A 144,179-nucleotide genomic window follows, 5' to 3' on the forward strand; every position below is an offset into this window, starting at 1 on the left:
GACCTCATGGCAGCTGGCCCATGACTCCAAGAGGAGAAGGGAGAATAAGCAGTCCTCCACTGGAATGCTTTAACTCTTGGAGTTGTCTCTCAACCCACACTGAGGTGGCTAAGCAATTGCAGAGGCATCCCTACCAAGCCAAGCAGCCCAGGTGGGCAGACAGCGAGTACAGAGTGAGAGCATGCCAGGTAGTGCATGCAAAAGAAAGCACCCCTCCCCCTCACCTGGCAAATCAGCTCAGCCAGTCAGCCAGAGCAGGGACTCCCTGCCAGAGCACCTGCATTCACATATGTAAAGCAGTGGTGGCCAGCGGGCAAATGCAGATGGCCCCTGTCGGCGCAGCTTCCAACAGACAGGCACAGCTGCCAGGGGTCTCAGTGGGCAGCAGGTGGAATCTGCGACCGTATGCTATGCAATGGCAAAAGTCCACCCCATAAAATAGCATGAAATATATTAACACTCCAGACCAGAAGAAAAATGACAAGTATCCAGAAATCAACCCCGAAGTCACAGAAATTTGCAATCTAAATGACAGAGAATTCAAAATATTTATCATAAAGAAACTCAATGAGTTCAAGAAAATTCAGAATGACGGTTCAATGAACTCAGGAATAAAATTAATGAACAGAAGGAATTCTTCATAAAAGAAATAGAAACTATTAAAAAAATCAGAAATTTTGGACATGAAGAACACAATGAATGAGATAAAGAAAAATCTGAAATCCTTAAAAAACAGCTGATATTGTGGAGGACAGAATTAGTAATTTAGAAGACAGAAATATAGAAATGTTTCAGGTGGAGGAGGAGAGAGAACTAAGATTAAAAAGAAATGAAGAAATTCTCTGAGAAATATACAACTCAATTAGGAAAAGCAACATAAGGATTATATGTATTCCAGAGGGAGAACAGACGGAGAAATGAGCAGAGAGCTTGTTCAAAGAAATAATAGCTGAGAACGTCCCAAACCTGGGGAAGGAGCTGGAATTACATGTAAATTAAGCTAATAGAACTCCTAATTACATCAATGCAAAAAGACCTTCTCCAAGGTATATAGTAGTATAACTGGCAAAAGTCAATGACAAAGAAAAAATATTAAGGGCAGCCAGGCAGGTGAAAATAACCCACAAAGGAACCTCTATCAGGCTTTTAGCAGAATTCTCAACAGAAACGTTACAGGCTAGGAGAGAGTGGAATGATATATTCAAAATTCTGAAAGACAAAACTTGCAGCCAAGAATACTCTATCCAGGGAAAATAACCTTCGGATATGATGGAGAAATAAAAACTCTCCCAGGTAAAAAAAAGCTGAGGGAGTTCATTGCCACAAGACCCTCCCCCCACCCCACAAGAAATGATCAAGAAGGCCCTCATACCTGACAAAAAAGAGAAAAGATTTACAAAGGCTTGAGCAAGGAAATAAACAGACAGAGAAAATCAGAAAGATAGCAGCTCTCTATCAGAACAGGTTAGCAAACACTTAATTATAACATTAAATATAAAGAGAAGGAAAGAATCAAAAATAATTGTAATCACTTCATTTTAATCACAAATTCACACCACAAAATGGAATAAGTTGTGACAACAGTAACTTAGATGGGGAAGAGGAAAGGGATAGAAACTGCTTAGACTAAGGAAATAGAAAGCTATCAGAAAATGGACTCTCTCATCTATGTGATCTTTTATAAAAACCTTACAGTAACCACTAAACAAAAATTCAGAACAGAGACACAAATGATAAATAAGAGAAAACTGAGTAAACCATTATAGAGAATCACCAAACTGAATTGGCAGTCGGAAATACACAGGACAAGAAACAAGGGAAATACAGAACAACCAGAAAACAAATAATAAAATGGCAGTACTAAGCCCTCATATATCAATAATCACTCTAAATGTAAATGGATTGAATTCTCCAATCAAAAGACAAAGGGTGGCTGGATGGATTAAAAAACAAGACCCAGCAATATGCTGCCTCTAGGAAACACATCTCCACTCTAAAGAAAAACACAGATTCAGAGTGAAGGGATGGAAGATGATAATCCATGCTAATGGCAAACAAACGAAAGCAGGTGTTGCCATACTTATGTCAGACAAAGCAGACTTGAAGATAAAAAAGGCAATGAGAGACAAACAGGGCATTCCACACAGAGGACATAATACGTATAAATGCACCTAACACAGGAGTACCAAAGTACATAAAGCAACTAGTAACAGACCTAAAAGGAGAAATTAACAGCAACACAATGATAGATGGGACCTCAACACCCTACTTACATCAATGGATAGATCATCCAGACAGAAAGTCAACAAGGAAATGGTGGAATTAAACGGAACACTAGAACAGATGGACTTAACATATATATCTATATATAACACTCCATCCAAAAACAGCAGAATACACACTCTTCTCAAGTGCACATGGAACATTCTCAAAGATAGATCATATGTTGGGAAACAAAGCAGGCCTCAATAAATTTAAGAAAATTGAAATCATATCAAGCCTATTTTCCTATCATAGTGCTATGAAACTAGAAATCAACTACAAGAAAAAAGCTGGGAGAGTGACAAATACGTGGAGACCAAACAACATGCTACTGAAGAACCAATGGGTCAATGAAGAAATTAAAGGAGAAATCAAAGAAAGGAAAACACTTTATCTAACTTCCAAACCACAAATCAGTAGAGGAACAAAATGAAATAACACACAAAAAAGAAAGAAATAAAAGTTTATCTTAAACAGCAAGAAAAATTTAAAATATGTCTAGTAAAGCATAGCTTCAGATTTATTACTAAACATGATAAATGTAATTGATCTAAGAGAAAGAGGCTGTCAAAATCGATTTTTGAAAGATTAGTTTTAGGTGTTTATAAGAGACAAATCCCAAAACATGTATATAGAATTAAAAACTAATGAAAAGGAAAAATATAATTAAGTGAATACTAGCTAAAATTTGAAGTATTTATATAAAATTTTCAGTAACGAAAGAGTTATAAAATTATAACACGTGAAGCTAATAAAATAGCCTGAAAATGTATGAATCTAAAATTGATAAAACCTCACGGAGAAATTGTTAAATACATTATTAACATAATGAAAGATTCCAACTTATCTCTTTCAAACATATAAAAATAATTGTATGCACATAAAAGATTTGAAAAACACAATAGCAAGTTGGTTTATGAGATAGTTATATAACCCTGAGCCAACAATTAGTGATATAAGCTCTTTTTAAGAACATACGGTATTTACCGTATGATTTCCTTCATTAAGTAGTAGATAATAACAACAATAAACAAACACATAGGGACAGAGATTGGATTGGTGGTTACCAGAGGGGAAGGGGGGAGGGAGGAGGGTGAAAGGGCTAATTCAGTACATGTGTGTGGTAATGGGTTGTAATTAGTATTTTGGTGGTGAACATGATGTAATCTATGCAGAAATAGAAGTACAATGATGTACACCTGAAATTTTTACAATGTCATAAACCAATGTTACTGCAATAAACAAAAAATTAAAAAATAAATAAATAAATAAAAAGAACATATGGGGCTGGCCCTGTGGCTTAGCGGTTAAGTGCGCGCAATCCGCTACTGGAGGCCCGGGTTCAGATCTGGGCACACACCGCCGCACTGCTTCTCCCGCCATGCTGAGGCCATGTCCCATATACAGCAACTAGAATGATGTGCAACTATGACACACAACTATCTACTGGGGCTGTGGGGAAGAAAAGGAGGAGGATTGGCAATAGATGTTAGCTCAGAGCCGGTCTTCCTCAGCAAAAAGAGGAGGATTAGCACGGATGTTAGCTCAGGGCTGATCTTCCTCACAAAAAAAAAAAAAAAAAAGAACTTACGGAACATTTATAAGAACTGAATATATTTTAGGCTCTAAAAACAAGTTTCAATAAATTATCAATATCAATAGAATGTAAGTTCCATGAAGGCAAGGACTTTTATTTGTTTATTCACTGGCATATGTGTAGATGAAGATAAATACCTGCAAAGTAGTAGACACTCAAAGAATATTTGTTGCTTGAGCAGACACAGTAATATTTTCTGAGCCAAATTAATTAAATCAGGTGTCAGTAACTAAAGATAAGAAGATTAGATATCAAAGAAATAATTCTGGATAGCCCATGTCAAAGAAGAAATAATGATAAAATTTGAAATTAAACTATTGAAAATGGAACAATTTTGTAAATGTTACACAGTAAAATAGAAAGAAAGCAGCTAAGGAATACCTAGAAGAAAATATATAATCTTAAATATTAATATGAGAAAAAAAGGCTGATGGTGTACTAAATGTCTGAAATTAAGAAATAAGAGGAGAAAGTAAATGCAAATTAAATAGAACAAAATTAAAGTTAAATCAAATGTTGATCCTTTGAAATGACCAAAATATCGGCAGTTTCAAATAATCAATAGAACTGATCAAAGAGAGAAGGGAAAATAAATTATAAATAATTGATATTTGGAATAAAAATTGTACATATGTACATATCTAACAAATATTAAAATTTAATGAAAATAAAAACCCGAAAATGATCAAATTTCAAAAAAATTAACTTACAAAACCAGTGTTAAGAAGAATTGCAAAAAGTAAATAATCCTAGAACCATTAAAGAAATATATTCAACAGTGTGATATTGTGACTTACAACAAGAAACATATATTTAGTTTTCGTCCTTGTTTCTGGCACACAGCTCCTAAAACCATTGGAATTTCCTAAGTGATGAGAGGGATAAAGGTGTCTTTTGTTACCTAAGGAAGGTGAGTGTTGGACTGCACTTAAGGATGAGGGCTAGTTGTCAGGAGAACCAACCCTGTGACTGGAAAGTTGGAATTTTCAGTCCCACCCCTCTGATCTCCGGGAAGGGGAGAGTTGCTGGAGGTTGAATCAGGCGGTGGAACTGAAAGTTCCAACCCTCTATTCTGGTTCCCCTGGCAACCAGCCCCACCTTTAGGTGCTTTCCAAAAGTCACATCATTAACATAAACCCAGTTGTGGTGGAAAGGGTCTTATTATGAATAACAAGACACTCATTTCACCTTTATGGCTCTGCAGCGATTTCAGGAACTGAGGACAAGAGACCAAATATTCTAATAAAGGATGCTCCCTTTGCTCTTATCGCTCAGGAAAGTCCAAGAGTTACAGGAGCTGTGAGCCAGGAACCATGGACAAGGACCAAATATATATTTGGTCATCTGAATGACCAAATATGTATTTCTCATAAATCACAGAATTGCATGTCTTCAGATTAACTGCCCCATGGCTAATGTAGTCTGGGCTCTCTGAGCAACTGTCCTTCAAGCTTTGTGCTCACTGTCTGGTCATGACCCTAAGTTCAGGTGGTTTAGTCTAGGGCGGCTGCACATCTCTGGTTCTGGGATCCAGGCTGAAAGAGAAACAACTTCCTGGGCATGTTCTTCTCATAGTGGATCATTAGAGCCCAGGAGCTAAGGCAAACCATACTAGCATATTTAAGTTCCCTGCTTGATTTGAATTCATTAACATTCCCTTGTTCAAAATTAAGTCACATGACCAAGCTTCAAATCAGTGGGCTAGAGAAATATATTCCACCATAGATCTTTGGAGAGTAAATCTTAGCTTACCAATAATCCAATCTATAGCAAAAGATAATATTTATGATGACAAAATTTTTATAAATCTACCAAAAAACATAACTAAGCAGTAACTTGCTTAATGATATTTACACACGTGATTGAAGCTTCTTAAGGCTTTTTTTGAAAAGCAGTGGAATGAAAACCAGTGAATATAGCATAGTAGTTTACTTCGTGTGTGAGGTGGGGAAAATGGACTGGATCAAGAAGCTGTTTACAGTTAAGAGTAAAGTTATTAGTAATATTCTTGTTCTTTGAATGATGGATTCAAAATATTTATTTTATTATCATGCATCATACTTTTCAAACATTATACATATTCTTTGACGTATAATAAATATTATTGGATAATTTAAAAAGCAATACAAACAGCATGAGTTTTGGAAACTTAGAAAAGGGAGTCCAGGCTCTGCTTACCACGGGACATGAAAGAACTTTCTGATCTGTGTGAGCCTTGTTTCTTAAAGACATTTATATAATAGAAGTAATAATACAAACACCAAAGATGTTATGATAATTAACTGATACAACATATATAAATTGCTTAGCACAGACTAGATGCTCGCTAAATAACTCCTCTATATTAGAAATGTATTCTACATCTGTTCTTCTCTTTTTCCCATCATGAGTGTTTAATGCTGTCACTATAACTAACAAAAATCATTTAGGTAGTTCTAAGAGAATAGCGCTACTACTGGCGATTCTCTCCGGGAACCTTAAGTATGATGCAAAACATGCAACTCTGACAAACAAAAAAAATTCTAGATGTGGCCAATAAATGAACAGAGTATAAATAAAATTCACAATGTAATACGAAGAAATTGTACGTTTACACAGCTGTGATGTGTTGAAGTGCATCAGTGGAGCAGTAAATGGGAGAAATTGAGGACAGCATAGCATCATCTAGAGGACAGAATAACGGATGTGGCGTGGGAGCCTACGTATGAAACTCAGCTCTGCCACTCACCAGCTGTGTGAATTTGGCTTTAAACTCTCTAAATCTGCTTGCATATCTGTAAAATAAAGTTAATAATAAGAATTTTCTCATAGAACTACTGTGGTTAATATACTAAAAAAGTAGATGACAGTTAAAACTTGATATGTAAATATCTTCTCAACATTAGAGGGAAACATCATCCTTCTGAGGCAGATACCAAGTAGATAGAAATTCTGGGTGAACTTATACATCCTCTGTCTACAGCTGCTGAAGAGCACAGCCCCAGACAGCCAATTTCATTCTTAAATCTTACTTCAAAAACTGTTTAGGGAGTAATGATAATTTAATACAATTGAACCTCTTATTTCAAGCTTTTCATTAAAATACAATAAAATATAAAACAATATGGTAATGTAGATATATTCTTGAATGTGCATCAAAATATTGTATCCTTTTAGGAAGTATTTCCAAATGTCCAACATATGCATGGAAATGTACTAAATACCTATGGGTTTTATTTTAGATGTTTAATTGCTCATGGAGTTGAGACCAATACAGATCTCAGGACCTGCCATAAAGTGGCACATAGTATTTGTTGAAAATCTAAATAAACCAAAATAAGACAATATCTTGGAGTAACTTTCTCAGCATTGTCTTCTGTTTTAAAAATTCTGTATATCAAAATACATTGTCAACAATAGCAGAGGGACATGCATAAGTAAAGCCAGATCAATAGAGGGTAAGTATACGAGAATTTCATAGAGTTAGTGTGAGAGCCAGCGTTTGAACCTGCATGTGCTAGCTCTAAACCCCATGCCCTTAGGCACCGAGTTATACTCCCTTCCATTTGGGAAAAGAACTTATACTGTGAAGGCTTTTCACACCTTTATCCTAGTCCAAGGGAATGATATTTATAGAAGTCACAAAATACATGTGTGATAGAGTTGGGTTTAGAATTCAGCCTTTCTAATAAAATCCAGCTCTCATCCTCATAACACAGTCTACGAACAGTTGGAGTTTCTGAAATGTATTATGCCAATACATAAAGTATAAATTTAGGTGTAAGAATAATTCCTTATGTTCAGCAGAACTATAGTCTCCTGGTAGTTTCCTAGATTTGTGAAAGCCTTAGTCATCTATTCTATAAGCTGTATCCCTATCTCTAAACATCTCTCAAAAACTTCCAGCGTGATGTCATACAGAGCATAAAGGGTAGAATCTGGTTAATTATTTCTAATTCCAGTTTTATTATTTTTCATGTAATTGCTTAGAAAATAACTACATACATGATGGCATCTCTACTCACCAGATTTGACGTGAGAGCTCCACAAATCCTTACTGGGTCACCATATTGATATTCTCAGTGGTTCCAGAAACATGTGCAGTATTTGGAAATTTTTTTGAAGTACACTTGAGAACAGCATATGGAAAAGAAGAGGACAGAGAATAGGAGGAAAGAGAGGATGAACGATTGGGTCAAAGCTTTATAATGTTGTCTTTATGAGACTTTTCAACAATCTAAGCCTATACTAGTCGAAAAGCACGTTGTAATCTTGCCCTTGAAATGTAAAGCAAACAATTTTGCCACCAGTCATTTTTTTTCTTGTCAAACATTTCAAGGATTAGGGTCCTATTGGCAGCTTAAAAGCCTTGGCCAAAGTTAACAGAAATTATTTTTTTTTCTTTCACATTTGTTAAGGCAAAAGATATAGATCCTTGATAAGTGTCTTTATCTAATTGCTGCTTGTCTTATCATTATTGACTCTACTTTGTGCAGGAGAAAATAGATTTCTTGAAGACTTTAAATATCCTGTACAAAAAATATATTATTGTTTTCTATTTTTGATCAATATTACATAAAAGTTTGGCAAATTAGTTGCGGGGAGCAGGCTTAATGATTATTTCTCAGATCCTATGCATGCAGAACATTCTGTCTGAGCACAGCATTCCACAGAATTGGAGAGGATGAGAGAAAAGTGTTGATTAAGGTAAGTTCTGAAGAAGCTACAGAGACTGGAACCTGAAGGGAGCAATGCAAACCTATTTAAGGAGGCTGAGTGCTGCAGTAGAAAGATTACACAGTTTGGAATAAGAGAAATTTCAGTTCAATTCCCAACTCTGTCACTTATTAGCTCTGTGAACTTTGACAAATTACTCAGCGCTTGTGAAGCTCAATTTTCTCATATATAAAATGTGATTAATAATGGCAACCTCCTAGGAATTTTATAAGGATTACATGAGAAATTCTTATAAATCCCACAGTTGGGTGCTGGACACATAGTAGGTCTATTAATTAGGGCACAGGCTAAGCTGTCATGACAAAGATTTAAAAAAATGCAGTACCTCAAACAGATGACAACATATTTCTATTTCATATGACAGTCTGGTGAGCAAGGGTCCAGGGAGGGTGGGCGGCTCTGCAGACCCACGTTCCTTTTATCTTGTCGCTTTGCTTCCACCTCAGGTGTTGTGCTGTCTGCATGTTCAAAGCTGGCTCTCACAGTATATCAATCAGAGTCCCAGCACAAAACACGGGACGTAATCCACTGGCATATTTGAAGTGAGTTTAATAAAGGGGCAATTTACAACAGCAAGTCAAGGTTAAAGGAAAACGAAAAGATTTGGTGAAACATGTAAGGGGAGACCATAGCACAGAGCCTCTGACAACTTGCCTGAAGGGACAAGAAGAGGGAGCATTTACCAGAATCTGTAGGAGAAAGCCATCCAACAGGACCTACGATATTTAGTGGAGTGAGGCAGCAGCACACAGCCGTTCTGGTATGGAAAGAACTAGGGGAATAAATACCAGGCCTCATTCTCCTCCCACCGTCTGATCAGTGTCTTCTAGTGGGGACACATTCCACATCTTGATCCTGAAGAGGAGTGTTCATATGATTCAGCTTCCCAGAGCACAGAATGTAACAAAGGAACAAAGAGAAAAAAATCTCATGTACAATTCATTACTTTTTATCAGAAGCCATTTTTGTCATTTATCCTGAAGAAAAAATAGGTCCCCCAAACAGACCGCATATGAAGTCTGACCAATTATTGTATAATCACAGAGCGAAGTCCATTCGGTCACACTCTGATCTGACAACTAACTTCATTTACTATCAGCACTCGTCACATAAGGTAACAGGGAAAAGAGGGGAAAATGAACAATGAACTAATATAAATCATAGCTGCTACTGGCCCCGCTCCTCTTTCCATCTTCTCCTTAGCTTCTGCCACTCCCTTGGCTGGACTGGATTCTTTATAGGATTGATTAACCCACAGCTTTATTCCTCTGTACCCATTGGTCTTGTCTTGATTGGTTTGCTTATCAATTTCATTTCTAAGAACTTTGGGATAAATTAGCTGTCACAAAGATCTTGTCAACCAAACACTCTGAATACCATGCTGCCCTCTTACTAATTGCTACCACTGTATGTCTGGACCACCTTGTCTCTAATATTAATTGCCATAAGATGGCCTCTACCTACTATCTCATTCTTTTCATTTAGATCAAGAACCTAAACCGGTTGTGGTATTCCGTCTCTTCTTCTCCAGCCTAGAAAGAAGAGCCATCCCTGAATTTTTCAGATATTGGTGCCCCTGTCACTAAGGCATTTTCTTACTGCTATGGTGAAGAGAATGCCTTTCTGGATTCAAGCATTCCAGTGGATATGGCTTGAGACCAACTTAACAGCTTACTCATAATTGATCCACTTCAATATTCTCATACTTGAGCCTGTGTATTTCTTCCTCTAGAGCATGCCAGAGCAATGCTGATATTTCACCCTTATTGACTTTAGGGGAAGCAATTAGCCCCCTCACAGAATATAAATGCCACTCCCCAGAGTTCAAGCCAACATTTTAAATTCAGAACACTGAGTAAGCGTGCCCATGTCGAAAATTCAGGATGATAAGGTCTTATGTTTTGTATGCCTTCTCTATCTACCTTCAATCTCATGATCATCAGGTTCCTGTTGATCCGATTTGACAATGTCATGCAACTCATTCAGTACATAGGCTATTTTCCGCCAGGTCTTGTATTTTATATTGGCAACAGGCTGGGAACTATTATTATGAGATGGGGGAAAATGAGGGATTGTCAGTGTTGGTTCTGGGGAGAATCCCTTTAGAAGGCAGCTGCTCAAGACAGTAATTTAAAGATTTTTCAGGTAGGGAAAATCTGGTTCCCTCAGATAAAGGGGAGACAGACTGCTTCCACCAGAAAGGGAGAGTCTACCTAATTTGAGAGTTCAGTTGCTCAGCTTCAACAGGCCCGTACTCAATATCAAGGTTTCAGTTTTGCCCATCACCTTTCTTACTTTAGCATTACCTTACCTGATGGAGATGAGCATTTAATTGGTGCTATAATTCTGCAACCTGTGAAATCAGACTCTGAGCCTGACCCTCAGTCTTATCTTCCACACAGAGATTTTCTCGCTTTGCATCCATAATTTGAGTTAGACTTCCAAAGTCGTTATTTTGATACTTTTTCTATGTAACATTTCTAGGGCCAACAGAAGGAACCAGCTTACCCTACAATCCTTATATTTAATATGATCTCCTGAGCAACTAAGTGCCACAGCCACTTTATCTCTAGATGCTTTTATCTGTGTCCCTTTTTCTCCCAGCAAGAAAGACATCAGATATGTCAGCAAACCCATCCCATAAACATATTTGAAGGTCTGTTTCCTGGTGCAACGCTTGTTACTATTCACTGTATCAAGCAGGGTCTCAGAAAGTGGTGGTGGTTGGGGGACAGATGTCACACTCAAGCTAAAAATGGCAAGAGTTTAATAAAGGAGCTAATTACGAAAGTATACCTAGGGTTAAAGGAACCCAATAATAAAGGAGCTATTATCACACCTAGACCTGAAAAGGAAATAGGAGAGAAAAATGTCTGGAACCCAGAAAGAATAACCACAGATGAAGGGCTGAACTACCTCATAGGAGTAGTCTTGAGGAAAAGAACATAGTATCTGGACAGAGAGAGAGCCAGATGAATAAATTCCTCCTCCCACGAACCAGTCTCCCATTGACTGAACTCAATTGAGATTTGGAGCACCTAGGAGTCCATAAAGGCTGGTTTCTCAGGGCACAGAACAAGTGAATGGTGGATAGTGGATCTAGAGAGGCAAACAGAAAGTATCCAGCCCCTACAATTAATTCTAGGATCTAGTCCATGAGAAGAGGAGAAGGAGTTCCAGAGGATAAGCAATGGCTTTTAAAAAATCATCCAGAATGTGAACACATTGATTGCTCTTGCATCTCTTTGGTCAAAATTTAGGCACATAGTCATATCATCTGCAAGAAAGACTGAGAAATGTAAATTCAAACTCAGGGGCCACATGTACAGCTAAAACTTGGGGGTTTAATTACTAAAATAAAGGAGAAAATGGATATTGAGGGAAATTTAGTGAATTCTGTCATAGTTGATTGTCAGGAAAGGTCAATACTAATTATCATCAGTAGTAGTATTAGTGGCAAAGATAAAGTAAGATAATACGACTGGAATGTGATTGAATCAATCATTTAACACATATTCATTTATCGTCTACTTTGTGTCCAGAACTATGCATTTGACAGAGGCCTACAGAGAGATCTCATGAATGATTCTCCCTTGCTGAAGTTGGTTGACAGATGAATTATTTCTCTTGACAGATATGATTTCCTAAGTCATATTTATGTTTCAAAGAGGTGAATGGTTCAAGAAAGGTCATGGGGGTGAGCTCATGTCTTCCACTGTTTCATTTTAGTTTATGTTTTCCACAAAAGACAATGTTCATATATTTGAAAAAAGGAGGGTAATTTGACTGATTTGGGTAACAGAACTGACATCAGCTTAAATTCTTTGGTGCTCAGTGATTTTATATCCCATATTTTGGTTTTACAATAGTATGAATTAATTCAATTTGTAAGGTGCTGTAATAGAACAAAGGTAATTATGAAGGATGTGTCAGCTTGAGTTAAAATATTACTGTTTTAATGTGCCTCTTGAAAAATATTTCTTACCTTAACTGTGGTGAAAGAAATTATATTCGTTATAAATCTCTTTTTGGGAGTAAAGCATATCTAACGTGCATGTTGTTACACAATAATATGCCAGTAATAAATAAAAACATGCAAAATAATTTTCTACCTTGCCTTATATGCAATCAAAGGGAGTAGGCAGAGCTGTAGATTAGTCTCACTGGAAATAGCAGATAGAAGTGAAAAAATATATATGTAAACTTATTTATACATGTTAGAAGGTACAGCTAACTGCAGAAGCACTATGTAGAAATAAATTTTAGTTTAAGTGCTTAAAGAAGTATAGAAAATACCCAATGAAGAAACCTCAACACAAATCACTAACTAAAGGAGTTTAATTTCAAACATGTGCTCTTCTTAAAGAACTCATCTTCAAATTTTACTACATATTCATGAAACACACACACATATTTTTTCCTCTATACTGATTCTCTATTTCCAGCCTCCATTGGCTATATCATGTTTGTGATTTTGCCTAAACAAAATCATAAACAAAAAAGATATAAAGTAAAACCAAATCATGTCCATTGTTAGTGGTATATATTTAAGGCTGTGAAAATGAAATGCTGGGTATTTACTTATGATATGATAAATATATTCCTCTGTGATTCTATTATTTATGGTTTTGTTTTCTAGTTTCATTAGCATAACTCCTATCAATCGTGAGGTTTCAGGGCAGAATGTGTCATCTGTTCACACTTCTGTAAAGTGACTCTTGCAGGAGTTAATCTCTTCTTCCTCACACTTTGCTGGAGTCCCGGAAGTTAGTGATTCTGGATATGTGTATCTGCTATGCTAACCCAAACTTGACCGTGGGCTGTTCCAAACTCTAGACATTGGTGGTGGTGGGGGGGGGAGGGTGTGATTAAGAAATCCATGTCCACAGAGCCAAACCACATTCCATAATGCAGCTTTAACAGAAGTCAGGATTTTATTTTGATTTCAATTTATTCTTTTTCTAGTTATCTATTGCTGTGTAACAAATTGCTTCAAGATTTAGTGTCTTAAAACTAAAGCAGCAAATGTTTTTCCTACTCCTGAATCTGTACTTTGGGCAGGACTCAGGGAAATGGCTCATCTCAACTCCACAGAGCATCAAGTAGGGCATCTCAGAGGACCTGCGGATCTACTACCAGGATGGCTCCCTCAAATCTTTGGTAATGTGGTGTTGGCTGTCAACTGGGAACTCAGTTGGGACTTTTGGATAGTTTGTCTCTATGTGGGCTTTTTTTTAATGGGATTCTACATACTGTGGTGCTTGCAATTCCTCATAGCATGGTGACTGGTTTCCAAGATAATGTGCTCCAAGAGACTGGAAGTGAAAGTGTACTAGTCAGGGTTCCGCAGAGAAACAGAACTAATAGGACTGATATATATTGGAAGGGATTTATTATAAGGAATTGTCTCATGCAATTATGGAGGCAGAGTAGGCCCACGATTTGCCATTTGAAGCTGGAGAACCAGGAAAGTTGGTGGTATAATTGACTCTGAGTCTGAAGGCCTGAGAACCAGGGGAGCTAAGGGCAGGAGAAGATCAACGTCCCAGCTCAGCAGTCAGGCAGGAAGGGCTGAATTCTTCCTTCCTCAGCCTTTTTGTTATATTCAGGCCCACAATGGATTAGATGAGGCCTACTCACATTGAAGAGGGAAAACCACTTTACTGAGTTCCTTGGTTCACATGCTAATTTCATCCAGAAACACTCTCACAGATACACCCAGAAATAATGTTTAACCAAATATCTGGTCACCCCTTGATCCAGTCAAGTTGAAGCATAAATTAACCATCATAAGAAGCTACCTGTTTCTTAAGGCCTGGACCCAGAAAATGGCAAAGCATAACTTCCACCATATTCTGTTCATCAAGTAGTCCCAGAAGCCCATACAGATACCCTGGGAGGGGACACAGACCTCTATCCTCAATAAGAAGGTACAACATTTGCAGCCTTCTTTAATCTGCCACAGTTCTCAACTCACAAGGGAATAAAAGAAGTGTTCTTTTTCAGGTGCCTGACAATATCATCCATTATTAACTCTGGTATTCTTGTAATATAAATTGGTCAATAATAAAATTAATGTTTTGCTTATGCTTTTCTTTATCAATGGTCAAACTGGGGCATAAACGATTAATTTACTCTATCTAGTTCTCCCAATGAATCCGTGGCTCAAAAGCAATTAACATATTAGATTGTGCTCTAGAAGATTTCAGAAATAAATTAAAAGTACGTGTTTCCTTAATTCAATTAAAAAAGGCATATATTGAAGCTTTATCATAGATTTTATGACATGCACAGCCAGAAAGACATGTGACTTCAAGAAGCTGATGATATGGGGGAATGACTCGTGAAAATACCCATAATAAGGCCTAAAAGAAATAAGCACTACATTCAGCTGTATTACATGATCAGGGGTATTATATATTTGTATTTTCAAACAGAACACATGATAAAATTTATTTTTATAGTTTTCATGATGATGATGGAGCTCCTCAAAGACCTTTTCTCTTCTCACTTTTTTTATTTGAAAATCTCATTCATGATGCTGCTTCAACAAACCAATGACTCTTCAATTTTTAACTCCCGCCCTGACTCCCTGCCTTAGCTCCAGACAATTTATAACCAACCACCTACTTAATGTTTCCACTTTGAAGCCTTAAACACCCCTCAAATATTCCCAAACTCATTCACGTTGTTTGCCCCCAAACCTGGTTTCCCTCCACTGTTCCTTATCCTAGTTCCCATGGGATTGCATAAAACAAAATTAGGAATTATCTGTGTCAATCCTCTATCCCTCAATCTCCATACTATATTTATTTGTCTCTCACATTGTAAACCCCACAAAGCAAACTCCATGAAGACAAGGATTATACCACTTTTTGTTTATCATTGTATCCCCTGTGCTTCGCACAGTGTCAGTGTTCAGCATATTTTGCTGAATGAAATAATTGTCCCCGATTCTGTCTTTATTTTAGAAACATTTTTGATGAATTCATAAAAGAAATGGAGTTCTGAAGTGCATATGGCAAGAAGCATGTAAGAATCTATTTTCTTAAGTTTGAACATTTTTAGATATGAATCAGAGTGTAGTAGGAATTGTTAAGGACAGAAATATATATATATATATTTGTGGAAAGAATTACATCTTATAGATATTGTGGGTAGTTTTAGGATTCTTTAGGGACTGTACAGGCTTTTTCCCAAAGGAAGTACTAAATTTAGGACATCTCTGAATTCACATCACAAAATAGTCAGAAGATTTTATAGTTCAGTCACCAGCAGAGAGAAATGGCAAAATAGCACAAAAGACTGTTTCTCACACAGTGTAAATCATGTAGCAAGAATAAGATTTTCTGTTTTCTATATTATCAATAGAGCTGATAGAATTTCCTCTGAGACAGGTAACGCAGAAGTAGATAGGCCATTCAGATGCCATTTAAACTTTAAATACTGATGGGCCAGGTACTATTATTGCTTCTTTTCCCATGTTTCAAGTTTCAAGTAACCTCATAATGTTTTTATCCATTTTCGTCAGAGAATCATTTCTCTAGTCTCTTGATAAAATTTCTTTACTCCTAAATTCCTTTAAAAAGTGGGCTTCTGTCAATTCTTTTTCATTGTCCTCAGCTTCAATGAGTTCTAATGATGCCTCTAGTTGAGAAATAATTTTCTATTTACTCTTCTATTTTCCCCAATAAATTATCAGGTTTTTAACAGTGAATATTGTATTTTATATATATCCTTGTATCTCCAGTGCTTAACACAGATCCTGACACACTTAAGAGGACTAACATATGTCTACTTAACAACAACAACAACAAAAAAGGAATGTGGCATCCAGATAAAATTTAGGAGGTGAAAACAGAAAGCTACTCCTCCGAAGGAAAAAACAGAGAATGCCTCCATAAGAGGAAAACGATAGGGAGAATGTGGGGTCCAAAAGCTCGTTAATGATTTTGCAAACTTCCATTTATTTATTTTTCTACTCTAGTTTTAAGAAAATAAGCTCATCAGATATATTTTCATTTCATTTAGAGTAGTGTTTTTCAAGCATTTTGACCACAACTTATAATGCATACAAACTCAGTATTCAAATACACACAGAGACACACACACACACACAACTGAAAAAACATACATAAGCCTATGTCTGTTTTGTGAATTGATTTCACAGGTCATTAGTAGGTTGTGACCTGCAGGTTGTAAATATGGTAGAGGAGCAGTGTTCTGGAGGCACACATTCAAGGCAGCATGATGGTGTGCAGAGCATCTATAAATAACAATTGGCAGCGGCAGTTAACCCTGCACCGTGGTTCTTCATAGCATCGGAGGTGATACAATAGCTACGGAGGCGAAATGATGAGCCGAAGGTTTCTAAGTATCCAGGCTTTTGTGGAATTCCGCCTCTAGCAAAACCACAAGAGTCATATAAAAGGACTTCTTGACTCATTTAGTCATTTATGTTTAAGGTTAATAATTTAGGTAAATGACTTGAAGTCAACCTGTCTTGAATCAGTTCAAAATATTTTAGAGGGGAAAAAGGACATATTTGACTAATGGCTGATTTATGAAGATTAAAAAAATATTTTTCTTTTCTCATCAAAAGGATCCTTTTTAAACCTAATCTATTTATCGTGGTTAAATTCTACCTTACTAAATTTCACAAATTGATTTTATATCACAAAGAAAGATTTTATGCATTTATAGTATAATAGAATTTTTAACTGAAACCACTGTCAGACATTGTACTTTTTTTCAGATAATATTATTGATGTAAGAAAAAGTCAAAATTTTTTAGAGAATGTTTTATTTATTTATTTATTTTTAATTTTTTGTTTATGGCAGTAACATTGGTTTATAACATTGTATAACTTTCAGGTGTACATCATTATACATCTATTTCTGCATAGATTATACCATGTTCACCACCCAAATACTAATTACAACCCATCACCACACACATGTGCTGAATTATCTCTTTCACCCTCCTCCCTCCCCCCTTCCCCTCTGGTAACCACAAATCCAATCTCTGTCTCTGTGTGTTTGTTTATTGTTGTTATTATCTACTACTTAATGAAGGAAATCATACGGTATTTGACCTTCTCCCTCTGACTTATTTCACTTTGCATAATACCCTCAATGTCCATCCATGTTGTCACAAATGGCTGGATTTCATCTTTTCTTACGGCTGAGTAGTATTCCATTGTGTATATATACCATATCTTCTTTTCTCCATTGTATGTTCTTGGCTCCTTTGTCAAAGATTAGCTGCCCATAGATGTGTGAGTTTATTTCTGGGCTTTTGATTCTATTCCATTGATCTGTGTGTCTTTTTTTCTGCCAGTACCATGCTGTTTTGCTTACTATAGCTTTGTAGTATATTTTGAAATCAGGGAGTGTGATACCTCCAGCTTTGTTCTTTTTTCTCAGGATTCCTTTAGCTATTCGGGGTCTTTTGTTGTTCCATATAAATTTTAGGATTCTTTGTTCTATTTGTGTGAAAAATGTTGTTGGAACTTTGATAGGGATTGCATTGAATCTATAGATGGCTTTAGGAAGTATGGACATCTTAACTATGTTAATTCTTTCAATCCAAGAGCACGGAATATCTTTCCATTTCTTTGTGTCTTCTTCAATTTCTTTTAGCAATGTTTTACAGTTTCCCGTGTACAGCTCTTTCACCTCTTTGGTTAAGATTATTCTTAGGTATTTTATTATTTTTGTTGAAATTGTAAATGGGATGGTATTCTTAATTTCTCTTTCTGCTACTTCGTTGTTAGTGTATAGAAATGCAGCTGATTTGTGTATGTTGATTTTGTATCCTGCAACTTTACCATATTCGTTTATTACTTCTAAAAGTTTTCTGGTGGATTCTTTAGGATTTTCTATATATAAAATCATGTCATCTGCAAATAGTGACAGTTTCACTTCTTTCTTTCCAATTTGGAACCCTTTTATTTCTTTCTCTTGCCTGATTGCTCTGGCTAGGACTTCCAGTACTATGTTAAATAGGAGTGGTGACAGTGGGCATCCTTGTCTGGTTCCTGTTCTTAGAGGGATAGCTTTCAGTTTTTCACCATTGAGGATGATATTAGCTGTGGGTTTGTCATATATGGTCTTTATTATGTTGAGGTACTTTCCTTCTATCCCCATTTTATTCAGAGTTTTTATCATAAATGGATGCTGGATCTTGTCAAATGCTTTCTCTGCATCTATTGAGATGATCGTGTGATTTTTATTCTTCATTTTATTAATGTGGTGTATCACGTTGATTGTTAAACCATCCCTGCATACCTGGAATAAATCCCACTTGATCATGGTGTATAATCTTTTTAACGTATTGTTGTATGCGATTTGCTAGTATTTTGTTGAGGATTTTTGCATCGGTGTTCATCAGTGATATTGGCCTGTAATTTTCTTTATTTGTGTTGTCCTTGTCTGGTTTTGATATCAGGGCAATGTCAACTTCGTAGAATGAGTTAGGGAGCTCCCCCCCCCCCAATTTGTTGGAATAGTTTGAGAAGGATAGGTATTAACTTTTCTTTGAATGTTTGGTAGAATTCACCAGGGAAGCCGTCTGGTCCTGGACTTTTATTTTTGGGGAGGTTTTTGATTACTGTTTTGGTCTCCTTACTGGTGATTGGTCTATTCAAATTCTCTACTTCTTCTTGATCCAGTTTTGGAAGGTTGTATGATTCCAAGAATTTATCCATTTCTTCCAGATTGTCGAATTTGTTGGCATATAGCTTTTCATAGTATTCTCTTATAATCTTTTGTATTTCTGAGGTGTCTGTTGTAATTTCTCCTCTTTCATTTCTGATTTTACTTATTTGTGCCTTCTCTCTTTTATTCTTGGTGAGTCTAGCTAAAGGTTTGTCTATTTTGTTGATCTTTTCAAAGAACCAGCTCTTGGTTTTATTAATTTTTTCTATGGTTTTTTGGTCTCTATTTCATTTATTTCTGCTCTAATTTTTATTATTTGCCTTCTTCTACTGATTTTGGGCTTGGTTTGTTCTTTTTGTTCCAGTTCCTTTAGGTGCATTGTTAGATTGTTTATTTGAGATTTTTCTTGTTTGTTGAGATAGGCTTGTATCGCTATAAACTTCCCTCTTAGAACCGCTTTTGTTGTATCCCATAAATTCTGCCATGTCGTATTTTCATTTTCATTTGTCTCCAGGTATTTTTTAATTTCTTATTTGATTTCTTCTTTAACCCAGTCATTGTTCAGTAGCATTTTGTTTAATCTCCACGTATTTGTGCCTTTTCTGATTTTCTTCCTATAGTTGATTTCTAGTTTCACACCATTGTGGTCAGAAAAGATGCTTGGTATTATTTCAATCTTCTTAAATTTATGGAGACTTGTTTTGTGGCCTTATATGTGATCAATCCTGGAGAATGTTCCATGTGCACTTGAAAAGAACGGGTATTCTTCGGTTTTTGGATGGAATGCTCTGTACATATCTACTAGGTCCATCTGTTCTAGTGTGTCGTTTAAGGCCAATGTTTCCTTATTGATCTTCTGTTTGGTTGATCTATCCGTTGGTGTAAGTGGAGTGTTAAAGTCCCCTACTATTATTGTGTTACTGTCTATTTCTGTTTTTATGTCTGTTAATAATTACTTTATATATTTAGGTGCACCTACATTGGGTGCGTAGATATTTAGAAGTATTATATCCTCTTGTTGGATTGTTCCCTTGATCATGATGTAATGGCCTTCTTTGTCTCTTTTTACAGTTTTTGTTTTAAATTCTATTTTGTCTGATATGAGTACTGCTACCCCCACTGTCTTTTCATTGCCATTTGTGTGGAGTATCTTTTTCCATCCCTTCACTTTCAGTTTGTGAGTGTCTTTAGGTTTGAAGTGCGTCTCTTGTATGCAGCATATATATGGGTCTTGTTTTTTAATCCAGTCAGCCACCCTATGCCTTTTAATTGGAGCATTTAGTCCATTGACGTTTAAAGTAGCTATTGATAAGTATGTACTTACTGCCATTTTTTAACTTTTTTTTTTCTCAGTGTTTTGGTAGTCCTTCTCTTTTCCTTTCTTCTTCTATACAGAATTGATGGTCTCTTTAGTTTGACCTCTGTCTGAAAGCTCTACCCTTTAACTCCCCTCCTCCCTCCTTTTATGTTTTTGATATCATATCTAACCTCTTTTTTGTGCATTTGTATCCATTACCCTCTTATCATGGAAATAGATAATTTTTCCTATTTGTGGTCTTCTCTTTTCCCCTTAAATCAGTCCCTTTAACATTTCTTGTAACACTGGTTTCTTGGTGACAAACTCCTTTAATTTTTGCTTGTCTGGGAAATTTTTGACCTCTTCTTCCATTTTGAATGATAACCTTGCTGGGTAGAGTATTCTTGGCTGTAAGTTTTTTCCTTTTAGCACTTTAAATATATCGTGCCATTCTCTTCTAGCCCGTACGGTTTCCATTGAGAAGTCAGCTGATAGCCTTATGGGGTTTCCTTTGTATGTAACGTGACTTTCTCTTGCGGCTTTTAGGATTCTCTCTTTATCTTTAATTCTGGACATTTTGATTATGATGTGTCTTGGTGTGGGCCTCTTTGGGTTTATCTTGTTTGGGGCTCTCTGTGCTTCCTGTACCTGGATGTCTGTTTCCTTCCTTAGGTTAGGGAAGTTTTCATCTATTATTTCTTGAAATAGATTCTCTGCCCCTTTGTCTTGCTCTTCTCCTTCCGGGACACCTATACCACGGATGTTAGTGCGCTTGATGTTGTCCCAGAGGTCCCTTAGACTGTCCTCACTCTTTTTAATTCTTTTCTCTTTTACCTGCTCACCTTGGGTAATTTCTTCTAGTCTTTCATCCAGCTCACAGATCCGTTCTTCTGTATCCTCTACTCTGCTTTTGAGTCCCTCTAGTGAATTTTTCATTTCCAGTATTGTATTCTTCATTTCTGATTGGTTCTTTTTTATATCTTCCATTTCTTTGTTGACATTCTCACTGAGTTCATCTATTCTTCTCCCCACATCAGTGAGCATCCTTAACACTCTTTGTTTGAACTCTCTGTCGGGTAGGTTGCTCATTTCTGTTTCACTTAGTTCCTTTTCTGAGGTTTTGTCCTGTTCCCTTACTTGGAATGTAATCCTTTGCCTCCTCATTTTGCCTCTTTCTCTGTGCTTGTGTCTACGTATTAGGTAGGTCAGCTATGTCTCCTGCTCTTGGATAGGTGACCTTATGTAAGTGATGGCTTAGGAGGCTTCCAGTGTGCTTCCCTCAGTTCTCAATGTTCCAGGGGTGACCCCTATGTGGGCTACATGTGTGCTTCTGTTGTGGCCTGTTTGCTCTCCCTGCAGGCGCCCAAGGAGGCCGAGTTATGCTCCTGGCCAGCTGTTGTAATGCTCAGCTGTTTGTAGCTGTTGTGGGCCCTTCAGTCTCTTTATCAGGTGGGGGGGGGCAGCACAGTTGGCTGCAAGTTCCAATAGCACATTTGTGTTGCAGTATTTCTTTTAAGTGAGTAGGCCCCCAGTGTGGCAGGTTGTTAGGCTCAGGTCCTCACAATTGCTATAAGCCTCCAGCCTTTATGTCTCTTGTCAGCTCTCTGAGGATTGGAGCTGGGTGGCGCTGGCCTCAGGCATAGGAGCATCCAATCGTTTCAGGCTTTGGAAAGTGGGGCAGACCCCCTATGTGGGTCTTTGAGAAGCACAAGTCTTCTGCAGCTGACAAGCCCTGCCACCCACAGGTCCACACACACAGTTAACACAGTCCTGCCCCGTGTGAGTGCCCCGACCTCCCCAAGTGGACCCAGTCTCTCCACGGCGGGAGCCCCAGACACTCCACCACCGCCCCACACTCTCCACCCGCTCCTTGTGCACGCCCTGCCCCGCTCAAGTCGGCTCAGTTGCCAGGCTACAGAGAATCCAATCACCAATCTATGCAGGCCCACAAGTTGCCTGAGGGCTTGTTGTTGGGTGGGGCCAGTCTCTAGGGTGGGCTGCCTGCCCTGGCTGAGCTGGATTAAATCGGTGCTCTAGCGGGTGGAGCAGACCCTGGGCTAGCAGGCCTCAGGGAGAACTCCAATGGCGTGTGTGTCAGCACGCTCACACCAGGCCACAACAGTGGCCGCCGCCAATGTCCCAGTCCCTGGAGAGGTCTCACCCCTCACCGAGATGCACTCAGGGCCTATTAGGTGAGTCTCTTTTCACCACAGCACTGTGCACCTTTCTTTCTGGTGATTTTAGGGTGCTTTCTGAAACGGGTGAGTTTGCGTGTGGGCCCTTTAAGGGCCAGTTTTAATTTCTTTGTGAAGCAGCTTTTCTGGGGGTGCTCCCCAATGTTTTAGTGGCAGGCCTAGTCAGATATACTGCCACTCGTCTGGATTGTGCTGGGTCCACACAATGCCCCCAGCGGGGGCGCTCCCCGGCTCAGGGCCCCGCGCCTCCAGGGAGGCTGCGGACCTGTGAGCTGCTCCCGGCGGCCGTGACGCTGGCGGCTCGTGAAGGCGGTGTTTTTCTCTCCGGAAGGGAGTCTCTGCCTCTTCCACCCCAGTTAGGATTGTCCGTTGTTGCAGGAGTTCCTCTCATCCAGTTTTCAGTTCAGTCGCAGGGGTAATTTTTCCACGAGTAGTTGTAAATTGGCTGTGTCTGCGGGAGGAGGTGAGTTCAGAGTCTGCCTACGCTGCCATCTTCGAGAATGTTTTAAATTTAATACAAGATTTTTCATTTTTAGCTTAAGTTCAATTTGCATTTTCTAAGATAAAAACTGAAATAACTTTAAAGAAGCTAGGACACTTAGAAGCTTATAGATTTCTTTTTTGAAGTTTTAAATAAATGTTGAGGAGTTCACAGAAATAAATGTAAGGTGGCCAGTGAAAAATGAAGAATAAATATAATTACTCAAGCTGCAGTAGGTGAAGTTTTGGGCAGCACATTCAGACGCATACACTGCAGTAGTCTAATTTCCAATACGTAATTCTTGAGATGCTCCTTATATTTTCAGTTCAGATCTAGAATGCAAGAGCATATCCAAAAGTCAGAATTGAAAATGTAGTCTCAATATACCTCATTATGGCATGTTATGTTTCTGATGGTGTACTCACTTTAGATGTTTTTTTAAAGGAGTAAAGCAATATGTTGTAATACAATATAACTATTACTATAAGAAGAATTGCTGAAAAATGTAGGTCCCTCAAAGAGCTGTGAAATTTATTAGAAATCAATAGATCAAAATGTAATGGTCTAGAAGTAGAGGTGACAATTTCACTAACAGCCGAATTATGTACTAATATTTAGAAAAGGTAAGGCCTTTCTCCACCCAAGTTCTCATCAGATTTCCACTTTGCCCTTGACATATTATATACTGAATATTGACAACACCAGTTAAAAATAGACTGTATTCCTTCCTTCCTTCCTTCCCTCCTTCCTTGCTCTTTCTTTCTTTCTTTCTTTCTCTCTCTTTCTTTCTCTCTTTCTTTTTTTCTTTCTCTCTCTCTCTCTCCCTCTCTCCTCCCTCCCTCTCTCTCTCTCTCTCTCTTTCTTTCTTTGCTGAGGAAGATTAGTCCTGAGCTAACATCTGTGCCAATCTTCTATTTTGTACTTGTGTCGCTGCCAGAGCATGGCTAATGAGTGGCGTAGGTCAATGCCCAGCATCCAAACCTGTGAACCCGGCCTGCCAAAGCAAAGCATGCAGAACTTAACCACTATGCCATGGAGCCAGCCCAATAGGCTGTATTTTTGAGGCAGAAATTAAACATAAATATGTTGCAGAAAATAAGTTAAATATATAAACATAAAAAGAGTTCATAGTTACTTTCACCACATTTTAAAATATTGTTAAGAAGAATATCAAATATTAGAAAAATTATGGGAAAACTTTTTAAATAACAAAATATGTAAATTTATGAGGATTGTCTGTATATTTGAGAGGTTTTGTCTACCTGGTGTTACATGTGTACATGTTAGAAAACTTTTGATTAATTCAAAATGCAAACAAAACATAAAAATGATCAAATAGTAAAAAATATAACAAAACTATGAATAATAGTTTTATTTCACTTTTTTGTCCATCACTTTGATATTATGTAACCAAATAAATTGACAAAGGCTTAAATATCATAAAAATTTTTGCATATGTTTAATTAAGTTTCTAGTTCAGTCATTGAAATAATTGAGGCTGGTGGTTAAGGGCATAATCCCTGAGTCCAAATCTTGGTTCCAAGCAGGATTCCTGGAATTTGAGTGTGAATCTGAGTAATGTATGAGTTAATCTCTCCATGCCTTCGTTTCACAAAATGCAAAATGTGGACATGCATTTGCTGGGTCAGTTCATAAAAGATATTAAAGTGCTTAGAACAATGACTAGCACATATTTAGCACCAAATGTCTCTGCTTTTATTGTCTATTACAGCATTAGGACAAAGATGAAATAGATGTCTGTCAATCACTTTATATGCTTCATCAATCTACAAATATATAGTAAATGCACTTTAGATTTTTTTAAAGGAGTAATACATTATATCATAATATAGTGTAACTGTTAGTATAAGAATTCTTGAAAAACGTAAGCCCCTCAAAGAGCTGTGCAATTCGGTAACTGGATATTTGTGGATGATGAAGCATACAAAATTATAACAGAAGGAGGTACATTTACAGTTTGGGTGAGTGTGAAATTACACTTATGTAAATTACAGAGAAACTAAGCTAGAAATATTTCTATGTTAATATTTTGTCATTGTATGATTAACTTCATAATAAATTCTTAAAATAATAATTGATTTTAAAATTAAGATTATTTTCCCTTTCTTCAGTAAATGTGGCCCAACAACGTTTGTCACATATTTCTACCCTGAAACTTCAGTACACAGATATGGTCCTGTAACAGTATAAGAAGTAATGGATATTTAGGTAGCAGCCTATCTCATGTCTTGGAACAAAAAGTAAAATCAGCGTGGTTTGGATATCTTGATAAAGCGAATACTCTTGGCAGTTTCAAGAACAACCCTAAAAGGATGAAGGAGCCAGGGATTCCCAGTGCCAAATTAAAAAGAAATCAAAATTGAAATAATAATTATAGCTAAGAGAAATAAGTTGTGATTGTGAAATCACAATTTCATAATGACAAAATGCAGTTGAAATGAATAAGAAGGTAACCTGTAATATGATTGTTTTTACTACTGTTTATTCGCTGTCTTAGAAAATGGAAAGGAAAGGCTAACAAAAAGTATGATTAAACCAAATTGTCCTGAAATAGAAGACAGAAGAGGAGAGAGGACAGAATAGTATCTGTAGCCTCGAATAATAACTACATAGAAAGTTTTTCAATAATTGATCAGTTCATGTGGATATTCACAGATGTAACTACAGAGGTCTTACTCCTCATCTCTCAGGAGACATACACGGATGAGAGCAAAATACATATAGACAGTACAACAGCTTATGTTGGCCAACTAGACAGAAACTGTATTCCTATCTTTCATTCTGCAAGAAGATTGTAACTCTATAAATGTACTTGAGCAAATATGTTCCTAGCCATAGAAAAGTATCAAAAATAACTAGGAAGTCAAATCTAGGAAGTATAAAATAATAATAGTAAGAATAAGAATAAGAATGGAAGTACATAGTAGTAATAATAGTAGTGATTTGAAAAATGCAGGTATAAAAAAGTAAATATTAAATTTGTGATATTAATACTTTTGTAACTAGTTTCTTTTTGCTTTGTAATCATTGAAAAATTTTACAAGGTTAGACTACTGTTAAATGCATCTAAAGTAAATTTATAATTTTAGTAAAATTAAAGTTTTAAAATTAAATTACTTAAATTAACATTAAGAAAAATCTTACTAAATAATTTTTAAACAATGTTTACACATCTGGGAAATTTAAATGTTAACTATAATTTTTTTGCTTTATCACTTATGTTACTTGTAGTTAAATTTTAAAGGAATACTGGTCAAACAATTTTGTAAAATGAATCAACTGCAAAAAAATGTCTTAGGTTAAAGAATCTGTTTAATGATACACAATTTTCCTATAACTTAACAATCCTAGGAACGAGTTCATAGTATCAGTATATGAATAGCCCAGTGGTTTCCTGTCTTTTTTTTTTAACCTAATAAAAGATTATATAAACAGTTTTGAGATGGAGAGAAGTAATCAACCTTACAACGTTGTGATGATGATGTCTAATAGATTTTTATTGGTGATGGTAATTATGGTACAAAGAGAGTAAGATTCCTAGCCAAATTATAGCTGATTTGAAAATTTTTCACTTTTGAAAGTGAAATTCTGGACTAAGTTTTTTAAAGTTCTCCTGCAATCTCTTTCTCTTTTTTTTAAATTCAAGAGCAAAATTGAGTGACTACCATTAAAATGAATACACTGTATAGCAATGAGAATTCAAAGTCTGTTGGATTTAGTCGGTTCTTTGATATGTACATCTCGTAATCATATTATACATTTGTTTTCCAAGAGGAATAATTGATACATCCCTTTGCATTTTATAACACTTAAAATATAAGTAACAATAGTGATAAAAACATTAATACCTGCCTTCTCTCTTGAAGGATGCAACATGATTTTTAAGGTGTTGAAAGGAAATCTTTTGCTTTTAATCTGACCTTCACCTTGGCATCTAATAATTGTAGTATTTAAGAATAATCCACCAAATCATGGTTATGGTATTACAGGCCGATCATTCCACTCCATTTAGAATGTGTGAGGAAAAAGTAAAATAAAAGATTAGGCTTTCTGGAAAGTACTTCTAGAGCCTTCTAGAAAGTTTTTACAGAATTGTGGCTATCATTTGAAAGCACTTGGGAAGCCAATTCGCCTTCTTAAAATAATATGGCTTTCTGCTTTCTATGACATGTGCACAGCATATCACCCTGAGATGTCTAGTACCACGCAGACAGTATTTCTTCCAGCCTGCAAGAAAACGCCATTTGAATAAAGGAGAGTAGACGAAAGGACAATTTGAATTTATTTGCCTCGTACCCTCACATCTACTTGATGTGGATTATATTTAGCTACAACCTGCAGCAGATCCTCTTTTGGAAGGACCTAAGTGGTAGTCAATGCAGTTGAGAGCTAGAGTCAAGAGACTCAGCTTCTGGACCTGGCTCCGCCTCACATCAAGCCACCAGCTTTGGTAAATACATGAATCATTGTGATACTCAGTTTTGCCATCTGGAAAATGACAGCAAGGTTAGATCAGCGGTTTTCAATCTGTGCTCTGCAGAGTTCTGAAGGTTTCAGAGTGGCGATCTAGGGGCCCCACGTAGGGAGGAGAAACTGTGCTTTGATCTGATTTTTATATTGGAGTTTGCCCAAAGATTTTTGAAGTATGAAAAGAGCACAAACTGGTAAAAATAATGGATTAGATGGTATCTAAGGTTTCTTCTGACTTTCTTAGTCTATGAAATGTATTTCCATTCTCACTATAGTTGTTCCATAATATTAAAAGGCTTCAACTTGAATTTGATTTACTTTATCTGCTTTAGCAGCATGATATTCTATTTTTTTAGGTGCAAGTTTCCTAGTAAGGTCTTCCAAAGACCTCCTGAGACTTATTACATAAGGGATATTCATCTGAGAGTTGAATACATTTCACAATGTCCATTTTTTAAAATTTAACTTTAAATAAAATGATATCATTCTCCATATGTCCTATAATTATCCCCAAAGAAAACATGTTATAACATATGCCACTTCAATTCACCACTTCTGTTAGTCTTCAAAATTTCTCCAGAATTGCTTTGTTTTAAAAAGATGAATTTTTATACTTGAAATATCCCATTGGGAAATCAATCCAAAGCATGAGGACAATTTAAACTTTTTACAACTGTCTAAATATAAAGTTACAAATCTAAAAGCCTTTATACATCTAAAGTAGAGTAGCAGAGTTCCTAGAAAAATAAGTTAGACAATATTTATATTTCCTACTCAGTGAAGTTACTGAAATATTTTTCTGTGGTGTTTGACATATAATATATAGCATGTTTAGAGTATCAGTTATTTGTACCAACAGGTGTATCTTTTGAATAACTTAACATATTTTCAAGTATACAAACTTACTGAGATTTTGCCCCCTAAAATTAAAAAGTAAAAAAGAAAAAAGGAAACTATAGAGGCAAGTTAATGTTCATTGAAATTAGCATGACTAGTTTAATGTTTTAGAAATAAAAAATAAAATTTAAAGTGAAAAATTCAGTCTTTCTGATATATTAATAAGAATTCCTGGAAACTCTAAAAGTTCCTAGTTCAGTTTTTGTAAGAATAGCCCCTGTGATTTCTAACTTTGAGTATTTAGAAGAAATACTAAAGAATATTAAGGGGGGATAAACCACTTTGTATAAATTCTTCATTATATTCATATAAACATTATTTATATATAAACATTATAAAAGTATATATACATATATACTTTATAAAAATGAAAATATAAAAATATTTATAAAATATATATTAATATATAACATATAATTTATATAATATTAATATAAATATATATAGATATATATAAAGGTATATATATGCAAGTATATACTTTGTACATTTGAATTGAATTAAGCTCTAATTTTTACCACTTTCTCAGCTAAATTCGAGCAAGTACAATCTGATGTGGCACCCCTGTCGTTGGCCCTCTCGTGCACAGACCCACCTCAGGCCTGAAGCTGGACGGATAACCCTCATTCACCCTGATAGCTTTTCACCTTAAGGGCCTGTTTCTCTCTGTGTCTTTGCCTGAGGGCTTTCTCCAGCCCCGCTGACAGTTTTCTCAATCTTCCCTCAAGACAGCTGAGAGAAGTGCCTGGGATTTAATCTTCCCTGGGAGCAGCCTTGGACCAATGAAGGACAGGAAATTTTAAGGCATTGTTGAACTTGGTTTCTCAGAGTGTCCCATGAGACAGCCCTTGTTGCCCACAGTGGTAACCTGATCACTAACACCCTTTCTTGGCTTTTATCCTCTCCCTATTCCCTCGCTTATGCTTCCTGGGATTATGTACCAAATGAACTACCTCCATTCAGATCCTGTTGTAGGATCCTGACCTAAAAAACCAGTTTTACTAAGTTACCAATATACTTCCAAATTTGTGTAATGGGCCATTGCCTATGCAAATATTACTTTAAATGGAATCTAGGGCTATTCCTTTGATTGAATTTTGTAGAAATGCTAGAGGAACCTATAGCTGGAAACACATCAGCAATTATCAAATACAATTTACTTTCTATGTGAAGAAACTGAGAGCCAGAAAATTGAAATTTACATGGTACTCAAGGGCAAATACTAATTAGTAATTGAACAAGAATCTACAATTTTCCTGTCCAGAAGAATTTTGTCCATTCTCGTGAATCTGTTTTAACTATAGATATCCTATTTTTACAGAGGGATAAATAAATATAAAGTATAGAAATACTGTTTAGTTTCCAAAAAAAGACACTTATTATCTTAATTTCCTTTTCTCTTTGGTACATAGTGCTATCCATAATTTTAAGTGGCCTTTTTCAAAAGTCATTATTTAATGTTTGGAAACACAGATCCATTTGAATGAAAGAGTCTGTGTAAGTACACATCGCTGTAAACCAAATCTAAAGCACGTGACAGCAGAGAACTATTAAAAATAACATTCTTTATTTATTGACTGTCCTTTTAGCTGTTTTCTTCTTCCTATTATTTCTCAGTGTCTTGAATGACAGTCTTTCTAACATTCCAAACCTATCTTTGATAAACCCAACCTCTCTCTTTAAGATATACATGAAGATAAACATACTTCAGGGCATGTTTTCCAATCACCTCTGGGAGAATATAACTCCAGAGGCCTGGCAACTGGACCTAAAGACCTGAGGCTCTATCTTTTCTGCAGTGAAACAGCAGAAATTTCTATTCACTTCCTTTAGCCTCAGTTGGGCTCCTTGGACTGTGCTCCACCATGAAATATTTTGGGGTTGTCCCAAGATTGAGTAGAATTTATTTTCAGAATTTGAGGACATCCCTCTCTAGCTTTATCCTTTCTCAGATTTTTATTGTCACATTCTAGCTACCAAGTTCACCCTAAAATGCCCAGTATGGTTTCTTGAGATAGTGTGAGGTTCTATCTTATTTGGGTCTACCATCAAACAGGAATTCACAAAAATTGGAAAATGACCTCCTCTTCTTGTTTTCAGTAACAACTCTCCTCAAGTTTCTTCCTGTTTTTTTTTTTTTTTTTTTCTTCACTGTCCTATGCCTTTAGATAGTTGATTTTTCAAAACATTTTTTCAAAGTTGTTATTTCTGGAAGGGTTGGTTTGGTAGCACTATCCCTTTATTACTAGAAGTGGAATACCAATTCTGTTTTGATTGTCATTTTTAGCCCATAATGAAATCTTTTTCAACTAGCTGATTTGGATTTGATACCACTAAAGCTTTGTTAACTCCATAGGGCAGATGTTAATAAAACATTCTAATAAGTTTTAGCCCTTCCCTGCTTTTCTTCTATCCAATTCATTTAACTCATAATAACCCACTGAGCATGTTCCTCATCAGTTGCTTCTTTGCTCAATCAGGTGATTTAGCTCTTTCCAGGGGTCCTCCATCGCCAAATGTTTAACACCACACATTTTTTCCTGGTTCTACTAACCCTTATAAGGAATTCTATCAGTAAGAAATCTCTTTTCCAATAGCTTTCCTTGCAATTACATGGCCTCTGGGATGTCATTTTTCTAGTTATTTATAAGACCAGAATATCCTCTCCATTAATGATTTAATTAATTAACTAATTACTAACTAATTTTATCTAATACCTCTTCAATCCTCCACCTACTCTTATGCAGATATTTCATTCCAGAAAAGAGTTTAGGTGAAACTTTTATTTAATAGTCTTCTAAATTTTCAAAACTAATTAAAAATCCAACCTATCCAAGTATCTATATTTATCTCTCAGCCAAGAAAACTCTTTTATATCAATGATCCTGAAAATTCCAACAATATATTTAAGATAATAATTCATTTTCATCGGAGTTTTTAGGTCTTTTAAATTTAAGAATACTTACAAAGCGTGTAAGCTGTGAAATGCCAACTCAATAGCTGACACCCTGTAAGATGTTCAACAAATAATAATAAAATTCACAAAATAAATTAATGACTTTGTAGTTTACGAAAACAAATAAAAAGTAATAGCCGTTGTAATCTAACTTGGAAAACTGATTATTATATAAGTTCTTACGCTTTCTGCAACATGTTCTTGCAATTGTCAGGTATCACAGTAAAAACTGATCACAAACACGAAAATGAAACAATTACACATTTTGATAGCTGCCACAAAAGACACTAGGATGCAGAATAAAAGAGGATGGTGTGTTTTAGGCAGGAGGGGCAGAGAAGACCTACCGAGCTATCACTTCAACAAGGGATAATTTGTGTTACCAATTCAGCCGTGCACAGAAGGATCAGTAAGTGAGGACAGGGAAGAGGGTTAATGGAGTCAACGCACTGAAAACCACATGTGGCTCAGCATTTTACAAGAATTTTTTTTAAATGCCAGAGTGTCTATATTCCAGATAAGTAGGAAGAAAAGAAGGAGGGTAATAGGAATGAATTGCAGGAGCTGATTTTGAGGGCGGGTAGGAGCCAGATCATGACAGGACTTGTAGGCTAACATAAGGAATACAGATTTCATTTTAAATACAGTGATATCCCGTTAAATAATTTTAAGGTGGGAATGATATGATGTGATCCCCATTTATATCGAAACTTCCTGGCTTCTGAACGGAGAATGGACAGGAGAAGAATCCGATGTAAAGTGGGAGATGATCAAGTTCTTGAAATTTCAGTTATGTGCTTCTTCCCTCTGTGGATATCAGACATGCCCACCCTTGTAGCCTGTTCCTCAGAGAGTCACACTTATTCATCCATATCCTTAGCCATCGGGTCCAAATTTGTTAAATTAAGCTTTTATCTCAGAGGATTTGGTAACCACAGTAACATAGCATACACAGTATCAGTTATAGTGCTTCTCTCCAAATGCCCCACTTTGTTAGAATTAAGCCTGGATAAAACTATTGGTTGAGAAAGAAAAGTCATGCTCTCTAGTAGATTATTCTTTAAAATATGCTATTTTCTACACAATGAATGTCAAGCAGGACGGGAGAACTGCATTTAGTTTCAAATATATGTAATAGTTACCCATGCTTTACAAGTATAATGTATCACATCAATAATGTAACCCTGGTTTAGGTTGGACCTGCCTTATCTTTCCCACACAGTGATGACAAACAATGTAGGGCTGCCTCTCGTAGTCTCTGAAGGTCCTGTTATAGCCCTAAAAACTACTCCTGAGTGGTGGTGTTAAGGAAAAAGAATTTTTTATTCTGGACTGTGATATCCTTTGCATTTTCTACAAATGAGTGAAAGGAAGATACTGTGTGAAGGGATTTGATTTGTAACACAATAGCTGCTTTTCCTCAGCTGAAGTAGAGAGCATGGAACAAATTTACATTAAGTATGTGCTCTTATGAAGGAAGAAATAAGCATTTGGATTTGAAATATGTTGAACACTATTTTTATGAAGGGGAAATCGTTTTGTTCAGCTGTGATTTTAGTTCTAAATACAAAGGCTCACTCCAAGCATTCATTTTCCACTTCTGGATGTCTTGTTGGTTAAGCTTTAAATCTTTCACATTGTCCCTTTCTTCCCTAAGAGGTAGATTTCAGACAATGTTGGCTCTGCTGTTAAATTTTACAGCTCGGTGGTAATAAAATATCAAGGAAGCTATTTCATGGCCTTTTAGCAATGTAGATGGATGGATTCAGAACAGAGAAATGTTATCTGGTCATGCAACTCATCTAACATATGCTCTCATTTAATTGATGATAGATCTAGTAGTTGCACAGCACAGGTCTCAATATGGATTTTGTGAGTTCTTCCCAGTTAACAGTTGTTTTGTTTGGTTTCTTTCTGTCAATGAAACATTTGAAAGATACTGAAAGGTTAAACCACTGGTGGTCATGGTTAATAGGAAACATTTGAATAGCAGATGGTAGGATAAACCACAAATGCACAGCTTGAGTAGCTTCTTGGGCCCCAGGAGACGGAATAATGGACTCAAGCATAGCTGTGTCTCATTTACTAAAACACATGTTACCTTTCTCACTCTCAATAAAAACAGATTCTTAGTAGTATGACTATATCAACAGCAATTTATTCCTATAAATATGAAGATGATACTATGGTCTTATTCTCATTGTCTTTCTACTTGTGTTGTTGATTATCAGCGACCCTGAACTCCTTTTATAATATTTGTGTCAGACCAGGCGATATGGTTACCAATGTAGCTTCTGGCAATAAAAGAAATTGCTTGATATTCAAGTTCAGCTACATAGGTCAGTGTGCATGTCGCCATACTCTAATAGTTCCCTCACACTGTGGAGAAATTAGGTTGCTTTTGGCTGTAGTAAAATGAAAAATCCAACTCAAATTGCTTTTAGAAAGGAAGGAAATATAGTATTGATTCCTATAAATGGAAGTCTAGAGATAAGAGTCACCTTTACAGTTGACTTAATTATTGAAGGTTTCAAGCTCCATTTAATCACGTTTCTCTTATCTCAACCCTCATTGTTCTTGGTCTTTCTTAACCTCAGTGTGCCTGGCTTTAACCACAGACCCTCAAAACGGGCTACAGAAATTCCAGGTGGCACATCTGAATGACAGGGACTATCTCTTGCTGTTAATCTCAATTCCAAGTGAAGAAATATTGCAGAAGCCCAGTAGAAAACTTCTCACATATCATTGCCCCAAATTATGTCAAACACTAATTCCAAAAGGATGCTCTTGGTGTGGGGAACACCACACACGGATTGGCTTAAACCTGATTCCTGAGCAAATCAGTGGCGAAGATCAGGACATTTTCATAATTGACTTTAAAGCACACACAGATTGGAAATATCTAATAGAGTGTCGATGTGGCTACATCCTTGCCTTTAAAATGAGGATTTCTGATGTGGGTGAACAACACTCCACCATTAGGATATAAAGCTTTCATTGAGCATTGGGGAAGGCAGAGAAAATAAAGTTCCCTCCTCTGTATAATACTCCCTTTGATCTGGTCTACCTTTTATTCCATGTAGCAGCATAATAAGTTCTGTTGTCTTCTGTTTTTGAGAGTCCTCCTGCCACCGAAAGGCCTAGATGGGCCTGGATGTTGTAAAAGCAGGCATATAAATATGCCATCTTCTTTCCAGACCCATGGGCTAGCAGTCTCTTTCCTTGCTTTATCTAACAGACGTAGTAGGAAAATCTAGAGGAACAAAAACAGATTACACCCTAAAAGACACTTGCTAAAAAGCAGAAAAATTAGCCCATTTCCTGTGTAGGTCAAAGGAGAACATGCATCTTTTATGCTATCAACCACATATTGAGAGAATACAGCACTACACAGAATTTGGATCATCATCCATAACTAACAATAAGGGTGAAATCGCCTTTACGATTGTGAACATATAACCCTTATGAGTTTGGTGCAGTGGAAGGTGAGGAATACAGGATCCTAACCCAACTGTTCTCCTTTGTGAAGCCATTTATTAGCCTATCTATGTTAGTATATACAAAATATGGAATCTTATTTATACTGATCTACCTTAAGTTGTAAAATGCCATTTTAGGTAGTAAAATGGTATACTCAATTTTTATTTACCCTGATATGCAACATCTTTTTTTATTTATTTTTTAATGTTAAGATGTAACCTACCCAATTATTATACAGTTCTGAGCATTCAGCATTGCTGGTCATGGATGACACATTTTTGATAGATTTTCTAAAACAGGAGAGATGAGTAACAAAATCTTGTCCTTATAATTAGTGTTCTTTTGCTAGGAATTCATAAGTTTAAATATTATTTTGCTGAGAATCAAGGATAAACGAGTCAGAACAGAGTGTAGTATTGAGTTTCCACTTAAATAAAAATTCCAATGTCTGGAAATAAAGTGTAACAAACATTGGAGGAATTGACAAGAAATAAAGAAAGATGAATAGGGAGCAATAAATTATTATATTCAAACCCCTACTTTCCTTATCTGAAAAGAGTCTGTGTAGGCGTCTCCAGTTCTAATACACTATGAGTCAATGATTGCAATCCAGACTGGATAACATTTGATCTACAATGGACTGGAACAAAGTGGGTCTTCCAAGGTCCTTGTTCTCTTTTGGGTGTAAATATCTTTTCCCATCATGCTCTTAATAATGTCCCAAATCATTTCCAACATGATATAATGATTTTCTTTTTTTAAAAATTTCTCCTTAGAAAGCACATTTTAAGTTTTGACAAATCATGAGCACCAAGATATAATTGGTTTATTAACATTACTCCCCTTAATCAGGGCTTGGCTTTTAGTAGGAACAGGAAGAGATTCTAAATCAGTGCTGCCCAATAGAAACAGAATGTGATCCAGAAATGCAAGCCACAGACATGATGTTAAATTTTCTGGTAGCCACATTAAAAAGAGTAAAAAAGAAATAATTGAGATTAGTATTAATAACATATTTTATTTAAACCAATATATATTTTAACATGTAATTAAAATTAAAATTACTAATGGGATATTTAACATTCTTTTTTTTGTACTAAGTTTTCAAAATCCAATATGTATTTTATACTTACGGCACACCTCAATTCAGCCACATTCAAGTTTTCAATAGCCACGTGTTTTGTGGCTACCTGACTGAATAGGGCAGCTCTGATGAATGAATTCTTAACTCAACTTACAGCGTCACTGAAAAATAGAGTAAATATCAGGGTGGAGACAGAACAGGGAGGAGAAGGAGACTGTCTTAGCTCGGGCTGAAGTAACAGAATACCATAGCCTGGGTGGCTTAAACAACAGAAATTTATATCTCACAGTTCTGCAGCTGGAAGTCCGAGATCAAAGTCTCAGTAGGGTCAGTTTTTTGTTTTGTTTTTTAATTTTTATTTACTTATTTTTCCCCCAAGCCCCAGTAGATAGTTGTATGTCATAGATGCACATCCTTCTAGTTGCTGTATGTGGGACGCGGCCTCAGCATGGCCGGAGAAGCAGTGTGTCGGTGTGCGCCTGGGATCCGAACCCCGGGACACCAGTAGCAGAGCGAGTGCACTTAACCACTAAGACACAGGGCCGGCCCAGTAGGGTCAGTTTTGATGAGGACTTCCTTCTTGGCTTGTAGATGGCTGTCTTCTAGTTATGTCCTCACTCGACAGGGAGAGACAGAGAAGTTTTCTCATATCTCTTCTTACAAGGGAACTAATCCCATCATAAGATCACCCCTATGACCTTATCTAACCCTAATTACCTCCCAAAGGCCCATCTCCAAATAGCATCACATTTGGGGTTAGGGCTTCCACATATGCATTTGAGGGCAGAGAAGCACAAACATTCAGAACACAATACTATTGCTATGGTTCCATATCATTATAATTACTCCCCTGACGTGAGAGTTGAGGGTCATTATAACCCTGGTTGTGGTTTTCTCTTGGCTTTCAGGAAAGAGGATTTTTCTTCGAGTTGTTTTGTTTTTTATAAGTGCTTTTATAAATATCTGTAACTGCAGAATATAAAAGAAAAGATGGTTGAAGGAGTTAAGTAGAAACATATGCTCTCTTAAAAAGTGTTAATTTGAAATTAAATGGAAATTGTTTTATCTGGGAAATGGCCCTATCCTCTTTGGTCTACTTATCTTCTTTATTGTTTTTAAAGTAGAAACAGAGAAATTATCTTAATTAAGAAATATTTTAATTAAGGAGAAATAGATCATTTGGGGAAAATTAGCTGACTGGTTTGTGATATAACTTTTCAAGCACAGCACAGATTTTTTTTTCCTGAGCTCCCAGATTTTGTATCAAATCTTTTGTAGCAATTTACTTTCTGTAGCTTACAAAGGAGGTTGGGATAAAACTGGTTTAACATCTTTATTTTGTTTCACATTATTTGTTTCACATCACTGTACCGATCTGGAACTCCAAATTCATTCACAAGTATTTAGAATATTTGATCCAGGGCTAAATTTGTTCTACTTTACCAATAATGAAGATCATAATAAGTCTCATAATATGAGTTGTAAAACATCTATATATGGCTGAAACAGTAACTTTCTTCAAATATATCCTATTACTCTTTAAGTAGATATACAGAGTTTTTATTGTTATATTACAATTGAAGAAACTGAGGCAAACTGAGTATCTGTTTAAGATCAAACAAATAATTTGCACGGTGTAAATGCTTAGGTCTCCTGGTTCCCAGAGTGGTGTTTCCTCCCCGTGTAACACTGAACATCCAGATCATTGACATCCAATTATCTTTCATTGTTGGCATATTGCTGCTAAACCACATCCTAAGGCTGGGTGATGTGCATACGTAGATGAGCTCTAATATAGGGTCCTCAGATTTCCCACCACTTCATTTGCAATCAGTGTTCACTTAGACCACTACATAACAAGAGCTAGACAAAAGGCTTCTACCTTTGTCTCATGAAATCTAAAGAGACTTGAGTGCAATTGAATGAGATTAATCTTCCCTTTAATAAATAGATATTAATATGTATCTGAGTTGCTAAATGACCATTTTTCTTAGGAAGCATATTTTCAAGAGGAAAAAGAAGATAAAGAAGAGAAGGCGGTGGGGAAGGAGGAGGAGGAGGAGAAGGAACATATGAAAAAGAAAATTTAGATCTCATAATCCTAGTAAATGGTAGGGAAATCTCTCACTCTACAGATTCAGAAGTTTGATAATTTAGGGGCATTCAAGGAACACATCACATCACATCAGAAAAGAGATGTTGATTGATGAACTAAACTAGCACATTCTTGCTCTCTATTCTTCTTTATTAAAAAGTCAGAATCTTCAAAAAAAGACTCAGAATAATAATCTTTCTGATCCACCGTTACCAAATTAGCAAATTATCCACCTGCAGAAAGTATAGTCACTTTCCCAAATTACTAAATCATTCAGATGTCTTAATGAAACAAATAAATCCAAAATATTACAATTTTAATCATCCCAAGTAACTTTACTTTGTGTTTTATTATTTTCACATTTCTCATTTAAGGAATGAAAAAATAAGAACTGAAAATTGTTATTTAGCTAAAGTTTTAATAGATTTATCTTTAAAATAATTTTCAGTTATTTGTTAATTAAAAAAAAAAGTTGGTTTTAAAAAAGTGGATGATATGGGCCAGCCTGGTGGCACAAGTGGTTAAGTGCGCGCGTTCCACTGCGGCGGCCTGGGGTTGGCCGGTTCAGATCCCGGTACGCGCACCAACGCACCACTTGTCAAGCCATGCTGTGGCGGTGTCCCATATAAAGTAGAGGAAGATGGGCATGGATGTTAGCCCAGGGCCAGTCTTCCTCAGCAAAAAAAAAAAAAAAAACAAGAGGAGGATTGGCAGATGTTAGCTCAGGCCAGATCTTCCTCACCAAAAAAAAAAAAAAGTGGATGATACATTAGATCAAGGACTCCATTTAATCCATTGCCAGGGGTAATATTTTGAGTATTTCATTCTCCTAAAAAGCACTATGATATGTGATTTGAATGGAGTGTTTACAAAAATATGTATTTTTTCTACCACATCTATTTTAATAAGCCAATGAAAGTTTGTGAGAATGATGTAGCATTTTTTACCACTTCCTAGGTCTCTGGTATGGAGGAACAACGTCAACCAAATAAAATCAGGTTGTAAAAATGAAATAAAAAACCTCATTAGGATGATTAGTTCCTAAGGTAAGTCCAGAGAACAAAGTCCCCCATTCCTCGTCAAAATTAGTGTGGGCCTAGGGAATTTAAAGGCCTAATTAATACATTTCTTCCTGTATACATATATTGAATTTATGAATTCACATTTTTGAGTACTTGCTGTATATACCAGATACTTGTGTTTTCTCATTTCATCTCTTAAAATAAGCAAAGTAATTTAGTGCTATTATACTAATTTTACAGACAAGCAAACTGAGGCTAAGAGAGGAAAAACAAATTCCTCAAGGTCACAGAGTCAGTATCTGTTAATTCTGACCCAACTGGATCTAACTCCAGAGTTTAAACTCAAAAATCTTGCTGGGGCCAGCCTGGTGGTGTAGTGGTTAAGTTCGCGCACTCCACTTCAGTGGCCTGGGGTTCACAGGTTTGGACCCTGTGTGCTGACCTATGCACTGCTTATCAAGCCATCCTGTGGCAGGTGTTCCACATATAAAGTAGAGGAAGATGGGCACGGATGTTAGCCCAGGGCCAATCTTCCTCAGCAAAAAGAGGAAGATTGGCAACAGGTGTTAGCTCAGGGCTAATCTTCCTCACCAAAAAAAAAAAAAAAAATCTTGCTAAATTTCCTCTTGATGTCTTCCAAATCTTAATCATGACTAATTCTTTGAAAAATTTTTGTTGCTTATATCCAGAAAAATGTACATTTGAATAAAGATGAATTGTACCCATCCATCATCACAAGTGAGAAAGCAACTTACTTGGAAATGAATTATAATGGTGCCATACCCTTTGACATACTAGGAATACCATAATTTTTCCTCATTCAAATAGCAAACATTGACATAATGGTTTCGTTGTCATGTTGAGTAAGTCCTGATCAGACTTACTTAAAGAAACTAAAACTTGGCCTTTCAGAATATAGAGATATAATTCATGTTAGAATCCCAATCTTTATTATGAGTGATATGGCATAATCAAAATGTTAAACTGAGTTCAGTTAAGTAACATTACAAATAAAAATCTGATATCTTTCCAAAGATATCTTGGCTACTTTCAACTTGCTACATGGCTAGATCTTTGCCAAATCTTTCTATCCTCCTTATATTACTTCTACAATAGCAACAACAAATATAATACACTGTCTCATTTGGAACAATACCTTGTAATTTTACTTTTGAGGAATTGACAACTTCCAAGTGAAAACATATTTTAGTGAAGAAGTACGCAGGTTTTCAACACAAGTGAAATAGAATTTAGTGTCCTGCTTTTAAGGCTGTATCATTCTTGTGAGTGAGCGAAAATTCCAAGCGGCTACTACTCTTTTCTCTTTGAACCAGCTGTAGAAGTTGAACTGACCTCTTCATTGTACATGAAGGATGAGGCACTGTGCTCAAGGTGGAAAGAAACGGTAACACAGAAGGATAAAACCAAAGCCCTTTTTATTTTTCAAGAAGATGATGGATCTATCATTTCTTAAAACTTGATCTCAATTAAAAAGAGAAATTCAACAACGAATATTTTTTGAGCAGAAAATATGAGCCAGTTTCTTTGGCAGGTGCTAAGATTACAAAAATGATTATGACATAATCTAAGTATTAGCATAGCTTAATCTTTGGACAAGACAAACAATTGCTGAGGCCGTGTCTTGTAGATTGGACATCTCTGTATGTTTGGTGAGTGAAGGGCTTGCAAAGTCCAAGTGATGCCCACACAACTTCCCTAATGAAATTTTCGCCACTGACACTATCTTTTTGAATATTGTCACCATTTCCAAGATATCACCATTTCCAGGAAGGATTTAAGCAGCAAGGCTGTGCTCCTCCCAGAAAATAAAGAAGCCAGGAAAACTTGTCTATTTTCATAGGAAAAATAAGAATGACAGATCTCCTGAAAAACAAATGCAATGGAATTTGCTAGCAGAAGAGTCATTATCTATGGAATGCTTTTAGCAAAATATGCCTGGTTCTTTATTTTTTTCAGCTTTATTGAAGTATAATTAACATATACAATTGTAAGATATTTAAAGTGCACTTCAAGGTGGTCTGATGTACATATAGGTTGTGAAAACATTCTCCTCATCTAGTTAATTCACACATCCATCACCTCACATATTTATCTATTTCTTTCTTTTTGGTGATAACATTTAAGTTCTACTCTCTTAGCGAATTTCAGTTATACAATATAGTGTTACCAACTATAGTCACCAGATTTTACATTAGATCCTCAGAACTTATTCATCTTACAGCTGAAAGTTTGTATCCTTTTACCAACCTCTCCCTATTTCCCATCTGACAACTGCTTTTCTATTGTTTCTATGAGGTTTTTTTTTCAGATTCCACATATAAGTGATACCATGGAGCATTTGTCTATCTCTGTCTGACTTATTTCACTTAGCATAATGCTCTCAAAATTCATCCATGTTGTTGCAAATGGCAGGATTTCGTTTCTATCATGACTGAATAATATTCCACTCTGTATATATACCACATCTTCTTTATTCATTCATCCACTGAGGGACACTTAGGTTGTTTCCATATCATGGCCATTGTGAATAACACTGCAATGAATATGGAAGCACAGATATCTCTCCAAGATCCTGTTTTCATTTCCTTTGGATATGCCTGCTTCTTTAGGATGGCTTATGATAAACAAGTTCCTAATACATGGTTTGTAAGATCTGACTCCCAGGAAAATATTCTATCAGCTATGTAACTGAGTATAAAATAAAGATGTTTAATGAACTAAATGACTTTCTTTGTGTGTAAGTGAGGTGATCACACTACCAACTAGAAACTGCATCTATTAAAGATTTTATTTATTCATTTTTTTCCCCCCAAAGCCCCAGTAGATAGTTGTATGTCATAGGTTCACATCCTTCTAGTTGCTGTACGTGGGACTCGGCCTCACATTGGACGGAGAAGTGGTGCCTTGGGGCATACCCGGGATCCGAACCCGGGTCGCCAGCATCAGAGCGCGCGCACTTAACCACTAAGCCACGGAGCCGGCCCCAACTGCATCTATTATCTTGGGCCAAAACACATCAGATATACAAAGAAAGGACCTGAGCACTCCCACTGGCAATGCATGGTACTGGATATAAGATCTCTGACTATAGTTAAGACTGACTATGGTTAATTTTACCCTATGTATTATCTCAAACTCTTGAGAATATGGGATATAGCCCATCTAGCACAATACTGTATTGAAATATGTATATGTGATATTTTTCTCCATGTATTTTTGCCTTTTCTCCTTGCCCAACCTCATACCATCCCACATGTCAATCAACTGTCTAGATATTTTATGAAATTCCTTCACTTATACATTTTGGTGGAGCATAAAACAGAAACACACTGAAGAAACTTTTCTTTCTTAAGAAATATATACTTTTTTTTTATCCTGGAGGAAAATGAACTGTCTTTAAGAAGCAAAAAGTTTACCACTTACTGTAGGATGAGGAGAAATTGTTGTGACTTTCCAGAAAAATGAAACCTCAGCGTGTCACAGAAGAGTGCTTGATGAGGAAGCCATAAGGTGATTCCAGGCAAGCTGGTCTTTAGGCATAATGTTCCTAGCTTTGGGCAAAAAAATTCTAGTATCCCACTGATTTGCAAGGAAACAGACTGCTGATAGATTTAAAGACACTACGGTTTTAAAATAAAGCTATTAAACACTGGTGATCAGAAGTTCTCCCCATGTTCTCTATGTATTACCCAATGTATCCCAGATAATGGTGAAATTCTAATAGTAGAAGAGGGTCACAGTAACAACTAGCATGGAATTTCTCATCAATCTAGTGGAAAAAGGGGCTTCAATATACATATAATGTTACTCACAGAGAATAAAGGTAGTGTGTTTTTTCTACTGAAATTTTTCAGCTGGTACACACATTAACCCATGAGCAATTTACTACTGAGTCAGAAATAATTAGAAAGAGGATACAGAGGTAATAAGCAAGAGGGTAGATATGTGCTATTCTCAAAACAAGAGAGACAGAAACACCGAGAGGGGAGAGAGTGATCAGCATACATCAATAAAGCGATTTTTAATATTTGTTCTGTGGAATCCTATGGTTCTATGGAGGTGCCAAAGGGTGTGGATTGTGGGGTATAAGTGGAAAAGGCACTGAATATCCTGTCCTGACTTTATTCCAAGGACCTCCAATTTCTCTTATTTTACATGTTAGAGTTTCACGTCTAATTTTCTCTAAGAGAAAAAAAAGATTCAACTGTCTTGTAATTTCCACTATAGACCAAGTAATGTAGAAACAGGTAATTCAGAGCACTCCTCTTGTGGAAAATTAGAAGCGAAGAAAACTCTTTTCTTTTAAAATATAGATAAAGTTATTGGAAATCTGTCAAGATAGTCAAGAATTATTGGAGCAGTTTTCAGAGGAGGGTGGAGGGATAGGGAAGTGAATCCAGAAATGGAGGCCAATTATTTCTCGAAGGCATGGTCAATCTCAGGGAAGGCACAGAGAAAGCTCAGAAGCCATGAGTTGAGCTCTGAAGATACGACAGCCTCACAATGCTAGGAGGACAGGAATTGGAGCCCTCCTAGAATTTCCTGAGAAATTCTACTAATTTGGGTGCTATCTTGAAAGGTTGCTCCATAGGAATATGGTAAGCTCGAAATAGACATGTACTGTGAGGGACTTTAGAACAGATCTGGATCATTTCCCTGAAATCAAGATACTTTGTAATGCATCAAAAATACAAAATGGATTGATAGATGGATATATATATATGAACAGATATATACTTGGGACAGCAAATGCAGTAAAACTATTAATGAAAGACTCTAAGTGGTAGAAGTGTGGGTGTTCACTGTAAAACTGATTTAATTGGCTTTCTTTAAAATTTTCATATTAAAATATTGTGAAAATATAGATGAAATTAGGACTTTTGCAGGCAAAAAATAATAATGTAATATTTTGTGACCAGCACACATACATTAAAGGAAATATTAGAGGATATAGGATCCTCTGGAGGAGGAAAATGAAGAAATGATAACTATTTGTTATTTACGGGAGAAATATCTAAAATATAAGGTTAAGTAAAGGGTAAAAATAAATGTATGAATAAAGATAAGTTATACAAATGCTAATTAATACTAATGTGAAAATATTAATGTCAAATAAAACAGACTTCAAGGCAAAAAGCATTATCACAGATAAATAGACATTTTATAATCCTAAAGCATTTACTTAATCAAGAATTATAAAGTTTCATAATTATACAACAAAAACTGACATAAACAATGGAAAAATAAATAATTATAATGAGATACTTTATCCCAACTCTCTCGTTAACTCATGAACAAGCACATCCAAATCATAAGAAAAAACGATCTGAAAACAATGTTTAGTAAACTTGACTTAATGGTGAAGCTATTGCACTCCCAAATGTAGAATAGAAATTATTTTCAAGTACACTGAAAATTTACAAAATTGATCATATGTTGTTCTGTAACACAGGTCTCAACAAAATTCCAGTGTTTGAAATCATACATATCATCTTCTGTGACTGAAAATCCACTAAACCAAAAATTAATTAAAAATGATAACTAGAAAACCTGTATGTTGGGATACTAAGTAACATACTTCTAAACAACTCATGGGCAACATACTTCTAAACAACTCATAGGCCAAATAAGAAATCACAATGAAAACTCAAAAAATTTTTAATTACCTGAAAGACAATGAAAACAAGAAATATCAATGTTTTATTATCTCAATTGGGTGGTGATTATACGGCTGTTTCTTTGTGACAAACCATTGAGTTACAGATGAATCTTTTGTGTGATTTTCTGTACCTGAGTTATAGTTTTACAATAAAGCGCTAAAGAAAAGAATAGTTCTATGGTATTCTGTCCACAGAAAGTGAGACAAGGGATTCAAGACATCCATGAGCCAAAATGATGACACCAGATGGTGAAGAAGCAGAGTATTTTTTAAAACTCTATCTTTGTTTATGTTTTATAATGTCATCTAGGCTGAAAGAAAATTTACCTTTATGTTGTAGTTTCTCATAAAATTATGGAAAGCATCTCTTTATGTCATACACAAACACACACACACACATAAATAATAAATAGTGTTTAGACCATAGACTCTGGAACATGGCTTCATGTTCCAGCTTCACCGCTCACTACCTCTGTGGCTTTAGGGAAATAAACATAATTTCTCTGTGCCTCAGTTTCCTCATCTGTAAAATAAGAATAATATAATAATAGTAATCACCTCATGAATGTTAGCTGTTTTCTTCTATATAATATTTTCAATTTTCAATGTGTTTTTTATATAAGAACATTTCTCTGCCACATCAGAAGAATTTGTGTGACCATTGAATTTGACTACAAAGAATCTGATATTTTTAATTAAATAAAAAACTATAATTGGATTGCCTTCATTCAGTTAGTTTATTTCTGCCTAAGTTTCCAATGCTTTTTATTAGAATATGACTGACTTCCTTCTGGAAATTCTAAGGATTAAACGGCTACGCTTTTCTTCACATGAAATACCAGTGTTTATGACAAACATATTACATTTTTTATGATTACAGCTTAATTGAAACATTTTCCTTTGAGGGAAAGACTATCGGTCTCGGTGAAATTTTAGGAAAAACTTTAGTCATATCAGTTCCTCATTTACACATAAACTCTGTGCCACATTATTGCTTAGATGATGTGTTATTTTTCTGTTACTACATGAACAAATTACCACAAATTTAGCAGCTTAAACAACATCCGTTTATTAGCTCACAGTTCTGTAGGTCAGAAATCTGTCAGGATGTGGCTTGGGTCTCTGCTTAGGGTGTCGCAAGGCTGCAATCAAGGTGTTTCCTGGGGCGAGTTCTCACCTGGAGGGTCTGCAGAGGTACCTGCTTCCATGATATCTGGATATCCCATCCAGGTTGTTGGCCGAAGTCAGTTCCTTGCAGTCGTGAGACTGACGTCTCCGTTTCCTTGCTGGCTGTAAGCAGGGGGTCACTCTCTGCTCTTAGAAGCCACCTGCATTCCCTCTCACGTGGCCCCCTTCAAAGCCAGGAAAGGCTTGTCAAATCCTCATACTTTGAATCCCCCTCACTTCTTTTTCTGTCACCAGCCAAAGAAAGCTCTCTGTTTTAAGGGTTCATAGGATTAGGTCAGGCCCACATTGAAAAATTCCTTAGCCTCAAGTCGACTGTACCGTATAATGTAACTGAAATCGCCAGACTGATATCTCATCATATTCACAGTACTGGGGATCAAGATGTGGAATCTTAGGGTGGGGGCATGCTGTATAGAATTCTGCCTTCCATAGATGATGCGATGGTTGGCTAAAATGGCCCCTTTTTTGAATCCTTATCTCCTCAAAGCTGTGACCGTGAGAGTATTCCACAGTTCTAGGGGTACATTCTTTGGGGTGTCTAGACACTTTTAACTAAGGATGGGCAGGAGATAGAAATGCAGACGTAGGCTGTAAGGATTTTCTGATAAGCCATCTTGTCCAACAGTGGACTATGTTAAGTTTTGATGTAATAAACTCCTTACTGTAGAGCGTAATTGACTGATAGAAAATGACCCCCTGATATGGGCATTAACGTGAAGTTTCTGCTGTGAGGAGAAAAACTAGACTAAGTGGTCTCTAAGTTTTCCTCCAACTCTAGTATTGTATGACTCAATGACTTTGAGAATGATTTACTACATTGCCTCCTAAATGCTAATTTTTATGGTTCTAGTATTAAAGTAGAACTTTAAAAAAAAAAGGAATTTCAAGAAGCAAAGAACATAGATATTATCTAAATTTCTCACATTTTACTATGTGAAAACTAAAGCTATTTTACTATGTGAAGTCAGATGACTTTACCAGCTTTCTCAACGACAGATTTTGGACTCTAAGCTAGATATTATGCTGCTATTCATGTGAGGCTTTGAATATGTTTGGTTTCTTCTTGGGTAAATATATCCACAGAAAAAAATGTCAGGATGAATAAATGCCTGATTTTGACAGTGGACGTTTTAATTCTCCTTGCAAATCTTTACAACTGAAAATTTATTTTAAGAAACTTGATGAGGTTGGCAGATTCACCTCTATTCTGAGTGTACAGAGACTCAACAAGGACGAGATGGACTTTTAATGAGAGGTCAATAAGGGAATTCTGTGCTAAATGGATATGAAAATAATTAATTAAAAGAAGACATATTAGTTTTTACTAAGACATTCCTGGAAGAGAGCAGAAATTCTATGCAATGTAGTTTATATGACCTAGGATTTTGTAATTGAAAATGATGGATTATTTGAGAAAAGAGATGATGCAAGCAGAAGGCATGAAGTGTAGTTTAGAATATTCAGCAAGGTGAACTTGGAGGAAAATGTTTCATCGATATTCTTTCTAATATGTCACAAAGGCAAATGGGCACTGATCCCAGAATAGTAGATATTAAAAGAAAACAAACCCTATGGCATGAAAAGTTAACTGTGTATGGTCTACATTTATGGATATTAATTCAATTCAACAGCATTAATGAGAGCCTACTGTTACACATCCTCAGATTAGGCACTGGCGGAAAAAAAAAGGGGGTCTTGACCTAGTAGAAGAGGAAGTAAGTTCACAACTAACTAGAAAACATTACATTTATAACAAATTCTGTAATGTAGGTATAAATAAAGTGTTATAGAATCACAAATGAGGGAGTAACTACATCTGCCTAGGAAAGTCATGAAAGAACTCACAAACAAATGAAATTTGAGCTGATCCTTAACAAGATTTCAATGGGCTAAAATGAGTGGAATGAAATGCCAGTTAGATGGAAGAGGATGGAATACCATGAACAAAATCATCGAGCCATTCCAAGTGCATGCTCAGGTCAGAGAGGGAAGAAATGCTAGGAGAAAAAACCAATAAGGTATTTTAAACCTGGAATGGGAAAGTTCTTGATTATAAAATAAACTGAATTTTATTCTCTATTAATTAAGAGAAAATCTGACTTTTGACCATAAGAGACACAAAATAATACTATGTCTTAGAGTAACAGCTTTAGTGGAAGTATGGAGGATGAGCATATGAAAGACGTAGAATCTGAAGGCATAGAGACCTGGTGGGAAACCAGTGCAGACGTTCGGGTAGCTTGTAATACAGACTTCACATCAGATAATGGTAGGCAGTCTGAAAAGAGGCTGAAGCATTGAAAATAGCTCATTTCTTCTTGTCGGATCCTATATCACCTTTTTACTTTCTTGTATTCAGTTTTTATTTTGAGTTAACCCAGTTAGAATAAAAGATGTAATCAAAACAGATAAGCAGCCCTGAACTTGAGAAAGCTTGTATCGCCTTCTCACATTTTCTCTCCACTCTCATTGGACTTCCTTTTAGCTTCAATTATGTGAGACCATTTTCTGAAGATTTAAAATTCTTAATAAAAGACAACCAAGGTTCCATCCACAGGTAGTTAAGAAAACAGATTTCTTTCTTTATTCAGAATCCAAGTAATAATAAAGCCTTTAAGTGAGCAACAGATATGCTCTGTGAATTTGACTTGCACTGGTTGATATTCACATGCTATGTAAATGCCTTCAACTAATAATTAATTCTTCCTTATAATAATACTGTAAATTAATATATTGTAGATTTTAATCTGCCATCTTTGTCTACCTATTTTCAAAGAAATGCTTTTTTTAAATAAGGCTCATAAAAATATAAATGACTGGCATTTCAATATTTTATATTACTGTGGCTGTATTAAATACAATAAGAGCACAATATATTTAGCATTAATTCTTAATTATGTTTTCTGGAAAAGTAATGAGAAAAACTTTTTCATACCAGTCATATGCCTTTAACAATGTTTGTTTGTTTTAGAATATTTTCTTATTTTTATTAATTTCAGCCTCATCTACTGCCAAAAAAACCCCTCTAGACATTTAATATACATAAACCCTTGTATCTTCACAAGCCTAACCCTTCATGTAAATCAGCACAATAATGGAAACACAATATGATTCAGGTATTTCACTAAATGATTGACACTGTCTTATTAACGTCTCATAACCACGCAGATAGATAGATGTTATTTCATCATTTAATAGATGAGAAAATTGGTTCAAAGTGACTAAAAAATCTATTAAAAGTCTATGTTAGTAAATTGGAGCATCAAGATTCAAATCTAAATCTATCTGCTCATTGTCTCCCCAATATTCAGATCTCAATTTTCTTTTCCAACAGACCCCATTTTGTTTGGGGTTAGAAAAGTGTACATTTGCAAATACCTTGAAATACTCACTTGTCGCCATCAGTTACCCTTTAACCTAGTTACAGATAATTACATATAGATGAAAGTCTACTCTTTCATTCGACTCCGTGAGATTTTTGGAAAAGCTATCCTTTTCTTGTTTAAAAAGTAAAAACAGTTCAAATAAATGGTCAGCATCTTCCTACTTCTCCTCAATTGTGATAACTAGATACAGCAACCGTACTGACAACGTGAGTACACAAGCCACAAACTAAAGATGACAGAAAGGAAAGAAGAGTGAGGCCCTTGCGACATAGCAGAGTACTCTTCAGTCCATGGGCTTCCTGACTCTGAATTTCTTTCTATGTGAGAAATATGCATCTTTATGTTGTTAAACCATTGTATTCAGATTCCTATGAAATGCAGCCAAAAGTAATGTAGATGATTGCACATAACATTAAAGAGGAAGAAAGAGATTATGAACTACACAGTTGAAATGAGTTAATTAACTTGAACTGAACAATTCTTAGTTTTTTGAGTGTCTAAGCAACCAAAATTATCAAGGAAACACATTTGTTATATAACAATAAGAAAATATAGAACATCATGAACAGCCTAAAATTTAGAGAACCTACTCTCTGGGAAAGGAACACTAAGTGCTAATACTCGGCATCTTTAATCCTCAGCACAGTAGAGACTTCACACTAAAAAGTAAAGAAGGATAGTAACAAATAATGCATATAGTAGGACTTAATGCATATAGAAATATAAACACACATATATAGAGATCTATATAACGAAAATGTTATCTGTGGGCATTTTTGTATAATGGAATGACAAATATTTCTTTAATATTTAATGAGCATCTTCACATCATTAAGTATTCCTCAAATTAAAATTATTACGTTTGCATAACTGATTTTTTGCTTATGTACAAACTGCACTGAGATAAAGATAACAGCAGCAACATCAATAATGATGGTACTCTCATGCATAATTTTGTCTACATCTCAGTTCTCTTCATAATCACACGAATTCATAGACGCAATTATTTAATCAAAGTGAATTAAGTGTTCAGTTTCTGTACTCTACCAACCCTGAAATGTTATCAATACTGTAACGTTCTGTTAGTCATCGTGGTTACTTTGGGGTAACTGAGACACTATATGGAAGTAGGAATGACACAAGTTGTCAGAATCTAGGGATATACACTGGCCAGCATCACACATATATGCAGTCAATTTCCAGGTACAACCTGCCTTTTTAAAAGTTTATTATCCAAATCTGTCCTCATCCTATAACAGACAGTTGAAAATCTCAGAAATGACTCCATAAGCCCTTCCCTAAATGGAACCAAAATGGATAAGGGGAATTTATTGTCAAAAATTTATGTTAGAACTTAGTGTTTTCCCTCTCTACCCTGCCAGTTCTTTACAAGAAATTTGGTGATGGTTTTATTTGGAGTCAATTGTTCAACTTTTTTTTTCTTTTGAGTTATATAGAACATGGCATCCTTGAGGTATTTGTTCTCGGCCAATTAACATTTCAGAGCCTTTATGTAAATCAGGAAGCTGCAGTGTTATGGGACCAAAGACATTTGACTTCCCAAATTTCAGCATAAGTATATCAAATATAAAGGGAACATCAAGAACACAGGAAAGTGTCAAGACAGAAGAAAATGCCAAAATGATATATAGCAAAAATCATTGTCATCATCACCTTCATTATCATTATCATAATCAAGGCTCTAAACACACACTCTGAGAGAGAGGAGATAAGGCAACCTGGTGGGATGGTCTAGCCACATTTCAAGTGCTTAATAGTTACATGCGGCTAGTGGCTACTATATTGGCACAGTTCTAGATAACCTCAAGGTTATCAGGCTTATCTCAGTAAAATTAGGAATTCATCTTTTAAAATCCCTTAATAAATATTTTTGGGTTTATTATCCTTTAATGTATTTTTATATGTTCATAAGTTTTACATTTTTATGTAGTTTACTTTTTCGTTTTTATTTTACACTTAAAATGTCCTTTCTAGCAGAGTATTGTTTAAATAATCAGCAATACTTTCTTATTTATAGTTTACTTTTTACTTAAGCCTCTTAATTTTATCTTGGCTATATTACGGTATATGATGTAAGGTAAAGATCAGTAATTTTCTAAAAGTTTAGATAATTTTCTTAGCAACATTTTTGGAATAATCTTTTATTTCCCCTTTAATTTGTATCATCACCTAATACATGAAGTCTAGTCGAGCTATCCTTTTTTCCTCATATTAGGCTATTCTTTCTGCTTACTTTTAGAATCATTTTGTCTAGATAAATATCACATTGGAATTTTTATGGGAATTACAGTAAATTTGTAATTGACATGGGAAGAATTCTTACCATTTCTTGATCACCCTATATTTCGCTGGCCACCCCAACCATTACACCTCAATATGTCATCCTTTTTTTTTTTTTAAAGCTCTTTCATTTTTATAATTTTATTTATTTATTTATTTTTCCCCCCAAAGCCCCAGTAGATAGTTGTATTTTGTAGTTGCACATCCTTCTAGTTGCTGTATGTGGGACGCAGCCTCAGCATGGCCAGAGAAGCAGTGCGTCGGTGTGCGCCTGGGACCCGAACCAGGGCCGCCAGCAGCGGAGCGCACGCACTTAACCGCTGAGCCACGGGGCCAGCCCTCAATATGTCATTCTTTAACCTGTACCCTATTTAACTTTCTTCTTGGTACTCTTCCCCGCCTGACATTGTATTGCTTATTGTTTATGATTGATATGACCAGATAGGTTTCATTAGGGAAGTCTTCTTCAAGCACAGTATCTTTAAAGCCTAGAGCAATGTAAGCATGTTGCAGCTTCTCAATAGGTACATGCTGGACTAGGAAAGAACAGAGAATTGGGATTTTTACAATGTTTTATTTCTGTCTCCAAGAATCTGGAATTAGAATACTATCAACTGGGCCGGCCCGTGGCTTAGCGGTTAAGTGCGCATGCTCCGCTGCTGGCGGCCCGGTTGGATCCCAGGCGCGCACCAAGGCACCGCTTCTCCGGCCTCCCACGTACAGCAACTAGAAGGATGTGCAGCTATGACATACAACTATCTACTGGGGATTGGGGGAAAATAAATAAATAAATTAAATTAAAAAAAAAGAATACTATCAACTGCTGAACAAGTATATAATAAAAATACATATATTAAATTATAATCTAAAATTTTTAAGGACAATAAAAATTGTTGGGGGAATAGAAAGTGACAAGAATATTTCTGGAAGCTGTATATACATTATTTCTCTTTGTGTTCTCAATTACCTAAAGAAATTATCTGAGGATCAGAGACAATATGTCACTTTTTCAAATTTAAATTAGCCTATAGGAGAGATCAAGTCCAAAGCTTTCTTTACGTTTTTTTTTTTTTACCTGTTCCATATGTAAATACATGAGAGAAACAAACCTGCAAGAGTTTGGCCTCTGAGAAGTGCTAGAGGATATCACATACATCATCTCATTTAGCCCTCATAACAATCCTCAAAGGATTATAATCTCTGTTTTTTTCTAATAATTGAAGGTAGTTTGAAAATCATATAGTCCTAAAAATAGGAAAGAGTCACAACAGAGACTCGGCCACACATCTAGTTTGCAGGTGACAATTTACCACAAAGACCATTTTAACACTTTCAGAAAAATACTTATGACCTAATTCTTTTATTTGTCACAAAAGGCTTTTAATGCAAACAGAATTTCCTTGATGATCAACTCCCTTCTGAAAGTGTACAACGAACAATAGCTCTAGCTAAAGAAAGTTGAAACAAAAGAGTTCTTCAATCTCATGTAGACCTTCAAAAATTTTCCAAGTTTCCCATCCTTTTCAAATTAATTGAAAGGAGCCATTTTTAGAAAAATACATAGAAGACAGAAAACATCAAATCTTGGTGTGTCTTCCTCTTTGGTATGAACAGGACTGCTTCAGCTTGTTCCAGTTTATGTACAACTAATAATCCACTCCACAAATTCATTCAAGCTGCAATAATTTAACAGGGATCTGCATCTGTAAGTTTTAATTATCTGTTTAATCAGGCTGTGAATAAACTAAAGTAGGCTAATTTTTTAAATCTTGGAACAAATGTTTTGACTAAATTTGAAACTTAGCCAACACCTGGTGAGATTATAGGAAAGAAGTAAAACAGACAAACTGACTAAAATTATGTTTGCCATTATCCATCAGTTGGCTTTGTTTTGATAAATCAACAGTTTTCTAAACACAACCCTTGCAATTAATTAAAAGGGGTCATTAAACCAAATGCTGTGCTTTTAAAATGTGATTATTTGTTAACACCGTGTTGTTATGTTATGTTAGTTTCAAGAACAGACACTTGGAAATGTTAGTTGAGACAATATTATGATGTACCAGCATAGTACAGTACACTCTGAATAGATAAAGGACCATGTCCTTCTATATCCTGGTCCTCTTAGGTTTGTGGGTGTAACTGATTTTTTAGTATATTTTGACTGTTCAAGTACTACGTAATATTTATATAACATTAAGGCCTAATAGTGCAAGGTGTCCCTAATGCGTGTGGTTAATCGGAACACTCGTTATTGCAATCTTCCAGGGACGGCAGTGCACAGTGCAAGGTGAATGCTAATTAATTTCAATATTCAGTACTTAGGAACTAGTCTCTTTTCAAAATTATTTAGCCACAACTATTATGTGGGAAAAACAAAGCAATTATTCTCAACTACAGAATTAGGAAAGAAAACTCAAGTTCACTCAATATTTCACTGAACACTAGGGAAAATATTGAACATTTATTGCAGCAACAGATGATACTGAAGTTCTGTTCTTGAAGGTAATACACTGATTCCCCAGAGAAGCAATAACCAGCTCTTTTAGTATGATAAAGGAAAGAGTTGTCTTGTTTTAGTACTTGATCGAGGTACCTACATTTGGAAACTTTATGATCAAAACTCAAGATACAGCATTTTATAGCAACTATTTCACTTAGAAGCTAGAGGCTGGATTCTCCAGGCACATTATTCTCCTTGTTGTGGAGAACATCTGTTGACTGCAAAGAGAAATGGCATAAAAAGAAAATTAAAATTCTAACTCAGGCTGAAGAAAATTTTACAAATTTTCTTATCAAGAATAGACAGAATAGGGACTGGCCCAGTGGCAGAGTGGTTTAGTTTGTGTGCTCCTCTTCAGTGGCCTGGCGTTTGCAGCTTCAGATCCCGGGTGTGGACCTACACACAGCTCATCAAGCCATACTGTGGCAGTGTCCTAGATACAAAAAAGTTGAGGCAGATTGGCACAGATGTTAGCTCAGGGCCAATCTTCCTCACCAAGAAAAAAAAAAAACACAAAGAATAGACAGAATAATCTATTAAGTGGATTAAGTGGTAGTGGGACAGTTTATTACCTTTCAATAGGTGGTATATACTATAGATGCATAAAGTGCAATATTATTTTAATAATATAAATAATAACTATATAAATTATTTTGGAAGCTGTATACTTAAAATGACTGTAATTGATAAGTTCTTATATTTTATTAACTACAATTACCAATTTAATAAAGAGTGGAAATTTTACTTACCTTGAATATATCTATTTCCTGAAAAGGCACATGGTGTGTACTTTATAGAATCAGTTATGTGTTCACTTGAGATATGTTTCTAGACTTTATATATAATTACCATAGGTTTAGCCAAACAAACTCTGATTTTGATAGATTTTTAGGTAACCCTAATGCTGGTTATAAATTATTTTGATTTATAATATCTGCAATATGGTTCAAATTTGTAATTTTGCTTGTTGCGATATCTGTAGTTGACTTCAAAACACCTTAATTTAGAGAGTATGACATGTGTTTTGTTTTGTTTTAAGTTCACCCAATGGGGGATCCACTCCCCAAATCAGAAATATGCACCACAGAGATGATTAGCTGGCATGCAATAAGGAGAGAGCGTAAGCTGTTGGATGTGCTTCATTCTCTTTTCTCTCTAATCAACAAAAGAGGCCTTTCTAATTAGTAGCATAAATATTAAACATGAATTTTTGATGGTGAAATTAGTGTCTTGTTAGTCACCCTAATGGATATTAAAAATGGTTTTCATTGATGAAATCAGTGTCATGAACTGGATATATAAGAATCTAGCTTTTTACCTTCACCCTTACGAAAAGCAGCCTAGTTTTCATCCCTAAATAGTCCTGTGACTCCTGATGACCTGAGCTCTATTAGATGATTAATTGAATATTGATAATTTTGGCTCATGGGGACTCTTCATTCTAGGTGCTCTCAGAGTAACCTAGCAGGCAGATCACTGAGACTTCAGGGAGGTTATAGGCTGATTTTATGTCTACTAAAGACTTCTGGCTAAAATGTCTTATGTGGGCATAATTTGGTGTGAGATTTTCTTCCATTACAACCTTAGAGTGAGACTGTAAAAGAGTAGCTCATTTTACATCGACCTGCAGCTATATCTGCACACTGATATCTACCAAGAAACACTTAATATTTTGTCTTCCAAAACTGGCTTCAGTTATTTCTCAAACACATGACAGAGCCTTTGGTGTGGTTTCTGCACAGAGTCTGGGTTGGGAGGGGTTAACTTGGAGTTCAAATCCAATCCTTTCCTTTCTCAATAAACTTTATCCTTTCAGAGTTACATCTTCCCAAAGGGAAGAACTTTTATCAATTCAGATAAAGGCCACTGCATTTTCATTCTGGCTCACTATTACCTTCTCTTTACAAAGCTTAGTCACGGGCCTAAATCTTCTGAAAGACCAATAGTCACAACAGGATTTAACCCTTTACCTAGTACCCTCCAAGCTAAACAAATATTGTACCTCATTTTCTAAAGTGAAGTAGTTAAATTAGTGAAGAGAAGACCCAAAATAGATTGTTGAGGTTATAAAATTGTAAGAGAAGGATACCTGGGTAACCATGAAGAAAATAACTAAAAAACATACTGAAAAGGAAATGAGAAAGCAATCAAAACAGCACACTACAAAAAATCAATTAAACATAAAAGAAGGCAGTAATGGAGGAATTGAGGAACGAAAATACATGACATATACAGAAGAAATAACAAAATGCCAGAAATAAGTTCTTAATTATCTGTAAGTACTTTAAATGCAAATGGATTAAACTCTCCAAGTAAAAGATAGAGAATGGCCAAATGGATAAAAAAACAAGATCCAACAACAAGCTGTCTTCAGGAGACTCAATTTAAATCCAAAAACACAAATACATGAAAATGAGTGAGTGAAAAAAGATATTTTAGGCAAATAGTCAGCAAAATAGCATTAGAGGGGTTGGCTTGGTGGCGCAAGCAGTTAAGTGCATGCCCTCCGCTGCTTCCGCCCGGGGTTCGCCAGTTCAGATGCGGACATGCACTGACGCACCGCTTGTCAGGCCATGCTGTGGCGGCGTCCCATATAAAGTGGAGGAAGATGGGCATGGATGTTAGCCCAGGGCCAGTCTTCCTCCGCAAAAAGAGGAGGATTGGCAGATGTTAGCTCAGGGCCGATCTTCCTCACAAAAAAAAAAAAAAAGAGTGGCTCTACTAAAATCAGTCAAAATAGACTTTAAGTCAAAAATGATTACAAGAGGGGGCTGGCCCAGTGGCATAGTGGTTAAGTTCATGCACTCTGCTTCAGTGGCCCAGGGTTTGCAGTTTCTGATCCCTGGCATGGACCTGTGCACCGCTCATCAAGCCATGCTGTGGCGGCATCCCATAGGTAAAAAAGAGGAAGATGGGCACAGATGTTAGCTCAGGGCCAATATCCCTCGCCAAAAAAAATAAATAAATAAATAAATTAAAAAAATGATTACAAGAGACAAAAAGAGGATATGACAACTATATATTGATAATATAATCAATCCATCAAGAAGATATAAGAATAATAAATATCCATGCACCTAACAACACTGCATCAGAAGATATTAAGCAAAAATTCACAAAACTGAAAGGAGAAGTAAACAGCTCCCTGATAACAGCTGGAAACTTCAATATTCCACTTTCAATAATGGATTGAAACACTAGGAAAAAGATTAAGAAGAAAATATAAAACTTGATCAACACTATCAACCAATTAGCCCTAACAGAAAAATACAGAACACTCCACCCAAAAACAAAAGAATACAGACTTTTCCCAAGTGTATATGGAACATTCTCAATGATTAACTATATGTTAGATCACAAAACAAGCCTCAATAAATATAAAAAGATTGAAATCATACAAAGTATTGCTACAACCCAAAGGAATGAAATTAGAAATCAAAAACATAAGGAAAACTGGAAAATTCACAAATATATAGAAATTGAACAACACAATCAATAGGTGAAAGAAATTTACAAGGCAAGTTAGAATATATTTTAAGACAAATGAAATGAAAACACAACATATCAAAATGAGAGGATGCAGTAAAAGCAGTGTTCAGGGAAATTTATAGCTGTAAATGTCTGCATTAAAACAGAATAACTCTAGTGGCCGGCCTGGTGGCTTAGTGGTTAAGTGCTCGTGCTCTGCTGCTGGCAGCCTGGGTTCGGATCCCGGGCGCGCACTGAGGTACCGCTTCTCTGGCCATGCTGAGGCCGCGTCCCACATACAGCAACTGGAAGGATGTGCAACTATGACATACAACTATCTAACAACTATCTGTATGTATGACATACAACTGGGGCTTTGGGGGAACAAATAAAAATAAATAAAATTATAAAAAAAAAAACAGAATAAATCTCAAATAAATAATCTAATTTTAAATCTTAAAACCTAGAAAAAGAAGTACAACCTAAACCCAAAGCCAGCAGAAATACGCAAATAATAATGATAAGAGCAGAGATAAATGAAATAGAGAAAGAAAAAAATACAATCAGTGAAACCAAAAGTTGGTTCTTTAAAAAGATCAACACGGGGCTGGTGCTTTGGCATAGTGATTAAGTTTGCGTGCTTTGCTTCGGCAGCCCGGGGTTCGTGGGTTCCGATCCTGGGCACGGACATATGCACTGCTCGTCCAGCCATGCTGTGGTGGCCTCCCATGGGAAGATGGGCACAGATGTTAGCTCGTGGTAATTTTCCTCAGCAAAAAGAGGAAGATTTGCAATGGATGTTAGCTCACAGCCAATCTTCCTCACAAAATATATATATATATATATATATCTCAATGCAATTGACAAACCTTTAGCTAAACTGACAAAGAAATAAAGAAGGAAGATTCAAATTATTAAAATTAGAAATGAAAGTGGGACTTTACTACCAGCCTTACAGAAATACAAAATTTTCTAAGATAATACTATGAACAACTGTACACCAATAAATTGGATAACCTAGATGCAATGATCAAATTACAAGAAACACAAAACATACCAAAATAGACTCAAGAAGAAATAGAAAATCTGAATAGACCTATATTAAGTAAGGAGACTAAATCAGTAATAAAATCTTCCCAATAAAGACAAACTCAGGACCAGATGGCTTCACCAGTGAATTCTACCAAACTTTTAAAAAAGAATTAACAACAATTCTTCTCAATCTCTTCCAAAAATGGAAGAGGAGGGAACATTTCAAACTCATTCTAGCATTACCTTGATATCAAAACAGGATAAACTACGTCAATATTCTTTATCAATATAGATGCAAAAATCCACAACCAAATACTAGTAAACCAAATCCAGTAGCATATTAAAATGATTGTACACAATGACCAAGTGGAATTTATCTCAAGAACTCAGGTGTCATTCAACATACGAAAAACAATAAATATAATGCACCACATTAACTGAATAAAGAAAAAACATATGATCATCTCAACAAATGCAGAAAAAGCATTTGACAAAATCCAACACCATTTCATGATAAAAGCACTTAGGAAAGTAGCAAGAGAAAACTTTCTCAACATGATAAAGGGCATTTATAAAAAACAAAGAAACAGCTAACATTGTACTCAATTGTGAAAGACTGAAAGCCTTCCCCCTAAGATCAGGAAGAAGACAAGTATGTCCACTTTGCCACATCTATTTAACAGAATGGAAGTTCTAGCCAGAGCAACTAGGCAAGGAAAAGAAATAAAAGGCATCCAAATTGGAAAGGAAGAAGTAAAATAGGCCTCTACACAGGGGACATGATCTTAAATGAGGAAAATCTTAAAGAATTCACACACACACAAAAGTTATTAGAGTTAATAAATGAATTCAGCAAAGTTGCAAGATACAAAATCAACACTCAAAAATCAATTGAAACTCTATCCACTAGCAATGTACATTCTGAAAAGGAAATTAAGAAAACAATTCTATTTATGATAGCATCCAAAGGAATAAAATATCTAGGAATAAATTTGACAAAAGATGGGATAGACTCATATGCTGAAAATTACAACACATCTCTGAAAGAAACAAAAGAAGATATAAATAAACAGAAAGACATTTCATGTTAACTAATTAGGAAACTTAATTTTGTTAAGATGACAATACCAAACAAAGCAATTTACAGATTCAATGAAATCCCTAACAAAATCTCAATAGCCTTTTATGTAAAAATGTAGAATATGATTCTCAATTCACGTGGAATTGCAAGGGCTTAAATATCCAAAACAATTTTGAAAATTAGCAAATTGGAGGACTCACATTCCCAATTTCAAAATTTACTACAAAGTTACTTTAATCAGAACAGTACGGTATTATGGTAATGGTATAAGGATAAACATATGGACGAATAGACTACACTGAGAGTACAGAAATAAACCCATACTCTCCGGTTAATTGATTTTCAACAAGAGATCAGAGACCGTTCAATGGGGAAAAGAATTGTCTCTCCAATAAATGGAGCTGGGACCACAGGATACTCACATGCAAAAGAATAAAATTGACCTCCTACCTTATACCACTACAAAAATTAACTCAAAATGTTCAAAAACCTAAATATAAGGCTAAAACCACAACCTTTAGAAGGAAATATAGGGGTAAATCTTTAAGATCTTGGATTTGGCAATAGATTTTTAAATATGACACCAAATGCACAAGCAACAAAAGAAAATATAGATAAATTGGCCTTAAATTGAAAAACGTTTGTGCCGCAAATGACTTTATCAAGAAAGGGAAAAGATAACTCACAGAATGAGCAAAATATTTGCAAATCATATATCTGATAAGGGTCTAGCATCCAGAATATATAACGAACTCCTAAAACTCAACGACAAAAAGAAAAACAACCCAAATGTAAAAATTGACAAAGGACTTGATAGACCTTTCTCCAAAGAAGATACGCAAAGGGCTGACAAGCACATGAAAAAATGCTCAGCATCACTAGTCATTATTTGATTTGAAATGCAAATCAAAACCACAAAACTACTACTTCATACCTACTAGGATGGCAATAATATTAAAAAATGGAAAATAACAAGTGCTGGTGAGATTGCAGAGAAATTAGAACTGTCAAACAGTGCTGATGACAACGTAAAATGGTGCATTTTGGTGGTACCTCAAACAGTAAACATAGAATTATCATATGATTCAACAATTTCACTTCCAGGTGTATTCCCAAAAGAATTGAACACAGGCACTCAGACAGATACTTGCAGCACAGTGCTCATTGCAACATTATTCATAATAGCCAAAAAGTGGAAACAACCTAAGTATCCATCAACAGATGCATGGAAAAACAAAATGTGGTATGTACACACAATGCAACATTACTCAGTCTTAAAAAGGAATTAAGTTTTGTTGCATACTACAGTGTGGATGGACCTCAAAAACCTTACACTAAATGAATTAGACTCAAAAGATCACATATTTATGATTTGATTTATATGAGATATCCATAATAGGTACATCCATAGAGACAAAAAGAAAGATTGTGGAGCTACTTCTTAATGGTATAGGGTTTGCTTTTAGAGTGATGAAAATATTTGGGAACTTGATAGAGGTGGTGGTCGCACAACATTGTGATGTACTAAATGCCACTAATTGTATACTTTAAAATGGTTATTTTTATGCTATGTGAATTTCACCTCAATTGAAAAAAGCAGTTGTTCATGTTTTGTGTTGTGGTGTGAAAGGCAGCGATGGCAAAGCTTTTGGGTCACTTGACTCATGTCCTCTCAACCTTTAGAAAAATATTTGAGTCTATGCTCAGACCATTGTCAGATGCCGATACCAAATAAATAAACTATACAAACTATAAACCCCCTTTTATCAAAATACAAATTTTTCATTTCTTCTTTTACTCTAATTCAATAAGACTGCCAAATATATAAACATTTCCCTGGATGACTTCTCTTGCCATCAGTGTTTCATTAACACTAAGGTGCATTCAGTGTTTTACCTTAATGAATTTACTTTTCAACCATCTAGTCAACAAATGTTTATTGAGCACTTATTCTCTGTGCTTGGGACACTTCAGTCAATTAAAGAAAGATCTCTGATTATAGGGAGTTTACATTCCAGGGAACAGAGATAAACAATAAAGAATGAATATAATAAATAAGTTATGTAATCTGTTCATTGAGGCTACAGAAAAAAATTTAGACTACAGTAAAGAGACTGGGTGATTGTTCTGTGTATGATTTTTAATAGAGTGTAAGGTCATAATTGGGCAAAACCAGTGCTGCCTTTTTTCATTTATAAGTTCATAAATTACCTTAAAAAATAAACTGTGTGACCCTTAATCTTTTATTTTTTTACTTACAATATTCCTCTCGCATTTTGGAAAATTCTGACCAATTTTTGTTTGTTTCTTTTCGTGATATTTTCCTCCTTAAATTGTAACATAGATTATATAAAAAAACATATTTAAAACCCACCAAATCAGCAAAAAATAAAGAGTATACTGGTACAACATTAAAATATTTTAAAGTAGTTAATAATGAGGTTGAACCAATCTTCTTATCTGCTTATTTGTCTCTTGGATTTTCACTTTTGTACCATACCTGTTTATTATTCATCATCAATTAAGAGGTAGATTGCCTTTGAAAACGTGAATATTTAAATTAACCTTTGCTTGGGATACTTATTAAAATAAATATTTATAAGTAGTTATAGATATGTTTTGCTCTTGAAAATGTAAATTACTAATTAACATATCATGTTACTTTATTTGCCACTTCCTTTAAGGAAGCCGGTGCAAATATGGTTTACCCACATCTCTAAATCAACATCTTACATATGTATGCTGCGCCTGCATTTGGAACCTTTCTGGGGTCTTCCCAGTCTGTTGACACAAATGATGCTCCATTAGAATCAATACCCCAAGTTTTCTGTTTTTATTCCCACCAGCAAAGAAAGGAACTTCAGGACTCCAGAAAATTCTCACTATTACCATCTGAGGAGGTATTTTGAAGGCTCACAGCCCATTCCACATACTGGAGTTCCCACTCTATTTGTGCCCTATTCTTTCCTCTGTTCTAATTCACCGTGGGAGCCACCTGGGGCTGCCTCAGTGCTCTGCTTGCTTTTGGAACTCACAAGGAGAAGACTAGTATCCATGCCAGAGATGATACATACCAAGACTTTCAAAATCTTCCATCCTCCACCTGTCAGACATTGTTGAGTTCTTTCCAGAAGAGCAAGGAGTTCATTTCCCAATGATTTTTCACACTGTCATCATGGTAACCTGAAGCACATACCCTGGGCACATGTTCTAAAAATTTCTCTCAAGAAAACAACTTCTTGAGCACTTTACCTCTAATTCCTCCTTTCACAGGGAATGAAATTTTGTTTTAAGAGGTCAGGCAGGGCACAGATTCCATGCTTTTCCATCTATTGTTTTTACTTTGTCTCAGAGTCTCCCGGCTGGTGCACCTCCTTACCCGACATGACACAAAGCATTCAAACAAACACCTCTCATGTTTGTGACTCTTGTCAATAGATTTTGAGGCAGTGTCCCCTGGCTCACCATTCAGCAGGCACTCACGCTTTGAATCTCCATTCTCCAGCAGGTGCACACTTGTTAATCTGGACAGGTTGTGATCAGAGGCTGCCACTGACCGGTTGTGTGAGTTGATAAATTTCCTTATCTCCTTGTTTCTCAGTTCCTCTCTTTAAAAATTGAAGATGGAAATAATGATGTATATCAATGGAATTAAGTAAGATAACTCATAGGCCAGCTACATAGTTCATATTTAGTACATTTATCTTGAATAAAAATATGAAATCATGAATGTGGATGCTATTAATTTTGAACGCTGGAAAATACAGAACTGTTTTGCTATTTTTGTTTGTCTTTATTATAGTTTTCTCCTTTAATTGTGAAATATAACGTATAACAAACATATTTAAAACCCATTAATTCAGCAAGAAATAGTCTAATGGTACAACATTGAAATATTTCATGTAATTAATAATGAGGTTGAACACACATGTTTATTTGTTCCTTGGATTTCCACTTTTGTAAAGGGCCCTTTCAATCATATTGTCCAATTTTTATAAGGTTGTTTTTTTTCCTACTGATTTATAGGAGCTCTTTATATATTTTATATACCAATTCTTTTGTCAGTTATATTTGTTACAAATATCTCCTCCCACTCTCTATATAATTTTTATTTCCTCTATATATCATGTCTTCAATTTAATGTGGTTAAATTTATCAATCGTTTTCTTTACAAAGTATTTTCTTTACTTTCTGACTCATTTAAAAAATTCTTTCCAACTCTAAGATCATGAGAATATTTGCCTATATAATTGTTTCAAAGCTTTTCATTTAGTTGGGACTTTTCATTTAGTTGTTTAACCCACCTGGGATAGTATTTTGTACAGGGTATCATAGGGGTCCCATTTTTTCGTTTGGTGGGGATTTTAGATACACATTATTTTCAACACTGCTCTCCAGTGTCACCTCTGTCATATAACGAAGGGCCCATGTGTGGATACATCTCCAGGCTTCTCTTTTTGTTCAGTTGGTCCATTTGTTTCTACTTGTCCATAGCCATATTTATCAGTCTTTAAAAATAATTATTTGCTGATAACGAAAAATCCTTCTACCACTTCCCTCTATTCGAAAAAGCCTTACCTATGCTTAACTTTTGATATCACATACAAATATTAGAATTAGTTTGTCAAGTTCCACCAAGTCCATCTAAGCAAACCTGAAAGGACTTTGGTTTCTACCAAATTTAGAAATCATTTCGAGTTGAATGTACAATATTATCTTATATTTTTGTGCAGTGACATGGTAATATCCTCCATTTACTTACCTTCTCTATTATATTTTAATAGAATTTTATATTTTCCCCATAGAATGCTTTGCAACTTTCAAAAATATTTCTATGTAATAATACTTCTCCTTATCTAACTGGCATCTTTCTTAATTTGAATTTTATCAGTTTGTTCTGAGTATATATCAGAGTCTGCAGATTATAACCTATGGCCGAATCTGGCTCTTTGCCTTTTTTTGTAAATAAAGTTTCAGTAGAACACAGTCAAGCTCAGTTGCTTATCTCTTGTCAATACTACCCTTGTGCTACAATGACTGAGTTGAGTAGTTTTGGGAGACACCTCATTGATTGCAAAACCTAAAATATTTACTGTTTGGTCATTGAGAGAAAATATTTGCCAAACTTTGGAATATAGGGATGTATTGATAATGCCTTTTTTTTTTTTTTTTTTTTGGCGTACAGCAACCCTTCCAATTCCATTAATTAATCTGTATGCAATTATATCATCTGCAAGTAATAACAGATTTGTTTCCTTTTTCTAATTCTCTCTTTCTCTCTTTCTGTCTCTCTCAGTTTACTGAGCTGGCTAGAACCTTTGATACAATGTAGAAAAGAAAAGATATGAAGTCTATCACATGGACAGCCTTGTTTTTTCTTATATATTTTTTACATTTATTTAAGAACATCTACTCTTAGTTTGATAGAATATTTTCTTTTAAATTTGACTTTTTCCACACTGATTTTTTTTTTGTATTGGTTGAGAGAATTACTAGATATTTTTCATTTAATCTACTAATGTAGTAGAATATATTAATTGATCATTTGCATTTCTGGTATAAATCTAACTCCATCAGGATATATTTTCTTTTTTATCCCTTTGTAATCTGGCCTAGTTTATTATGATTTTTTTCAAATTTTTGATGTTTTTAAGAATTCTATTAGCTATTTTCAGAGTGATGATTAGTCGAAATGACCTAGTCTGTATTACCAGAAATGAGGTCTTTTTTTATGATTTTGAATACATTAAAATGTTCAAAGCAGTATCTTCCTCTGTACAATTTTATCTTTAGAACCTTCGGGAAGGGGAGGCTGACTTAAAATCAGTAACTTTTTCAAATTAAGAGCTCAATAAGGAATGCCTTCAGCTTATGGCTCAAACTTTAGTTTAGGAATGACAAAATCATTTCCTTTTTATATTAACTAAAATGTAGAACTATTGCAAATTTTATTTACCATGTATGTATTTCAAGATAAAAATAAAGCAAATATCATTTACAAAGTATAAAACGTTTAGAAATGGTAATTTTGTCTCTAAAATAAAAACCTGTAACTTACATTTTTGCTAAACTCTATTGATCTCTATGTGGCTGATGATAATTTTGAATGAAATTATTCTAAGTACATTTGTCCTCATAAAATTTGCCTTCTGTGAGTGGTGTTTCCATTGTTAGTTCAATTTTCAAAACTTTTGCTATGTGCTTTGGGTCATTTGTCTGCAAGTTGGACTGGAGTAAGTATCACAATTGACTTCTAAAAGCCTATTCCCTGCTTTGCATATGTTCCACACATGTGCAGTTTGGATGTGCACGTGGGACACAGTGCCAACTCATATCAGAATTAGATTCTCCTGCCCGTCTCTCCTCTCAAGGATTTCTCCGACACTCACCAGAGCATCTTTACCTGTTCATAAATATGGAGTTCTCTCTGAGTTGTCTTCCCACACTGTTGAATAGTTCTGTGTGATCGGGCCTGAACTTGGGACAAAGCAGTGAGAAAAGAAAGAAAAAAAAATTGGAGAATCTCTTCACGTTCTTCAAACAATAGGAGGGACTTTTCCCAATTTTTCTATCCTAAGGGGTAGAATTTTGCTTTGTTTCATTTTTATCCTACAGTTTTATGCGTCCATTTTACTGCTGTACTGCTGCAGTGTAGTTCTTCAAAAAATCTGTCCTTGGGGAAGGGCCTGCTCGCCATCCTCTGGACAGAAATTTAGTGTTCCCCTAGAAGTTTTACTGACTGTGCTCACTATGCAGTTCTGCAATTTGGCCTGCCCTTGGGTCAAAGCCAGGAGATAAAGGAGGAAAACCCATTCACTCCTGCCGCCATATTGGTTGTTCTTAAAGATTGATCCTCCTCTTCCTTCACGAAATCTGCCTATTATTTATTTATTTTTTGTGTCTTTACCTTTTTGGGGTATTTTAATTTGTTTTGTTTTTATTTTTTGTATTTTGTCCAGGCTTTTTCATTGCAATAATTCAATGGAGGAGATAGCCTGCAGCAAGCTTTCTCCATTTTGACAGGAACAAGAAACCTACTGCTTTATTTTGAATGTTTAGTTCTTAACCCATATGAATAAGTGTGAGAAGGACATTTTACTTATTACTTCCCCCAAATTTTCCCATTGGTTACATTATTTATTAAATAATTAGTCCCATTATAACTAATTTATATGCCACATTTACCATATATGAAATTATAATATGTATACATGAATTTGTTTTAGGACTTTCTCTTATATTGATCTGTCTATTTGCAATGCTGTTCAAATTACTGATGTTTTGAAACATCAACTACAAATACAACATCTCATAAAAAATGGCTTCACTATTCTTCCTTTGCAAGATATCTTTGACAGTATCATTATTTTATTTTTCAGAAAACTCTAGAACCATAGTTAAGTTTCAAAAACACTGTGTGTTTTGATTAAAATTATTAAATGTTTAATCTATCTTAGAGAACTGGTATTTATTTAATTATTTTCCCCTTAATAATTATCTCTCCATTGAGTAAAATATTATTTATATCTCTTGAGAAAAGTTTTAAGCTTTCTTCAAAAATATTTAAAATGTTTGAACTTATTTATTACGTATTTTTTCCTCAGGTGTAATCGAGAAGATTTTTTTTCCCTTTTTGTTTATAATCTACAATTCAACAGTGGTTTTGTCAGTATGAAACACAGAAATCTTTGTCTAAAATTAAAATAAATTTAATAAACTAAAATAAAGCTATGCTTTGTAATTTATGACTATCTTTGTTGTGTTAAGAATTTTAAGACATTGACCCTAAAATTCAGCACATTTTGCTATAAATATTTGCATTTGTCTGAGATGTCTACTTTTCTTTTATTCATCATCATAAAGGTAATCTATTTCTACTAAAGCTACTATTTGACTTATACTCTTCCTTAATATATATATCAAATAAGTATATAATAATAATAATAATAATATGGAATTTAATATTGTATTTCTACCTAAGTCATAATAGCAAGGTGTTGATGCTTAAACACCTCACAGGCAAACTTTGAACCCTTCATGACTAACTAAAGCATGTGTTTATAGATATTAATTTTCAAATTCTTTCTTGAACTATTGCCATTGTCTTGATATCTCTTCCCTCTCACAAACTAGATCTTTATTCATACATGACTTCTCCTCATTTGGGAATAAGAAAAGCAATTATTTCACTATCTTTTCCCTTTGAAAATCTCTAGTGTGAGCAGTTTTACCCACCAGCTGTTGTGGGCACTGCATGCTCACCCTAAACACAATCCCAACCACTTACTCCCTTGCCTGCTCTTTCTATAGAGGTGGTAAATGCTAAGTATTTCCTTATCCTGCCTCTCTTGCAGATGGCAGTTACTTATGACACAGATCTGCAAGTGAGATAAAGGCAGGAGACTCTTGGCACTACCATGTTTAGACATAAACATGGTGACCAGAGCCATAGCAGCTGGCCACACCATGAAAGAAAAGCCAAAGGAATCAGAGAAATGAGACATGGACATCCGGGAGCCACAGAACCAATGGCGTAGTTGGCCAACCCACATGCTTCTCGTTACGTGAGAAAATTAAACCTCTACTTCCTGAAGCTGACATTAGTGAGACATTCCGACTGACCCAACAGTATTAGTCTTTCTTGAGGGGGTTGTAAGATGCTATTCCCATCCTGTACTTGAGTAGTTGAACAATATAGTGAATCAGCTATACTCAGTAGAAAAAGGCTTTGAAAATATAAGCTATACTTTTTATACCTCTGGGTTAAAAAAATTAAACACAGTATTGTAAAAATTCTCATTAGAAAATGTGATCTGGCGAACCCTATATAAAGAATTTGAACTCTAAAATTCAAGCACAGAAATTCAAATACATTTTTTAAAAGGCATAAAGAATAAAATGATAAACAATAAAGATTCATTTATCTTAAAACTTCAGCATTTATCCTTCTATACAATCTAAAAATACTATTTGACTCTTGATAATCCTTAGAAACAATAAACAGTTTGATGAAATAGCTATACTAGTCAAAGAGAATGGAGCTATAAATTAGTCCAAAAAGTAAAACAAACAAATAAGAAACACTGTCTTTTTGCTTAAAACAAAGTTATTGGTTTTTCCCCATTGTAAAACTCAAACTTTATTGAGGCCTTAAATAGAGATTATAGATGTCAAGTTCAGAGCATTAGTGTTGAATCTACCATCAAGAAGACTTCTTTATAAGGCTTGAGTTCATCCTTTAATATCTCACAGTGATGTCTCTGTTGTTAAAATAAAATTAATGATATCAGCCTAGAAGAATTAGACACTAATGACACATTAATATGGTGAAAAGACAAATACATCTAGATCCAGAATAACTAAATTACAAAACCATGTTTTCATAACAAAACTTAGAGAAAAAAGTAGAGGAAGCCAAATTTCACTTTAACTACAAATACTACCTTAAATTAAGAGCAAAAGAAATGAAAATTAACAGATGTAACCTAGTATTTAATTAAGATAGAAAAGAAAATGCAAAGGATTCAACAGGTGCCAATTAATGAGAAACTAGACTGTGAAAAGCATTATACTAGGTTCTTTTATGTTCTTTATAGTATTTTTACTATAACACCTTGTAAATTAATTCTTTCCTGTTGTACCGCTAAAAAATTTAATGAATTACACAAAGCCATATCACTATTCAGTGGCAGACTCAGGGTTTTACCTCAACTCCAAAAACTATGTTCTTTCTTGTGTACTACATCTTTGAAGAAAGCAGTTTTTGAGATTAAATTTCAGAGCAATCTTCACTTTGCAGATGAAAATGAATCCCTATGAAGGATACAAAGGCAATCCAGGACATGTAATGGGTGTCAGAGAGCATGCTTAGTACTTGCTTTGGTTTTCAAGTTGATTCACTAATATAGCACCTTAGCTATGGAGCAGAATTATGGTTCTTTGATCAATGGGAACAACTCATTTAACCATGCCAAGTTTACACTCAGAAAATCCTAAATTTACTCACTTGGTGTCTTTCTTAAAATGGAAAATGATTTATCACAAACAATTGTGCCTATAGGCTTTAAGCCTGGCATTTTATGGTCTTTGGCAAAAATCCATTCATTTGGCTTATTACAATGCTGCCTATGTAACATTGGCAGAAATACAAAATTCAACATTTTGCTCAAATGTCCCTGCAATCATTAGAGAGAAAAGTAGTCTTTTAAGTACCACACTACTGCAGAGTAAATCCTGTCTTATTTTCATAAAGATATATAGAGAGTATTAAGCTTTTCATATTTAATGTTCATGGATCATGTTATAGCCAGGAACTGCAAGGTGTGGCACAGGTACTCCTAGAGATGAATTATCTTTTAGGAACACACTGCAGGACATATATGATTTATTTCTCCTAAATGCCTTGTAATTTTCTAAAACTGTTTAATATCAGTGATATCAGAAGATAAAAACATAACTTATTTTAACTCTATGATAGAAATACTTTAAGTTTATATTCGTGGAGTGGATAGGTGCACCTCTGGACTAATAAATTAGAAAAATTAAATACATTTAAAATGGTTTCTTCAATTATGGTTTATAATTTAGAAAGTTTTTCCTAAGACTCTAAATAAATGTTTGTTGATTCATGCTATTCATTAATATGTATATAATTGATTTCCAGTATTGAAAAGTCAATACTTGCTAATATTAATTATATAAATATAAATCATTATGTGGTGTAATCATGAAAATCCATTATTAGAGAACAATTTTTAACGTATAAGCTGACCTTCCTTTAAAAAATAGCAGTTCAATGTGCTTTGTATTATTTACTACTTAATTTGTAAGAAGAAAGATGTAAGGCAGAGGACACGTTTTGTGTAAGAGAAGTGACCCTATTTGTTCCCAGGGAGCAGCTGGGTCAGTTTAGCCAGAGAATACGATTGGGAATAAATCTCACTATTCAGAGCACTAGAAAAAGCAAAGCAGTGGAAAGAGATATAATGCTTGAACTCTAAGTTCAGCTTATAGACTAAAGTAATACTGACTTCAGCAACAACAGAAGAACACAAAAGCAATCCACACTACACCAGTTGCCTTTTACAAAGTAAGTGCTCAGTGTATTTTAGCTGCCCTTAAAAATTATTGTTATTATTAAATACCCTCTGAATTCACTTTCGACTCAGCTTCTATGATACTTAGATTCCTTTAACTGAAATCTATGGCTTCAGACACTCAAAAGAGTGAAAATGTTACCAGGGAACCAGGCAAAGAAAGGGTTACTAAGGATCTGATCAATAACTAACATGGTCTATCCAATGTTTTTCAGACAGGAAGAAACTAAGTGTTCTGCTTTGCAGAAATTGATGTCCTTGTTTTGCAGATGTTGCTATCTTGCAAAAAAACTTACACGTTTGCAGCAAGACTCCTGCAAAATGTTCCAGCTCCAAGCATCCTAAAGTTACCTTAAACTCATTAGCATCTTAAATTCTGCTCCTCTGACATGGCCCAAGCAGCTATTTTCACATCATGCCATGTATGTATTAGCATGTTTACCTGCTATGCATGCACCCTGAATGAGCACAGTTGTTACACAGTTGTTACAAATAAACCTGTTATCCTCTTCTCTCTTATGTATCAAGTCTACACCATCACTGAGCTCAGAGAGACACTGCTTTTGGGAAATATCCTCAGTGTTCTCCATTGCTTGTGCAAGCAATAAAACTTTTCTTCACCTACTTCTGCCTTGGTTGTGCTTTTCGGCTCCACACCCACCAAGAGTTGAACCCACTGAGTTTGGTTACAAAAACATCTGTTAACCCTCCTCCATCTTTCTGAATCTGCAATGACAGCTCCTGGTGCTCAGCAGACGCTTGGAGTCTTGAGACTTAAGAACGAAGATCCAATTCAATTCCACAATATTCAGTGGGTGCTAATCATTTTCAAGATTGACCCTGTGGGAAAAGCAAAGGTGAGTAAATTGCTATTTCCAATCTTGAGTTCATATACTGATTGAAAATATCTACAACTCATGAAATATCTTTAATATGAAGCAGCATGTAGAAATATAAGTGGAGAGTGCGGATGAGAGAAAGTGTCTGCGTGTTCACTCTAGGATTTCACCCTGACACAATCACCCTTTTGGGAGTTGAAGAACAGGAAAAAATTCAGGTCCTTATTAATTAGATAAGATGGAAGGTGGTAGTGAACTAAGAGAAAAAAGATAAACTAAATATTGTTTAAAATGCAACCAAGAAAGCCTGAGAATAAACCAATATTTCAAATGAAAAATCTGCAAAATTTTCTACCAAATGGACTAGGGAGAAAAAGAGATGGCTGAGTCCCATGCATAGCTCCTTACTGGTGTATCCATACGACGTTTAAAGAAACAAGTCAGTATCTCTGACAAGATTGCTTTCTGGGCCCAGAGCTTATAGAGGAGCAAAAATAAGTTGAATAAACACATTCCTGTATTCGTGTATAAATATGTTATATTTCAATGACAATTTATCATATTTTAAATTTCCCATTAAAAAAAGAACCCAAATACAATATTTCAAAGTAAATTTTGCTTGTGTACAGATTTTTTAAGGATGACTGGGAACTGAGTGCTGACTTTGATAGTTTTGGTGATTCAAACTAAAACAAATATTGTTCCATATCTGAGATAGCTATATACAGAGGAAGAAGGCCATGATGATTGAAACTAGACATTACACCTGATTCCATGCAACTAAGCAGGAGAGGGCTATTAAAAAGTGTTTTGAGTATGTGGGGAAGATTAATGAAGAAAATCTTGAGATTTAAGGAGAAATATCTTTTAAAACCAGCTAATCTACTGTCAACAGAGCAACAAATGACAAAGGCTCTGAAATGGGAGATAAAAAACATTTAAGCTTAGATCCTTATAAAAATTTAGTGTAATGTACTTACAAATTTTTCACATGGCACATTTGCACTTGGAATGATTCCAAAGCGAGTGACTTTAACCTGAAAAATCTCATCTCTAGAAGAAAGCTGACATCCTCCTCCACTTGAAGTCACTTTGCAAATGTGGATAAATAACAAATCTCTATCAAAGCATCATTGCGTGATACAAAGTGAAAATCTTTAAAGAACTATCTGTAGATATTAAGCTAAGACGCTCTTTTGGTAATCTTAAAAACTTGGACTTCACCTCCAGTGATACAATTCTTAATGAGAGAGCAAACTTACAGTCAGTATTTTTTGCTTCCTTCCATTTAAACAATTAATATTCACTGAATCCCTGCATTGTGCTAGGCACTGGATTAAGTAAGACACATACACACACACACACACACACATAAAAGAATAGGATAAGTTCGGTGAAATTATGTCTTGACTTAGTTTGGAATCTAAAATTTTTTCTAATTTTAATGCCTGAAATTATGAGAAATGGGAGCCAGGTTGTCATCCAATTTTGCTGCAGGAATTTATCTAGCAGCAGTTGTGGACACTTCAGTTCACCTTTGGGCACACTTTTCTTTAAAGAAATGATAAAGTATCAGCCTTTTGTTAAAATTTGATTATATATGTCTGGATTGGTTATTTATGTCATTTGTGTAAAATTGAGAAAATCTGTTGGGTTGATTTTCCAGGGTGCAGTTTATGTTCTTGACTTTGTGTGAAGAAAGATTATACTCTGCTGAAAGACAATTATTTGCTTTGGGGGCTAAGGGTGTGTGTGTGCGTGTGTGTGTGTGTGTGTGTGTGTGCTGCTGTAACTGTTTCAATGTTTTGAGTTACTAGCTAGAGGAGCAAAGTTGAGAGGCATGAGGTTTTCTGTTTTAACAGTGTTGATTCGGAGTCTGAGCAATAAACTGCAGCTTAAATGTCAGGAGGAGGGCTGTTTCACTCTGCCTGCACAAAATGAGCAATGTCTGACAGCCTGAGCACGTTTTACACAGACACTAGGATATCATCAAGGGCACCTTCCACAGTGGCAGCAGAGAGAGTCCCCTGGGTCGGTTCAAGGAGAGTTGGAAGTGCAGGGCAGGGCAAAATATACTGGATGCATCTGGAGACTGAAAAGGATGATCTGGTTTGTAACCAAGCAAGAACACATATCTCTGAGTAATTAGAGAAATTATTTTGAGAACAATTTTCATGCAAAAAAAGATAAGATCTGGCAATGTTTAAAATTTTACTTGTTTGATTAGAAAACAAATTAATCCCCAATTTTTCAATTAATTATATACTGCTCTTTCCTTTACTAACGCTACCGGGCTTTCTTGTTCTTCCTACACGCCATGTTTATTGATACTTCAGGACCTTTGCTCTTATCGCTTCTTCCACCTGGAATGTTCTTTTCTTGGACCGTTGCATTATTGCTTTACCCATCACTTCATTTATGTATACTTATACACTGCATCTCAGAGAGATTCCCAAGACCACCTTAACTTGACTGTTTCTCTCTACCGGTATTATTCTCCTTCTTAGTACCTTACTTCTTTTTCTTCATATCACTCATCACTACTTGGCAGTATATTATATATTACATAGTTATTTGCTTATTTATTTCCTATCTCTGCCCAGTGGAGTGCAATCACCATGAGAGCAGAGCTTTTCCTGCCCTGACACACAGTAGGTGTTCAAAATATTTTTAAATGAATGAAAAAACCAACTTACGATTCGCCAGTTATCTTTTTTGTATCCATCTTGTCTACAGTTCAACTTGTTCATTGAGTTGACTTTATTTATTGCTATATTTCATTTATAGAATTTCTATTTGATTCTTTTTGAAAGAGGCCCTTTCATCCTACTATTGTGTTCTTATGTCTTTATTTGCACTACTTTTTTAACTCTCTGCACATTTTAGACATCTTATTTTAAACCCAGTTTTAGTTTATTTAATTCAGTAACCCTCTTAGTTTACAACTCTGTCGTTAACAGATTTGGTGATGCTCCCACGCATAATTTTTAACACTTATCATGAGCACATGTTTAGGAGTTTAGCTTTGTGGGAAACTGATGCCCTAGGTTATCAAAGTATCTCGATGGAAATAATGAAGGTTGACTTTTGCTGGTATTCTTTTGATGTTGCCAGTTCACCTGATTTATTATGTTAATTCTAGGCTTTCACCTTTTGGAGTCATGAAACTTTGAATCTTACTCTAAAAAGTGGTTTAGACTCCTCAGAAATTGGCGTTGTTTCCCTCCATCCACAGCATAGTCTTAGCTGATTGATGGTCGACTGTCTTGCTGGGTCATGAGGGCTAGTGAGTGATGATTCCATGTTCCATGGCGTGGACTTTGAACTCCTTTCAGCTTTCAAGATTTACGCAAGTAACTAACTTTTAGCTCCTTTTTTTACACCATATTTTAAGCCTTCAATGAATTCCCTTTATGAAGATCAGACCTCTAGTATTGCTCTCCTAGAACTTGACTTCAGTTGGGATGACTGAGAAAGCATTTTGACTTCAGCTTCCACTCATTGCACTGACTGCATTAAGTTTCTTCTTCACCTGTAACACCCTCTGGTTCCTTTTCCAGCTTACCAGTATAGCCCAGAATTATTTTCCTATATTTAATGTAATACAGAGATAAGGATGCAGAAAATTAGTACACTATATGGTTTAAGTCTGATAATGGAACCACAGTTTTGAGATCAATTTGTAAAATGTGTTGGAAAATGAAAAAGATGCAGGAAGTATGGAAGGATAAAACAGAAAGGAGGAATAGATTCTGAGCTTGGAGCAGAAGGTCTGGAATACTTGACTGACTGTGGGATAGAAGTATGGTAATGAGCAGTGCACCCAGAAGGGCTAGGCCGAGTCGCTGCCCATCTCATCATACCCAAGCCATTGTTTACAAAAGGGATACAACAGGGGCAGCACTGGCCCAAGACTAAATGCATAGATCTCATACCAAAATTTTTAAAATATAATTTATACAGAGAGAGCTAGAGATCCTGTTGGGTATAAGGCTTTATTATGCTGCTATTAAACGATTCTTCACTTGTATATATCTAGTTTATATTCAGTCTTATTGTTCAGGGAGATCCAGTCATCACCTATCGAAATCAACTTAGTCTTTTTATTTATAGGTACAAATGGACAGCCAAGAATCCTGAGACAGCTAGTGAAATGTAATGACTCAAAATAGAAAGATCAAAAGAAAAAAATTTTTAAAAAACAAAACCAAGCGGAAGCAGAGATGATACCAATGATTATCCTCAGATATATAAATATTTTCATTAAGATATTTTAGTGTTCAGTATGCTGAAGCAGTGAAAGGAAAAATATCTATAGAAATGGAGAATATAAAAATAGAGGTGAAAGAAGATATAATTTGATAGAGGGAAGTTGCAAAGGAGAATGAAGGTGTGGGATTCAAGGCACTGATGTATGGGATTGATTTCCCTGTTGCAGGAGGAGAACCATCACATTCATTGTGATGAGGAAAAAGAATCAAGAAAAGGACTTAGGATTGGAGTTAAGTTAAAAATCACTTGGGGGAGCAATTTTTTAAAAATCTTATGTCATACCTTCTATTTTCTCATTGATGAAGAAAGTGTAATAGTCTATCAAAATGAGGTATCTAGATGGTGGTGTTCTGTTGTATTTGAGGAAAGTGGACAGGTTAATCAATAACCACTATAAAACATAGGAAGCAGAGCTTACCAGGTAAATTTGAGCCATGTACATTTCTAGCAACACTATTCACATAATATTATGGAATTACTTCAGGGACAATAAACAATTTGGTTTTTAAAGTATAGAGGTGAATAGCTTGATCCAGGGTTGGACATTTAATATATATATATATGCATGTGTGTGTATGTGTGTGTGCATGCACACATGCACGCATGTGCATGTGCATGCATATAGGCAGATAAATTAGGTAAACATGTTGAGGGTATTGACCAAGAATGTTGAAGAGATTGACCATGGTATCTTAGCCGAATAGAAAATTAATTAAAAGAGGAGGAGCTTGCTAATAGAAGGAAATGACATAAATCTAAGGACAGAATATTTGGATATTCTTAAAGACCATCACAGGGACACTAAAGAGATAAGAGAAGTAGAAAATTTGGTGGACATAAAATGAGAACGGACATAGTAACATTTTAGAGATAGACATGTATCAAGTGATGTCAATTTTTAGTATTCAAGGTAGTATGAGGCTAAAGTGGAAAGCAGATGAAAATTACTAGAAATGAAGAGGTTAAGGAAATAAACGGCTATCTTGTTGAATTCTAAAGAAGCTGTTAATGAATAGAATGGAAGAGAGGACTGTGAATGAGAACACAATGTCCTCCAAGAATGAGAAGAATTCAGTAATTAGTCATAATAATAAAATACAAAATAGAAGATAGTATGGAGGGGTAGCAGAAGCAAGATTTTTATACGAAGATAAAATATCCCTCAAATAGGACAATTTCTTAGGCAGAAGAGGACATACGAATGGGGCTTGGGTTAAAGTGTAATTTTGATATAAGTATCCTTAATTTATTGGATTTAAGAGGTACATTAGTTGGAATAGGTAGGAACGTGGATGGTAAAAATCAATCCCAAAACTGGGGTTTTATTTTGTGCTCATGTTACATGTACAGTGTGGGTTGGTGGGCTATCTGATCCACATATCAATCAGGGACCCAATCTGATAGAAATGTTACTACATTGTAGCTGCATGGTCTGCAAGAGAGATGTTCCATTGTCACAAAAGCAGAAAAAGGGAGAATGGAAAAGGTGCTCAAAAATCATAAATACAGAGATCCCAAAGTGACACTGGTCACTTATCCTCAAAGCCCATTGGCAAGAACAAGTCACATGCCCCTAACTACATGAAAGGATGCTGGGAAATTTGGGGATGCAGCAAATACCTTTTCCAATAAGGGGTAGTTGAAATTAACTAAAGGGAGACATGAGAATACAGAAATGTCCGTTTATATTGAGCTACAAAAATATTTTTGAGAAAAAATATGCAAATTATATTTATCTACCATTATCTGAAAAATAGCCACATGCATAAACATTTGAATATACACACAACAAAAAAAATAGGTTAATCTTACCATTTATGTGTTCATTATTACCTTCTTCAAACCATATTGATTACTAGTTTGTTTCTGAAAATGTGTGTGTTGGTTTGATCTGCTAAACAACAACATAATCCTAAAGGAAGAAAACACTATGTTACAGCTATTAGCTATTCACATAGAAGGGTGTTATTGAGAACCACACATATTCCTTTGTTCTACTTTCTGAATAAGTAATGTTATATTAATTTATTTGGATTGACCCTTGAAAACCAGTTTCATCAGGCATGATTCACCAAGCAGCTGTACACTTCACAACAGCAGTTATGAGAGACATAGTTTTATATTGGATAAGAAAAAAGATAATAAAATTGTCAAAATGCATTGGGGAAAAAAAGAAAGGTTTGTTCAAGTTATTGACCTTTTGATTTCTGAATCAGACTTGCTTGCTGGGAAAAAAAAAAAAAATGAGATTTCAGGACACACAAGAAGTATAATACCCAAGATGAGTAAAGAGAATTGATTCCAAACTGAGTAAAAACAAGAGAGAGAACAAGCCAGGGAGAGAACATGTTAAGCAGTTTCAGTTGGAGAGTTTCTTTTTATCAGCTAGGTGTAGAGTTGCTTAATACTCAAAGCTGGCATATTAAAATTTGCTTTTGGTTTTATACCAGTGGAGGTTTCCCATGTAGGAGGAATTGAGGTTTAACACTGGTTGGGAGATGCTAAGTTGATTTCTTTTCTTATAAAATACCCCATCTTGAAGGGTAAGAATTGCTTGCAGTGAATGACTTTCAAATATCATCCTTAGTTATCCCCCAGGGAAACACTTTCCTTTCCTACCAAAATATTCTGCCCTATTTTTGCTTTTTCAGAGTATCCATCACTCTTCCAAATGAGAACTGTTACTATTTCCCAGCATTACTTGAGCAGATGACCTTGGCTTTGATTTTATATCTCTACCTAATTAAAGCTTTAAGTTGTAATATCCCTGTTTGAAGATTTCTAATGATCTTACTAAAATGTATATGTTAAACCCAACCAAAATATTTTTTCCTGAATTATTCTTTAAATGTCATTTTAAATCACTTCAGGTCCTGTCAATGGTTTATTGCAAAAAGGATGACATTTCAATGGTAGGCTTCTTTTGAAATTAAAGAGTGTTCCTTAGGGATGACTTCCTTTATGCTGTGGTTGGAAGTCTCAATAATGGTGGCTTTATTGCACATCCTCAAAAAAAAAAAAAAAAAAAAAAAAAAGGTCAGGTTTTCCAGTTCTAAGAAATAATTGAATTTTATCTAACAGTACCAAAACACAAACACTCTTCAACAAACATGGCATGAATTTGTGAGTTCCTCCACTGATATGCAAGAAGCACACACCAGACAGAAACAGATTTTACCAAATCTATGCTTCTCTTTAAAGTTCCACTTAACCAGTTTCTTTTATTCTTTATCTCTGCCCTTTATTCATTGGACCCTGAGGTGAATGCCAGATCTTCACCAGTTTCCTTAGATTCAGTGAAGATTAGAAAGAAACATGGTTGCTGAGTAAGCTTGACGTCCCTACGGCTACAATTGTCCTAGATATGCCAATTCTCTCTAGTCCTCCCCTTCAACACTGGACTTCTTGAATCTCATCTTCACAACATGGGCAATATGACATTCTGACTACTTAAATCTGTTTTCCTTTGAAGAGGACAGCAAAGGCCAAAAAAAGATTATTGTACTAAGAAAAGTAGTACATTGTTGCTGGCATAATTGATGAAGTAAATGGAATGCCTTATCATGGATAGGAATTCTACAAATTTTCTTAAATTCTTAGAAAATAGTGAATAGCCTTAGGATGTGTATTTCAGATATTCACACATCTCAGCACTAGTACTTGCTGTCTGAAGCATTTTTATTTTTTAAGGTGGTTCAGCTAACTCTTGAATATCCTTCTCAATGAAGGAAAAAAAGGAATATAGTCAGATAAATTCTTATTATAAATGCATTTTTAAAATTTTTAATTAAATTTTATTATCTAAAAATTCCAAGTAAGAAAATTCAATATAGTAATAGCTGCAATCCCTCCTTTTCATAAATTCAGATTATAGTCTCAATGATGCAAGTAATGCTCTACGTAAGGACAACAGAAAGGTGCATAAATAAGACTTGCATTTAGAAAAGCTGCATAATTGGAGATGATTGTACCAAATGTTAGTAATCCACATGCCTTCAACCTGTTAGTTATCTTATTAGTATTAGTAGTTTCATGTCAAAATGAAATGCATCCAGTATCCATCACTGGATGTGTATCCAGTTGTGTTTGTTGTTACATGCCATCAAGTCAGCTCGGACTCCTGGTGACTCTTTGAATGAGTGATGTCCACAATGTCCTGTTGTCAACAGCCCTATTCAGCTTCGGTAGACTCATGCCTATGGCTTCCTTTACAGAGTCAATCCATCTCATATTTGGTCTTCCTCTTTTCCTGCTGCCTTCTACTTTCCCCAGCATTACTGTCTTTTCCAAAGACTCTTGCCTTCTCTTGATGTGCCCAAAGTAGGGTAGCCTCAGTATTATCGTTTTTCCTCCAGCCGTTGTTCAGGCTTAATTTGCTCTAGGACCCACTGGTTCATCTTTCCAGCAGTACAGGGTATCCATAGAGCAATCCTCCTCACACTGTATTTCAAATGAATCAATTTTTTTCCTGTGAACCTTCTTCCCTGTCCAGCTTTCACACCTGTACATAGTAATTGGGAATATGAGGGTGTGGATAATCATGGCCTTAGTCTCTAATGACACTTCCTTACACTTGATGATCTTTCCTAATTCTTTCATTGCTGCCCTTCCAAGTCTCATTCTTCTCTTAACTTCTTGGCTGCAGTCTCCTTTTAAATTGATGACTGAATGCAGGGTAAAACAAATCTTAACAATCTAATGTGTATATACATATTTATATATGTATATATATGTATACATATATATACAATTTTTTTTTAAATAAGGTAATACAAAAATATAAAAGAACAAAATTTGAAAGTATTTCCTTCCTATAAGCATATTTGCTCTAGCAACTGGGTATGCACATTTTAAGGTTGAAGAGAGATGTTGAATTCTTCCCTACAAATAGAAGAATCAGTCTGATATTACATGTGGATATTAGAGAATTTTATTATTATTTTAAATTCTAAAAAATAAATAACTATTTTTGTGCTTTAATTTTGTTTTTCCTGATGATTAGTGACATTTGGCAGCTTTTCAAATTTGCATTTAGTCTTCCATTAATTTCCTGCTCACAGCTTTTGCTCATTTCTTTGGATTGTTGTATTTAATTGTACAACTTTTTATAATATGAATATTTTTCATAGTACGAGTGTTATGGCTATATATACCCTACATATACTTATATGCTTTATATAATATTCTATACTTATATTTAGAATATGTAGATGTATATGCATATCTGTCTGTGTATATATGTATATACATATCTGTGTGTGTATATATGTACATACATATATATAAAATTTAATTACATCCTAATTTTTCAAATTTAATTATGTTGCCTTTGGTTATTCTGATATATTTTATTTTGACAGAAAAAGCTTTCTGACATTTCTTTATAGTTTTAAATTATATGACCCTGAGAAAGCCTTGATCATACTAAGAAAGTAGAGATAAATTTCCTTTCAATAGAAACCTATGCACTGTAGAGAGAACACTCCTTCAGGTCATCTGATTCTAGCCTTTCTTTGCCTTTGAACTAATTTCCAACAACTCCTTCTCTATAGAGAGCACTTCCTTCTGGGTTATCTGAATCAAATACTGTTTCCTTGCCTTTGTGCTATTTTCTAACTCTGCATAAATATGTCTGTTTTTTGACTGAAAATTTGGTTTTAAGGTTTGACTATTTGCTGGTCTCTGGAAACAGATTAATGGCTTACGTACAGAGAGGTCTTGTCTCTGCTGGGTGAGAGGTAACAAAGAATCTGGTTTGTTAGTTTTTGTTTGTTTGCACATTGTTCTATTTGGATCTTAAAACAATTAAGAATTTGGGCCCAACAGGAAGGAGAATACCACTTCATATCTAAATCTGTGAGTTTTTATGTTTCTGTAACTGTGAAAATGTGTTTCTATAAATTGAAAATGTCTGACATTCTCAGAAAATAAGAAGATTTTACTTCTAATATGTTTACTACACTAGAAACAAAATGTATTTTTACAAAAACTCAGATATTTTAGAATTGAAGTTCACAAAACACAGGTAAGTCTTTGTCAAACAAGACTAATATTTTCAGTTTGATAAAAACATCAATGTCGTCTCTGATTTATCTGTGTTAAGTACAATACAAGTATATATATTTGTATTCTATTTGCATATTTTCTTCCTAAACTTACACAGATTTTCTGATCAAATGAACTAGCACTACTTCTACTTAATATTTAAGGTTATGAAACATGTAAATTTGTGTTGAACCAAACTGAATCATTGTTCTGACTAACAATTTCACTATAAATTCTGCTTGTAGAATGTCATCTTGGAGATACTGTCCAAGAGTTTAGCTACCAGTACTTTGGACTGATATTAAATTGTGTTAATTAATTGATATTCATTGGATACTTAGGTCATTGATAAGATAAAATACTGAAATATTAATTACTAAGCAACATTTTAAGTATATACATTTGGTTTTTATTTTTCTATATTGCAAAGAATGTCTATCTTTAGAAATTATTTTCTACAGGACAGAGAAGGTCTGTTAATAAACATTTTTGCTTCTTTTAGTTGTTTAAAGGATAGTTGTAGCTATAGAAACTTGTGTTTATGTATTCATGAGCTCTATTAGTCCATTAAAATACTGGTGTATCTTAGAGAGTTCACGATGTCCATTCTGTAGTTTTCTTTGTGAAATAGAAGTTACTTTGATTAAAAATTATAATGAGTATACATGAATGAGACCACTGGGAGCAATAGTGGCAGAGAGTTACAAGTTTGTATACAAGATAAAGAGATATGTTATTTTTTATTAAGGGAAAAACATGTAGTTTTGTCCTAAGGTAAAATGTCTGGCCATTCCAGAATGAGAAAGAGGAAGGTGAAGGACAAAACCCGAATGGATATAAAAGGTTGTAGTTTTGCGCAAAGGAATTTTATTTGCCTTGAGTTACAATGAGTCTGAAAAGAAGCAATAAAATGTATTAAAATTTTGCCAAAACTTCACATTCACGATTCAGTGAAACAAGGGTAAATTACATAGGAGTGAATGACCTGATGAGGGATGAGTGTAGTTTCTATTTTGTTTTGAATATTGTTGACACCGCTTTCGTTTTCTATTTTCTGGATGTATTAGGAAGCCCTCTTTCTTCTTGAGCTATCCCTACCCCAGAACAATTTAGTAAATTCTGAGTTTATAAGCTAAAGTAAAACATTTTAAAATGATATGCTCCATGCCTGACCCTCTCTCCTCAGAATTCAGAAACTCTTAAGTCTCACTTTTCGTAGCGATATAGTTATTTGCATAGGTTCAATGAGAAACTGCTCCCTTTTCTACTAGGACGTAATTGGAAAAATTTGTTTTGCAACCAAGGATTTTTTTGGAATGTTATATTTGAGAATGATGCTCACATAGTCAGATATGACCAGAGACTTTTAAGGAAGTGAGGTTGAATTTACAGAGTAATGCTCACAAAGATCTCCCAGAAAACTGGTTTGGTACGGGCTTACAGGGTTCTCAGCCTAATAGGTGAGTATGGAAGGTCACTTTCTGACAGGCTCAGGAAACGGGATTTTGGGGACTTTGAGAATTCACTTAACTGTATGGGTACTACAGATAAAACCTGGTGGAGAGTGTCTTGGCTTGGTTTCCTATCCTCAGTACAGCTTAAGACAATTTAAAAATCTTTATCTGAAATTCCTTATGAAACTTCCAGCAAAGCGAACTTATAAAGTGTTATGTGGTAAATTTACATTCTTGTTACAGCTATATAAATAATCAGTACCGATCTAATGAGTACAGCTTTCTTTTGTAACTAAAAATAATCTTTCTTTGAGATTGTTTACCATAGAATGAGGGGAAAACCTTAGAAAAAAATGTGTTTCAACAAAACACTGCATTGTCTAGAGCATACAAGGTCATCCATGTTGAGCTATTGTACAACTACTGTCCACATACAACACACTTTTGGATTATGCAATTCTCGAACTCATCATGGTTTTTGAGCTGTCTTACAACTCTGCACAAATATATGTTTGTATAGCTGGCCTTCTGTTACCAGATACTTCCATTTTTTAAAAGAAGTCTAAAATCTAGATTTTTATATTTGACCTATTTTTAAATGTTGTCACTTTTCTTTAACTTTTTGGTGGCCAAAAATTCTGTTCTTTGAATTCTCCATTGAACTATTTATAATGTCTGCCTGGTTCCTGAGTTAAATAATATCTTTTAATGCATGTTCATTTTTACATCTATGCAACAGTCATGATTTCACTTTTTTATGAAAATTACCTTTAAATATGAATATTTCTCTAATCGTGTATTATGGTTTTATATTTGCTTCCAGAATTAATATACATGTATGTTATTGGGTAGTGATCCTTTTTTGTTTTGTTGTTGATTGTATATTTTTTTTGTGGGTTTTGTTTTCTAAATATACATTAGCCATTTACTGAATAGTCTAGATTCCGCATTTTATCATTTTCCAAATACCCCTATATATATTAATGTGTTTCTTACCCTTTCTTCTGTAGCCTTCTATTTCTCTAAATATGCCCACAACCAGACTATTTTGTTGTGTTTTTTTGTGTTACTTTATTTTTTATTCCTATAATTTTAGAGTAGTGTTTAATACATGATATTTTAAGAAGTATGTGACTTAAAGTTTATTCTTTTTCAGACTGTTCTTATCTCTTCCCTTGTAATTACTCTCCAGATGAACTTTAGAATCTATTAGTGAAGGGTTATTTAAAAAACACTATTGAAATTTTACAATGACTGATAAGGAAAGAAAACAGGAGACATCAAGCTCTTTTATTGCAATCTTCAACGAAAACCTCTAAACAGACAAATTGTATCAGGAAAACAGTAACTTAAATATTAGGTAAATTAAAACATATTTTTAAAATTTTAATTGGGATTTACTGTATTTGTATGGAATTGAAACTCACAATATTGTCTATCAATGAGGCAGGTCCCATGTTATTTTTTATATACTTATATCCATTATTTTTTAATGCACTGAGTTCAATATAAGGTAAAATAGATTTTTAAACAGCCACCTAGCCTACTGTGGCTTTTTGAACCAATTATATACACATTTTATATTTTGCATAAAATAGAACAATATTTATATATTTATTATAAAGTATTATACGCATATTTTCAAGAAAACATGAATTTGATACTGCCTTTTTAATAATCTGAGTGATTAAAATTTTGGAGTTTTTATATGAGGAAATACAAGGCACAATAAAAAGCACTAGAATATAAAATTGTTATATGAGTATATTTTTAGGTGAGTTTTAAAAAATGTTGGCTCATCTGTTAAGTAAACAGTACGTTCCAGCATCCGTGGTATGTTTCAACAAAAAGAAAATCTCAGATAACCCTCTAGTTAGAATTATAAGGTTTTTTTTTTTGAAGATAGAAATTGATTGGCCATGTTGGCCATAGATGTTAACTATTGGTTTAACAAGTTCAAAATTTAAATAAGAAAATAATTTAGTTTAATAAAATTTTAGAAATTAAATTTAAATATTTTTGTTTATTATTCAAAATAACAAAAATATTAATTTACCCTAAAATGAGATGAGGTCACAAACTAGTATCTTAGTTACCTCATGCAGACGTGTTCTTGATATAGGCCTAAAGCAGGGTTGACGTGAGGGAAGCCATATTGCAACTGAGAATAACCTCTAACCAACCCACCCAGCTGTATATGTTTTAACTTACATGTAACCTAGGTGATAAAAAGCTACCCTCTGGGAAATATGCATGCTCTGTAGATTCATAATCCTGACTGATGTGTAGTGATAGATGACAACTTTGTTCTTTTGAGTTTCTTAGGAATATGACAGTCTCCTCAGAGAACAACATCTATGCTGGCATCCATCATTGATGACAACAGAAAGACCTGGTGCGGGACCTCCAGTCACTGATGCCAGATGGTCAACATACCTGAGCTCCTCCTCCGTTGCCCACTAGCCCTATATAACTGCTTGAACTTTGTGCTTGTTTAAGATGGTCTTTGGGACATGAGCCCACCATCTTCTGATTTTGCTGGCTAATCGAATAAATCCCTTTCTCAACCACCGAGTCATCTTGCCATTGATTGGCTTTAGTGTTGCAGGGAGCAGAAGTAGCCCTTGCTTGGTTACATTCTTGTTATTGTTTGTTTTTAATTTTTGGCCATCAAAAAGTTAAAGGAAAGTGAAAACATTTAAAAATGTAAAGCTCTAATATAAAAATCTAGATTTTAGACTTCTTTTAAAAAATGGAAGTATCTGGCAACACAAGGCCACCCCATACAAACATAAATGATCAAATAAAAAGTAATAATCACAGTGTAGCTAATTATACTTTATTGGACTGAAATATCTCACAACATAAACACTTACTCTTCAACATGCCATTACCTTATCATATTACTATAATATAAGTGCATTTCCTACTTGTATCAAAGAAAAAAGTGGAGCAGGCAGCTCTTGGAGACGCTGGTCGTTGGAAGGTAGTAAATTCCTCCTCGAAGTAAGAGGAACTCTCATCTCACAAGGCTTCAGTCTCTTCAGCTGTTCAGCTGTGAGGCAAGCTAAGGAGTGAATTTGTCAAATCTCTTTACTCTGCCCCATTCCTGCTCTTGGTCTTTAGAGATACACTTATTGTAAATAAGCATGGAACTTTTGTTCACTGTGCAGATTGCCAGCTATGTATGTTAAAATTTTATCCTATGTTTATTCTTTATGGTTCTAATAGAAGCTGCAAGTTGTGTGACTTTTTGGCCACTCATTCTGCTATGGTAGAACTGTCAATTTTTGATATTGTGTAGCTTATTACTCATTTGAACATATACGTATAATTTCATCTCAAACAATGTGTGTGGGGTGGTAGATAGAAATTCAAAAACTATGACTCAGATGTGCAAAAGGAGTTGGACTGCTCCCAGCTTCCCCATGGCAACACACTCCAAGCAGAGCCTACCTGGAGCCTACCCTCTTTTCACTATAAAGCCTTCCTCTCTCCTGCCTGCCATTGAGTCTCTGCCAAAGGCAAGTGATGATGGCTGCCTCCCTTTCCAGAGCAAGGGAATTTTCCCTTGTCTTGTTCTCTTTTGGGTCATCTTTGTGGATTTCCACAGTACCTTGACAACTGTACTGCTCCTGTGTTAGCACAGAGCACCCTGCGTGGCATTGCCTTCAGAGTTTCAAACTGGAAGGAAGAATGCAGCTCTCCTGCTTCTTGTTTTCCCCTCAACCTGTCTGAAATTTCTAGCATCTCCCTGCTCCATGGTGTTGAGTTCCATCTTAAGAACCAATCAGTACCTTAACCTGGATCTTACCTCTCCTGGGTCACTCCACCTCCTGCTTGAACATTATTTTCATATAAGTGTTGGAAGAAAGCAATTTTGACTCATCCTGTATCCTGCTACCACCCAATTGATTATGTATGTGTGTCAATGCTTTATTTTATGTTTGCTGCAAGAGACAAGATTTATAATAAATTTAATTCAAACATTTCTTTCAGTTGGGAAGTTTTTATAGGGAAAAAAAAGGTGACTAGATAACACTTTTTGATGAGGTATAAGAAAGGAAACATCTGATTAAAGGTTATCGGGCTCCTCACAAGACTGAAATTTCACTTTCTGGGCAAATCCAGCTTAACAGAGGGCAACTTATACTCATTGAGTCTTTCAGAAGTTGCTCAAACCTTTTCCTAAAAAGAATTATTAATTCTATCAAATAACTAAGTTCTGCTCCAGACTGCCTCTTCATGAGTTTACACAATGTTTTTATTCCCTTTTGCAATCATTTTTTTAAAGCTCTAGCATGTTGGAGTGCATAACTTGACTTTTTATCCCTTCAAAAAACATTTTACTATGGACTTAAGGGAAATCTCTTATTTGATAATCAAAGTTACGTAATTATTTGTTTTAGGTGGCATTCACTATCCCCTTCACTTAGGCAATAAATTTCAGCCTCTTGGACTATCCTTAGTGGCAAAAAGCTGTAATAGGGGTGATGTGTAGGAATGGAGGAGGTAGTTATCAAATTAGTGTGATAACAACATGTAACAGGTGATATTTTATCCCAGATTTATTAGGATACAGTTGACATATAACTCTGTGTAAGTTTAAGGTGTACAACATGATGATTTGATAGACATATAATTGTGAAATGATTACCACAATAACATTAGTTAATATATCCATCATGTCACCGTTACCTTTTTTTTTTAGTGTAGTGAAAACTTTTAAGATCTAATTTCTTAGCAACTGTCCAAGACACAATATAATACCATTAACTATAGTCTCCATGCTGTATATTAGATCCCCAGAACATATCCATCTTATAACTGGAAGTTTGTACCCTTTAACCAACATCTTCCCATTTCCCCTGCCCCCAGCCCCTGGCAACTACCTATCTACTCTCTGTCTCTATGGGTTCTGCTTTATTAGATTCTACAAGTAAGTGAGATCACAGAGTATTTGTAGTTCTCTCTCTGACTTATTTCACTTAGATTAATGTCCTCCAGGTTCATCCATTTTGTCACAAACGGTAGGATTTCCTTCTTTTTTAAGGCTGAATAATATTTTATTATATATGTATATGTATACATGTACAGCACATTTTCTTTATCCATTCATCTGTCAACTGGCGCTTAGGTAGTTTCCACATCTTAGCTATTGTGAAAAATGCAATGAACATAAATATGCAAATGTCTCTTCGAGATATTGATTTCATTTCCTTTGGATATATTGCAAGAAGTGGGATTGTTGAATCATATACTAGTTCTGTTTTTTAGTTCTGGAGGAACCTCCACACTGTTTTCTCTACTGGCTGTGTCAATTTACATTCCCACCAATAAAGTACAAGAGTTCCCTTTTCTCCACATCTTAGCCAACACTTCTTATTCCTTGTCTTTTTGATAATAGCCATTCTAATATGTGCAAAGAGATACATAATTGTGGTTTTGATTTACATTTTCCTGATGGTTTGTGATGGTCAGCACATTTTCATGTACCTGCTGGCCATTTACATGTCTCATTTTGAAAAATGTTTATTCAGATCCTTTGCCCACTTATTAATTAGATTATTATTATTATGCTATTATTTTTGCTATTGAGTAGTATGAGTTCCTTGTATATTTTGGATATTAACCACTTATCGGATATATGATTTGCAAATATTTTCTCCCACTCCCTAAGTTGCTTTTTCATTCTATTGATGGGTTCTTTAGTGTGCAGAAACTTCTTTGTTTGATGTAGTCCCACTTTTTGATTTTTGTTTTTGTTGTTTGTGCTTTGGTGTCATATTCAAAAAATTATTGCAAAGAACAAGATCGAAGAGCCTTTTCCCTATGTTTTCTTCTAGGAGTTTTACAGTTACAGGTCTTACATTTAAGTCTTTAATTCATTTAAAGTTAATTTTTGTGGGTGGTATATGATAGGGGTCCAATTTCATTCTTTTGCATGAAGAATATCCCATTTTCCCATCTAGGGAAAACTCTTAATTTACTGAAGACATTATCTTCTCCCCATTGAGTATTCTTGGCTGCCTTGTTACATATTAGTTGACCATATACACATGGGTTTATTTCTGGGTTCTCAATTCTGTCTCATTGATCTTGGTGTCTGTGCCTCCAGCTTTGTCCTTCTTTCTCAAGACCACTTTGGTTATTCAGGGTCTTTGTGGTTCCATACAAATTTTAGGATTTATTTTTCTTTTTCTGTGAAAAAAATGTCATTGGAATTTTGATAGAGATTACATTGACTCTATAGATCACTTTCAGTAGAATGGATATTTTAACAATATTAATTCTTCTGATCCATGAACTTGAGATATCTTACCATTTATGTGTGTCTTTTCACCTTCTTGGTTAAATTTACTCTTACATATTTTATTATTCTTGATGCTAATGTACAAGAGATTGTTTTCTTTATTTCTTTTTCAGATAGTTTGTTGTTAGTGTTTAGAAACTCAACTGATTTTTGTATGTTGATTTTGTATCCTGCAACTTTGCTGAATTCATCTATTTCTCTTTTTTTTTGTGAGGAAGATCGGCCCTGAGCTAACACCCATGTCAATCCTCCTCTTTTTGCTGAGGAAGACTGGCCCTGGGCTAACACCTGTGCCCAACTTCCTCCACTTTATATGGGATGCCACCACACCATGGCCCGACAAGCGGTGCCTGTGTGCGCACCCGGGATCTGAACCTGGGCTGCCAGCAACGGAGCGCCTTCACTTAACTGCTATGCCATGGGGCCAGCCCCTCATCTGTTATTTCTAACAGGTTTTTTTTTTTCCTGTGGCATCTTTAGGGTTTTTTTATACATAAGATCATCTTATTTGAATGTTATTGTTAATTGCACAGACAATTTTATTTCTTCCTTTCCAATTTGGATTACTTTTATTTCTTTTTCTTGTCTAAGTGCTCTGACTAGGATCTCCATCCAGTACTATGTTGAATAGGAGTGGTGAGAGTGGGCATCCTTGTCCTGTTCTTGATCTTAGAGGAAAGGCTTTCAACCTTTCACCATAGAGTGTGACATTAGCCGTGATCTTGCTGTATATGGCCTTTATTATGCTGAGGTATATTCCCTCTATACCTAATTTGTTAAGAGTTTTTATCATGAAATGGATGTTAAATTTTATCAAGTGCCTTTTTTGCTCTGAAGGGTGTAGGGTCTGACTGGGGTCCCTGGTCAAGCAGGCCACTAGCTGGGCTCTGCAGCCTCCTCTGGTCAGGGGGAATAGCAAGCTGATAGGGCAGTGCTGCTGGCTGGACTCCACAATTGAGCAGGGCTATAGGCTGGGCTCTGCAATCATCCCTGATCAGGTGAGGCCCCAGGCTGAGCTCCCCAGCTAGATGGTGCCTCTGGTTTGACTCTGCATTAGGCAGGGCCACCGACAAGGCTTCACAGTTGTACAGGGCCTCAGGCTGTGCTTTGTGATCAGGTGGTGCTCAGGGTGTGCCCTGAAGTTGGTCAGGGCTGCAGGCGTGGCTCTGTGATCAGGCAGTCTGCTGACTCTGCTCTGCTGTTGGGCGAGGTGTCTGGCTAGTTTCCTCGACCAGGTGGGGCCTCAATCCATGCGCCACAATCAGCTGGGGTCGCTGGCTGGGCTCCCTACCTGAGCAGGACTGCAGAATGTGCTCAGTAACTGGGCCAGGCTATAGGCTGGGCTCTGACGCTGCCCAGGTGACTGGGCTTCCTAGTGAAGTGGGGCCGGAGGTTATACTCCACAGATGGGTGAGGCTATGGGCTAGACTCGTTGTCCCAGAGGGGCTGTAGGATGGGGTCTGTGGCTGCCCAAGGTCACTGACTGGGCTTCCATCGCAGAAGAGGCTGGAGTCTATGCTCAGCAGTTGTGTGGGACTTCTGACTTACTTCCTAGCCTGGGAAGACTGTAAGATATGCTCCGTAGCTGCCCAGGATCTCAGGTCAGGCTTCCTGGTCTGGCAGGGCTGGAGGCTGGACTCCACAGTTGGGTGGTGATGCAGACTTGCCTCCCTTTCTGGGTGGAATTGTAGATTGGGCTCTAGGGCCGATGTGGCACACCTGCTGGGGATTCAAACCAGGTAAAACTGCCAACCCCGGTCCCAGGCTAGATGGGGCCACTGGCTTGGCCATGCAAATGGGCAGTCACTGGCTGGAATCTCTGCTCGCCTGCTACCACCGCAGGACCACGGTCCACCAAGATCAGCGAAGGCGCGGCTGTAAGCCCCGCCCCCTTCTCTATCTCCCTGGCGGTCCAGTCTGCTGATTCCACCAGTGGTCCGGTAAGGCGAGACTGTAGTGGGCCTCCTGGGGAGCTGAGGAAGCTGGATGTCCCCTGTGGGCTCTCTATCTTCCGCTGGAGCAACGGTAGGCCAGGTGTCCCCTCTCAGGGGCGCACTGTGCCAGCCTGGGGCAGGGGCAATGCTGCAAAATGAAATGCCTCCTTTTACCCTCCTCATTTAGTAGTTTTTGTGTTTTGTGCTCCAAAGGGGTGCCTCAGCTTCATCCCCAGGGTCTGGGAATTTCCTAAAGGCATCTTGACCGTGGCTCGTTGCTGTTTGGTCTTCCTATGAGGAGGACGTAAATTGGAAACCACCTGTTCTGCCATCTTGCTGAGGTTACTCGGTTCAAGGGATTTTTAAAAACCTCCTCCCACTAAATTCAATAAAATTACATTTATCAATAAACAGTTTTTAGGAAGAAAATCTTAAATTTTACTAGTGTTAATAAAGAAATACTTTCTTCAGAAATATCGTGGCCAAGAGAGAGCTTGGTCCAGATGAGATAGGTAGCTAGACAGAGACGAGCCAGGGATCACAGTTGGAGACCTTGATGCATCAGTGAAGCATCTTGCTGGCATCTTACATGATGAGGATAAAGGGGAACTGAGACCGGCTTGGCACCACCACCAGATTCTGAGGCCATCCACCTGGATGATAAAAATAAGGAGTGCCTAAACAGCGCATACAAAGCCTCCTGCTATACACCGCTAGAGGACATTGACCTTTCTTTAATTTACATACAAAGTCCATATGCATTAGCCCCCCTTCCATGGGGGATGACTGCCATGACAGTTCCGGAGATTCCCCTAGAGGGTCAATAACTCCCCCTCCTGATGTGTAGGTGGAGGAAAAACCATTATTGGTGGATAACCAGATAACTAATTTGCTTCTAAACAGCCCAAATAAGAATAAAACTAACCCAAGACACAGGACAGATGCATTTTTTGGCACTGCCCGCTCCTCACTTGCAGTGTATCTGACCTTTCCTCTAATAAATCTTTGCTTGCTTGCTGTTGCCTTTGTGTCGGTGTCTGAATCCCTCCCTTACACTGACCAAGAACCTGGGTGACCAGACTTGAGTCTGGTCACGCAAATACCCCTTTTCTCTCACTTAATGTAGTAGAGGGTAATGATAGTAGTTTCCACAACTTCCCACTGGTTTATTTTGTTCAAATTCAGAAACTTATTCTCAAGTGTTTGTTTTCTCCCTGGAAATGAGCCTCTTGCTCCTAACTCTTTCGTTCACTGGGGATTTACATATGTCTGTTGTTCAAAAAGCCTCTAGGATAAGGTTCTAGGTGAATCTTTAACATCGTAGAAATAGCTTGAACAGAATTTGAGACATTACCAAATCTGCTTCTATGGCATTTTGATTTGATTTTCATGAAAATCTACAATTGATAATTCAGATTTTTTTTTTCAGTTGGCACATAGTCAGGGAAAGGAAGAGTAGTTATACTTAATTAATAGACGTAGTGACACTGATGACTGCAGGTAAGGTCAAAAAAATATTCAAGAAACCGATTGATTTTCTGCAGTGGCAATGCTTTTTGAAAACTATTTGCAAATATTCTGGAATGAATTCAAGCCAATCTACTTCCTATTTTACCTTGTGCCTCACTGCCTGAGCCATTCACCATCTGTGCCTTGATTTGTCAATTACATCCTCCAGAATCATATTTTTACATGTTTCCATAAGAGTAAAAATGGCACTATTACGTCAATGAAAAGGGAGAGTTTCTAATTTTCTGGTTAGTTTTTTCAGCAGAATTGGAGAAATAAATATTCAAAGCAATGATATATGACACTTACCCACACCTCTATCACAAAAATAAATAGTTCCGTCAATTTCGTGATTCACATTGGCCAAAAGTTATTATCCGGCTTGAGGATCTCTGAAGCTAACTGAACCAGCCCTCTTCTTAGGGCATGAATCGCTTTATGATAATCCCAATAAGCGGTCATACACATGAGGAAGTCCATTGCAGTTTTTAATGAGTTGAGTTTTCACGCTCAGGAACCCTTCCATACACTTGATATGCATTATTCCCACAATTTTGCAAGATGTGTTTTATTACTCTATTTTGAAAATGAGACACTGAAATTTAGAAATATTGATTTTCTTGCTCAAGTTCACAGAACTAGTAAACAGCAGAGCTAAAATTTCCATCCCACTCAACTTCACTCCATGTTCACTTTGTTAGTTCTCTGATCATATTCCCCTGTGCGAATTTCTATGCCTTAAGCCAACAGTGACACAGGAGAAATACAGAAGGCACTGGCTGGGAAGAGGATACCAAGCATTTATTCATAGTTTACTGATGTAGGGTCTGGTTTGAATAGAATTCGAGAATCGTCATATGTAGTTCCCTAATGGATCTCTCCTGACCATCACTAATAAGTCAAAAATTAACTTTAAATTTTCCTTCAGAGTGAACTGATGAGAACAAATTGGAATAGGAAGCTGAATAGTTGTTACCTAGTGCATTTTTCCAGATAATAAAAGCAAAATACAAATTAAATTACTAGGTGATTTAAAAGGCTGTTTTATACTCTATGGACTTAGCCATTGAGTCATTTTCTGAGGTACAAAGGATCAGATATGGTCTTATCTGTTTATCAAACATTTCTCAACTTTCATTCTTTACTTGAATTACTGTTGCCATTCTTAAATGAGTATAATAGAATAAACTACTGAGCTACGTTAAGTAATGGAAGCTGCCAAATAGATTTCAATAAATAATCTTGATAAGACTTGCAATTTTTAATTAGTTCAATCAGCACTCATGGAGAATGTAATTATCACAAAGGACTCTCTTCTGAACGGTGGCCTACGTTTATACACATTTCTGAAGAATGCCTTAAAGGCCATTTTTAATTAAATGTAGACTTTTCTTCCCCTTAGAACAACTTCTAAGGCAAATATATATATATATATATATATAAATACTTAAAAATGAAGTAAAAATATTCTAACATTTACTACACATTTTTTTAATGTCCTTCAGGGAAATGTCCTGCCAGACATGACCAAAGAGTATTTTACAAGTTTAGACAATTGTTTTAGTTACAGAGGTAAAATATCTAGTAAGCCTCTAGTTATATAGAAGTATTTCTCCTACAACACACAGGAATTGCTAAAACTTTCTTTCTATAGGTCATGTTGCATATTTGGAAAGTTAAGCAGTCTTTGTAATGCCTGTCTCCCTCTAATAGGAATGTTATATACAGAAAAATCTCAAAAGTGAATATGAATTAATGATTAAATTTTTACCATTCCAATGTAAACTCATATAATAGGATAATTTCTTCAACTGTCTGTGTACTATAATAATAACCACTACAAACATTTATTGAGTATTTTATACATGGGAGTCATTTCTCCTATATTAAGTTATTTAATGCAACAATTCTCTGAAATAAGCATTATTTTATAGGCACCAATTTTATAGATGAGGAAACTGGGACACAGAAAGGTGAATTGACTTACCTATAGTTGTACTGTTAACAACAAATGGAACTGAAATCACAGCCAGGCTATACAGCTACAGAGCCTGATCTTAGCTATAACGCAGACAGCCAATTGGATGATTGCCTGCCTCCCTGTCTATCTAATGCAGTGACTGTATCCCTTGAATGCTGGCCACCTTGATATACAGTAGTCCCCCCTTTATCTGCGGGTTTGCTTTTCAAGATTTCAGTTACCTATGGTCAACTGCGGTCCAAAAATATTAGATGGAAAAATTTCAGAAATAAACAATTCATAAGCTTTAAATTGCATGCCATTCTGAGTAGTGTGATGAAATCTCACCCTATCCCACTTCATCCTGCCTAGGACATGAATCATCCCTTTGTCCAGCAGAGCCACACTGTATAGGTTACCACCCGTTAAGTCACTTAGTAACCCTCTTGGTTTTCAGGTTGACCGCCACAGTATCACAAGGCTTGTGTTCAAATAACCCTTATTTTACTTATAGTGCCACCAAAGTGCAAGAATAGTGATGTTGGCATTTCAGATATGGCAAATAGAAGCTGTAAAGTGCTTCCTTTAAATGAAAATGTAAAAGTTCTGGACTTAATATGGAAAAAAAAAATCATATGCTGAGGTTGCTAAGATTTATGGAAACTTTTATTAGAGTATATTGTTATAATTGTTCTATTTTATCGTATTGTTGTTAATCTGTTACTGTGCCTAATTTATAGATTAAAATTTGTCATTCGTATGTATATATAGGAACAAACATACGATATATACAGCTCAGTACTATGCATGGTCTGAGGCACCCACTGGCAGTCTTGGAAAGTCTCCCTCATGGATAAGGGGGGACTGCTGTCTCATCGTTTAAGCAGCTACCTAATGGTAAATCTTGCTAACTATTCTAGACAGTGAAGTGCTGATATTGTCAGTAATTCAGTTTTACTCACTTATTAACAGTAATGTTCGTAGGAAGACTAAAAGTGATTTTAATTAAGACTAATGCTAAAAGATCTCTGTAGTATCTGTTACTTTGTGTCATAAACATCTTTAGGTACACAACAGATATATTCTGAAAATGTACCTTTAAAGAAAAATCTATAGCAATATTATTGTCATTATAAAATTAGTAGAATTACATTGAATTACTTAAGAGCTTACTTCATGGAAAAATACTAATAGCATGGCTATTCGTGATTAATGAAGAACTCATATCGCCATAAACTAAATTCCTCACTCTGTGAACTATATGTATTTTAGAATTCAGTAATATAAAATGTATAAACATAAAACAATTCCCATTCCTCCCATCCCATTTACTACAAAAGAACTTAGAAATACAAAGAAAATTTAAATCACTCATAAAATCATTGTCACCATAAAATTTGCTCATATTTCCTTCACAGGTATGTTTAAATCTTTACCTCTGTTTTAGGAAAAAATGTTGCTGAGTTTGGAATCAGATATCCTGGAGATAGAACTATGTTTTGCAATTAAAATCTGAGTAATTTCACAGGAATTTTTCGACATCTACAGTTTTCGTTTTCTCACATGTCAAATGAGATAGATAATCTTGTAGATATTTAGTGAGAATTAAAGAAAATAGTGTAAATGGCAATAGGGCTGGTCAATAGTAGGCATATAAGTAGTTTTTTATGAAAGCAAACATAATTTTAATTAGGAATAATTATGTGTAGAAATAGAAAATATTCTAGTACAGAACTTTATATTTTTACTCATTTATAGAAAATTTTTTTCTGTATTTTGATATTAAAAAAATTGACTATCAGATACCATGGCAGGCATAGAGGACATAATGATCAATATTTTAGTTGTTGTATTATGAACACATTTTTGGGTTAGTATTTGATCTACACATTTATAAAATCAGTAATGTTAATATTCGTATAAAATTATAACTTTTGAAAAAGCTTAAGGAGTAGAGAACAATGTAATGGAGACCATTCATATAACCATAATAAAATCTAAATATAACATTTCTTATTAGTATTTCAAATGTTCTTTTCTCTTTGAAAATTGTCAATGCATAACATTTATTATCTTTTTCACTATTTAGTTTATAGAGTATTTATAATTTAACAACATGCCTTTTTTACTTTACATGACTTCTTAAGCATTTTCCATTTCATTAAAGATTCTTCAGAAACATGATTCTTAATGGTAATTTAAACTACCATGATTCTTAATGGTGGTTTAAATACAGGTATAAATAAATAGAGAGCAATACTGTGTTCATGGATTGGAAGACTCAATATAGTAAAGATGTCAATTTCTCCCTAACTGATATGCTGATTTAATGTAATTTCTATCAAAATCTTGGAAAGATGTTTTTTAGATATAGACAAGATGATTCTAAAACTTATGTGAAAAGACAAAGGAACTGAAATAGTTTAAACAATTTTGAAAAAGAATAATAATGTAGATGGAATCAGTTTACCCAATTACAAGATTTATTATATAACTATGGTAATCAAGACTGTGTGGTACTGGCACAGGAGTAGACACAAAAATCAATAACAAAAAATAGAATAGAGAACCCAGAAATAGACCCACACAAATATGCTCAACTGATTTTTGACAAAGGTGCAAAGCAATTCAATTGAAGGAAGGTAGCCTTTTCAACACCTAGTGCGGGAGCAATTGGACATCCACAGGAGGAAAAAGAAAGAGGAGGCAGGACCTAACTATCATACCTTTTGCAAAAAGTTATTAGGAATAGATCATGGAGTTAAATGTAACCATAAAACTATTATATTTTTTTAAAAGAAGAAAAGCATGAGAAAATCTTCAAAATTTAGGGGTAGGTAAAAAATTCTTTAGATTTAACACCAAAAACACTATCCTAGAGGGAAAACTAGGTAAATTAAACTCCATCAAAGTTAAAAAAAATTTTGCTTTAAGCAAGATCCTGTGAAGACATTGAAATGACAAGCTACAGACTAGAAGGAAATTATTCACAAATCACATACCTGACAAAGAACTAGAATCTGGAATATAAAAAACTCTCAAAACTCAACAGTAAAAACACAAACAATCCAACTAAAACATGAGCAAAATATATGAAGATATTTTACCAAAAATATACAGATGGCAAGTAAGCACATGAAAATATGTTCAACACCGTTAGCCATTAGGGAAATGCAAATTAAAACCATAACAAGATGTCACTATGCTCTTATCAAAATGGCAACAATAAAAAATTGTGACAACATCAAATGCTGGTGAAGATATGGGAAACTCGATCACACATACATCACTGTGGGTATACAGTATTTTTGTTTATAGAGTATTTATAATTTAATAACATGCCTTTTTTACTTAATGTGACACCACTCTAAAAGACAATTTGGCAATTTCTTGAAAAAACAAACTAAACATGCAGCTACCAGACTAACATATGACCTGCATATGACCCAGCAATTGCACTCCTGGACATTTATTCCAAGAAATGAAGATATATGTTCACAAAAATATCTGTAAATGAATATTTAGAGCAGCTTTATTCATAATAGCCAAAAACTGGAAACAATTCAGCTGTCTTCAACAAGTGAATGGTTAAACAAACTGTAGTATGTCCATACCATAGAATACTACTCTGCAATAACAAGGAATGAACTACTGATACACACCACAACCTGGATGAATCTCCAGAGAATTATGCTGAGTGAAAAAAAAGTTAATCCCAAGAGGTTACATAATGTGTGATTCCATTTGTATAACATTCTTGAAAAGACAAAAATTATAGAGATGGAGAACAGGTTAGTGGTTGTCAGGGGTTGAGAGAGTAGTTGGCAAGAAAGAAGTGGATGTGGCTAAAAAGTTCAACACAAGGGATCCTTGTGCTCGTGGAAATGTTCTGTATCTTGACTGCATTAATGCCAATATCATGGTTGTGATATGGTACTGTCGTTTTTCAAGAGGTTACCATTGGGAGACGCTGGGTAAAGGATACAGAACATCTCAATCTATTTTTTCTTACACATGCAGTTGCATGTGTCTCTACAATTATTTCAAACTAAAACACTTAATTAAAAAATATTTTCTATTTTAGTGTTTATTTCTGATAACCTTTAGATTTTTTGGATTTTGATTAGTATTTTATCACCTTAAGCCTATAGATTAATTTGGGAAGGTTTCCTTTCTTTAAAATATTCAGTCATTTCACAGGTTCTACATATTTCTTCTTAAAGTTATTGTTAGTGGTGACTATTAAGTGAGATATTATTTGTAATTAGAATGGTGCCTGGATCATAGTTAACCATCAGTAAATTGTCGGTTATTATCTGACATAAAATAAGTACATAGCAATTTGTTGATCTTAATAAGTCTGATATAATAATGTGACAGACTTTAATAATGTAGGATTTTCTACCAAGTATAAAACTTTTTTCTAAACAGCTTTATTGAGGTATAATTGATATGCAGAAAATAGTAGAAGCCTTTGACAGTGACTGGGATGGCAGATCTGTGCTTTACTTTTCCCAGCTGCATTTTGTTCTTGGTTGCTGGTTCTAAGATAGCATGACTGACGTAGATGACTCACTGTGTAGCTGTGAGTCTGGAAATTTTAATGATGAGAATGCTTGAATGGAAGTGATTGGTTTGTGTCCTATGACTGCCATTTATTTAGCTGTGTGTCCTTAGACAAATCATCTGAACTCTCTTTGCCCTAGTTCCCTTATTTGTAAAACAAAGGGGTAGAATGAATTGATCTTTTGAATTGCCCGTGGTTCTGTAAGTCTATGATTCTATGATAACTGACTTGATGTGTATTTTGCATCCCCAGTGCACTCATTGCTTCTTTAAGTTGATAAAGCCTCCAGTTTAGAAGTCTCCTTAGCATTTCATGGTTCCCAATGCAAATCATTAGACTGTAGGACATTTTCCAAGAATCAGTACTTCCAGCAATCACCTGGGAGGCACTGTGAGATATTTGACATGTCCCTTGAGCACAAGTTATCTGTCTTGCTCACTCTTATGTGTCTTAAAGACTTGTTTCTTAATCTCAGAGGAAGAAGAGAGCATTGCATTTTAGTCTAGCAAGAATTTCCCACATCTACCTCATAAGTTTGTTTTTGCTTTTTTGCAGCCTTGAAAAACCAATCTTGGTCTACCTACTGGAGTGCGCCATACATGTAATCACCATCTAGCAGGTATGTTGAAAATAGACAAAAATATTTTGAACCACTGCCTAAAGTAGATAATGCAGTATCTTTTAGAGTGTGGATAATCAAAATGTTATTGAATCAAAGTAAGTACTGCTTTTATATTAAACTTGGTAATTCTCAGTATAATTTCCTTAAATCAAAGATTTGCTTTAGTTATAGATTAGAGCTTCCTGGAGCATTTTTCCTTCCTCACAGTATTGTCTGTATTTAAGACAAAACTATAAAAATAAAGGATTTCTTTCAACATTGCTACTTAAATGTGTAGTCTAGTTATAGCCAATAGTGTAATGTAAACATGTTAAGATAACAAATTTCATATTTTCTGTGATATTTAATGAGAATACTTACATATTATTTATATCAAATATGTATAACTGACTGATTAATTACTGGGAAATTATAGCACTAAACAAGGTCCCAACCCTTCATTTACTATAGCAACTATAGTGAAAGTATTCTCTTTTGTTCCTACTGATTTCTTCTGGAGGCTGGCAAGGGCACTGTTTTGTTAAAAATGAATATTATAAAAAAGAAAATTCACAACAATCCTTCAAAGAACAGTACCGAACAAAATGCTTTTCTACTCAAAGAATATAAAAAAAGCCTTATTGATGCTGTTTGAGGCGTCATAGAAGGAAGAAAAAATATATTTCTTTAAAATTGGCTGCCAAATTGCAGAACTTTTAAATAATCAAAAATCTATTCACAATATTCCTAGTGTGTTAAAACACTGCCTGATACAATACAAGGCAGCATGATATGGGCCAGCTGAAACCAATCCCCAGGGGACCTATGTTATAGGGCCATTTTACCTAGAGCATATCTTCACGAAGAGACTCCAAAGACAAAGATTGAGAAATTAATGCACTTAGTCACAATAAGTGATAACAAAAAATAGTGCGTATTCAATGATTTGAGTTTTATTTTGCAGGCAACTTTTCAGTCTTGTGGTTTGGTTGATTTTTTTTCTTTTTAACCTGATCTTCTGCCCGTTTTCTCTCTACCCTACCCTAATCATGGATATATACCTATTCTCTTTTTATATTTGAACTATACAGTGAAAACTCTTACATTGAGTCATTAAACCATTGGGAATTTTGGAGGGGAATGTGTGAAATAGAGATCCAACCTTATTTGTTTCGAATTGTTTTTTTTGTGTGTGTGAGAAAGATAGGCCCTGAGCTAACATCTGCCAATCCTCCTCTTTTTGCTGAGGAAGACTGGCCCTGGGCTAACATCCATGCCCATCTTCCTCTACTTTATATGGGACGCCATCACAGCATGGCCTGACAAGCAGTGTGTCGGTGCACGCCCGGGATCCCAACCTGCAAACCCCGGGCCGTCGCAGTGGAGTGTGCGCACTTAACCCCTTGCACCACCGGGTGAACCCCTTGCACCACCGGGTGGGCCCCTCGAATTGTTTTAACACCATGTACTGAATAGTCTGTTTTCATCTTTTGTTTCTCAATGCTGCTAAGGCTTATTGGTTATGAACGGAGGCTCAAAAGCTGGAATTATCAACCGTGACTTCCCATTAAACTCAACTGAGAAGATTTTGAACTCACCAGTGCCTGAGCCCCACCTCCAAAAATTCCAACTTCATTGATCCGGGGCAGACCCCAAGTGTTGACATTTTAATCACCCAGATTAGTCGAAGTGTGGCCCCGTGGAGCCCTGTTCTGGGGTTAAACTGCTGGAGTTTGAAGCAGGTTCTATCTCATGCTGACTGCAACATTGGGTACTTACTTAACATCTCTGTGCCTCAGTTTCCTCACCTAGAAAATCAGCTGATTAAGTTCCTAACACATGGAGATACACTAACAATTAGGTGATAAAATGCAGAAGTAATTAGATGTATTGAGGAAAGTGGTTGTGAAGAAAGGATGTAGATGTCCCAGAGGAAGTGACACAGGCGAAAATTTCTCATCAAAGGAACTCAAAGATATTTCATGGCATTAAAGTGAAAAGAATAAAATGTTGGGAATTTTATCTAAACTTAGAAACAAGACAATTTGCCTCGCTTCATATCCTACGTCATACAATGAGAAGGCTAGGACTGTGCAAACTATTCTTAATAAGTTTTTGACAAAGACATCAAACACTTTAATTCTCCATGTTTTGAATTTTTTTCCTTTAGGTGTACTAAGTGTGTATGTATTTTTTTCTGGTTTTGTTCATGTCTCTGTGCATTGATAACCAACAATAGGAGAGTGTTCAATGTTTTCACAAAACATTTCACAGGTCACGGATCAATCATAACTTTTTGCCCTTAACTATTAAGATCAATTTGTATTTTGAGAGTATACTATTGGAAACCATTAAAAATATATTTATTCAAGTCGTTTCTGAAATTATTCTTCAAATGTGAATGGAAAGAAAGGAAGGAATGAAAGATCATTGTTCTCTTTGCAATTATGTCTAGTACAGATAATAGTGACCCTACCAATTATGAACTAACTTAGAATGTTATATAGTACTAGAAATCTTTGAAAGCATTTTTGTTTACCTACATCTAAAAATGCCATTTGGATTTGTGTGTGTGTGTGTGTTTGTGTGTACAATGATATAATCTGACCTACATTCTGTTTTTCTTCCCATCACAGAGTTTAGTTTTTTTAAGCCACAATTTTTTATCCAGCAACAATTTTTATTGCTTTATTTAGGTAATAAATATTCTAATATGCCAGGCATTTCTCTAAGAGCTTTGCTTGTATTAACTAATTGAATCTATATAACAATTCTCTAAAGTAGATATAGTTTTGATATTCTTTTAAAAAAAAAGAAATTCAACCATAGTACAGTTACATAATTTGCCCAAGTTCACACAGCTAAAAAGTTTTGGAGCCAGGATTTGAAACAAGACAGTCTGATTCCAGAGTCAATATCTTACTAGTCTAGCTGCCTTTCAAAATTATTAAAAGTACTAAATATTGAATGCTAAACTCAACTCAGACAACCTATTCTATAAATCAACATTCATATCAATAGAGGTTTTCGATAATGATCAAATAAAAATTATTCAACCTATTATAAAAATCCTAAATCACACCATTTATTTTCATATAGTTATCTCTTTACATTAAAAAATCATGGTATTCCATTTTCTTTATATGCCATGGTTGAGGGTAAACTATTTCTTGATAATTTAGCTAATAAGTAGATGTGGTAGCTCATAAATGGTCCGAGTTACAGAAATGCTACTTCTGATTCTCATTTTGCCAGGGGCAAACATCTGTTGATACCTGTCATCACTGATATCAGTCATTTTGTTAATTTCTGCTTGTTTTAGTATTTCCCACAGTCATCACTGATCACATGACGTCTATTATAATTTGGTTCTGATGCCCTATATGATGATCTTTTGTTTCATTTGTTCTCCTGTATTTGGGTCATTAGAGTGTTGACATTCATTTGGTGTGTCACTGAGCAACTGGCTTGCTAGTTCTTATCTGTCACAGTGTCATAATGTAAACTTTTAACAGTGCCGGAATTATGACCCTTGTATAGTAAAAAGAAACAAATTAGGACACATTATAAAAATAAATTAAAAGGAACAGAGAGAAAGGGAGAGACAATTCAACTGAGCTGTAAAGAATATTACGCTTAATGTACACAGATCCAAGGTGTATATCATGATAGTCACTAAAACTAATAAATGCAGCTCAAGTTTACTAAATATTTACCTCCGTGATGCTCATATATTCAAAATGTGCAACTGCCAAAGTGAGTTTTTTGTTCCAATTTGTCATAGCTGTCCATGGGAAAATATTTCATTTAAGTTTTACAATTTTTGCCTCTATGGAATGTTTAAGCATGCCTTCTGTTCAAGAATGTCAAACTAATTTTGACCAAAATTTGCTTTAGTACTATCATTAATTATTATCATGTGTTTGAATACAGATTGACCAAATAAAATCAAAACCTAAAGTTTCCGTCAAGTTTTCATATAGAGCGTTAGAATTTACAAAATGATTTGAAGTAACAAATTAGCAAATCTGTAAATGATATCTGAAATTGTACAAGATTTGTATAATTCTAAAACATTGCTAGACTTGTATTTTAATCTCTTTCTAGGTTTCAAAGAGAAGAAAAAGAAACTTTTGAATTTAAATTGTGGACTTCTTTCAGTCAAGATAGAATAATAGGAATCAGATTTATTCTCCCATCTAAAACAACTAAAAATAACACACGAAATTTATCAAACAATGATTTTCATACCATGGACAGCAGACAGGGCAGAAAAGTGATCCCTGAGAGAGAAGAAACCAATGAGTTGAGCACTATGCTTGCCCAAGGTTACCGCCTGGATACAGTTATGAGGCTGACATGCAGGAAAGGAAAACCCAGGCCAAGTCTGGCAATCTCCCTGAGTTGAGGAGCGAGACCTAGAATCCTGACCTCAGCGAGTTCAGGAGGATATAATCCACAGAGGAGAGTACTAAAGGAAGACAGAAGCATGGAGAGAAGCTTCTTTAAAAGGGAAGACAGTCCGTCTCCAGTTTTCAGCTCACTACTTATCAACAAATTTGGCATGGTCCACATGTCTTATGGACCAAACGTCTTATGGATCTTTTGGATAGTACCAAATATCAAGGACCTTTTGGCATGGGCCAATGTATGATGGACATTTTGGACAGGACCAAATGTCCTGCAAGAGCTTTATCTGTTCCCAGCAGGGAAGGAAGGGGGTCCTTTGCCTTCAGCACAAGAGGGATACATGCAGACCATCTCCTTGCGTTGGCTGTGGGTTGAGACATGATGGCCATGGGAACCAATGCTCACTATTGAAGCTGATCTTGCACTGTCTCTTCTCTCTGTGGGTAACGTGCTGTTCCATCCAGCACCTGTGTGAGTCATGTCTTTCTTGGCCACCTCAATACCTGCAAACCATGCAGTGGGGTTGACATCCTAGGACTGTTGCTCCTGGTGATAGGAAGCAGGTATCACTTGCTTGAAACAAACCAACAGATCTAAGATGTTCAATAAGCCCCAACCAAAAAAAGGAAGAAAGAAAGTCACATAATCAATTTGCTTAAAACCAGTAATAAAGAGAATACCTTGAAAGCAGCTGGATGGAGTCGGGGTGGAGGTGGACATTATGCATAGGAGAATAAAAATAAAAGTGATAAAAGACTTCTTGATGGACACAATGTAAGCAAGAATACAAAGGAGTACCATTCATGTACTGAAAGAGCACATCTTTCAACCTAAAAAGCTATACTAAGCAAAACTTATTTTTTAAAAACAAAGGTAAACTAAAGGCTTCATCAGAATGAAAAAGTCAGAATCAGTGACACGCTCTACAACAAACATTAAAGGTAGACCTGTAGGCAGAAGAAAATGATACCAGATGTAATATGCAGTTTATAAAATATGTAGAAGTAAAATATATAAAATCATAGTGCAAAAGACTAGGAGATGGGAAATGCATGTATACTGTTATAAGGTTGTTATACTATATGTGTTGTGGTAAAATATTACTTGAAGGTAGACCATGATAAATTATACACGTATACTATAAATCCCAAAGCAATTGCTCAATAAAAAAACAAAGCATAGAATAATTGATAATTAGCCAACAAAAAGGATAAAATAAAATCATAAATTATGAATTAATCAGAAAGAAGGAAGAAAAGAGAACTAAGAACAAGTAGATAATAGACAATAAATAGCAAGATGGTAGATTTAAATCCCTCCTATCAACAATCATATTAAATGTTAATGGCCAAAATGCACCAATTCAAAATGAGAGATTATCAGATCAGATGAAAAACCAAGACATATAGTTTATATGCTGCTTTAAACAACAACAACAAAATGAAAATAAAAGAAAAACACTTTCAATATAAGGACACATATAGGTTAAACGTAAAATAATGGAACCAAAAAAGTGAAGTAACATTAATCAAACGACAGCTGGAGTGACTCTATTAGTATCTGTGGTTGACAAACTTTAGAGTTGCCCCATGATCCCCACCCCCTGATGTTTGCATCTTGTATAATTCCCTCCCCTTGAGTGTGGGCAGGATAACTTGCTTCTGCAAACAGACAATGTCAAACATGAAGGAATTTTGCAGAAATAATTAATCATCAAGATCTAGTGAGTTGATTTTGAGGTAACCAAAAGGATATCTTCCTGGGTGGATCTACTTCATTAGTGGAAAGACTCCGCCCTACCTGAGGAAAGACTCTCCTTGAAGGCTTGATGAAACAAGTGGCCATGTTGGAGAAGCCTGCTTAACAAGATACTATTGGCAGCCTCTAGGACCCAAGGATGGCCTGCAGCTGACAATGAGCAAAATACCATAGACTACAATCATATGGCTGCAGGGAAAAGAATTTTGCCAACAATCCGAATGACTTTGGGAGTGGATTCTTCCCCAGTCAAGCCTCCAGGGGAGAATCCATTCTAGCCAACACTTTGGATTCTGAGCCAAGGACCCTGATAAGCCATGACTGGACTGTTGACACAAGGAAACTGTGAGATAAAAAATGGGTGATGAAATAAGTCACTAAATTTGTGGTCATTTGTTATGCATCATTAGAGAAGGAATACAATATTGGACAAATTAGATTTCAGGGCAAAGATATTATCAGAGATAAAGAAGGTTATTTCATAATAATTAAGGGGTAGGTTCAGCAAGAACATATAAAAATGTTAACCGTTTAACATCTTAATAATAGAGCCTCAAAATACATCAGTTAAAAACTGATAGAACTGCAAGGAGAAGTTGAAAAACATGCACAATATAGTAGAAGATTTTACCCAAGAGAAATGAAAGCACATGTCCATACACAGACTTGCACGTAAATGTTCATAGCAGCTTTATTTTTAATAACCAAAAGTGGTGAGAATTCCAACGGCCATAAACACATGAATGCATAAGTAAGCTATGGCATATCCCTACAATGGAATTCTACTCAGTCAGAAAAGGGAATAAACTATCAATACATGTAGCAACAGGGATAATCTCAAAATAATTATCACGACTGAAAAAAGCCAGACAAAAAAAAGAATACATAATGTATGGTTCCATAAAAATAATCTAATAAATTCTAGAAAATAAAAACTAATTTGTAGTTACAGAAAGTAGATCAGAGTTGGTCTGCATTAAGTGGAGGTATGAGGAGGAATGGGAAGGAAAGACCACAAAGAGGGTATGAGGAGATTTTGGAGGGTGATGAATATATTCATTATCACAATTTTGTTGATGGTTTCATGGGTATATACATGTATTAAAACTTATCAAATCAGATACTTTAAATATGTGCAGTTTATTGCAAATCAATTTTACTTCCATTAAGCTATAAAAATTTAAATTGGAATAAATTTCATTATAAAATCAGAGTATATATATAAAGAATTGATTTATATCTTTCTAATCAAGTTACTTTGGTGTATTTATAATTTGTCCAATACATTGTAGTTTGGAGGGGAAAAATTCAAAATTGTGAAATAAAACTAAAGAAAAAATTCTAAATAAATGAAATAGTGAATGAGAGCCTCTGGACAATTAATATTTCAATAGAGCCTCTTTAGTTCACCATTTTCCTCTAATTCATTTGTATTTTTCAAATAGAGGTAAAAATAGAAATACAAATAAAAAATCCCGATTGTTTTTCAATACTTATATAATATCAGAGAGATTTTGCAATCCATTATTTTATTAGTAGATGTCTTTCTTCAAAAATGTAACAGCGTCATGTTTTCTTGAGAGAGAAATTTTATTATTTTATTTTAAGAACAACACTTCCACATCTAATGTCTCTAACCTTCTTCTGCTGAAATATATTAAAACGATTACAAATAATTAAAAGCACTTGTAGCAAATGAAACATGAAATTATCTTGTTCTATAAATGCTGTCCTGAGTTATAATTAATAATTAAGAAAATAGATATTTTCCACTTAACAAAAGTTTATGTGACAACTGTAATGGAAGAAATTATGAAAAGGGAACACAGCCACCTCTGCTTTCCTGGTGGCAGAAGGGGCCTTGCTCATAGTAGGTACTCTAAATCCCTCCCGATTTATGACATAGACTTGATGAGGGTCAAGGCAATGGTGGCCACCGGCCGTCTTCTTGCTTTATCTGGTATGCTATACAAATCAAGTATAAGAAAAAAGGTAGTAAGCATCAACTTTTCTTTTACAAAGGAAAACTGTGAAGACACAATATTGAGATTGAAATGTTTCTTACATCCATCATAGAAGAGCTGCAGGGAGCCCAGATAATGATGTGGCCCTCAAGGAGAAAGAAAACTTCACAGCTATGTGTACTCTGTTTAGAATGTTCCTTCAGAGAGCCTGATTCTTCTAGCAGAGCTCAGGCCATCTGTTCATTGGTTGTGGGGTGACACGGTACCTCTTTATCCCACACGCCCCCTGGATTTCAGTACAGTGCAAGCATTGTATTATCCTTTTTTTCTGAATTCATGTGGAGAAAAAAGTATTTAAAAACTACTGTTATGTGGAAGGGAAACATGAGAACAAAACAAAATCTTTTCTCTTTACAAGTGATAACTTGAAGTTTTTTTAAACACAGTGTTTGGCATTGTTCTTTTTTGTATTTTGCACTCTAAACATTGTAAAAATGGAAGCAAAATCAATACAATGGTCAGAATCTTAGATTATTTTGTCTTTAAGAAAATGTAGACATCATTGCCCCTTACAATGTGTATTATATGTCAATTGTCTATATCAGATCTAAATTCTGTGCTTTTCTGTGATCTTATCCCTGTTACATCTGAGTCTTCAATAGACACTGTGTCAGCCAATTGTTCTCTGGCCAGAAGAAAAATTAAAATGCACACCTTAAATTATTCATGAAATGAATATTCAGAAATGACTATGTGGTGTTCAGGGGCATGATCTAGAATATTGAAAAGGCTTTTTCCTAAATAATCATAATAATCAATAATAATTTCCCTACATAATTATGTTCCTGCTGGTGTTTGGGAGCCTCTGGCAACCTTAGTTGTTTAGCTGGTGTATTCAGCCCACATTTGGTCATGATGGCGAGATGTGTCTTCTCTAAGCAGCTGACCACCACTGTCTCTGGGTACCATGAACTGTGCTATTTATTTGATTTCATTTAAGAACCACAGAGCTACATCCATTTGCTTAATATAAAGTCCGTTTCTTATAAACATATATCCCAGAAAAACCTTAAAATTGCTTGCCAGTGGCAATAAGGGACTATAATTAGTGAAATAAAAATAGTTGCATAAACATTGATATATACAACTAGTCTTGCTTTTTAGTTCCTAAGAATCAGTTTGGGGATTTCTTTTAGAAAGGATACAGGATCTTTAAAATTCTAGTGTGTCTTATCTACATGAGCACCATATGTTACAGGCTCAAAATCGTCTTTAAGAGCTGAACATTGACTTCCAGTTGATCATTTCTTGATATTGGTTATGTAAAAAGCTAGAATCCATAATCAGTTACGTTCCATAAAGCTGGATTCTTTTTCCTCATCCTAGGCTGAAGTGTTTAATAACAACTGAGAAATGTTGTCCTCTCCCCAATCCTGTATTTTTTTCTGAAAGAAGTTAATACACTTTCCTCTATTATATCCGTATAAATATTTTAGCAGTTGATTCAAATATTACATTTAATTAGATTAAGCAAATATAAATTTCAAGCAAATGTAAACCCAAGAGAAGTAGAGAAATACAGTCATGCATTGCTTAACAATGGGGATATGTTCTGAGAAATGCCTCATTAGGTGATTTCATTGTTGTGCGAACATCATAGAGTATACTTACACAAACTTAGGTGGTATAACCTACTACTCACCTAGGCTATATGATACTAATCTTATGGGACCATCGTCCTATATGTTGACTGAAACTGTTATGCGGGGCATGACTATATGTTCAAGGAAGTAGTAAGCCATATGTATTGCATTACGTAGTTTTCCAAACATAGCATATACAACATACATATTTCTGAACAACTTATTTCTTTTTGTATATTAATTGTACCAATAGTTTGATATACTTGAACTATGACTATGGAATCAAAACAAGTTTATATTTAAGTGAATGGGTCCATTACTATATAATTTTTTAAATAATTTAAAATAAATTGCTGTGTATAAGATTTATAGTGATATAGATATTTGTACATGAAATTGTACAACCAAGAAAATGCAAACTAATAAGATTAAAACTTTCATTGAGGTTATCTGAATTCTAGAATTGAAATTCTTTTTCATTCACATTTCTCTGTTTATCTACTCTAATTTCTGGTAAAATTCTTTGAAAGAATATCTCGAGTTCCCCTCTTCCTAGTCTCTACAAACATAACCCAATAAACTGTTGCCTCCCCCCCTGCCAGCTGCACCAAAACTGCTCTTAACAAGGGTAATGGTGCCCTCCTCCATGTTTCCAAATTCAATGGTCAATTCTCAACTTTCAGCTTACTTGATCCAGCAACAGCCTTTGAGTCAATCACTCCCACCTCTTTGATAGACATTTTTCTCTAGCTTTCCAGGACACCACTCCCTCTTTTCTACCTACTTTTCTACTTACTCCTCCTCATTCTCATTTGCTGGTTCCATCTCTTCTCCCAGATTTCTTAATGCAGGTGCCCAGAAACTGTCTTCTGTGATTCTTTTGTTCTTGGTGATCTTGTCCACGATCATGATTTTGCATACCACCCAAATCCCAACGCCACTGAAGCGCCATCTCTAACCCAGACTTGTATGTGTTCAGCCACCTATTTTATGTCCCCTCTTGAATGTTTAGTCTGCATCTCAGATTTAACATTTCAAAATCCCTGTAAACCTGCTCCATCTGTAGTCTTACTCACCTCAGTTGATGGCAATTTCAATATTCCAGTAGTTCTGACCAAAAAATTTGGATTCATTCTTGATTCTTCTTTGATTCTCAAACTATGCCCAGCTCACCAAAAATTCTGTTGGCTTGAACTCCAAAACATATTTAGAGTATGACCACTTTTCACTGTCATCACTGCTGCCACCCTAGTCTGAGCCATCATTACTTCTAACCTGGATTTATGTCATTAGGTTCCCAGGTTATATCATTCCCTCCCTACAGTCTGATCTCAACAAAGTCTAATCCTCTTAAAACAAAAGATGGATTATGTCAATCCTACCCTTAAAACTCTGCAATGGCTTCCCATTGAACACAGAGTAAAAGCCAAAGTTCTTACATGGCCTACATAGCCCTAAATGATATACACTCCCCACTTCCTCCAGTACATCTCTAATTCACCCTCTACTTTTATTTCCCTAACTCTCTTCATTTCACTGGCCACTAGCTTCCTTGTTGTTTTTGGAATAGACTGGAGAGTGTCCTGCCAGGATGTGTTTTTGTATTAACTCTTTCCTCTGCCTGAAATATTTTTGTCTTGGCTTTCTAGGCTATCTACATGGTTAACTTTCTTCAAGTCTTTGCTCAAAAGTCATCTTAACAATAAGGCCTCTCTACTCTGAACACACTACAGTCATGTGCCAAATAACAATGTTTCAGTCAACAATGGACCATATATATGACGGTGGTCCCGTAAGATTAGTACTATATAGCCCACGTTTGTAGTAGACTATACCATCTACGTTTGTGTGAGTACACTCTATGATCTTCGCAAAACAACAACATTGCCTAACAATGCATTTCTCAGAAGGTATCCCCATTGTTAAGCAACACATGACTGTATTTAAAATTGCGGCCCACTCCCAGTGCTTCTGATCCTTTCTACTCTACTCTACTCTATTCTATTTTATGTATTTTGATAGCATTTATTACCTTCTTTTATATTATATAATATACTCATTTAGTATGTTTATTGCTAATTTTTTTCCTCTCTCCATTACAATGTACATTCCACAGGGAAAAAATCTTCATCTGCCTTGTTCACTGATGTCACTCAAGCCCCACCATCACAAACCAGGCGCTTAGTTAAAGATTTGTTGTATTGAATTGACTCAACTATATTATTAGGAAGAATCTGATGCGATAGAGCAGACCCTTCTCTGGTCCTCAACTATCCTTCTAGAAGAGAGTTTTATATAACACAAAGTGGGACAAAGAACCCTACATAGAATTTACTAGCAGCATCTTGCACTCTCAGTTCTATCCTATAACTATGGATCCTTGAATAACTACTTAAATTAAATAAACTTAGTTTCCTTAAACAGTAAAGTGGCTAAATGAGATAAAATATGTGAAATAGTTAAAAAGCTAAATTAGATAAAAATATGTGGAATGCCCAGCATAGTCCCTAGAAATGAACTGACAATTAATTAAAATATAGTTTCCTTTCATCCTTACCCCTTTCTATTTTCTTTCTGGTTTTCAATTTCTCTGCCCTGGGGAATTATGGCTTTAAAGATAAAGTTTTATTTTTGTTTGCTTTATTTCAATGTAGATTTATTAAACACTTTTGTTATACCAGTTATTTTGCTATTATAATGTCATGTATATTAATGTCTGCCATGAATCTAAACTCTTAGAAATAATCTGTTAAAAATAATATATGCAGGGGCCGACCCAGTGGTGCAAGTGGTCAAATGTGTGCGTTCTGCTGCAGCGGCCTGGGGTTCGCCAGTTCAGATCCCGAGTGCGCCGGTTTGTATCCCGACTCACCGCTTGTCAGGCCATGCTGTGGCAGGCGTCCCATATAAAGTGGAGGAAGATGGGCATGGATGTTAGCCCAGAGCCAGTCTTCCTCAGCAAAAAGAGGAGGATTGGCAGATGTTAGCTCAGGGCCTATCTTCCTCACACAAAAAAATAAAATAAAAATATATATGCACCTCAAGAAGCAAATTAGAATTGGTCCAAATGACATTCATTCATTACTACACTTTAGAAGGCAAATGGAACTTTTCCTTTGCTAGACGATTATGATGTACTATTAATAAGAGAAGATAACTTTAAAAATGTAATGTAAAAAGATCTCCAAGTAGTCTACATTAGTAAAAACAAACTTGATCTTAGAAATGATTGTTTTGATAGATAGGCGTAATTTGTCTCAATTTATAGATGGACAAATTGAGGTTACATGAGCTTTCTAGGTATAAAACTCAATCAATCCATCAATCAACATGCAAGTCATTCGTGTTATTCTTCCCACTTAGTTCACATCTCTAACACTCAGTAGACACTAGCCCAAGAAGTTATAACATAACACTGTTATCAAACATTCATGGGAGGACTGTCTCTCCACTGCCTCACACAGAGTGTCTAATGTCTTTGACTTCAGTTAACCTATCCATGAGGACTGCTAAAAGTGTTTTCATGTAGAATTCACTGAGATTCCAGATGAATGGGAACTATTTAACTTTTATGTATATATTTCTTTTTACTATTTTGAAGCCTTTGTGGAAAGGTGTCCCAGTTGGGTATATAACAAACTCTTCCTTCCATGCTTTGAAAGTATGACATAGAGTAGGTTAAAGGAATTCAGTCTTAAAAGAGAAGTATGACTGATGACTCTGTCCACCCCTCTTCCATCCAATCTTACCGTGAACATTTTAAATATTAGAAGATGAAAGTGTGTGCCATATAAGCTAAGGATGTTTTAGATGAGAAAAAAAAAAGGTTATCTTCAGTAACTCAGAAACATTGACATATATTTCTGTCTATATTTCCCAGATCACAAAACTCAGTATTTCTTTTCTGTAATGTTTTCTACTTTGCAAGAATTTTTTTTTGAAAAACAAGATAAGCCAAGCAAACCACTGAACAAACAGGAAAAAAAAAAAAAAAGGAAATGCGTCTAGGATAATACAGCAAATATTAGCATATATTACTAAGGAACACTACTACATTGAACCTAACTCAAGGATTCTTAAAACTGAGAAAGAGTAGGAAGCTCTCCCACTACTCGAGAGTGAAAAGATAATGTGAAGTGACAGCTGATCAACTTGTGGTCTATAAGTGAATGAATGAGACTGAATTGTTTAGTTCCTATTAGTTCCCACTTGAGAGTTTTAAGTCTTTAGCAATGAAGGAAAGAGAGACGTAAAGATGGAGAGAAGAAAGAAAATAATATTTTTTAGCACTTACAAATGCCGGACACTTGGCTACTAGGTTTTATTTTTAATTGGATTTAATTTTCTCAAATGCCCCTGGGGAGTATAATTGGGCCATTTTTTCTGGTGCTAAATGTGATCCTTAGCTGAGTGGAATCTTGTTAGACCTTGTCTGGTCTTGACCTTGTTGACATAGCTCGTCAACTGGCAAACCGTCAATAGGTGCACCAAGAGAAAATATATCTGACAAATACTATGCAATAGGAAGTGAACGAGGTTATAGTCAGGATCTTGATGCCCGATTTATTAACAGCATTCAAAATATGGTTGCTCAGTCAGTAGAAATGTTATATAAGACCTACAAAAACTTATTTCTGTTGAAAGTCTTTAAAACCCTAAGAGGGCAAGTTTTTGCCATTGAGCAATAATTTGAACATTAGCCAAGCCAGATACATTGGCTTTTCAGTTATTAAGAGTTTTTGTTTGTTTGTTTCCTTCATTCATATTTAGGCACAAATATCTGATACAAAGTTTGGGAAAGAGAAAAACAGGTAATTAAAACAGCTTAGATTCTACCAGAAATGCTGATTGGTACAAGAGGCCTAACAAGACGGGTGACAAAAGTGCTTGGGGACCAATAAACCCTGCATGGTTGCTTCCCTTAGACAGGTGGCTACAGAATTCTTACACTATAAATTAAGGAAACAGTTGGAACTCACCTTTAAACGTCAGCTCTCCTGTCAGAGCACTGACAAGGTGATCTGTGGGCTGACTCACTTGCAGCAACTGTTCAAAGGAACATTTTTAGTATCAGATGCTTAGTTTAAACAAAATATGTTCGACAGCTACTGAGTCGTAGCCTCTAGTCTATTTTTTCTCTTGTGTCTGCATTTACAAGTTGAGCATTTGTTTGGAAAGAGAGGTTATGTTTTAGTATAATATATAAATTGAGATTCCAGGCCAAAACAATTAGAGGACTAAGAAAATAACAGTGTAGAAGATGTTGTGATTTGAGCCATAATCATTCAAACAGAAGTGTGATTCCTCATAAGTGTTTCATCTTTGCTTTCATTTTTTAGGGAATTGAAACTTGCTATTGCTTTACACATTCATGTATATTTTGTATTTACACCGTGAAATTTTCTAGTTGATAAAAAAAATCTAAGTATAAGTATATTGGATATTTTTGGTAGATCAGACTCAATTGGGTATGAGCTTTTCATGTGTCTTTAGAACTTAAACAATTTAAACATATTTAAAACTGGCTCTGGCCTGAAGAGGCTGCATAACTTTGAAACTCTATTTCCTTATCTGTAAAGTGATAATAACACCTAACTAACAAGGATTTGTTAAACTAGATTGATATATTCATATATATCCCCCAACATATATTGACATATATTGAATCCCACTAACTAAATTATGTATAGGGTATAAACACCACTAACTAAATGAAACAATACCTGAGAGGTATATAGCACACTTTCTGGCAGATAGAAAGTACTCAATAAGTGGTAGCAGTGAGGATGGTGATGGGCAGAATTTTCATGATATGTCACCAGGCATTTAATTATCTACTCAGATATATATAGGATAAATCTTAAAATCATATAAAGGTTGTTTATGTATTTGTTAGCCTGATTTTTAACTGAAATTTGGCTAAATTAGTGGTATGACTTTGAGTTAGACAATGGGTAGAAGTAACTTAGTCAGTGGTGAAATGTTTAATGAGTGAACTTTAGCACTAACTGAAAAATGCAACTGAGTACCTGGAGGGAGGGATTGGAGAGCAGTCAGCTCTGAGAGCCAAGTTGGAGAATCAGTCAGGTGAGAAGGGAAAATTGCTTCCTTCTGATTAGAAACAGAGAGCCATGGGAATTTGTTCTGCTGATGAGCAGACACGTAACATAATGGAGATCTTTTTTCTTTCTGCTTCTGCCTGGAGATAGAGAAACAGAAAAAGTCTTATAACGGAGAGTAAGAGGAAATAGAGCAGGGACTTTCTAGATGATTAGGAAGACCAGGACAGCAAAAAGGATAAGCATCTCCCTAATACACTTAGGAGACCGAATGGAGGAAAACCACCGGCAGAAAACGCACTCGTGAATTCTTTTACACCCAGTTACCTTGGAATCCCCAATTGCTGTTACATAAATGACATGAAAGGTTGTTTTGGTCTGAAGTTATCTCCTAGATTCAGCCTGATGTTGTGAGAAAAGAAATGGCTTTGGAGCCAGGCTACCTGGGTTTCTGCCATAGTTGGGTCCTATACTGATAACTTTGTGCAAATTATTTAACCTCTCTGAGGTCCCGCTTCTTTTTTAGCAAAAGGTAGATAGTAATAGCATGCCAAAAGTATTATGGTAAGAACAAATAAAAACACAATTTATACAAATAGTTCGTTGCAGAAAATACTCAGAAAATGCTAATTATAATCCAACATCTAAGACTAATCCTCCTTTAGCTCTTCTATTGATTTGTCTTTCCCGTTCCTTCTCACAGGATTCTCTCTGCCTGCTCTTTTTTGAAAAACCAATATTTGTCATGCCTAGTCAATATCAACTTGTGCTATGTCTTCAATAATCGAATACATAATGATGCCTAGCAGCAGAGATTGTTTCCTAAGCTCCAGATCTGCATTTAAACTGCTAACTAAATTGCCATCTCCACTTACAAGTCCTTCCGACATTAGACTCAACATGTCCCAAAGTAATAGCATCAGATCACCTCTTAACCTTTTCCTTCTCCTCCAGTAATAACTAGCTCAGTTGATGGCTTTATGACACTATTTGTTTTCAAAGCTGTATCCCAGAGGTTGGCTCCCTTATTTATTACTTCCAACTTGGTAAAAAATCGTGTCCTTCCTAATGTTTGGAAGCTAGACCCTTTGCCAATTCCTTAGTGTAAGTTGCCATCATCACCTGGACTGATCTCTTACAGAGTCTCTTTGCCTCTAAACTCTTCCCTTTCCAATGGATCACCAGAATTTGTCCTGGGTTCTGTGGAAGTCAAGCATTTTACAACCAGGCACAATTGGGCTATGCAAAAAAGAAAAATCAGTAAAAGAATCCAGATAAACTAGAGTTAGAAAGAAATGCTGTGTGATTATATCAGTCATATTGCAACTAGTACTATGTATTGGTTTTAAGTTCTCATATCTCTTGTCAAGTAAGAAGTATAATTATCTATAAAGCATTTGTATATGATGGAATAAATAGGAAATATTAAAACCTTCACTGAAGGCTTAAATTCTTGCCCCTTCAGTCTCAGCTGATGACATTAACTTGTACTTTCCTGAAAAGTTTGATATCAGTCAATATGAACTCACTCATCATCCCGAGTTTCTATAATAAACTACTCAGTGTATTTACCCAACATCTTTCTCTTTCTTTTTTTATATGAAGTAGCTTCTCCAATTATTGCTAAAACAAATGTGCAGCTTGAGTCATATTGGGGGGGAAAGCATGCTCACATATGTCAATAATCCGCAATTTGCAAATTATGAGTTTCGATTCTGCTATTCACGTCATTACTCCATAAGTTATTTCCTTCCACTGTTAAACCTTCAACCTTTTTGATAAACTTCCCATTTGTAATCTAAACCATAAATATAAAATATGTTCTTCTCTAAATGAAAATAAACACAATATAACAAACAAACAAAAAACAATAAAAAACGTTCTGTTGACCCTACTACTCCCTCACACATCCTCTCTCCTTCAATTTTGAATGTCATGAAGGAGCAGCCCACCCATGTTGCTTGTACTTCCTTCATATTCTTTCCTTTCATTCTGGCTTATATTTCTACAGTTTGTTAGACAACAAATATTTACAAAACACTATATCTAATATCATTACTGGTTTACTTTCTCAAATACATTTATCTTGTATCAATTCTCATCTTACTAATCTTTTCGGTAGTAGCATTGGGCATGTTAGGACATTTCTTAAAAGTGTTGTAGAGAATCAAACTTCTGCCTTGTGTTTTAAGTTACTTTTTAAGAATAACATTTATTTTGCTTATAAAATGACTTTTTCACAATGTGGAATGCAGATAGATACATATGTTGTTCTAAGAGAATCTGCAGTATTCATAGTTGATTATTAATTAGAAGTAGAAAATGAGATCACAGTCGGTGGACTAAGTAATACATAGCTGATGAATATATTCATATTTTTATGATAACCATAGATTACAACCTTAAATTGTCACTGATTATATTCTAGCAAATGTGGTTTCCTTCAATAACATTTACAGTTTAATGTTATAAGACAAATGTCCTCAAAATTATTAAAATGTTCTTTATTATAAGAAAACTGTGTGCCCTTTTAGTAAACAGACTTGATTGAAATTTGATTTATGATAATAAGGTATTAAATAATCCATAATGCAATTCCCCAAACTAGTACTAACTGGAATTTTCTAAAACTACAGAGTTTCCCAAACGGGCAGACTCCCAAATACCCTTTTTTGATGCAGACATGGAGGAAATAGAGGAACACTGACAGAGTAGTTTATTCCAAGAAAGAACTGAGGACCATGGAAGACAATGAGAAGAGATATCATCTAGAGAACAGAATTGGTTGTTGCCATGTTGGATGACCAATCTGATAAACCAGATTCCTCCTTCAATGCTTATCTAACTGTATGGCATTTGTGTTATAGACCAGTGTGGTTTCCTCTTCAATTTTTTTTCTAAAATGTGAAGTTAAATTATAGTTATTAAATTCCTTTACTACCTTTACAAATTGAGTGTGTATTCTATATTTAGTGTATTGGAAAAATCAATACACAATCTAATCTAAGCCAATAAGTATTTCCCTGGTGACTATATTTGTCATAAGGAGACACATGATTAAGTTGACTTAATCAGACTGAAGAGAAGGGCTTTGCCATGGATTGGAGAAAGTTTCTTTCTCTTCTGCAGGGTGTGAAGTATTTGGCCAGGATTTTGCTAGCAGTTCATCCTAAGACCACCAAGAGAAACCAGTCTTATTAGTATGAGGCTGATGCTGTGGACACAAAAGAAGAGAAATGGAACAAGTTTGGAATCTAGGTGATAGTATTGAAATACTCAACCTACCAACCCCGTATGCTGTTATGTGAGATGATGGACTTATTTGTTTTGAAGACTGAGTCATGGTTTCTGCTACTTATAACAGAATATATCTTAGTTCAGAAAGTATTTTAAATCAACCCCTTATATTCCCTCTTCTGCCCAATTGCCTTGTTAAAGCTACTTCATTTCTTTTAATTGTATCTTTTTCCCCAGCAGTCTGGACTGTAAATCTTGGACTAAATCTTTGCTTGTACTCTTCCTGCATCCGGGATATCCTACTGCATAAGGCAACCCAGTGTTGCTTCCCTTTAAATATCCCTAAAATGACTCTATCCAAAACTATTGACTATCACTTAGTATTTGATCTTTTGTTCATGGTAAGATTACAGAAAACCTCCTAGATGTGCAACTTGTTTTAGGTATGTTCATCTTTACTGGAGTAATATAATGTTGCCCATATAATGCTGCCAGTCTGATTTTTTTAACATCTCTAATATAATACTCTATTTACAGTTTCTATTTCTTTCTGGACACTCAACTAGGTCAGTGTTAGTGGAAACAGAGTTAATGAGATAATGTTGGGAGTCAGTTAGATGACAGGACCCAGGTTTCATCGAATAAAACAAGTTTCTCCTGCTGTGATTCTTCTGAACACTTCTCTCTACTTGTGGCAAATAATAAAGGTATTTCTGTTTTTCTTTTGTGACTGTTTGCCTTTCTTGCTATAGTGTGAATTTCTTAAAGATTCAAACCAGGTCCTACCTTTTTTTTTGCATTACTTATAACACTAGTGTCCACATTACGTATCAACTGAACAATCTGAATACTGAATAATACTGATGACTAGGAACAAGACATATGTATTAATTTTTATATTGCTGAGTAACAAATTGCACAAATTTAGTAGCTTAAAACACTATTTATAATCTCATATTTCCTGTTTTTTACAAGTCCAGCATGGTGTGTCTGAATTTCCTAAGGGTCTCACGGGGCTAAAATCAAGGCATTAACCAAGGCTGCTGTTCTCATCTGGGGTTCTGCATCATCCTCCGAGCACAGTGGTATTTGGTAGAATTTATTTCCCTCTCACACTTTCTACCTGGTCCCCTTATCTTCAAGCACATCAAATCTTTCTCTTGCTGCAAATCTCTCCAATTTTCTCTTCTGCTTTTAAGGGCTCATGGGATTACCTTGGACCCACTAGGATATCCAGGATAATTTCCTTATCTTAAGCTCAACTGATTAATAACTGTAATTATATTTGTAGAATCTCTTTTGTCAGGTAACATAACATATTCACAGACACAACACCAGGCAACAAAGTTCAAGATTCTGCCAACCACCGCATACGTAAGGCACATGTTAGTCAAGCACGGCAGAATAGAAAATGTATTTCACTATGATGGCAAATGTGTAAAAAAGTACTGGTAGGCAGAATCAGGAAAAATTATTCCAAAATATTAAGATTTATATGAATTAATTGCTTTTTTTCTATTTATAAAATGTTCTTTAGTTTTATATATATATTTTTTGTGTGTGTGTGAGGAAGATTAGCCCTAAGCTAACATCTGTTGCCAATCCTCTTCTTTTTGCTGAGGAAGATGGGTCCTGGGCTAACATCTGTGCCCATCTTCCTCTACTTTATATGTGGGACACCAGCCACAGCATGGCTTGATAAGCACAGTGTAGATCCGCGCCCAGGATCCAAACCTGCGAAACCTAGGCTGCTAAAGCGGAGCACGTGAACTTAACAACTATGCCACCAGGCCAGCCCCTAGTCTTATATAATTTATAGGATAAAATGGAAAAAAGTATGAACACCAACATAAGATTTATAGGGTTAAAAATGCAATGAAATTTTTATTAGTAGCAAAGTTTAAATTTCTAACTTTATTACCAAAGGTTGAAATTTCCTTGATCTAGAAAAGCTTACTGGGTTATTTTTCATTTATTGGGTAATGATAAATAATCTATCTGTCAGAATCACCCAATAAATCAAATATCTAATTTGTGTTGCTGAGGCAGAAAATAAAAAAACACATTTTACAATGCTAGTGGAGGAAATGTAGTCGTATATTAACTCAGCATATGTACCCTGGAAAGAGAATGGGAGATACTGTGATGTGTTCAAAGATGTCTGTGAGTAGGAACAGTTGACTTTCATTCTAAACTTACCATTATGAGGCCAATTTTACAACGGAGCAAGCACTCATGTTAGGTAAAGGGTATGTCTAATAACTGTTGTGTGGAAATATTGATTTATTTTTATCAGCTCTCAGCTCTAAACTAGCTAAAATTTTAGTCTTGTTAATAATTATTAACTAATGGATGGTATTAGGCAAATCCAGAGATTAATCTGAGAATCTTCAAAATGAAATGTATCTTTACAGATGGTATGAAATAGCATAGCAAAGCAAAGTAAAATACTAAATTGTTTTCAACATCGTATAGATTAACAGCTGTCCAAACCGAAGTACACTTGAAGGACTGCTTTCATTTTCAGTGGTAAATCATGAATTATTTTGTGACTTATTAATTTAAGTTGGATCACACTCAGTAAAAATGTAGCTGTCTTCACACTGTAAATAAACTCTGAAAATACACATGAATAAGCAAGCAGCCCTTGGGATGTGTGTGGCAGCATGTGTGGGAACAGATTTTTAAATAACTTATTTTTTAAATAAATTTAAATATTTCAACATTTTTTTCTCCTATCTTCCCCACCTCTCAATATACAAATACACTTGGTGGTTTTGTGTAAAAATAATGCACACGCCTTCCCAGTGGCTGAAGATGAAAAGACGGCATTGGATCATGATAGATGGGACTTATTCCCCGAGCTGTTTAGAACTGTGAACCGATTGAAGGAGTTGACAGAGGTTGATATTTTGTGATATAACTAGAGATAATCAAGAGATTCTTTATACATTATTTACACATTGCTTCTGTCAATTCAATAGCACTCAAAAAAGCCTATCCATTTTACAGCACTCTAATTCTCTGACTCTGCAAGTAAGGTTAAAACAAATAGATTTCTATACAATATAAAGAAATGGTGTGAAATTCACATTTTCGTTTTTAATGTACTATGATTTAAAGTATTATAGAATACTATTTTTACTTTTAATCGTAAAAATGTTATTCCTAGGTGAATTACTTTCTGTTCTACATAAAACAATTGCTTATTCTTATTTATAAAACTCTGTTTATCATTATATTATTTTTATGATAAAAATAAAATAAAAAGATAAAAAAGAAACATAAAATTTATATAACAGGCAGTATTCTTCTATTTTTTTAACCGTAAAATTTATCTTTTCTCAGTTTCTGTCTGTGTACTAAATCTTTTCTCAATTTAAAACTCCATTCAGAAGATTGGCAATATGAAAAGACAACACTCAGGCCAGGAAGGTGCTGTTGAGAGCTCATTTGAAGAAACTGTGAGGAAAAAAGATGAAAGCACATGTAGAGTCAAAAACGACTACTTTTTCAGGCAGCAGTGTGATTAAATGTTGGAATGATCACCTACACTTAAGAACAATATTAAAATCGGGTAATGAGATAAAACACTAAATAATAATACAGCCATGTAGATGAGTTCAGGAAACATTTTTGCCAGATAAAAGTTATAATTCCCTTTGTCTATGCTTATTATGACTATAGCTCCTTTTCAATTCTTGATCTCTCCCTTGATTCATATGCGTTTTATAAGAGAAGAATATGTTATTCATTTTTATCAACTTTTTACTTTTCCATTTCATCTTTGTATATATATATTAACATATATTAAAACCTTCCATATGCTAGGTACTGGGAACAGGGAGACCTAAAATTTAGTGGCCAGTTGGAACATGGAGTCAAACAAACAAATAAATAATGACATAAATGTATGAAGAGGTGTGAAGTGTAGAGAGTGAAGGAAAAATACAAGGAAGTTTATAGGAAGCATCTAACTGCTTGGAATGATCTGGGGGCATCGGTGATAAATATGTTAACTAATATGATGAAGTACATGGGTAGACCAGGAAAATATCAGAAATTAAGCACATGCTTCACACGGGAAAAGCATGATTGGACATGTCTACAAAAGTTGTGAGAACGATCCATCGGGTAGAAGGAATACACAGATTGTTATTAATATTTTTCCTCACAAATAAATGTAAGCTGCTCTGTCTTGACCCAGATCGTCATTTAGGGTAGTTTAAGTGGTGAAGTAAAACCAATAAACAAAACAGTGAGTCACTTGCCCAAATATGTAGTTTAAACATATTTGTACACTGATGGAAGTCCTAAATCCCCCCAACATCCCAAATTAGATTGTTAGATTAAGACGGTGTGGTATATTTAAATGTCCTTGATTCAAGGAAAAATAGCTTCACAAGCTTATAGATATTTAAGGTTTCAGTTAACACTTTAAAATATAAAATCTAAAAATAGATTCTTAAATCCTAGAGAAATTAAAGACAAGGTCTCATTGGGCTCTTTTATAGCACTCTGGAAATCACAAGTTCATAAGAGCACAGCTAAGAAGCAGGCAGGGGGACTTAGGATTGGTGAAGGTGGCTTAGATCCATAGGAGAAGGGCCAGGAAGCTACAATAAATAAAGGATGTAAGGTTGCAAATGAACAATTAAACAGCAATTAAGTATAAAAATAGAGTGATAAGTTCTGGCAAAATGCATGTCAAGGGTCTTGCAAGGGTATTTCTGGACTGTGGCAAGACAATTAATGAGGGAGGAGGAAAGTCGGCAAGTAATGCATTATAATTATCAATCAATAAGTGCAATGAATACATTGATCAAAGTCTAAATATCTCCTGAGTTAAGTAAGGGGCATAATGGAGCTATAATTACTAGTGTCGGTGGAATTCCAGAACAATTTCTTCAAGGTGAATCATAATCTTGAAATGTGAAAATGTTGGGCAAATAGCCCAATTAGAGACATTTCTAAGTTTGAGATAAAGGAAGCTGAAAGACAGCTGAGTAGTTAAAAGATAAGGAGAATTTTTCATGCTTAGTACTTACCGGGGTTCTGATTAGCTGATGTTTTAAACTGAGATTAAAATCTAACTAAGGGGGAAAAAAAACCATAATGGAATACTCTTATTTATTAGGGTAAAATTGTATTTCAGATATGTGTGTGTGTGTGTGTGTGCATCTGTGCACGCACTTGTATGTGTGCTGAGGAATATATATAGAGAGAGCGATAGGAATATATATATTTACATGTTAAGTCATTTATCCCACAAATGGACCCAACAACAACAGATAATTTACTCGCTATAATTAAAGAGAACATGAAAGTACGTAAATATTACTTTAAATTGTATTCATTATCAGGAGCTTAAAAAGGAAAAGTTCTGATACATTTTAAAATCTATATTATTCGTTGTTTTTAAAATCGCTCCTACGTACATCTCTTTGGTGTGTCAGTATTATTGATTAGATTAAATTTGGTTTCCTTCAGGATGCCTCAAACCAATTTAGTTGGCTAGCCTTAAGGGTTCTAGCTGACAGATTACTCTTCTTCACGTCAGTTAAAGGGAATTGCAATGATTTTTTTGAACTCCGTAAAAAGTGTCATTATGGATTTCCTCCATGCTAGGCATGACTATTTCCTTCAACCCTGCTTTGACATTTCATTTGTTCAAGGGTGTCCTTGTTGCCTTTCCCTCATCTAAACTCAATAATTATGGTGCCACACTATTTAGCCTTAGAAATAAATTTCCAGAACAATTCCAGATAGTTCAAAACTCAGTAAGATGTCAACTCATTTACTCCAAAATGATTGAACCATTTATATTGTAGAAGAATTCTAAAATACATGAGGCTGTGTGAACTCAAAAATAACATTTTTATCCCAAATTTAAAATGTCTTCTCTATTTTCAAAAACTTTTAACTAAGCTGCTCTCAGTGATGTATCTCTTAAAATTTTCCTATCAATGTTTATTAAAAATATTCATTTAAATAAAAATATTCATTTAAGTTTGTGACTTGGATTGTACCATTTGCTACTTTCATTCATTACTTTTAGCTACCAAATCAACTAGTTATTTCCCCTCCTGTTTTGAATGACTAGATTCTCTTTCACCAGTTTTGGGACAATTCCTGATAACTTCAACATCACCAGTATGATCCATTCAACGTGTCATATAGTTCCTTTCCTCCTCACCTCTAGCTATATTTTCTTTACCTCCTTCACCTACCTACTCCCATGAGATTGGCCTAGATCCTTACATTACCAAGAGCTTCATGCCCAAATCGAACATATCATCCTGTTTTCCTAGCTCATGAACTCAATTACCCTCGCCTCAATGCTCCAGCACTCCAGAAAAACTTTCCAATCCATTGATCTTACCATTTTTATAGAGGAGTTGCAACTGAATGTTGCATAAGGTAAAAAAGAAAACATATATCAAAGGAAGGGGAACATAAAAGCAAAATCATAAAACATGTTCAATACAATTTCAAAGATTTTAAAAGCTGGTGAATGATAGGTCATTTACTAAGATTACTGATATGTGAAGCACTGGAGCGAAACATATTTGGGGAGGAACACAAAAGAGTCATATTCTGGCATGCTAGGTTGTAGCTGCTTATTAAATACCCAAAGGAAGATATCAAGTAACCATTGCACTATGTTGCAAATATGTGTGTGTGGGGGTGTATAATCTTAATATTATTTTTAGATTTCTCTCCAGATTCCATTTCATTTCTTTGTTCTCCTTCAGAGCAGAACTCCTCACAAGCTGTCTGTATTTGCAGTTCCTTTACTCTTTTCAATCCACTCTAGCTGGAGTAGTCGCCATGAGTTCACAGTAACAAGTCTTGTCTAGACAATCCATAACCTGCCTCTTCCCAAATCCCACCTCCACTTCACTGTCTGGGGAAGTCAAACCCACAGTAGCACTTCCCCCTGACAGCTCTCCTTCTGCCTGGACACACTTCCTTCTCTTGGTTTCCACACGATGCACTCTCACGATTCTCTTCCTACCTCAATCACTGCTCCTTCTAGGTCTTTCGTGCTAGTTGCTTTACTCTTTGACTCCTAATGCTGGAAAAGTCCAGGGCTCAGGTTTTGGCCTCATACATTCTCTATTTACATACTCTCTCTAGGAGAGATCGCCCTTGGAGATCTTATTTAATCCCAAGACATTATATATCATTTAAGGTCATTCACTATCAAATCAATACCTTGATCACTGAAAGTTCCCTGGAATCCAGATGCATATAGTTCAATAGTTATTTGATAGCTTTATTGAATGTTTTATAAGCAGCTACAACCTAGCATGCCAAAACATGACTCATTTTTTTCCCCAAATCTTTTTCTCTCCACTCTTTTGCATATTAGTAATCTTAGTAAATGTGCTATCATTGACTACTATTTTATTAAAATTTAACATTTTTGTATAAAATATATTTTATAACTATATAAAATATTAAAATTTATAAAACCTAATTTTATTAAAACTTATAAAAATACCATTACCAACGACAGTGATGAAACCTAGGCATAATCCTTATGCATATCTCTTTTCCTTACATTCAAGAGTAAGGTCTTCCAACTTCATCTCCAAGATATACATGAAGTTTTCCTGTTTTTCTCCATCTCCACTATCACTACCCTAGTCCAGTCATTCAACTTTCATTGTTCCCACACAACAACCAGAACGGCCTTCTAATGTACATCAGATCATAAAACTCTACTACACAAAACTCTCCAACGATCTCTTAAGCATTCTGAATTAAATCCGGTATATTTACCATGGCTTACAAGCCTTTCATGACTTCACCTTTTGTTATTACAACTGCCTTTATCTCCGTCCCCCAAATACAATTCAGCCACTTTGGTCTTCTTTCTGTTTCTTGTTCTAGCCATAGTTTGGAAAACTCCGCCCCTAGAGAGTCCAATGACCAGATCTTACTCAGTACTCCAATCTTAGGTCAAATATCAGTGAAATCAAATAAATGTTTAGAAAGTGAGTGGAGAGCTACATAAGCTAAGGCAATCAGGACTGCTTCTGTACCACTTCTTAGTTTCAGAGAACTTGTCACTGCCTAATATTATCTTACCTATTAATTTACTTTTTTCCTGTCTCTTTCTTCCCAACTGGAATTTGTGCTTCATGAGAAGAAAGCCGTTGTCAACATTGCTGATTGTTGAAGCCTCATCACCTAGAATACCTAGGACATAGGATTGGCTCAGTAAGTATTTACTGAATAAACCAAATAAATGAACATAACAGTGAATATTTTCTCATTCTCGAATCAAGTTAAAGTGTTGTTCTAGAGTTTCAAGGCCTTTAACACCAATTTATTTTTGTAATTTTTTTAACTTTATAAGTCCAATTAGGAGTAAATGAATAGATCCAATGATTCCTACCATTTTCTAAAAAGTCAACAAGAAAATAAGGAAATAACAGATCGTGGGTGCCAAGTCCAACAAGCTGATTTTCTCAATCAACTTCCAAATATGGCTTATGTTTGCTGAATTTCTTAACAGTCATATATCTTTGTCCTTCCCAGAGATACCCTAAAGCATTGTCTCATCTCCTATTGGCAGAAGTGGCTCACCATAACTGCTATCATCAATGGCAGCTCTTATTCTAACTTCTGGCTCTCCTTCTCTTACCTGGGACTTCCTCTCACCTCATTCAGTCTATGGCTACTTTATCTTCTTTGTGCTTACACTAGTGCTCCGCTTCTCTTCCTTAGCATCATGGCCATTTGGGTTGTGCCATTTTCTGTTGTAGGAGCCTTTCCTTTGTATTGTAGGATGTTTAGCAGCATCCCTGGCATCTTCCCACTGGATACCAGTAGCACACTTCCCAGCTGTGACAACAGAAAATGTTTCCAGATATTGCTAAGTTTCCCTAGGGGCAAAATCACTACACACACACATACACACACACACACACACACACCTGCCGCCGTGTTGAGAACCACTGCTCTGGTGGACAACTCACAGGAGGAGAATTTCTGGAAAATGTGTCTTCCCTTGACTTCCATGGACTGATACTCTCTTATTCACTACCTACCTGTCTGTCTGCTCCTTCTTTGTTTTCTAAGGGAAATGATGTCCTGGAGTTCCTCAAGGTTCAATTCTTTGTTTTTCTCCTTTTATTCTATATGCAACCTAGAAAAGCTGGTCACCCATGGCCTCAACATTAATTTAAAAGCTGTTTTCTCAGGAAAGGTCACAAAAGCCCCAGTGTAGGTTGTGTGTCTTTGTTACACATTCTTATAAGCCTGTTGCTTTCCTTCAGAGCACTTATCTCAGATTGTAAGTCTTATGTAATACATTCATAATTATGATACTCTTTTTATTACTGTCTGTCTCCCACACAAGACTATAAGCTCCCTCAGAGCTGGAACAAGTATATGTTTGGTATGCCACATATTCCAATAGAGCTCAAAGACACTAAATTGGTGGAATAACTTGGATTTCCCTAGGCTAGACATAAAACATACTCTGAATAGCCATCTTAACAAGATTATTTCTGACAATACCCACGTAGTTATTTTCAATAAACCCAGTATGTTCCAATTCTGTAGATTCAGTCCCTTCCAAGCTGCAAGATTTATCTTGACTGAAAGCATTCAGTACTATCAATAACTTCATTCAGGAAAACCTGGCTACTGTCTCTGCTAGGTTTAACCAGGACATATGAACCATTGCTCATTTGTTTCATTTTTGTTCCACAGGATATAGCCCTTTTTCTATACTCTCTTTTAGGTTCAATATTTTTTTATAGTAGATTCTCTTCTTGTCTCTATTCTCAGAAACTGACTTAATTTTGGCTAGTTTCCTTATTTTGGGCCTGAAGCCTTTGTCTATAATCTGTTGCCCATGGACCAATATTCTAGTGTGCTAATGGGCTGCAATATGAGTATGGCTCATACCCTGACAACATGCTTACCTATTGGGAAACATTTCTCTTACTATGGTTCAAACTGTATGACTTGAGCTTTGTGCCTTATCTGAACGTAAGCTGAAGTCAGCCACCACAGCCCCCAAAGTTGCCAAAGTAGGCAAGTCTAAAGGATAGTTCCAAACCTTCCCTAATGCCTTGTCTTACTACAAAGAAACAGATATGCCTCAAATATAATTGAAAAATATGACAATTATTTTCACATATAACATGTTGTTAGGTATTTACCATTACCAACAAAGAAAGAGAGCAATGGAAATGAAACTTAACTAAGCATCAAATTATTTTATCCATTTAACAAACGTTAATTGAGTGCTGATTATTTGTCATGCACTCTTCTAGGCTTTGGGATACATCAATGAACAAAATACAAAAAAAAATTAAAAAATTCTTGCCCTCAAGGATTGTCTCCACCAATAACTCACAGTGAGATTATGGTTGAGTGATTATTTTCTTTTCTGATCTTTAGTTTTGTTACTTGTAATATGAACATTAATAATATCTAATTTGCATTGTTATTGGAAAGACTATGTACATATATATATAATTATATTACAACAGGTATAGTGCTTAGAATAAGAGAAGATTAGTAAATGATAATTGTTTAATTTATCTATTTTTTAAAATTTTTTGATGATTCTTCAGTTCAGTTTCAAATCTAACACATGAGAATCTGAGCTATACATTAAATGTGGGGAAATATTATGACCCTGACTCTCTTATGTTCTATTACCATAAATAAATTTAGGTTGAAAATATTAGAGCCTCCTCAGAAAAGTTGACATAATTATGATTTTATTCAAATCTGATACAAACTGACTAAAGTAAAAATCATTTACAACTAAAGATTTTTAATGTTTTCTTGATTTGTTATGTTTTTACAACAGAAATAATTAAAATTCAATTGTAGAGACAGCTGTACTTCTGGTACAGAGGAGTAAACTCCTAAAAATGATCCTCTTACAACTACGTACGGGCCCCTCCCTCTTAAGAGGGCACTCTATCAGGGCCTTGTAAGTACAGGGTCTGCACTTGAGAGCACCTAATGCTTCATTAGATTTTGCAACCTCAGGTGCCTTGCCTACCCCACTCATTCTTAATGTTTCTATTTACCTTGGTACTTGTAGTCCATGCAATGAAGCAAGAGGTAAAAAGAAAGTCACAAAGATTGGAGAGGAAGAGTAAAACTTATTTGTAGATGATTAATTGTATATGGACATTCCTAAGAAATGATTAGGAATAATAAATGAATTAGGTAAGGTTGGAGATCGTAAGAGCAACAAAATAATAGATTGTTGTGCTCCTGACTAATAGCAATCAGCAAATGGAAAATGTAATAAATATATCATTTACATTGGCCTCCGAAATATAAAATGTGTACAAAAGTATGTAGTAGATACACTGAAGACTAGAAAACATTGATGAGAGAAATTAAAGACAAATAAATGGGAAATATGTCACCTTCATGACTGGATGGCTTCATGTTGTTAGGAATACTTCGCAAATTAATCTACAGTTTCAGTGAAATTCCAATCAAAATCTCAGCAGGCATTATTTGAAGAAATTGATAATTATATTCAAAAAATAATAGGGAAAGACAAAGAGCCTGCGTAGTCAATCTTTTCAAAGAGGAGCAAATTCGTAGAACTATACTACCTGATTTCAAGACTTTCTCAAAATCTACAAAAATTGGGAGACTGTGGTATTTGTATAAGAATAGACAAATAAATCAATGTGATTTTCTACCTTAATAAAAAATAGAAAAGGTGCCAGTCCGGTGGCGCAAGCGGTTAAGTGCACGCGCTCTGCTGCGGCGGCCCGGGGTTGGTCCGTTCGGATCCTGGGCGTGCACTGACGCACCGCTTGTCAAGCCATGCTGTGGCGGCGTCCCATATAAAGTGGAGGAAGATGGGCATGGATGTTAGCCCAGGGCCAGTCTTCTTCAGCAAAAAAAGAGGAAGAGGATTGGCAGATGTTAGCACAGGGCTGATCTTCCTCACAAAAAAAAAAAGGAAAAACAGCTGTAAGGGAAAATACAAATTAAAAATAAGAGGCTTAATTTCCCTGTTGAAAATAATGGAAGAGATTTCTCCTCACTCGCTTTTCTTAGAGCACGAACTTTAGAAAACTTGGAATTATAACTTATTTCGCAGTCTCTTTGAAATGTATGTAAATCATTTCAAAAGCTAAATAAGCCTCTCACCAGCTTAGCAACCCAGGAATATCTTTCTCAAAGACCTGAGAACCATCTCTTTGAAATGTCATCATCAAAGAAGATACCCAAGTTTCGGTGGGAGAGTAGGAGCCTAATTTGGGCTGAGGCCTTGTTCCCAAACTGCATCCTGTCATAGAGATAGGAGAAATGAAAGAAAAAAACAGGTGAATTACACTTATAAATACTTTCATTAGGTCAAGAATTATGGCTCATACGTGAATATAAACTGCAGCGTACTGAGTTCTCCTAAGTGTAGAATTGAAGAGTTTAAACTTGCTTTCAAATCCCACCTGTCTTAACTTCCATCTTGTCTGAAGTAAATTAATTATAAAGGAGAGTATGCGAGGGTCTTTCAGGTGAGACTGTAAAACCAAGCTCTTCTCTGCTGTGTGTTAAACGTCCCTGGGCACTCTTTTACAAGGATAGTGTTAATCCTGGTGTGACCTTGACCAAACTTCTTTTTTCTCTTCCATTTGTGGATTTTAGCAGGCTCCGAGGTAGGTCATTGAATTTTGCGTCATGCACTGTTACTTTCACACAAGTTAATAAGCCTTAAAAAAGTTCTAGATACCAATCGCAATTAGAAAAATGCACGCATTATACTGGTTTGTTATGCAGCATTTAATAAAGTGCTACAATGTTTTATATATATGGGGTATGCATATATATTATATTTGTATATTACCTACACTGCATGTAATATATACATATAGAGACAGAGATGGATTATCATTTGAGATAACTAGAAAGGTAAAGTAATGCATCGAATACCGGCTTAACCATGTCAGATTTATATCTCCTCATAAATGGAAATTGTTTATTCCATAGCTTTATATTTAACAAAATTAATAATTAGTTATGCAGATTTGAATTCTTCCAATGTATAATGTTAATTCTTCCATATAACATATGATCTAATAAGAATAATATCCATATATACTGAAGAAAGATTAAACCCTACTCCATGGAATAATTGAATATCTTTTGGCGGGGGTAGGAAGCTAGAACATCTTGAATATTAAATGATCTATGATCAGCAAATCTGTGATTTTAGGCACTAGCCAAGTTTAATTTTCCCAAATTGAGAAAAATATAAGTAGAGACTATCTGCTCAAAAAGTTTGCCTGTGATCCGTGAAAGATGATATCCTAACAAGCTACATGTTGTTTAATGGCCGGTAAACCAATAAAGTTTTCAGGAGTTCATCAATTCATTTGTCAAATGATATTAAATTTTAACTTAATTTAGTAGACATGGTACTCTGAATAATTACAAACTGTATCCATAAAAGAGAGAAAATATAACTTTGAAAATAATAACATCATTGAACAGTGATTCTTAGTTAATTTTTATTTGAAGCTAGCACTAGACATTGGAAGTTTGCAAATACTTAAGAATAATAAGATTTTTTCATAAAGTAACTTCATTAGTGTTCATTCTATAATGTTTATTACACACTTTTTTTGGATGAAAAGTTGTTAATTTGGTTATAAAATGTAAGCATCCTCATGTTGCTTATACTTCTAGAACAGGTGATAAATCGTGTTCAGTAGAATTTACTTTTTCTTTTTTGAAATATCATTATTCATTAGCCTTAATTTCCTTACGATTTTCTTATTCTCACTACAGTTCTAAAAAGGTGTTCAAAAGAAGCATATAGATGAGTTATAGATTTCCAATGGCAACTTTACAAGGACCTTTGCAAATGATAATATAGTGCAAACTCAAACTTTGTTCTGTTATAATCTCTATAATTTATATTGAAGATCAAATTCAAACTATTTTGTGTAAAATAAGTCTTATAATAAATGGCATTTGGTCAAAGGCAACAAACCCCTGGTGCAACATTTTATGATATGCTGAAGTGTCATATAATTATAGTCTCTCAGTTTGGGATTAGGTATGAAAAAAGAATGGTGAGTCATGGCTATTTGCTTCCCATCGCCTGGTATACTCAGGTAGCTCAGCAGGTTTCCAGGTCTAAATCTATGTTCCAGGCCTGTTTTATAAAGAGACCTTATTTTTGCTTCACTAACTTACCTGTTTTATACCAAATCTTGATCTATGTTATTATAAATTTCAGGGTGGTTGGGAAAGAAAGAATTTACAGTAATTGCTTGGTGATTCCAGTTAAGAATGGAAAGTCTGGGTGATAAAACAGAAAGCTTATAACCTTTGAACTGCTTCTTCTGCCTGGAATATTCTTCTCCCAGATATCCATGTAGCCTGTTTCAGCCATCAGATCATCTTTCCTAAACTTCCACCATCCCTGTAAGGCTTTTTCTGACATTTGTGTTTAAATTTAGACCACATCACTCACCTCTTCATACTCTATCTCCCTGCCTGCTTTTTTCTCTAAGTCGTTTATTGCCATTTGATATACAAAACATTTTACATATTTATATACTTATATTTTGTCTATCTCCATTAGAATGTGTGCTCCACGAAGGCAGGGATTTTTTTAATATTATTGATGAGTAAATTCCCCTACTTGCTTGATCTATCAGTGACTAAAAGAGGGGTTCTGAAGTCTTCAATTATAATAGTGATTTATCTATTTCTCCTTGCAAGATCTATCAATTTTTGCCTCATCTATTTTGACACTGTTGTTAGGGGCATACATGTTAAAGATTATTATGTCTTAGAGAATCAGCTTCTTTATTATTATGCAATGCCCCTATTTATCTCTGATAATTTTCCATTTTCTGAAGTCTTCTTTGTCTGCAATTACTGTAGCTCCTCAAGCTATCTTTTGATTAGTGTTAACATGTTATATGTTTCACCACCCTTTAACATATCCAAGTCTTTATATTTAATGTGAGTTTCTTGTAGAAAACACATAGTTATGTCTTATCTTTTTATCAACTGAAAATCTGTGTCTTTGAACTGGTGTGTTTAGACCCTTCATACTTAAAGTTATTATTGATATAGTTGAATTAATATCTACCCTGTTTTTTAACATCGATTCTTTGCACATATTCTTTGTTTCACTTTCTTGTTCTTTTCTGGTGGTCTCTTGTTTTAGTTGAGCTTTTCATATGATTCCATTTTATCTCCTCTTTTAGCATATTGATTATAGTTTGAAAAAATTTTACTGTAGGCCATAGAGTTTATAATATATATTTTTAACTAATCTTACTCCACTTTTGCTGCTTCACATGTAGGTAGCTTATAAGTGAGTATTCTCAATTCTTCTCTCCCGTACCTGATGGCATTGCTGTCATTCATTTCACTTATCCATACCCTTTATTCATCCAATGCTACAATACATCAGTAATATCATTACTTTAAGCCAATAGGTATCTTTTAGATCAATTAAGACTAGGAAAAATAAAAGATTTTATTTTTGCTTGATTTATTCCTTTTCCACTGCTCTTTCCTTGTTTGAGCTTGGCTTCGTGCCTATATCATTCTCCTTCTCCTTAAAGAACTTTTTTTTAGCACATCTTGCAGGGCAGTCTGCTGGCAATGAATTCTCTCAGTTTCTGTTTGTCTGAAAGCCTCTTTATTTCTCCTTCACGGTTGAAGAATAATTGTTGTGGATATAGAATTCTAGGTTGATAGTTTTTTCATTCAACACATTAAATATTTGCTCTGCTCTTTTCTCACCTATATAGCAAAGAGAAGTTTGTGAAGAGAAATCTAATGTAATTCTCATCCTTGTTCTTCTATGGTAAGATGCTTTATTCCCTTTGGCTTTGTTCAAGATTTTTTCTTTGCCTTTGGTTTTCTCCAGTCCGAGTATGACATGCATAGGTGTAGGCTATTTTTATTTTTATTATTTTTGGGGTGTTCTCTCTGTGACCCCAGCTGTCTGATTCAAGAAGACTTGTTGATTTTCAGGGGTTTTTTTGCTTTTTTCCTATTGTAAAGATGGGAGTGACAACTTTCAAGCTGTTTTCATTTCAGAGCTGAAATGTATTTTTCTAATAGCCATGAATGGTGAATAGTACTATGTTCATGTTCCACATATCACAGAAACAGAACTCACTGCACTGACTCATGGGCCATGAGCATTCTGTGATGAGAAAAGCCTCATAACATAATGGGCAACACTTTAAATTGAATGATATTTTTTATTGCAGAATACTAAAGTGTTCATTTAAATAGTCTTTGATGGAGTATCCAGAATAATTTTTATAGAAAAACTTTTTAAAAATATGCTGAAATGACAACAATAATTTCGTAAAAAGATACACTCAGGATTCTATAAAAAAAATAGTTTAAACCCGGAAACATATGCCTAAACCTTGGAGACAAATTTTGTTTAGTATTTACTATTCACATGTCCATTCATGTGGCATGGTTTATTTTAGGGTGAACACACATACGTACGTTTTCTTCTGTTCTCAATGCAATTTGGTATTACAAAACTAATTCATTAAAATTCTGCCATGTATCAGGCACTATGCCAGATACTGGTGATTCAAAGAAGTGGGAGAAACACACCCCCTACCCTAAAAATGTTTGTAATTTATTAAGAAGGATGTAAATAAATAAATGATTTAAAAACAAACAAACAAAAACCCTCTGTGGTCCACCTGCCTCCATGTAGCACACACTTAATAAGTATTTGCCATAGTGGCATTTGATAATACTGATGACACTGATTCTAATAATCTGAATGTAAAACCAGTCCCCCTGCATGTCACTTAGAAAGGTCAACTCACTGCCAACATTATGAATTTGCAAGTCATACGTATTTGCCAAGAAACTTGCAAGCTACATGCATCCGTGTGGGTAGATGGTCATGAACCACTGTGCCATGGATTGTGGCAGATGCACCAAAGCCTTGAGTGTGCCTCATTCTTATGTTAAGCCCTAGGCTCTTATACACAGTGAAATCACATTTTGAAATGTGATTCAACAACCATTTATTGGGAACCAATTGCTTTACTCTCAAAGGTTTATCTATCTTTTTATTTAATAATTGGGGTATTTACTGTAGAATATTTACAAACATTTCTAGTTGGGCAAATAGGATCTCCTATTGAGTTATTGGTCTCATATTAGATTACTCTTGACCCTCTTAAGAAACACACTAACACGGAGATAGATAGACACATGTTTTTACTCTATAATATGTGTGTTTGCATATTCTTATGCACTGTTTCATGTGCTGTAAAGTAAATCTTTACTAAGGTATTTATTTTGTAAAATGGTACATTGCCGAAATTGGAAAATGAAAATTGAGTAAGAGATTGATGTGGCATTTTTTCCAAAATTATATTGACAAAAGCATCTCAAAATATTAGAAATAAAGTTTTACTGAAATGGTAGTTTTATGTAATTAATATAGTCATATTTTTCTTAATTAAAAATATTCAAGTGCTAATTTTGTGTTTCTGTTCTTTACTGAATTACACAAAGCTTTATTTTCATTTTCTTCACCAACACGTTCAGTACTAGAAGAAATTTCAAACCAAACAATTTTCCAAGTGCTAACATCACATTACCATTTGTAACTCTTTAATCTGGTTTGGAAGTGTGCAGTTTAAAATGTTAACACTAAAAAACACAAAGTGTGCTTGCTACTTGGAGCAAGACTGCACGCTGAAAACGACCAAAGACTGAACAAAGTAATTTTTTTTTCTTGCATGCCGATGAGAGTTTATGGTCTCTGTTTCTGCAGATGGTGGTCCATCTTATCTCAGAATTATTTTAGAGGTGGTGGAAATCATGCCAGGTTTCTCTCTAGCTCATATTTGCTAGAAAAAAAAAAAACATGGTAGCTCTATTTCTTACTTATTCATCCCCATGGAGCCCCTAGTATAAGTGGAATATTTTTCTTAGGGGCTGAAAATAAAATGAATAACTCCACCTTCTTACTCCCATAGAAGAAAGAGGCTTTATTAATGCTTAAGAGAAAGAAAACCATTAAAATATATTTCACTGCTTTCATAATTTTCCAGTAATGTTTCCAGTTGTCTTTCTTGTCAGGATACTCTTCTGCAAGAGAATCAGGAAAGACTAAAAAGGACAGAGAGTCTACAAATGCTGTGATGAGGGGGCCAACTTCCCTAACAGAGAACTTGGGATTTCTCTATATGCTTCAGTTTTTATCACTTGGATGAATTATGGAATTTTGTGGCTCATTATTGGCTATGTAACATGTCAAAGAGGAAAAAGTGTCTGTCATGGGTGGCAACACAACCTCAGACAGCTTGTAAAAGAGAAAGAGATGTCCTTAACAATGTACAAAGGCAATTTAGGAGCAAATAGGTCTGATTGCCGAGCTTTACTGGGAAGAGAAAAAGGATGGCACTCATATACATTTTTACTACATAGAGATGCTTTGTTCTACATTAACGTGAAAAAGATTAATACTTTGACTCAACTATAAGTGTATATTTTCAAACTAGGACAGAGACGTTAAAGGGCACTTGGATTATAGGTTAATATTCTGACATCATATGGCATTATACTTAGGATGGTTGAATTATACGGGGCCCAAAGTATTTATTGATGTAAAAGAAACAGGTCTTTCTTTCAAATGATCTTTTAATTGTTTTACTTTCTGCCATGATGGAGCTGAAGGAATTAATAATAAGTGAAAACTTACAGTGCAACATTACCAGACATGTTGATTTACACTTATCTGAGTGATCCTACACTGCATAGTAAGATACAGATTTCTAGGCTGGAGAATTTCTTATCCATGGAGAGTGTTTAGAAAAGCCAAGCCAGCATCAACCTGAGTTTTCTGTGGAGCAGGACAGCTCGGTGGGTGCCTGGTCACAGCAGGTGTATCCGGAAGTCAGACTGCCCCACCAGAGGCTGCCACCCGGGTTTTCTCAGAGGGGTGCTGCATGTGATGCTCTTGATGTAAAGCTCCATAGAAAGTGATCACAGGGGATGGCACCTTGGCCACTCTTTGTCACGTGTTTGCTCTATGAACAAATATTGAAATTGTAAGGTGAGATTGAATAGCTTGACAAAGACGGAGTGAAACACACCCAAGTAATACCCTAGGAATGAGAAAAGAATGCACTCTTCTGTTCTTTTGCTCAAATTCCTGACACAGTTGTGTGGGAAACACATATTCTTTGTGGCGTATGTCTTCTAATATCTGAGGACAAAGTAACTTCTATATACACAAATTATCCAATGTGGGGGAATATAACAATACTGTCAGGTACAGAGTGACAGGACTAAATAATTCAGAAACTAGTTTCTTTTCTTCAGTCTCCTTATAAAGTGCTTCTGGCGTGTGATTGATTGATAGATATTGTGTAAAATCTAGGGGGAAAAGTTCCAGTTAAAAACTGAGATGTAAACTCTTATCTTTTTCTTCATATCCAAAACATACACACAAAAAGAAGCAAATGAAGTCTCAAGGTCACACTGCTTCAGCATACAAAATGACAGAATTCGGCATCCTATAAGATGCTTATGCCTTAAACCCAATTCAAGCATATTCATCATGTGAAGGGTTGGAAGGATATAAAATGCTTTTTCTTTTGTAAATTGTGCTAAGGCCTGTGTAGAATTATATGTTAAAGCCATAATCCTGATTTTGAATCTAGAATTTTTAAAGCCATTTGTATTTCATCCATGAACATTTTCATTTTGTTTAATTGGCATCTGATTGCAGTAGCTAAGATTAGAAATACTATATCATTTGTACTCACTGGCATGTTGCATGAACTGTCAAGTAGTTTCTATGTGTGTATTACTTACAAATCTTAACCTTAATCTTTTTTTAAGGCCTTCCTCTCACACAAAATCACATACAGTGTGTGTTTAGTAAACAATATAAATTAATAATTTAATTGCTCATCTATAATTATAATATTATCTTATCTATAGATTCTGATTTTGTAGATACCATTATCATGAGAAATAGGAAAGTTTTACCTGATAGGGACTATAAACGCTATTTTTTATTATTTAAAGTCTCTAAGACTGAGAGCAGAGATGATATGCTGCAGATAATTGATTTTAATTATTATTACATATGTTTCATATTATTATTTTGCATATTATACTGCATGAAATAGCTATTGTCAAAACTATTAAATGTTCACTCCAAATAATGTCTGAACCGCCACTTAGGGCAGGATATGAAGTGTACAATTGTTGGATACTGCTGGATATTGGTATGAATGCAGACAGATTAAGTTACTCATTTTTTCCTAGGTTGGCCCTTTACTTGCATATGTTATAGTCTTTCACTCATTTAGCTTTCTACTATAAATTTTTTCATCCAAGATAATCCTTCTTCCTTTGCTTATGATTGTGCTTCTGCTCACCTCTATCTCTCATTGAAGTTGCCTCCCAATCTTTGATGATGACTAGATATTCAATTCAAGACTAAAAATTAATTACACAACTTATGTAATATAACCAACTAGATTTTAATTTATATAGAAACTTAAGGAAATTCATAAATATGTATACATAGGTTCGAGCTTATGCATGTCATAGCTCAGCGCACTTGCTTTGCTTTCTGGCTGGAGCAGCCCTTGCAAAGGTTTGTTCTGTCACTAGTCTTTGGGATGGGGCTCTGGCGCCTCCATTACTGCTACACACTCACTCCTCACCTCCCTCCTGGGGCCTTCTGTTTCTGCTAAGGCTCTAGACTGCCACTGTCCTCACTCAGTGAACTTACATTAAGGGAGACAAGAAATTTTGGAGGTGCTCTTCTTCCCTCCTAAACACCAAAAAGATTCAGAGGCCTGCAACATTTCAGAAGTAACATGGAAATACTGATTAATCCATTTATTAAGTCATTTAGAAGGTGTAATGATTAATTTTATGTTTCAACTTGACTCATCACAGGTGCCCAGATAAACGTTATTTCTGGTGTGTCTATGAGGGTGTTTGCAGATGAGTTTAACATTTGAATCAATGAACTCAATAAAGTAAACCCACCAACGTGGGTGGGCATCATCCAATCCATTGAGGGCCTGACTAGAACAAAAGGCAGAAGAAGATGGAATTCACCCCTTTTTTTCCTGCCTCTATGCTTGAGCTATAGGACATCTCACCTCATCTTTTCCACCCCTCAGGCTGGGACTTATACTACAGGGCACCTTGGTTCTCAGGCCTTTGGATTTGGACTGAATCACGCCATGAACTTTTCCTGGATCGCCAGCTTGCAGATGGCAAATCATGGGACTTCTCAGCCTCCATAATCACGTGAGCCATTTCCTCATAATAAATCTCCATAGATATGGTTCAGTTTCTCTAGAGAATCTTGACAAATACAGAAGGCAAATCATTTTAAATGTGGCCTAGAGAAAGCAGAGGCTCTACAGCAGGTTTGGGTTACAATGTAAGCTGCCTTTCTCTTGGGCCATATAACTATATTCAAATAATGCTAGAGATATCCACATTGTTAAGGATGCTATGTGGGATCTCTGACAAGCCCCTATAAGGAAGTTGCAGAGCAGACATGTGAGGTTGTGAAGCATGGCCATGCCATTCTGTGCCAAAGGACTATTCCCTCTTTAAAACATATACACCTCTTACTGTGCTGTTGGGCTTTCGTAAAGAGTGAGTGTCTGACCTTGGGAATCCAGGTGATTATCCATTATGAGCTGTTCGTTATCAGATCATCAGATCCACCAAGGATGATGTCAGGCAAACACACCAGTATTCCATTGTCAAATGGAAACAGTTTATTTGGAATGGGCCAGGACAAATTGAGAAAGCATATGTAAATTGCATAAGCAGGTGGCTCATGTACCTACTCCTCCTGTCATCAAGTCTGTTGTACGGATGCTTCTCCCTCAACTCACACCTATGGCCAATTTATAGAAGAGCAAATGACTTGGATCTGCTTCACACAATAATTGGTGTGATGGTCAGCATTGACCCCTATCAATTTATAGCCTTCACAGAAGTAGCTAACAGTTGTGAAGGGAAATCCTCCCAGTGGGAAAAGCTGCAAGTAGTACACAGGTTGTTCATTTGATACCAGTGGAGAATTGGTCAGAGTTTGGATGCACATTAACTACTGAGCAGTAGCAACGGGGTTGGCCGGTGGTGGGGGGCTGGAAGAAACAAGACTGAAAGATTGAGAACAAAGTAGTCTGGAGAAGAGCTCTGTGGATGTCCCTGTGGGAATGGATATGAAGTGTATGGAACTTATGCTAATTACTAAGAGAGAGCACCCAACCAAGAGGAGGCTTTCAACTAGCAGCCAGAAAGGATGTCCTTGGATGTTAGCCAGCCTCAGTCCTTGGTCATCCACTGGTTGGCCCCTAGCCTACAAGGGGTGGCCATGGGGGCAGCTCTGCATGGATCCAATAACATGGCTTCACTTCATCAGGGCTGATACAGCTATTGGTACTTCTGGATGCCTACCTTGACAGCAGCAGTGAATAAAGCCGATTTATCAATATAGCATCATTTCTTCATGAAACTATCAGCTATCTGGTGAAGTTCGATTACACTGGTCCCCTAGTCCCTTGGAGGAGGCAGCAGTTTTCCTTACTAGAATTAATACTTGCTCTGGATAGAGATTTGCTTCTCTGGTTAGAGACAGACTGCTAGCCCTATGATTTACAATTCCACACATATCGCCTCAGACGAAGAAACTTTTTATGGAAGATGACAACAGGATTCACCAGTCTTATTATGTGCATTATTAGCCACACATAGCCAATCTGAAGACTCAGCTAAGAGTGCCATCTCAGGGAGAATAACTTGTGGGTTTGGAGCGTTATCTTCCATCATGAGGTATATGCAATGATCCAATGACTGATATAAAGTACTATATCTCCAGTATCTACAATATATGAGTATGGGAACCAAAGGGTAAAAGTAGATCTGGCCCCTATCACCACCATATTCAGGGATCCAACTGTGGAATTTATGCTTCCCAATCCAGAATCTTAAACTGCCAGTTAGAAGTTCTGGTTCCCAGAGGGAGAAAGGTTCTGTCAGGTTCCATTGAACTAAGAGCTTTGACTGCCATCTGATCACTTGAGTATCCTCTTGCCAAAGTGCCGAAGGCAAGTAAAGGAGTTACAGAACTGGCAGGGGTAATCAACTCTAATCATCATGAACACATCTGGGCCTGTTTCTGTCACACAGGAGTAGAGAGGAAGATGTCTGGAATAAAGTGCATTCACTGGAGTGTATCTCGGTGCTTCTGTGCCCAGTGATAGCTATAAATGGTTCATTTTAGCAACTATGCCCTAGCAAAGGACACAAAACCCTCAGGGATTAAGTTGTTGATTACACAACCAGACAAGCAAACCAGACCAGCTGAAGTGCTGTCCAGGGTGAAGGAAATTGAGTTTTGGCCGTAGAAGAGGGATATGCTGGTTATCAGTGACAGCCTCAGGCCCAGATGTGCAACACTTCTTAGTTCTATTTAGGAATGGCAACTTGCTACCACCTTGAGGGATTCTACTACCCTCATGCCCCACTCCAGGAAAAGTCATTTTTTTCCAGGAAAGATTTAGATATTATAAGATGGGGCAAACTGGTCTAAAGAGCACACAGGGTGGACTATATAAAATTCAAAGATCTGTGAAATTCCTTTCATTTGGGGCTGGGGATTCCCTAGGAAGAGGTTGTACTGTTTCAATACTTTTGTTGCCACTGCTGCTGCTGTAGAAAGCCAGGAGTTACTGGAGCTTGAAGCCAGCGGGGCAGCTGTTGCTGGTCCCTCAGGTGGCTCACGGGGATGTCCCAACAGGGCCTCAAGTCCTGCCATGCCATGCAACACTTAGTAGATAAATTCTTCTCCTTCTCTCCCACTGCAGATGTGGTTCAGTGATGCAGTAGCTTTATAGAGCCTCGATGAAGACAGCAGGGAGACTGAGCAATCAGCTTATCACAAACCACTCTTCCTCTTCCCTGGAGTGCCCTCCACAACAAAGCATTAGCACAGGGGCTTTTGCCTCAGGCCCTGATTTCTCAGGCCCATGAAAGTCTTTTTATTCATTCTCACCCTTCCCTACAGATTTGTTCAAAGATTGGTGTTATCATCACCTTTTTGAGACCGTATGATTGAGATTTGGAGATATTGATACAAAGGGAAAGTTTATTTTGAAATACCTGTGTTAGCTCATGGGTTTCATTGTAAATACAGATGGTGGGAATGTAACAGTAAAACACCTTTGTTAATTTTATTATCCTCAAATTGTCAATTAATTTTAAGTACATTCTGATATGCATTTTCAGATAACCTTAACAGTGATACCTTCATGTTTCATGTTCTCCCAGCTCATTATGATTTTATGATAAACGGATTGTTTGGTCTCATTATTAATTAAGTTTAACTTTTTTTTTAAATTTAAAAAGAACTAAATACTGTGTGCTAGGAATATATCTATATTATGGGGATACGACTGTGAACCTCATAGGTAAAATTGCTGTCGTTATGAAGCTTATGGTCTATGGAGAAAAAATAAAGTTAGAACCAAGTTAAAAGAAAAAAAATAATAATAAAATAAAGCTGAGTAAGGGGATAAAGTGACAGGGGAAGGACGTGACCAAAACAGGCTTAACATACCCCT

The 144,179-nt window shown here is 35.5% G+C and overlaps 1 long non-coding RNA gene across 1 annotated transcript; it reads left to right on the forward strand.

Annotated features, from left to right (window-relative positions):
* Positions 1–22,554: 22,554 nt before the first annotated feature.
* Positions 22,555–104,761, forward strand: LOC147915331 (uncharacterized). Its single transcript, XR_015554232.1, has 4 exons — positions 22,555–22,723; positions 71,706–71,824; positions 100,416–100,479; positions 104,569–104,761. It is a non-coding gene; the product is annotated as an uncharacterized LOC147915331 (long non-coding RNA).
* The last annotated feature ends 39,418 nt before the right edge of the window (positions 104,762–144,179 follow it).

Source organism: Ceratotherium simum, chromosome 14 (genome assembly GCF_057802395.1).
Source record: "Ceratotherium simum simum isolate JZ-2026a chromosome 14, ASM5780239v1, whole genome shotgun sequence".
Lineage (NCBI taxonomy): Eukaryota > Metazoa > Chordata > Mammalia > Perissodactyla > Rhinocerotidae > Ceratotherium > Ceratotherium simum.